The sequence below is a fragment of the Natator depressus genome, chromosome 7 (genome assembly GCF_965152275.1).
Source record: "Natator depressus isolate rNatDep1 chromosome 7, rNatDep2.hap1, whole genome shotgun sequence".
NCBI lineage: Eukaryota > Metazoa > Chordata > Testudines > Cheloniidae > Natator > Natator depressus.
Window position 1 is genome coordinate 19,208,930 of NC_134240.1, and position 144,179 is coordinate 19,353,108.

General features: G+C 41.1%; 4 protein-coding genes across 8 annotated transcripts in view; 2 read left to right on the forward strand and 2 right to left on the reverse strand.

Moving 5' to 3' along the window:
• The first annotated feature begins 12,529 nt into the window (after positions 1-12,529).
• Positions 12,530-16,678, forward strand: TRH (thyrotropin releasing hormone). 2 transcript variants are annotated; one of them, XM_074957593.1, is made up of 3 exons: positions 12,530-13,044; positions 14,130-14,335; positions 15,598-16,678. In XM_074957593.1, exons 2-3 carry the CDS (start codon positions 14,146-14,148, stop codon positions 16,185-16,187), a joined length of 780 nt encoding a protein of 259 aa, XP_074813694.1. In that variant the 5' UTR covers positions 12,530-13,044; positions 14,130-14,145; the 3' UTR covers positions 16,188-16,678. The 2 variants fall into 2 exon arrangements, with proteins under 2 accessions (XP_074813694.1, XP_074813693.1); XM_074957592.1 differs by having other exon boundaries at positions 12,541-13,044; positions 14,124-14,335.
• Positions 16,679-42,703: 26,025 nt separating this feature from the next.
• RBSN (rabenosyn, RAB effector) lies at positions 42,704-67,419 on the forward strand. The gene is made up of 12 exons (XM_074957590.1): positions 42,704-42,850; positions 45,047-45,362; positions 51,282-51,425; positions 52,836-52,936; positions 53,699-53,744; positions 53,858-54,019; positions 55,218-55,459; positions 56,460-56,530; positions 59,245-59,331; positions 61,574-61,676; positions 62,317-62,421; positions 63,945-67,419. The coding sequence occupies exons 2-12, from the start codon at positions 45,200-45,202 to the stop codon at positions 65,091-65,093; spliced, it is 2,373 nt and encodes a 790-aa protein (XP_074813691.1). The 5' UTR covers positions 42,704-42,850; positions 45,047-45,199; the 3' UTR covers positions 65,094-67,419.
• Positions 67,420-68,770: 1,351 nt separating this feature from the next.
• On the reverse strand, positions 68,771-71,582 carry MRPS25 (mitochondrial ribosomal protein S25). The gene is made up of 4 exons (XM_074959684.1): positions 71,339-71,582; positions 70,966-71,072; positions 69,785-69,872; positions 68,771-69,139 (listed from the first exon to the last, which is right to left on the reverse strand). The coding sequence occupies exons 1-4, from the start codon at positions 71,470-71,472 to the stop codon at positions 68,947-68,949; spliced, it is 522 nt and encodes a 173-aa protein (XP_074815785.1). The 5' UTR covers positions 71,473-71,582; the 3' UTR covers positions 68,771-68,946.
• Positions 71,583-81,673: 10,091 nt separating this feature from the next.
• The window catches only part of NR2C2 (nuclear receptor subfamily 2 group C member 2), a 66,964-nt gene continuing 4,458 nt past the window's right edge, over positions 81,674-144,179 (reverse strand). The window contains exons 1-15 of one of the 4 annotated variants that reach the window (XM_074957596.1): positions 138,719-138,802; positions 137,278-137,377; positions 124,800-124,910; positions 120,682-120,882; positions 117,679-117,781; positions 116,021-116,200; positions 112,267-112,414; positions 107,573-107,666; positions 106,705-106,838; positions 100,729-100,906; positions 98,691-98,812; positions 98,026-98,165; positions 92,717-92,854; positions 90,294-90,399; positions 81,675-88,680 (exon numbers count right to left, since the gene is read on the reverse strand). In XM_074957596.1, coding sequence (XP_074813697.1) covers positions 88,506-88,680; positions 90,294-90,399; positions 92,717-92,854; positions 98,026-98,165; positions 98,691-98,812; positions 100,729-100,906; positions 106,705-106,838; positions 107,573-107,666; positions 112,267-112,414; positions 116,021-116,200; positions 117,679-117,781; positions 120,682-120,882; positions 124,800-124,871 — 1,791 coding nt within the window. In that variant the 5' untranslated portion in view covers positions 124,872-124,910; positions 137,278-137,377; positions 138,719-138,802 and the 3' untranslated portion in view covers positions 81,675-88,505. Of the gene's footprint in view, positions 88,681-90,293; positions 90,400-92,716; positions 92,855-98,025; positions 98,166-98,690; positions 98,813-100,728; positions 100,907-106,704; positions 106,839-107,572; positions 107,667-112,266; positions 112,415-116,020; positions 116,201-117,678; positions 117,782-120,681; positions 120,883-124,799; positions 124,911-137,277; positions 137,378-138,718; positions 138,803-144,179 lie in introns of those variants that run through there. The other 3 variants (XM_074957594.1, XM_074957597.1, XM_074957595.1) reach the window with 3 other exon arrangements.

Genomic DNA, 144,179 nt, shown 5'->3' on the forward strand with positions numbered 1-144,179 from the left:
GATGTCCTTTCTGAAGATGACTGTTCTCTCTCTTTGTGGTGCATTCACAGCCCCATTTTACTGGAATCCTATAAAAATGACCTTGCATAAACATGGCAGAGTTAATTACAAAATAAAGAAACATTACAGTGAGATCCGCTGAGATCTTTAATTCTGAACCACTGCTACCCCAGAAGGAACAAACTGTGAGTTAAACTGACTCTTAAGTATACAATTAATCCTGTCAAGTGCTGACTTCATAATATGCTGTTTAGTATTGAAAAGTCTGTCAGCGAACTGATATGTGGGATTAATGTCATAATGCCTTGGTTTTGCTTTCTCATTAAACTGTAAATCAGTTTAGCTGATATAAGTGACATGTTGCTGAAAGGGAATATAAATAAATGCAGTTCTGAACTGTATGGAAGTTTTTTCCTCGCTTCCAAGCACAATAGCCTTCTCTGCTCTTTATGGATGTAAATTGTTAAGGGGATTTGTTTGCACTCCATGTGGAATTTGCTCAGTAATTCTATTAAGAACTTCCCTGCTCATAAATTAATGCCCTCATCTCATTCAGTACCAGTCCTATTCATTAGCCAAGCCAGAATATCTACTCTCTGCCTATATTAAGTTTCCTCAAAGGGATTCCTATTAGTTTCAAGGAATTCAAGATATTAAGCTTGTAGCTTTGCAAACATGAAAGTGTCCAAAACTCTCAGGCTGGCAGCTATCAAATTAGGTTGTATCATTCCGATCGTCTCTGAAGAGTGAGGCAGCAACTGAAAGATTTCACAGTTAGGACCTCTGCTGGGCTTTTGTTCTTCTGTGACATTTACAGTACCGTAGGATTCAGTATTAGCCATCAGAGCTTATAGGGATTGTTCAGTAGCATGAATCAGTAATAATGTTCCCAAAGGCTTTTGCTTTTCCTGATGCCTGATGATGTGTTGGCCTGCTCCTCACACTGGTTGTGAGCAAGAAGTGCCCAGAAACTCTCCTCCTAAGGGATCAAGAAACTCTGCAAGGTTCACTCTGCAAAAGATTCCAGTGAATCCACCCCCTCCAGTCTTTAGGGGTACAGCTGGACAAACAGTGGAAATGAGATTTCCACTACATGATCCGCTGGAGAGGATGCCATGGTGTTCTTTTGGCCCTTGGCTCCAAACACATCTGCCCCAACCCCTGCCCTCCAAATTCCACTGAGGGAGTTATATGGGGTGAGGGAACAGTGTTTTAGACCTGAGGTTCTCCTCTAGAAGGATAATATGCTGAATCTCACTCCTGAGATGATCTAGTCCTGTGATTGTCTTGGTTTTCAAAGGAACGAAAGATTTTTCCACTTTCTCGATGGTAGCTCAGTTGCATAGGATGGTCTGGCTTGTGGCCTTGGCATTAAAATGCCAAACTGAGATCATTTTGTCCTTGTAAGGTAGAGATATCACTTGTATGTTCATGCGGGATTTAGCGAACTCACGGTTTTATGGGTCTGGAAGCGGTAATCCTTCAGTTCTAAATGGTGGGGAAAGGGTACAGAAAACATTTCTTAGAAGAGGATTCTTCCATATTTATTCAGAAAAAATGACTATTTTGTGTAGAATTTGCCTGCTCAGAGGTGTTAGCCTGTGTTTCAGGCACACTAAAACACTGGCCTTCCATAAGCTAACTGTTAAATCATGGAACCAAAAACTTTCTTTTGGCATCTGAATAAACTATTCAAGAGGGTCCAGAACCAGCTTCCATGTCTGACACCTGAGAGCTTGTGGGTTAACTGGCAACTAGAGATGGGCCATATTCAGCAGTGATTAAGGCAGGATCCACAAATCCAGACCCTGAACTAGGCAGGGCTCATGAATCCAGAAAATCTGGCATCAGATAGGGGTGGTGAGCCTCCTCACCGCCATCAGGGAGGATAAGGAAGCAGAAGGGGTGGCAAGGAATGCCATAATCATGTAATAAGTTGGAGGCCCTTTGATTAGTTTTCTGCATGGGAAGGTAGGGCAAGAATTTGAAGGGCCCCACAGAAACCAAAGCTCTCCTGTTGTATTCGATCAGGGCCCCATTTAGTCTTAAACCACACTGTGTATACATGGTCATGTTAATTCCCAAATAGTCATCTGCAGTTCAGTCACATGACCTAATTCAACAGCTACCCCAGAGAAGTGTGGGTCAGGCATCACGCCCCGAGTCAGAAACAAAACCAAAAATCTCCTGCCAGGGTTTGAATGAAGTAGCTGCATGAGCATTCAGCACCACGGACAGAGCCTGAGGCTAGAACAAGAATAGAGCCAACGGAAAACGAGCTCTCTCCCCGGTCTCATAGATTTGCCCTTCCCAGCTAAATATTCTTATTTATTATTCCCCAGTTTTCTGATGTACCTGAAATGAAGTCAGATGGGATATGGCACATTCTGCTGAGGTCTCTGCAGTGGTGCTCATATAGCTGGGCATACCTGTTACACAGGGGCCCAGTTATGCAGCTTCTGCTTATGACTTCATTGGGGCAGGCTTGCACAAAGTGACTTCATACGTAACTAGGCCCATAGGTGTTTTAGTCTGCATTGGCTAGACACATTTTAATAGCATGGATGTGTTTCCAGAGCAGGGCAGATCACGTGACCGCCTGGTCTGGAATCTTGCCTCTTGCAATGACCAGTATCTGATGTTTCAGCAATGTATGGCTAGCACACCTGTGATGATACACAAATAAAGAAGTAGAAGAGATAGAGGAGGAAGAAGGTGGAGCCACCCTTCCATGACAACAAAAATGCACCTGGATAATTGTGCAATGTAATATTCTGAGCAAGGAAGATCCTCTCACCCCTGCCTACAGGATGACCAGTTTACATTCTGACACCTGAGAATTTATGTTTTGGATGCCATCACCCCATGTGTCAGAGATAGAGGCAGCTGTTCATGAACTGTGCATGACAGTAGTCTTCCTCATTGTCTCCTTGATTAGTCCCAGTCAAGGAGCAAATCAGAAGGGGAGATTCAACTTAAAAACAATTTCAGATTCTCCTGGGAGAGAGAGAGGGTCTGAGTTGCCTCTCATTCATGCTCATGAAACCCCACTTACTGCAATGGATTTATTTCTGATTTACACCAGTGGAAGGAAAAAAAAAAGGAGACTCCAGAGAGAACAACCCAGTTTTGCTGCCATTTTGAAATGTTGAAACATCATCTGGGTAACCGAGACAATGCAATAATTTCAAGAGACAGGAGCTAGAATTCTTGATCACAGTGATAATTTGTACCTTCTACAAGGAATGACATGCTATAAATATCTAAGATGGATATTTCTCTCCAGCTTACAGATGGAAGCAATGGCATGTAGATACTATTTTTAAGTAGAAAAGCACAGGTCTTTGTGATTCATTATGAAATATTTGTCATGGTGAATGGGGGAATTCTGCCAAACTGTACGTGATTAGAGTGGAGAATGGGCTCCTGGATTCTGTTCCCAACTCCTCTACTGAAAGGATGTGTGAAGTTGGGCAAATCACTTAAACTCTCCAGTCCATTTTACTGAGAGTCACACACACTCCAGCAGGCTGCACATTAATTTCACATGACAATTTTTTTAATTCAACAGTTCAATAAAAGAAGAGCTGTTTCCATAGCAACTGTTACATTACAGGAACTGCTATCTCAAATCAGACCAACAGTCTATCTAGTTCAGTAGCCCATCTCCAGCAGTGGCCAATAACCCACAATGGACAATTCTTCAATAATCTACCCAGGGAGAAGTTTCTTCCTAACTCCAGGCAGTCAGCAGTTGATGGTTGATGCTTCATGGTATATGTCCCTTGCATTTTAATTCATAATCATTGAATCATATCACAGCATGATAGTGCTGGCATGATAGCAGATATGCCCCTGTGGAACCTCAAGGCTTCAGAGGGCAAAACCCAGCACCAAATGTGGCCCTGTAATTTCAGAAAAACAGCTCCCTAAAATCGTCGGTTCAAAATGATCATGAGTAATTGTGCAGAGAGTGGGATGAAAGGGCACCTCATTTTATCACTAATAAATTCAACCTCCAGACATCTTTTACATAGAAAGATCAGTTTCAGAAGAAAATTTAATACAGCAAAGGCTGGGTGATACAATAAATTAGTAGATGAAAAAAGACTATTTGCCACAGGTAAGAAAGCAAAAGTATTGCTAATAAAACAAAAGTCCTTTGGAAATGTTTAAATATAAACATCCCACTTTAAAGGAGTTCATTAAAAGCTATGCTATGCTTTTTAACACAATAATACATGGCATTAATCACCTAGAAAGTCACTGGAGTCTGATTCTCAGCTGGTATAAATTGGCAGAGCTCCATTGAAATCAAATGATCCATTGAAATCGATGGAGCGACACGTTTTACACCACTAGAGGATCTCTGCTCAGGGGTGCATTGGGAAGGCAGGATCTTGTGCCTTCTAACTGGCTTCCTCTAAGGGGATCCCTTTATTTAAACTCTACCCGGACACTTATTTTATTAATGATAAATGAAACAGACCTCCTTCCTCACCCCGCACTGCACAATTAGTCACATTCTCTTTGAAATGATGCATTTAGGGACTGTCTTTTTTTGAAAGGATGGCTGGAATAAGGAAATGTGGGGGCCCCAGGCTGTTGAATTCATCCCACACAACCCCACTGAAGTTATGTGCCTGACTCTTGGGCCTAAAACAGTCAGACGGACAGTTTAACCCACCCCCTGAAGAGTCTCTCTGGCTAAAGGGAATTTCTGGCAGTGCAGTGCCAGTGTAGCAGCACTATGCCATGCCCCTCCTATCATACATAAAGTGCACTCCCAGGCGCAAATGGGCACGGCTGGGGAGTCCTTGCCTCCTGCAATCCCTGGCTACTGGGACAATCGCTCCTCTAAATTGCCTGAGGTGTCAAGGAATTTCTTTGTCCGATGCCATTCTCTCAGTGTGAATCCCAGATTAGCTTGTACCTGCCTAGCCAGGGGCACGAGGGAGGGGTTCCTGCTGTCTTCTCCTCAGCATTCCATTTGTCACGCTGCACACTCTAACCGTATGTGGTACATGGGTGCTACACTGTGGTCTGAACACATTAAATCACAGCCCCTCCTTGCTGGGTGTTGTGATGGGAGCTCTGAGAGTGAGCCTGGAACGGCAGCTCACCCGGGGTGGGGGACATCTGACCTGTCAAGGAATCCATGCGCTTGGCCGGAGAGGAGGGGAGCAGTGTTGCCTATGCAGCTATATAGCACCTTCTGCTGGTGACTTTGTAGATTACAGTTAACTTCTGACAGACGGACACAGATCCCATTGCCCGAGCCAGGAGGAAGGGCGACATGATAGATACCATTAGGAAGGTAGGATCACATTAAAACATCAGGGAAATGAAGTCTAGGAATGAAGGGCTGGGCTGTGGCCTAATGCCACAAGTGCTGAAAAAATACAATCAATAAATTGTTCAGCAATGTTTATGGTACAAATAAATGTTTACACAGAACTGAAGGCTCCTAGGCCAGGTTCTCAGATGGGGTAAATCATTGTAGCTCCACTGACTTCAACTTGGTGCTTTGTGATTCAGCAGCTAACTACTACTTTGAAATGTTACAATCCAGTTGCTTTTGAAGGCCTTAAAGGACTTGATAACTAGGCTAATATGATTGAGAAAAGGTGATGAACTGAAGGGGGAAAAAAGCTATACCTAAGTGAGATTAGGAATCCATTCAGAATTACTGAAGCCTTCAGACACATGACAAAAACATCCTCATCTTTTTAATTTGGAAGGCATGCTTGGCTTCAATGGCTTATCAGGACAGCCTTGCTGGAAGCCAGCAGCTCAGCTGAATTTTTAATAATACGGTTGTTGTGTTTTACTTTTATAAAGGCCTGTATGAAACAAATGCAATTCTTCCTCCCTCTTCCCCTCCAGTCCCCTGTTTAATTTACTAATTAGTAAAATTACTTCTTTAATTCCATGGTGGTATCACAGGACATCTTGTTGCTTTGGCCAGCAAACAAATGGGAGATAGGGTATAAAAACATTAGGGCCCGATTCGCCATTGACCTGCACCTTATGTAGTCATTTACCCCTGTACAAAGTGAGTGTAAGGCATGGCCGTTTGCATTTGGTGGTGTTTTACACCCACTGTGCATTCATTTTGTGCTAATGCAAATGACTGCACAAGGAGCATAACAATGGAGAGAATCTGGCCTGTTAATCTTTCCAGGGGCCATCCACTTTTGATTAAAGTTGATGTAGTCTAATACACAGATGAAGGAACCAGAAGCATAGGGGACAGCACTGGATGGAGAGTGGGTGAACAGATCCTCCAGAGATTCCAGACTGTATCAATGCTTTTAGAGCCCTGACAAGGGCTTTCTCCGAGGCCAGAGCTCCTGCTGCAACTAAGCCACAGTTACCTTGCTCATGAATGCAGAGAACACCACATTTCAGACTTGAAAGAGAAGACTGATCTGTCCCAAGAACGGAGGTCTTTTTCCAGCTGACACTTGTAATGTTTCAACACCACATGGAGCTGTCTGTAGAAGACACATAGCATAATCCCAGCTGCCTGGCCATTACACCATAACATCAAAATTAAAGCCTTATGTCTTAGCCATCACATCATTTCCAGAGAGCCAAGGGACACACTATGTTGACCTGCCACATGTTAAGTGAACAAATGAGATTCTATTCAGCCCAGAATGAAATACATTCATGTGGAGAACAGATTTTTAATACCAAGTTATTAGTTTTTCCATGAGCTGATTTGGTGTGCATGTGTTCATGGAAGCTGTCTGAACTTCTTGGTTTCAGTAGAATATTGGAGTATCCTTGGCTTGATGAATCTGAAAATATTTCAAATATCCCCTCAAGGGGGAACCCCCTGTGATGCACTCTCTCTCTATATAGAGTGTGAATATAATGTAACTAAAATATGCTTCATGCAAAAGGTCTCTTGTAAGGTATCATTACAAAGCTTATAATCTACTGAGTGTGGTCATCCTATTTGTATAAATGTATCGCTCTTGTATCTGAAACTAGAAATATGAAATATAACTCTGAGGGCCTACTGTAGTTATGCAAAGTGTGGGCCATTAATGGTGGTTTGGAATCTTGATGGTTCCCATCAACCAGGACAATTGACTGTGGATGGCTCTGTTTGCTTTCAGGCCTTCTTGTGAGTCAGGCTGGGAGGAATGAAGGCTTGGGGGTCTCACAGGACATGTGATCATGTCACCTGAACTGGAATCCATCTTTAACCTGGTGCTTTTCCACTGAGAAGGAGGGGTGGGAACCCAGAGGGACAAAGGATTCCTGCTTTATGCAAAAGATATATAAGTGGGTGGAACAGAACAAGGGGAGCAGCCATCATGAGGAAACCCCTAGCTACCACCTGAGCTGGAACAAGGGCTGTACCAGGGGAAAGGATTGTGCCCAGACTAGGAAGGTGTCCAGCTCCAGTCTGTGACAGAAACTTATTGAAACATCTCTAAGGGTGAGATTTTATCTGTATTCAGTTTTTATTACTGTACTAGACTTAGACTGGTGTGTTTTATTTTGTTTTGCTTGGGAATTCACTTTGTTCTGTATGTTACTACTTGGAACCACTTAAATCCTACTTTCTGTATTTAATAAAATCACTTTTTACTTATTAATTAACCCAGAGTATGTATTAATACTGGGGGAGGGGGGCAAACAGCTGTGCATATCTCTCTATCAGCATTATAGAGGGCAAACAATTTATGAGTTTACCCTGTATAAGCTTTATACAGGGTAAAACAGATTTATTTAGGGTTTGGACCCCATTGGGAGTTGGGCATCTGAGTGTTAAAGACAGGCACACTTCTGTAAGCTGACTTCAGTTAAGCCTACAGCTGTTAGGGGATGGTTTGCAGCAGGCTAGCGGGTCTGGCTCAAACCAGGCAGGGTGCTAGAGTCCTAAGCTGGCAGGGCAGGAAAGCAGGAGCAGAAGTAGTCTTAGCGCATCAGGTGGCAGCTCCCAGGGGGATTCTGTGATCCAACCCGTCACGCCCCCACAAAGAAAAGTGAGCTACTGTAGACCCAGGCTGTAGCTTTAAGCCACTGTTCACATTGCAAGAGGGGCTACACACTGGCAGCTGTTCCCAGAAGCATTGTGCGTGAGGCAGTTCCAATGCCAGTGGGAGCACTGGGCAAGCATGGACCGGAGCTGTCCTTGCTGCTCCCCTCACCCTTTGCCAGCTCAGCTCTGTCCAGTCCTTTCTCACCCACCTTGCCCTTAGGCAGTCTGGCTGCACTTGGGGTGTGGGGCGGGGCTAGGCACAATCTAAGCCATGGTGCATGGTTGTTAAATGAGGTCGCAGTAGTGGGGATTTGGAGGAAGTAGATGACAGGATGACCAAAGATGGTTATGAAATTTACCACACTGGGCATGGAAATGCTGCACCTCATGCTGAACATGACTGAACTATAAAATCTACACTTGATTCCACAGAGGCTGTTCTATTGATGGCTCCTGTGTTGCTGGGGGCTCACTGTCATCTGCATTGTTATTGGTCATTTGGGTTTCTGACCTTCTCTTTTCTAGAACATTCTTTCTTAATATTATTTTCATGCTTTCTTCCCCACCCTTTCCAACTAGTGAATGCAGATTCCCTGCTCCCATCCCCAGCTCATGGGACAGAAGCCCCCCCCAGGTCTCTGCTCCACTGCTTTCCTTCCTTGGGTGGTAAAGCCTAGAGTTTGCTCCCTAGCTCTCTTCCCTGGCTGATTGCAGCAGCAGAGAGAAAAAATAGCGTAGGGCCATTGTAACTGTAGGTAGTGTTTTTTGTCTTAAAAAACAACCACAAACTTTCCAGGGCTAAATGTTCTGTCCCAGGTCAGGGCTGCAGATGATGATCTTGAATACAGACGAATCAGTGCTGTTCTGAAACACGTTGAGGAGCTGGATGCAGAAAAGTTATGATAGGGGCCTTCCTAACCCTGGGAACATGACCGTCTATGGTATCTATAGTGCATCCACCACAGTACTAGCTCAGAGCTGTGCTCACCAGCAGGAACCTCCACCATGGACCTACACACTGGGAGGTTTGGAGTCTGGCCAGTGGATGAATAGCTAAATGGTTCTGTTATCCTAGGCCCATGTGTAGGAGATGCATCATGGTCCACATATGCTATTGCAGCCCCTAGAAAAGGAAAGTCAGGTGCTTTGTGACCAACCTCTGAACTGAGGGAGTGGAAGGAGGAGATTTGAGGGCCAGATCTTCAGCTGGTGCAAACTGGCACAAATGTCATTGACTTCAAGGGAGCTACAACACTTTACATCTCCAACTTGTGTGGTTCCCCTCTGCACAGCTCCTGTGCTCAGGAATGGCCATATCAGATGAGATGGTCCATTTAGTCCAGTATCCTGCCTTCCAACGGTGGTCAATAATGATGCTTCAGAGAATGGTGCAATTATGGGCAATAAACTGCTCATCAGAACAGAGAGTTCTTGGGGCACCCAGGACTGAGAGTTACCTTCTTACCCCCTGCCTCCAGCATGAGGGAGACTTAGTCGTGCTTGGCTGGGTGTTAGCTCCCTACCACCAGCAGCCTTTCCACCACTGACTCAAGCCTCTCCTCGGGGCTATGCCAGCCCAACTTGGCTCTGCAGGTTAATAGGTGCATCCCAGTCCCTGTGTCCTTTTGAATCATTCCTCCGCAATATCTGGCCTCTCACAGAAATCCCAGATCCTCTGTCCCCACAGGTGCAGTATACCCCAGTTTACCAGTTTTACCTTAAACTACCACTCCTGTAAACCACACAGCACTTGTGGGCACTTAAATAATCCTCCTTCTGTTTTATGATAAGTCCCAATTTAACTACAAATGGTTACAATACTCGAATGGACCATCACTGAGCCATTAACCCCCTGTGACTAATTTTTATTCCATTATCATCCGTGTGTACATCTCACAATGATTATGAATCTTGACAAGTCACGAGCTTTCTGTAGATCTTTTACTGTTTTTCTTTATGGAGAAATGTCCAGAGAGAATTATTTGGTGTATGTGAGTTTGTCAGGTCTGAAGTGAGAGCTGTTTGCAAGGAACAAGAGACCCTTTGCCAAGGGAACTCTGTGTCACAGAGATTGCTTCCTAACTTCACTAGAGTGGATGGTTTATACTCTGAAGCATGAGGATTTACATCCCTTATACAATTTTCACCTGTCTAGCTACCTCAAGGACCAGGATTTGGCCCTCAGTAAAAGTGGCAGAATTTTAAAAGAATCAGATCATTCAAATACATAGAAGGAAACACAACAATGGGAATACAAAGGGCTAGATTTACACCAGCTGAGGATCTATAGTCTAAAGATACGTTTGGAAGTCAGGATACTGGCCACAGACTCCCATTGACTTCTATGGGCTTTGGATCAGGCCGGTGGTTGCGTAAACTTACACCTAAGCTATACATTAACAACAAGCACCTCTCTGAAATAACTGGAGGCTCTTAAAACCCTAAATCGGCATTCTGCAGATTTCTGAAAAGCTCTAACGCTTTCTGAAAATCACTTGCCCTATGAATTTAGTCTGCGCTAGAGTCTCTGCTGTTTTTGATGGGGTTTCTTTATTATTTATGATAAGAAGTATAACTGCTCAGTTACAGTAAAGTAGCCTGATGATACTTGAATCTAATTTCTTTGCAATATTGACCCTGTAGATCTTGGGTCATGTTGTTTGTTATACTGCAAACAATGTTGACAGATTCTTAGATTAGAGATGACAGCAGCTTTATAAAGCTGTGAATCTGTTTTGCTTATAAGGCATCTTTTTATCGCTGCTCAGACTTCTTAAAGGAAAAGGATTTTCATCCCAATAAAAAGAAAAAATGCTAATTTTAAGAGAAGTTGTTTACAAAAAACTGTTTAAATAGCTTAAATCCAGAGAAACTCCATGGAATGAAGTTACTCCAGATTTATACTTGTGTCTGTGAAATGGGATTTGACTCAGATTTTCACTGCTGTAACTAAGATCAGACATGGCTGCATATGTTGTATCTCATTCATTCCTGAAGATAACTTTAGATAGTGAGCCGAAATTCAACCGGTGACCGCAATCCCTCATGGAAGAGTCCTTGGATGAAATTCTGGCTCCATTTGAAATTCCTAGAGAATTTAACAGACAGTTATAACCTCTCTGTAGGTTTTTTGATCTATCATTTAGAGTTGAATAGAAAATTCTGCAAAAAAGCTACAGAAAAGTTAACTTTTTTTATTAAATTCAATGGGCATTATGGTAATTTCTATAGAAAGCTATTGGCTTCATCCATATTCAGTTCTATAGGATTTTTCCATTAGTGATTCACATGCTAAATGCTGCCTTTTCTCTCCCAGATGCAAGGCTCAAAAGACAGTTAAACTGGTACAATTGTGCTACAAAGTCAAGGGCCAGCCCACATACCAGGGATTCCTGATCCCCAATATACACCTCAGATGATGCTCCACGTGGGCTCCATTCACAAATTAGTTGGAGTAGCAACAAATACAATTTTGTAAGGCCAGATCAGGACCAGGAGACCTGTGCACATGTCTGATATGGACTTAAGTCCAGTGTATTGTAAGAATGTCCAAAATACCTTCTGATCCTAGTTTCAGTATAGCACCCTAGAGAACAGTTAAATGCTAGCGGCACATGCAGGAAAGGGGCAACAGCATCCATGCAGATCTGGTGGCTGGTTTCTGTCAGCAACTGCTACAGAGGAAAAACAACTTTATCGTTAAACTCTTTGATAACAGTAAAGAAAAGAATATACAAGGCCCAGTCTGTGTTTGTGACAATGTGTTAATAAATGGGAATTCAGAAGAATGTTAATTTCACTTGGTTCCATCCCTTCATTTGAAAAACTCAAATTAATAACTTGGAGTCAAAGCCTGAAAACCAGTACGCCTATGAGTAATCCTTACTCATATGAATAACCCCACTGAGGTCAACAGGACCACTACACTCAGGAAAGATTACTCACATGAATAACAATTTTGGAAGAGCTAGCCCTTTATTTGCACCCTACTGGGACTTAATTAGCTGTGTGTGTTTTAGAGTCAACTGTTAATCTTCCTGTGTCTATTTGCTGGTGGTAGGGGTCAGACGAAAAACCTTAGAAAAAGATATATTCTCTCCCCCACCCCCAAATACCTTTCTGTCTTACCTCTTTACAAAGAAGAAGTCAGGTTCTACTACTGATGCTTTAATTTATATTTTTCTCTGAGACTTCTTTATATTCTTGTACTTAATTTTTAATACAGTCCATTTTTAACTTTCCAAGTTTGGCTATCTGGTATATATGTTGACTACGTATGTGGAAATAGTTTAAAATAGATTATTTAGAGGGGAATTATTGCGAGTTATAAATAAATAAGTTCTTTATGTAGCATTTTGATAGCCATTGCTACGCCTTATAAATTCTAGCATATTGTTTATGAACAGCGTCTCTAAGAAAAGATGGAATTAGAAGTTAAATAGAGTTTTTGTAGCCACTCAGGATATTGTGGCAGATTCTCAGCTGGTATAAATCTAGCCCTGTGTGTTCCTTCCCCATCCCCATGGTTTTGTTTCCTTAGCATGGTAAATTACCTGTCCCTTTGCCTTTATTCTGCACTGCTTGCTTAATATAAGGCATAGGAGCTTCTCAGGTTAAGGAAGAGGAAAAAAAATAAAAGCAGCTCCTTTCTGTGCTGCATAAGATCCAGGATAATCCCCTTAGGGGATGAAATATAGCAGCATTTGGAGTCCAGGGCTAATACGAGGGGGTTGGCAAACAACTGTCAGTTTTAAAGTGCGTCCAAAACTCAGATCTCTGACATCAATGAAAAAAAAAAAAAAAGCTACCTCAACTAAATTAGCTCAAAGCTATTTGCATAATGTGTCCAGAGGCGGCACAATATAAGTAGGAAGGCGCTAGCCATGCAAAGAGAACTTCACACCCATTCGATTGGATACTGCAAGTGTCTGTAGTAAAGAAGGAAAACTCTGAAGCTCAGATGTGCAAATACTTCTAAAGAAGGAATGAACTGAAGAGCCTCTTGGGAGAAAGATCAACCAAAACCACAAAACACAATCCAGGTAATTTATAAATTTTTAAGCTGCCTACTTTAACTTTTCTTCTTGAGATTGTACTGGACAGCATAGCATTCCTCAGCATGCTACTGTTAGAGCTAATTTTGTCAGAGGGTAATAGAAGCCTGCCATTAAGAGAGGTAACACTTGTTTTCTGTTTTGAGACGAATGTATTGTCTTGTAAAACTTTTAGTAGAGTGTGTATTCCTTTCACTGAACAAGTCTGCTAGGGATGTTATTTAGCTAAAAGGAACGTGTAGTGACATAGGTTTCACAAATCAACTTCCCTGCTTGGTAAATAAAGGCTCAGAACGTAGATAAAATGTGCTAGGTGCTTCAGGAATTCCAGAGACCGATCAGAACAAATGTAGATACTATTTTTATGCACGTGGGTTGTAAAATGTGATATTATTCTTTATTACTTGACTTGACCAAAAAGTGGTAGGTGCTATCCACATGCAGACGACAATCCCTGACCTAATAGTGCCCAAATATATTGTATGTATCGCTCTCTCACACACTCACCCTATTTTGAGTGCGTACCCACGAGAAGCAAACAACTCAGTTGCTTATTTAAAGTTGATTTCTAACTAAAGGCGGAACAGAAACAGTGCTGCAAACCCTGGGATTATTTTAAAGCAGTCCTTTAGTTTCAGAGAGGGAGTTATTTAATGAAAGCAGTCCCTGGGGCAGGTATACATGCATGTGTAAAATACAAAACAATAGGCTAACAGTTTCAAAAGGGAAGACTATTCTAGTCTGATAAAAAAAATATTAAAATGCTAAATTTATATGACATTTAAAACCCAAATAGCTGTTCTGTACAGAACGTAAACTTGCCCTCAACATTACCTACAAAGAATTTACAAATTCTTTGGAGCACTTCAAAACAAAGTGAGAGAGCGGTCAGAAAATGTAAAAAGGGACAGGAAATCATTTCCTTGAGAAACTCCAGTCTCTGCAGCAGCACAGAGCGCTTGAGTGCTTTCTACTTTCCCAGGCTGCTTCCTGAGTTACCGGGAACGTTGTAATTGTTGTTGGTTTTGTTCCATTGCCCTCCCTTGTCCTTTACTTTCCGATGAAAGTTGCAGGAACTTCTCTCCTACAATGACATCCGTCCGGCTGCTGCTGCTCTCCCTGACTTTCTCCAGTGTCTGTGTCAGTCTGGGGCAGCCCATTCCGGAGGCAAACGAGAATGGAGATAGAAGCCATTTGGATGACATCCTGCAAAGGGCAGAAAGCATCATCCTTCGGTCTATCCTCAAGACAGCAGAAGAGGGGGAAGAGACTAATAAAGGTAGACGTGACATTGGTGCTTTTAGCACGTTACTTAGATGGAGATCTTTAATTTCATTGTGCTTAATTTCTGGGATCTGTTTTTCTTTCCTGTAAATAATAAATAAAAGGGGGAAAGAGTTAGGCCAGGTATGACAAAAAGAGAAATCAGGAAATGATGTTTTCTTCCCTAGGGAGCTTTACTAGCTTTTACCTGGGAACTGCTGCACCAGATCAGACCAATGCTCCACCTAGTCTGGCATCCTGTAGAAGATGCTTCAGAGGAGGATGGTAGAATCACTATGATGAAATAACCTGCTTGTAGGGAAGGTTCCTGCAGGGGCAGCTCTAAAGTTAAACCAGGGCAAGCGTACTCTCAGCTACTCCCTGTTAGCCTCCTTGCCATCTGGCCGTCAGCTACTCCTTACCACTCACACTCCCCGTGTCTGACAGCAAGGGGTCAAATTTCCATGCAGTGCCCAGGCTGCCTCTGGCAACATCTCAAAAATCCTCTGCTCCCAGCAGCCACAGCAGCCGAAGCTGGCCCTGATGGGGAGTTTGTGCAAGAAAAGGTGCAGGTAGCTGGAGATCTTGCTGCCAGAAGCAAAGGGAGAAGGGAGCTGGCCCTAGAAAGCCCACCCCCACCCTTCCTAGAAACTTACTGGGGTTTTTTTTTAATGAAAGATTCTCAGGTAGTCACATGAATCCAGGAGCTGGGGCTTTAAGAAAAGGTACAAATATTGCAAGACATGCAATAAAATCATAAGAACTGGCTGTACTGAGTCCCCGGACTTTCAAGATGTCCTTTACTCCCCTGCCTCTACCTACCACTCAGCCCTATCACTTTCCCTGGCATGCAGCTCCTGCCCTGTACCCACCTCCGCTGGCACTGCAACTCAGCTCCTCCCCCTGTGCATGTATCCTGCAGCCCCTGGCCTGACTCTACAGCTTCCCCTTTCCCCAAATATCTATGGAGCAATGCACTAGAATAGCATATTGGGTCCTATCACTGGATTCCCTCTTTTCCAGACTGGACTTTTTTCCTTTAAACCATCCTTGCTGAAATAATCATACACCAGTCTGCACTTGGCTACCCCATTAGGAGTAACCGCATTCCAGTCTACAGAGTTGCTCTAGGTTTACAGTTGTGTGACAGGGAGTGGAATATAACCCTATGCTCCCTCCAGAGCCATAATAAATATACCCCAGGGAGCTCATAGTTCAGCTTCCAGATGATAACAATAATCACGGAAGTTCATTAACGCTGGTCATTTCCTTGGACAGAAACAAGCGCTCCTCAGCCAGACTGGTTTTCCAAAAGACAACACCCTGGGAAGAGATTCCCCAGTGACCTAGAGAAGAGGCAGCACCCTGGGAAAAGGGAAGATGAGGAAGAAGTGTCTTATGGAGAAACTCAAAAGAGACAACATCCAGGGAAAAGGGAGGAAGACGACGACCTTGACAGTGACATGGAGCTGCAGAAGAGGCAGCATCCTGGCAGGAGGTCACTGTGGGACCAGTATGTTGATATCCCTCACACCCAACTGGCCTATCTGAATGAACTATCCAAAAGGCAACACCCGGGCAAGAGGTCTCTGATTTACAACAAGCGTCAGCACCCTGGCAAGAGGAGCTGGGATGACGGGCTGGATCTGGGCAACCAAGACCTGGAGAAACGCCAGCACCCTGGAAGAAGATACATGGATTCTGAAAGCCCAGATTATGATGCCCCCTGTGACCGCCTGGATTCCTTCAACTGTAGCAGCTTCTTGCTCGAGTTACTAGATAATGTCAACAAGGGCAGAGTAGAAGAGAAGCGGCAGCATCCTGGGAGGAGGTTTGCTTGGGAAGGTGAGACGGGGGCAGAGGAGTGAGAAAGGGCGATTACATTGGCCATCATTTACATTTGATTCAGAGTGATCTGCCAGACTACTTAAAGTTCTGTTCATCCCCCCCACCCCCAGACTCTCTGCTGCTGACCTGCCATACGAGTAACTCCTTAGAAATAAAGCTAAAGTCCTCGAGGATTAAAGCCCTGATTCAGCCAGGTACTTAGGCATGTACATGGTCCCACTGAAGTCAATGGCACTACTCACACATTTAAAGTTAAGGATGTGCTTAAATACCTTGCTGACTCAGGGGCAACGGGCCTAATCCTGCCAAGTGCTGAGTGCCTTCAACTCCCACCATCATGGAAATTGAGGGTGCTCAGTATCTTACAGGATCAGGCTCTAAGATGACCCCTTTATGTGCACCCACCAATTGTATCCCCTGAGGACTAGAACGGCCCCATTATATGCATTCAGGATACTAGATGATGAAGCAGAATAATTATATGGCTCTTATGTAAGTGAAAACAAGTTAATTTACAGAGAGGGAGAGAAAAAACATATGAAGTGATTTCAAAATGAAATTTAACAGGGTGTTACTTTTAAATGATACATTAGTGAAACATGTACGCTTATGCACTTCAGCCTATTCTGATAATAAATATTAATTCCTGGGCAGAGAGAGACACTATGCGCGAATGTAACAGATTGGCTGTTTAGCTTTACACCTTGCGTTCAACCAATTGACTCAAAACCAAACAATATTCCATTTAGGAAACTACAGAACAAGGACATTTAATGTGTCATAACAATTCAACAAGTTGAGAAGATCCCTGTGTGTGACTACATAGTAGGGTCCCCTAATCAATACAGCTACATTTCAGTCATTTGATTTGAAACCGATGTGTTCTCTTTATTAGATAGCAACATTTTGAATTGCAACAAGCAGGCATTTTCTCCATAGGAGAATTTTTGTTGTTCTTCTAATTTTTTCCCCCTCCCCCTAAAAAATGTTTTCAGTGGTCTACAGATTCTGCAAGGTGTTTATTTGGCATGAACAATTCAATAAATATCAATAGTCAATCCCATCGTAACTTCGGATGTCCTTTATGGTTGTGCAAATGCAATTCAATAACGTGAAAAATATCAAGTCCTCTTGAGTTTAATATGAAAAGTTATTTTTATAGGAAACATCATCTTGCGTCCTGGTGGTTACTACATGTTTGTATATAGAACTATTTTGCTATTGAAGTGGAAGGCTGATTTGCACAAAAGATAGTCGAGTCCCTTTTGAAACCTTCTACTTGTGTATTATAATAAAGTTATGCATCTGGAATAAACCCACAAGCATCCTTGTTACACAGCTGCACAATGAACTCTGGTTATTTAAGTCTGAGCCTTGTACACAAAAGGATGCTCTAGTCTGAGTCAGACTGGTCCTTCACAACGTACAAAAGAAATAAAATTTCTTCTGTACATGTACAAGTTGAACCTTGAAACTTGGGTCAACCTGTGCAGCCTGGGTAGGTATCTATATGTAGATACCCATTCATGCCAGTGACAAGAGACGGAGTAATTCACTAGTTCTTTAATGCTTGGACAACACTTAATGCTCTGTGCTTAGTAACCAGTTACACAGGTGTAAGTGAGATTGGAATCTGACCTGGTTACTGCAACTGCATGAACAGATTGTGTATTTGTACACACATGCACACAAGTCTCACATTAGATATCTAAGCAGTCATTTGCACATGTAACTACAAATAGTTGTATGTGTGTTTGTGGTGACCGGCAAATTGGCCTGCAGTGCACACCATCCTAGGTTTCTATTATTAAAAAAAAAGTCAGACACTGTGCAACTCACCCTACTTCACACAGTGTATCAGCAGCAGAGCCAAGAACAGGAACTAGGAGTGCTGACTCCATATTTCCTGGTTTTACCTCTAGGTACACTGATTTTGTTGATCAATCGACATTTATCAAGTGATGTTGATGTCACATCTTCTATGTTAAAAGTAGTAGCACGATTGTCAATATAGCCCATGGTTTAAAAAAAAAAATCTGGTTTTTCAAAGCAGCTTTATCCTAGTGGATTAATCTGATCAAAACATTTTAAACAAAACTTCCATCCTATAACATAGTGTTTCTTTTCATAGGATTCCTAATATATAGCTTTTTTTCCCCTGGAGAACTTCTCTGCTTAGACATGTTGGTGGTGCCATATGGGTTTATTACCCTGGAGAGAAATAATTAATAATCTTAGCAAGTTTCACTGAAGTTAGAGGTTCCCAAGGCGACCCACATGCAATGTGGTCAGTCAAGCAATTTGCTTCTTTGGAGATAATTTGTCCTGTTATATGCCTGTAATGACTGGCAGGCATCAATTACTGGCAATGGCTTTCTAATTAACAACTGGCGAGTAAATCCTCAAAGCAGATAGATGGGTACATCTTGTACATTTCAACATCCATTGGCACACTTTCTGCATAAGATGCCTTTTAAAGCAGGTATTTCTCATTTTGTAACGGAAGAAACGAACTAGTTTAAAGACATTTCCTTGTACATTATTCCATGCATCATTTCCTATTTATCAGGCTTTTTAAAACAGGGAGAACCCTAACGATATGGCATGTGACCACCACCATGTGTCTTAACAGGTGCAAAATAAAGAAATGGGGGTAGAATGGTTTTCATAATTTCAGGAATGGACAAACATTCCATAACAACAAACACAACACAACAGAGTCCCACCAGATGGGGACCCCTGTGAATCTACTCCAAAAACGCAGAAGGAAGAACATGCAAGAAGCCAACGTTTGAAAAAAAAATAAAAATAGACTGATGTACTTCTGCAGCTGTGTGGGGCCTTAGGGAAACTCTCCATCTGCTGGTCAAAGTTATTCATACGCAGCTACAAGCTAAGGTGCTAAACGCGAATGAAGATACGAGGGCACAGTCAGAAAGTCAGACATCATGAAAAATACATGACCTCTATTACTAACAGCATTGCAGATAATTAAAAAAGGTAAAGAGTTTAAAAATCCAATTTAATCTTCATTCTGGATACCTTTTGGTTTTGCACTTTTCTCTCAGAGGAGAGAATGAAAATCAGCAATTCAGTTTCACTTTTTTCTACGATTGGTTTTTATTTCAGGATTTCAGCACTGTCGGGGATGTTTATTTGTTTAAAGAAAACCATCACCTCTGTTAGATTTCCTTTTTAAGGAATTATTTCTGTCAGCATTAGATTTTATAAAAGCTTTTTTTTTGGGGGGGTCGGGGGGAGAAATATACATTTTAGGCCAAATCTGAGCTGCCAATGTTTACATAAACTCACGTTTAGCACGTTTTTTTTGTGACTGCAATTTTTTATAATTGGCATGAACTTGGTAATGAAGTGCGGCTAGCATTGAACTAAGCCAGGCAGAGTGTAAGCAGAATGAGATGTTAGGAAATCTTCCCTCACATAGTTCTGCCAGCACACCTCAAGCGTTAGCCACAACTAGGCCTGGCTGGAAAATCATTCCATTTTGCAAACAGATTTTGAGGTTTCAAAATTTTGTTCTGTTCCATGGTGGCACAAAAATAAAACCCTTAGAATTTTTTCATGAAAACCTGAGAGACCGAGACACCCCAGAATAGCAGATAGCCTGTTAGTACACTTACTTACAGATGTGGAAGACCCCATCCAAGTCCCTGCTCTGCCATGAAATAGCATTTTTCAATAGGAAAAGTTTCAGGGTTTTTTGACCAGCTCTTTCCACAACACTCCAGCTGTTCCAGTGCTGGGCCCCTGAAAAGCTCTGGAACAGCTCCTGAAAAAAAGGACTCTCAAGCAGAGACCAAACCCAGCTGAACCTGCTGGTAAACGGAGGGTGTTTTAACCTGGTAGTCCAGTCAAAATGGGGTGAGTCATGGGATTCCACTCAGAAAAGTGCAGGTGTTGGGCCCATCACTGGCAAGACGGTTGGGGTGTGTCTACACCAGTGGTTCTCAAACTGTGGGTCGGGACCCCATAGTGAGTCATGACCCAATTTTAATGGTAGCTTTAATGAGGTAGCTTTAATTTTAATTGCCAGGGCTGGCTTAGACTTGCTGGGGCTCATGGCCAAAGCCCAAGCCCAAGTGCTTCAGCCCTGGGGAGTGGGGCTAAGGTTACAGGCCCCTTGCTAGGGCTGAAGCCCTTGGGCTTCGGCTTTGACTCCCCTGGCCTGGGGCAGTGGGGCTTTGGCTTTGCCCCCCCACTACCCACCAGGGTGGTGCAGCTTGGGTGGGCTCATGCTTCGGTCCCCCTTCCTGGGGTCCTGTAGTAATTTTTGTTGTCAGAAGGGGGTTGCGGTGCAACGAAGTTTGAGAACCCCGGTCTACACTTTGAGCTGGAGGTGTGCATTCCAGCTCAGGGAGACATACCCATGTTAGAGCAAGCTAAACAGAGTGTAGCTGTGGCAGTGTGAGGGGCTAGCCTCCCTAGTGTGGTAATGGGTACATATAGGGAAGGCTAGACCTCTGGCTGCTCCACCTTCACTCCATTTTTAGTGCACTAGCTTGATCAGAGCTAGTGTGAGTGTCTCTCCTCTCCTTAGGTTGGAATTCACACCTCCAACTTGAAGGAGAGAGATCACAGCTGTAGTTCACCCTGAACTGGAACGGTAGTACAGTCCCATTTGAAATACTCCTTCCCAATCTCTGATAGCAGCTGTGAAGTGTGCAGGTTGGATGATGAAACACGAGATAATATTAGGGAGGATCAGAGCCCCGGATCTGAAAATCCACAAACTTTGTTGGGAAGGGGGAGGTTTGGAGCCCGATCCAAACTTTGCACTTCAGTATAATTGCTAAAGAGCATTTTTCAGTTATGTAACAACCTTCATCCCATACATATACAAGCATCATTGAACCTATTACTGAACTGCAGCTACCTCTGAGGTGCAGGGTGGCAGCTGCTCTGACTCTCAGCTCTTAGTGGGGGAGGAATTTGGCCAGGGCACTGGGGCAGAACCCTATTCTTATGAGATATCTAATCACCACGCACAGCAGATGGACCTAAGTTTATCATGTCCCACCAGAAAAGACACGGAATGCAGCTTCTCAGCCTTGAAAGGCTGTAAAGCTGACTGCACCCCGGTAGTCCCATCGAGTCTCTGTATTTCAAATATGATACTGCAGGCACTAGGTTAGCCCTCCAGGCGACAGTGTTTAATAACATGAACAACGGAGCGCGTAGGACAGGGATGGAAGAGTCAGAGAGTACCAAAGATTGTGGCAAGCCTGAGAAGAGAGCCCAGCAGGCAGAGTTGGGTCACTATTAATCTCTTCCATATTCGTTTATATAATTGCAGGGTAGTGGTGAGTCAGTGAGATCGTTAACTGTCAAGCCATTGCACACGCATGATTATTTCTAAAGATGATAGCCCTGGCTCAGTGAACCTCGTTCCCTTTCTAAAGGCTCAGAAATCCAGTCAGAACTATGGCTTTGGAAAAATAAACCCTGATCTCTAGCATCAGCTTCTCAAGAAGGCAAGAATATATCCTGATATCCACACCAGCTCTTAGTTAGGACCCAAATTTAGTGGTCATATTGGGTACTGAGCACGTCTCAAAATCTGGCCCTTGTTTAGGTGCCTAATTAAGAGCTGAGCTCTTTTGAAAATATAGCCCCAGCCAGTGCAGGGTGCTGAGCCCTTGACAATCTGACCCGGAGACATTCCTCTGCCAGTATTAACCCAATGTGCCACACGAGTACAAAGAGACTCATGTTCTCATGGTGTGAGTGTCAGGAAATGTTCTCACCTTCTTGAGTATTTGAGGCTAGAGATCAGGGTTTATTTTGTCAAAGCCATAGTTGATTGGATTTCTGAGTCTTTTCAAAGGAAAAGAGGTTCACTATGCCAGGGCCGACATCATTAGAAATAATCATACATGTGAAGTAGCTGGACAGTTAGAGCTCACTGACTCACCACTACCCTGCAATCTGGCCCTCAGCTCTTTGGAAAAATCTTACCCTTACTGAGCTCATGCACAGGGCAGCTGGGGGAGAAAAGCAAAAGGTGACTAAGTCACCCTCATACCTTCCTTAACCCTTGTCTGGCTGGGGGAGAAGGGGTGCAAAGCAGCCCCTAGTACAAGTTAGGGATGCTCTAAGCTGCACCAGTTAGAGTAATCCCTTAAGGACTGTTCTGCCAGCCAGGAATTAGTGGAGCGTACCACACTCTGGTCCTGCTCCCTTCTCATCCTTTGCTTATCTCCTACTCTGGGGTGAGGGAGACAGGAGGGGCTGACATAAAGCCTGCAATGCTGACTTTATTCCCGTCCAGGTTTCTCCCATGCCTGTGAAGCCCCCTTTGGGCTGGTTTCAGGTCCCTTTGCACTGCACAAATTTGACCCATACTATTTCTTCTGCTTTCTGCATCACTCAGTTTATGCTACTACCTCTCTTCTCTGCATGCCCTCACGCTCTAGGTTAATAGCCACGATGCTGCTTATAACATAGCTATTGCCTATGTTGTCTCACTGTATATCTTATAGAGGCTAGACCATCACCTGTCACTGTGTTTGATAATGAACTTGCTTCAGTCACTCACACAGATCTGCTCTCTAGTCTCCAGGAAGCTTGTCTTCTTAATGCCCCTACTCATAAGTTTGGCACTGTTGGCTCAAGAGCCTTTGACTTAAGTGGTATTATTAAACTCTGTAAAGCTGTTCAGAGGATGCAATTTGCATGAAGGGCACTAGGCAAAATAAAGCTATATTTGATTGTTCTGCTTAAATTAAAGCAAGAGGATAATGAAGAGAAATGCACTCAGGATGGTCTTTATCTGGACTATAAAAAGGAACTTAGCAAGGGGTGCAAAGCCACTGGGAAGAGCACAAAGCTAATCAGCTGATGTAAGCAACCACCATGGAAGGTGGCACCATGGGCAGCAAGGGGATTGAACCTGGTTAGTTATTTGGGGTCATGCTCTATATGCACTTCATGCACTAGGACAGGTGTGGGCAAACTTTTTGGCCCGAGGGCCACATCTGGGTGTGGAAATTTTATGGCGGGCCATGAATGCTCACAAAATTGGGGGCTGGGGTGTGGGGGGGGTGAAGGCTTCGACTGGGGGTGCAGGTTCTGGGGCTCGGGATGAGAGGTTGGGGGTGCAGGAGGGTGCTCCAGATTGGGACCAAGGGTTTTAGAGTGTGGGAGGGGGATCGGGGCTGGGGCAGGGGGTTGGGGCGCAGGAGGGGGTCAGGGGGCAGGCTCTGGGTGGCGCTTACCTCAAGCAGCTCCCAGAAGCAGCGGCATGTCCCCACTCCGACTCCTATGCGGAGGTGCGGCCAGGCAGCTCTGTGTGCTGCCCCATCCGCATGCGCCGCCCCTGCAGCTCCCATTGCCCACGGTTGCTGGCCAATGGGTGCTGCGGGGCAGTGTGTGGAGCCCCCTGGCTACCCCTATGCGTAGGAGGCGGAGGGGGAACATGCCGCTGTTTCCTGGAGCCATGGCACATGCAGAGCAGGGCAAGCCCCTGACCCCACTCCCCAGCTGGAGCTCAAGGATTGGATTAAAACATCTGAAGCGCCGGATGCGGCCCCTGGGCCATAGTTTGCCAACCCCTGCACTAGGATCTGCAGACTCCAGCACTGGGCCAGACTCTAACCCTCCTCTCTCTCAGGGGTTCAGAGCCCAGGCTACAGCCCAAGCTCTAATGTTTACACTGTTACTTTTAGCCCCATAGCCCCACAAGCCAGAGTCAAGTGAGCCAGGCTTTGAGACACAGAGTCATGGGTTTTTCTTTGCGGCATAGACATACCCCATGAAACTACAGGTGTTGGGGTACTAATTTGGGTAAGTGTTTGCAAGATCAGGGCTTTCAGTAGTAAGCACCTGTGATAAATAAAGTAGGGGGGGGCAGCTCCCTTTGATGGACACCCAGCCAACCAGCTAGCTGTAAAATCCCTCTTGGTAGCTGTTCTCTACTTGCTTTACCTGTAAAGGGTTAAAAAGTCCCCCAGGTAAAGCAGAAAAAGTGGGCACCTGACCAAAGAGCCAATGGGAAGGCTAGAACTTTTTAAAATTGGGAAAGAAACTTTCCCTTTGTCTGTTGTTCTCTCTGGGCTGCAGGGACATGGAGCAGCAATGCTATAAGCAGGAATGCTGTGTAAGGTTGAACCAGGTATGAAAAATGATCTTCCATACTTAGAAGGAATCATTTGGATAGGAAATGTTTAGATAAATGTGATTAGGCTTATTTCTTTATTTTGGCTTGTGGACCTCCTCTGTGCTAACCCCAGATGTTTTTGTTTGCTTTTAACCTTTAAGCTGAACCCCCAAGAAAGCTATTTTGGGTTCTTAATTTTTGGAATTGCTCTTTTAAAATCTAGCAAAAGCCTAAGTTCCAGATGTATTTTTTCTCCTTTTTGTTTTTAATAAAAATTACCTTTTTAAGAACAGGATTGGATTTTTGGTGTCCGAAGAGGTTTGTGCATATGCTGTTTGATTAGCTGGTTTCGTTTTCTTTCTCAGCTCTTCCCCAAAGTGGTGGTGGTGGGGGCAGGGGGGTTAAAAAGGCTTGAGGGTACCCCACAGGGAGGAATTCCCTAGTGCTCCTTTCTGGGTCCAAGGAGGTTTTTTTGCATTTGGGTGGTGGCAGCATTTACCAAGCCAAGGTCAGAGAAAAGCTGTAACCTTGGGAGTTTAATACAAGCCTGGAGTGGCAAGTATTAATTTTTAGAATTCTTGCGGGCCCCCACCTTCTGCACTCAAAGTGCCAGAGTGGGGATTCAGCCTTAACAGCACCTTAAATCAGTGTCTAGGTTTTTTATTTGCATACAAACCAGTGGCACTTTAGGAATAATAGTTATTCTAATGCCCACTCCAATGCTCAAAGTCAGTGGGAATTTTTCCATTGCCTTCACCAGGCATTGGATTAGGTCCATGATCAGAATATGTGCACTGACTCTTGGCTGGACCCACAATAATGCAAAGTCATATGTCCAGCTGTAACAGGAATGTTTACAATTCAGAGTTGCAGACCTAAGCAACTCCACTAAAGTTTCACATTCCAGAATCATCACGAACTACTGAAGCATAAAGGAGTTTGATTCCCTAGCAGCATACCTTACAAACTTCTCCAACATGAGTTCGGGTTTTGGCTGGGGGGAGATGGGGACAAGCTGCGTAATTAATACCTCTCAACACATTTTAAACCGCTCTCATCACTAAAGTCATGCCCCTCCACCCCCCTGAACACGATGCTGTGACAAATGCTCAACCTCCATTTAAAATCATTATAATTAGCATGGGCTGAGCATTTCATAGGAACATGCGGTCCCAACAAAACCCTTTATTATTACTTTTTAAATGGCGCTCAAACTCCTTGAGCTGATGAAACAACACCAAGGAAGCTAGAAGTCATTGCTCACCCAGTGACTCACTCAGCTAACATTACATTGCCAACTGCACTTTTGAAGTAATACTTACCCCAGTGGTCTCCAACATTTTAAAGCACAAGATCACTTTTTGAATTTAAGTGCAACCCAGGATCTACCTCAAAGAAAACGTAGAAATAACAGTAATCACACAAACCCAAATGCCCCCTGCCTTGCCCCTTCTGAAGCTCCACCCTTCTCCCTCCATCACTCGCTCTCCCCCACCCTCGCTCGCTTTCACTGGGCTGGGACAGGAGGTTGGGGTGTGGGCTCTGTGCTGGGGAGTGTGGGAGGGGCTCTGGGCTGAGCCTGGGGCAGAGAGTTGGGGGGTGGGGGTGTTCAGGGTGCGGGCTCTGGGAGGGAGTTTGGGTGCAGGAGGGGGCTCAGGGCTGGGGTCAGGAGTTGGGGTGCAGGGTGCAGGCTCTGGGAGGGAGTTGGGTGCAGGGGGCCTCAGGGCTGGGGGTTAGGATGCAGGAGGGGGTTCAGGGCTGGGGCAGGGGGTTGGGGTGTGGGAGAGGTGTGGGGTATGGGCTCTGGCCGGGTGCTACTTACTCAGGTGGCTCCCAGGCAGCGGCACAGCGGGGCTAAGGCAGGCTCCTTGCCTGCCCTGGCCCCACGCCACTCCCGGAAGTGGCTGGCATGTCTGGCAGTGGCTCCTGGGGTGGGAGGGGCAGGTGGCTCCGTGCACTGCCCCTGTCCACAGGCACCACCCCCACAGCTCCCATTGGCCATGGTTCCCGTTCCTGGCCAATGGGAGCTGCAGGGGTGGTGCCTGCAGGTAAGGGCAGTGAGCAGAGACCCCCCCCCCCAGGAGCTGCTGCCATACATGCCAGCCGCTTCTGGGAGTAGCATGGGGCCACAGCAGGCAGGGAGCCATTGCGCCGCTGGACTGTTAGTGAACGATCTCCCAGTTTGGCTGCAGGAGGGTTGGCAACTGTAGACTGAGACTGACTGTCAGAGGCGCCACGATTGACAAGGTCAATCACAATCTACCGGTTGGTGACCACTGAGTTAGACCATCCTAGTGAACAACTCACTGCTCCAGAGAAGTCAAATGGAGGCACCACACACCAGAAGTGCTGAAGCTGAATCAAGTTCTACTATAACCAGTGACAGTGCACAGAGAGGATGCAAAGAGAAAATCAGCTTGTTTTTAAGAAATAGAAATGTGGCTGGCTAGAGGTGGATGGAGTTTACTCTGCATGGGTCAGCAGTGAGTTATGAGGGAGAATGGGAGACTGAAGGCTCCATCAAGCTCTCAAATGGAATACAAGGAACCCCTATTAAAAGAGTTAGAAGGGGAAAGGTCACTGAGAAGGTTGGAGTACTGTACTGTACTAAGGGCTGCACTGTAATTCAGACTGGGGGAGGGTATTTCTGGATTGCATAAAGCCATTCAGGTCTGTTTCTCTTGATAAAACCATTGCTGTCTAAAGATCTAAAGAAAGAAGAAACTTGCTGATGCAATGCCCGTTCGTGGCTGAGCCGGTGGCCCACTCTGGCAGCTCACGTGGAACATAAAAGGTCAGAAGAGGTAGAGATGGAAATGTCTTAGAGGACAGATTCTGTCTGCCTGCATAGACTAGACACAGCCCCCTGACATGTCAGATATTAAATGGTTTGATTGCTCCCCATCCTGGTCCTGGGACAGCACAGCTACACTGTATGTGTTATGCCTTACTTGAGCTAGACTGCAAGGTGCCAGTCCAGGCCTCAGTGACTGAAATATGCTCTTGGCCTTCTGATTAAGATCAAACTATGACTTAGTAGAGTTGCTCCTGATTTATGCTGGTGTGAGATCAGAATTAGGCCCTACATGCCAAAGCAAGATTCAGGGGAAATGAAGGAGTCTTTCCTGGTTTTGCATCAGAAGTATGGGAAACTCCTCGCTCAAGGCTTTGATGCCAAACACTATACTAGCCCCATGTTCACTCAGAACTGGGCCCAGGCTTGTGACCCATAGCAGATCTCTTGACAAAACTAAGTTTGTAATAAAACCCCAAACCAACCAAACCCCATGTCTTTGGGGTTTTGCTGGACCTCTGACAAAAAACAAGGGCCTGACCCCCCCCACTTTCCCCTCCGCTGACATAAATCAGTGAATTGAGTCAAATGGAGCTATGCTGATTAACACCAGCTGAGGTTCTGGCCCCAAGTTAACAACAACTAAACAAACAGCTCTGTATAACTGTGTTGTTTCTTTCTTCTTCAGGTGTTTTTTTTTTGAGGGGGGAAATTCACATTTGTGAGCAACATCAACATTGAAGGAGGCAGCAAACACACAGAAGGGAAATCATGTTCCTGCTGGCCAACAAGAGACAAGACTCCCACTTCTCTCACTTGAGCTAAATAGGACCTCCCTATTCAGCAGTCCTATTACCTATTGCTGAACAGGGGCCTTAACTGCTCATTAGATTGTCCAACCTCTTTGTAGGCCCAGCCACTAGAGGGCGACATCCTTCTCCCACACACATACACAAAGCCAAAGTGTCAGAGGGTCAAAACCAAACTGCAAAGTTTCCTGTGTGCATTGAAGCAATGAAGACTCTCAGGAAAGAGTGGAGATTTGGTCCTAATAGGGGTATGAGATGTCCCTATTTTATAGGGACGGTCCTAATATTCAGCGCTTTGTCTTATAACAAGCACCTATTACCCTCCACCTCCTTTCCCAATTTTTCACACTTGCTATCTGGTCACCCCTAGGTCCTAATAAATGAAGAGTCCTACATTCAGTGCGAGCACTGCTACAAAATGGAGTGGACATAAGCCAGCATCCACACCCATCACATCAAAAGGAGTTAAGTTTATTCTCCTCTGTCTAATGCTGTCCTAACTGTGTGTGTTCAGTTAGCCCAACACTTGGGGGCTACAGGGACAATGTGGGATTAGGACTGGAACTGAGATGGAAGCAACTTGATTTTAAGACATTGTCCACAACATAAAAAACAAAACAAAACATAGGACACACCAAGTAACCACTTGACTAACTTATGAAGCTGATGTTGATTTGTGAGATTATTGCCAAAGCTACTGTAAGAAGGGAAGATGACGAAAGAGAAAGATCAAAGAGAAATGAAAGTTATAATCATACTTTTATGAAAGCTCTCAAAGTAGACACAGTCAAGGCAAAATGTAAGCACATCACTTGAACAAGCTCTTTGAATGAGGGGATTGTGCTGAAAGTGACAGCAATAATGGTCTGTGAGAAATATAAATTGATCACTGTCAAGCAGGTAGCTCCTTTTGTCTAGCAGTAAGTTGATAACCAAGGTGCAATCTGCATATTGTTTTTAGATATGTTGCTTTCAAGATTTGAGTTGGTCGCTGCGCTAATCGGTATGGAAAAGATGACAAGTAGGGCTAATGGAGACAGAGCTGAACCAAAAACCCAGGTTCCAAGACTCTCAAATGTAGGTTTGTTTGACATTTGAACAGGGGTCCGGTGCTGGAACTGAATTTTGTTCCTTTGTCTCCCCTCTAATTATTACTTTATATTTATCATTATATTTTATCTAGTCAAATGATAACATTTGTGGATTCTGAATCTTCCTCTGCTCCCCTTCTTCACATACATCTCAGCCTCTTTTAAAGTACCAACATTCCACTGCAACATTGGTACATCAGTGAGGGCAGGGAGAGCCAGGGTACATCTACACTGCAATAAAACACCTGTGGCAGGCCTGGGTCAGCTGACTTGGGCTCACAGGGTTCGGAATGTAGGGCTATAAAAATTGCAGGGTCGATATTTGGGCTCAGGCTAAAGCATAAGCTCTGGGACCCTGTAAGTAGGGAGGGTCCCAGAGTCCAGGCTCTAGCCCGAGCCCAAACATCTACATTGCAATTTTATAGCCCTGAAGCCCACTCCCTGTGAGCCAGTCAGCAGACACAGGCCAGTGGCGGGTGTTTTACTGCAGCGTAGACATACTCCCCTCTCCCCCCAGTTCTTCTAGCAGCACTGGAAGGGTCAGCTAGCACAAAGATGCAGGCCAGGTAAGTTATGTTAGACAGGAATGTTAGATAACACTGAAGCAGTTAATGGGCAAATGATTCGAACGATGTTTGACAAGTTTTTAGTTGCAGCTCCTACAAACCATCATGCTGTCACTTTTGAGAGATGACTCTTCAAACAACAGAAGAATTATGGAGTCCTTCCCATGCCGAGCGATCAAACAATTTTGCTTTTTATAAAAGTGTTTAGAACAAACAGCTCCAGTTTATTGAGCATGTGTTAAAAGGAACTTGCAAGCTAGACAGATGATCATCAAGGAGCATCTTCACTTTGTATCTTAACTCTTTTTTAATGGGATTAGATTCTGTGTAATTTGACATCCTAAATGCCTTAGAGAATATTAAAACAAGGCAAATAACATGACTCAACGTAGGTGGGATATATTTCTAGCATGTTTGTGTCACAATTACCAGACTAACTGCACCTCTGACCCCTCAGTCTCAATCCTCTCTAGCAGTCCCCTGTCTCTTGGTGGAATCACATGGTTCTCTGTCTCCCCTGGTATATCAACTAGGATTACGGATTTATGTGCAGACACTGCTATTCTGTTCCCTCTGAAAGTAATGACAATGATAATTACTGACCAAACAGCCTCCTGGAAGCCCAGTATTAGCTATTTAGAACAAAAGTATTCCAGAGAAAACAGATGATAAACAATAAAACAGCCTATTAGCACACCCGATTGCCAGGTATCTACCCATCTTCCACACGGGGACAGTGCAATGACTAATTCCCTTTCAGAAAGTTTCTTGTTATGTCAGAGCTGACTGACACCACCTTCGACAGCTCCTGGGAACTCACTCCCATCACAAGAATTTAGACAGCTTATAGCCCCCTGATTGCCAGCTTCTCAGCCTGGCAAAACAAGCTTGCATCAGCCTTGGAGACAGGATGCAAGATCCTGGAGGCTGATACTTGAAAGACAATGGGTAAAAATGTGGGTGTGGGTGTTCTTATCTGGAAAGCCAATGTTTCACCTTCCTGCACGCACCCCATTGAACTTGACCATTATAAGTATAAAATGAATATTGCACTACTCCCAGTATAAATTAGACTATTCAGTCAGACAGGAAATTCTAACAGCCCAGTACACAGTAACTTTCCTTCACTGATCCGATCACATACAGTGTTCATAATTTGTATCCTGATGTCTTTAACTGAGTCTTTTCCTAAAAACTGTGTACTTTTCACCCACTATCTGCAATTAAGATTTTCAAAGACTACCTTTATAGCCAAGGGGAGCATTGCCTAGTGTTTAGAATGTTGGATTGGGAGTTAGAACTCCTGGGTTCTATTCACTGCTGTGCCAACTGCTAGCATGTTTTTGGCAAAAGTTACTTAACTTCATTCCCGTGTTAATGTCTCCATTTGACGTATGAGTTAATACTTTACCAGCCCCCCCCTCCCTGGAGCATTGGGGTAGTATGCTGATTTATGTTTGCAAAGTGCTTTGAGATCCTTGGGTGAAAGAGGTTAAGGTGGGAAATATTTGATACTATCTCTTCATGTGGCAGAGTAGATGGAGCTAGATCGGGATCTAGAAGAGCAGCGAAGGTGACTGTGGAATACCTGCACTCCAGTGGGAGAAGTAGGACACACCATAACACAGGGTTTTCCACATCTGTAAGCTTTTTAAAAATGTTTTGCTGTTGACCACAGAATATGACATTTCCAGGTGCTGTGTGTAATTTCACACACTTTTCTTTTAATAATGTATAAATTTAGTGCTCTTGGGAAGAAAAAAAAAGGGGCTTGCAGTCATGGTTGATTATGCTTAAAACAGGAAGAAGTTGGGCAAGATTTCAGCACTCTTATCACACAACACTTCAGTTTTGACAAGCTGCAGCACCTTCTGCCATGGGCAGCAGATATCATAGGCTTGGGGAAGCTGTACCTCCAAAAACAGCCAGGTGTGGCCCCACCTATGCTCTGCCCCCATTTGCCCCCACCTTCCGACTTGTCACAGCTCACTGTCTCCCTGTGGGGTCATCCCAGCTTGGGCCATGCCACCCGCCCTCCCATCACTCCGGGGATGGGAGTGGTGGGGGGAGAGGGCTGTGGCCACACCGCCCGCCCATCGCTCCAGGGATGTGGGGGGCTGCGGAAACCACGACCAATGGGAGCTGTGGGCGCAGCACTTGCGGGCGTGGAGCCTCCCTGGCCACCAGTGTGCCTGGGGCTGCAGGGACTTGGCAGCCATTTCCTGGGAGCTGCAGCAAGTGCCTCCGAGATCCCGAACCCCCTGCCACACCCCAAACCCCTCATCCCTGGCCCCACCCCAGAGCCTGCACCCCCAGCTGGAGCTCTCACCCCCCCCGCACACCCGCCCCAACCCCTGCCTGGTAAAAGTGATTGAGAGTGGGGGAGAGTGAGGAACAGAGGGAGCGGGGATGGAGCAAGTGGGGGCAGGGCCTCGGAGAAGGGGTGGGGCAGGGACAGGGCCTTCCAGAAGGGGCAGGGGTGTTCAGTTTTGTGCCATTAGAAAGTTGGCATCCCGCCCTCATGTCACTCCGGGGCTGGGGGAGTTGGGGGCACTCCAGGGCTGTGGGCAGTAGCCGGGGCGGGTGCTGGTGGCTGTGATGGGAGGGGAGGGACTCTGGGCTCCGACAAGGCGGGGCCTCAGGTGGAAGGGGTAACGGGAGAGTGGGTGGCGTGGCCCCAGGGCCCCCCAGCCCTGGAAGGGCAGATGACACAGCCCCTCTGTTATTACAGTTCTGGGCCCTCAGTCTTGCTATTGAAGTTTTGCTCCCACCCAGTACTTGCTGTTAAAGTCCTGGGCTCACACAGTCCTGACAATGTAGGTTAGTCCTGACCAGCAGGATTCACTGCAATTCCAGAACTCAATTCTAATTCACAGTATTTCCCCGTGCTTTGATCCTGATCTGCAGCACTCCCTACCATTCCAGTTGTGATCATTTTAAAAGGATCCAGTCTGAAGGACTTGAAATCTGGGAAGCTTTCATATTAATGTCACTTGTGACCACTACTCAGATACATGCATTACTCTTACTGAAATACCTGCGGGTCATTTAGCTGCTGAGCTTCTTTGAGAACTAAAGTATAGTACTAGCTGCTGAAAACTGGATTTTTGTTCATTTGTTGTTTTTGGTCTTCAGCCCAATGTATAGTATTATTGATTTACATTCAGCCTTGAAATAGCTCCATTGATTTCAGTGGCATTATACCAGGGGTGAATTTGGTCCAAAATGTCTTCAAGGACAACATTTCCCATCAGTACCTGCTTGTACTGCAATGTGTGTAAGGTGGTATAACTTAGACTGGTTCAGATATTTGGGGGGGGGGCAGGGGCAAATTTTTCAGATTGTGATTTAAATATATAATAAAAAGAACTTAACCAGGCTTTGACCCCACCCTACCCGCAGCACACATCCTCCCACCCTCTGGGAGATGGGAGGACATGGGGAGACTTCCAGAGACCCCCACCATAGCAGGGAGGCAAGGACTGGTGCAGACACCCTCACCATGAGGTATCTTGGGTGGCTTTGGGAGAATGGGAAGAGTGAACCCACAGGAAGGGGGAATGCCTCATGCACCTGCCAAGCTCGGTGTGTGTGTGTGTTTTGAGGTTCCTGCCAACCCCCCGCTGTCACTGCCTGGGACTGTTGGCACAAATCTATTAGCATGGGGACAAGGCTCCTTACACTACCATCTGCCTGAGGGTCAGGCACCTCTAAGGTTACCACCTGGCTGGTATTTGACAAGCCTGGCCAGTTTTTTTTTTTTTTTAAATGGATTTGCCAGTTGCTAGAAAAATAATGTAATCTGCCTTTTTTATTCCCATGTGGGTCTTAAGATTTGCAAGATTACCACAATACGCTGGGATATCCAACGTTAACAGTTTGTGTCCAGCTAAAGATGCTGCAGCGTTCCCACCTCCACGGTTTGAGTGATAATAGAGCAAAACTTGAAAATAGAGCAGCTGTCTGCCCATCAGTCGACGTGAGTGTGAGAGAGGATTTGAGTCACACAAAGTGAGGAGACCTGTGAGTTCTCTCTAGATACTGCAGTTAACTATTTGGGGTGAGGGGGGTGGGTTGCAGAGTTGCCTTGTGTTTGGGGTTGCAGTGGGCTTGCCTTGGAGGGGTGGTGGGGGGGTTTGAGTGCCAGTTTTTTTGCATTTCAAAGGTGGCAACCCTAGGCACTGTTGTCAGAGGTGGGACCACAGAGTGCTTTCTGCCACTGCCTTGGTGGGGAGGGGGAGAAAACACCGCAGTGGGGCAGAGTTGCTGGGTCACACAACCTGGACAAGCCACAGAGCTGCTCCCATTCAAGGGCATCACACAGGCTCAGATTTGGGTGGGTGTTGGTGCTAATAGGGTGGGCTGTGGCCTACCCTGGCCCGAGTATAGCGAAGCCCCGGCTTTGAGCATGTGCAAAAAACTTGAGTAGAATTGCCCTCCCCCTTCAGCCCCATTTAATTGGTGCCCCCGACTTAGACTCCCTTGTACGAACTCAGGACTTTTCTAAACTACAGAGCCTTTGCTGGTACAGCTGTATCTGCAAAGCCCTCTAGTGGAGATGCAGCACACAAACAACTATTACACTGGGGGTTTTGCCGACATAGCTATGTAGGCAAGGTGTACGTAATACACACACACCCCCTATGTAGGTGAGGTGTATTTAATACACACACATACACACACCCTATCTGACATACCTATGCCCAGTGATGAGCTGCCAGAAGCTGAAGAACCGGTTCCTTCAGTCGCTCCAGGTCTTTGGCGGCACTGAAGAGCCCGCAGCCAAAGTGCCGCTGAAGATCTGGAGTGAGTGAATGACGTGCCGGCGAACTGGCTCCAGCTCCAGCTCACCCCTGCCTATGCCTGCAAAACTTAGTCATAGGCATGGTCTGCCCTACACTCTTGGGTCTACCAAAACCCCTGAGCGTTAGGGAGTCTGAACAAGTGCAAGGCAGCTAAATTCTATTCTCATTTACACCAGTCTAAGACCAAACTATCTCCAATGACTGTAATAGTTTTACGCAAGTGTAAATAGAGCCAGAATTTACACGGGGGGGCGGGGGGGGGCGGTCTAACACTTTACAGATCACAACTGAATTTGGCCTACCAATTTTATACTAGCTATTACATATACAATTCTCAGTATAACCTATCTTTGTAGTTACAGGACCAGTATTAACAGACAGCCATGTAAAGCACTGGCTTTCAACCTTTCCAGACTAATGTACCCCTTTCAGAAGTTTGATTTGTCTTGCGTAATCCCAAGTTTCATCTCACTTAAAATCTACTTGCTTACAAAATCAGACATAAAAATACAAGTTTCACAGCACACTATTACTGAAAAATTGCTTACTTACTCATTTTTACCATATAATTATAAAATAAATAATTGGAATATAAATTATACTTTCATTTCAGTATATAGAACATAGAACAGTATGAACAAGTCATTGTCTGCATGAAATTTTAGTTTCTACTGACTTCACTAGTGCTTTTTATGTAACCTGTTGTAAAACTAGGCAAATATGTAGATGGGTTGATGTACCCCCTGGAAGATTCCTGTGTATCCCCAGAAGTACATGTACCCCTGATTGAGAACCACTGATGTAAAGGAGTCTGGGTACTTGATGAAAGACTCCAAAATCAAGACAGAAGTTCAACAACATACACACTAACAGACTTCCATTTTAAAACTACGAGGAAAAGAAAAATTTCTGTCTAGAATGACTGACACATTGTGGCTTTTTATCTCTAATTCAAACAGATTCATTTATTAAGAGGTTCTCTCATAATCTCAGTTATACTGGTGGAAAACTGAAAAACCTGGAGCTTTGCACAGTGATCCCTACATAGTAGAGACCAGTTCTTTGAAAATCTTTGATTTCAGACTGGGAGACATGACATGCTCCTTCCCAGAGGACGGGTTTGGTTTGAATGTTTGCAGTGAATTGGATGCCTGCAGAAGCGGGGAACCGATTACACAGGCTTAAACTGGGGATAATGCAGACAGCGGTCATGCACAGCTACCTCTGGGTATGTACTGCAGTTCTGGTCAGCAACAGTCCAGATATTCCACTTCTGGGCTCCGTACACTGCTTTGTCAATGCATTCAGTTCCTGACCTGTACCATGCCCACCATAAGCCTGTGTAATTTATCCCCGCCCCATTTATAGCAGATTTTAGACAATCCCATGAATAATCAATTACCTTTTTAATCTCTAACCATCCTGGCTACTTTTTACAACAAGCCTTTTAAAGTATTTAACAGTGCCAGCATTTGATTTACCTGTTGGTAAAGTACCGGAGAAGGACAGAGTTAAAGCAAACTATTTGCTGCTCTCTAACTGACTTTCACATCCTCTGGAAAATCTAATCGTAAAAGGACTAGACTGCAAGGATGATTTTGAGCCTGGTGCTCTAACTAGACAAGCCAAGTTATCTCATGTGCTCCATAAATGTGAGAAATAATGAAAGCTAACATTAACAGTTAAGTAGAACAACATGCAGTGAAATGATCTCCATGTAGTTGTACACTAGGCATTAGGCTATTTTAGATGTGCCTATTCCGCCATCTGGTGGCATTTACAAATCATATCATCATAGGCAGCCTCTGCATTTTCATCACCTATTTCCATGCATACACCCACGTTAATTTAAAATTCTACTCCTGATAGGTTTCAGAGTAACAGCCATGTTTGTCTGTATTCGTTAGTCTGTATACTACAAAAGGTTTTCTCTCCCCCCACCCCACTCTCCTGCTGGTAATAGCTTATCTAAAGTGATCACTCTCCTTACAATGTGTATGATAATCAAGGTGGGCCATTTGTAGTGATAAACACCCATTTTTTCATGGTCTGTGTATATAAAAACATCTTCTGTATTTTCCACAGTATGCATCCGATGAAGTGAGCTGTAGCTCACGAAAGCTTATGCCCAAATAAATTGGTTAGTCTCTAAGGTGCCACAAGTACTCCTTTTCTTTTTACTCCTGATAGGTTACTTTGACTTTTAATTCCATAGAAAACATCCCCAGTTCTGCCCTCCAACATTTTCTCTCTTCTCTCCCACATTCCCAAGTTCTTTCACTCTTCTCTACTTTTCTCTTCACATCCAAACTTCACTCAAAGGTTGTTCAGATCACAGCTCTTGAGCCATCCTAGAGCTCTTTAAGCCCGTCCAGAAATTCTAGCCTCCCTTGGTCTATTTTGAGCCACCTCTTTGTATGAAAGATGAGTTTTTCACTGGCTCAGCCAGACTTATAACACAGGCCTGGCCGAGCAAAACAGTGGGGTAACAACAGGGTTATATATGAGAATCAGCAGTTTGATTCCACCTGAGAGTTCCCAGTGCACCCCTCCACCAGCACAAAGCTGCCTGTCCTAAAGCTAGCTAACCCAGACGAAGGAGGATCCCCCATAGTCAGAACAGGGGGACACTTGGATGGCATAGAGCCACCATTCCCTCCCTGCATCCTGGTGATCCCAAGCTGCCACTACTACTTAGATCAGCCCCCGCATTGCTTTAATTTGTACCTGGGGCCTAGTCCAGGGTAGAGCAGCCCAGAATCAGAACATAAAGATAACTTTTTTAAAAAAATCAACTTTTCACCCCCTCTTTGCCTCCAACTTGTATCAAGCACCTCTGAGTCAAGCTTCAGGATACAGTTCCTAGCATTCTGGAATGTCTATGTTCATACCATAGAATAAATACAGCAAACAAATTAATTCATGGACACCTAGGACTTCAGGATTGCTGTCATGTTCTGCTCCATCGCTTCTGTGTTATACAGACAGAATTCAGATCCCCCTGTGCCAGAAATATAGGCCCCATACCATTTATACTAAAGCTATTACTATATACCATTAGATTAGCTGTTAGCAATATAGGGCCTATAACATACAGCTGAGCAGTTCTGCTGCCATCCAGTAGAGGGTGGCCACACACATACACTACACAGTATTCCAATATGTTTAACACAGCAAATTGACCCTCAATATATTCATAAAAGACATAAGCCATTAAGGAATTTTTTTTTCATACACTGTGAAAAGAGAAAACAGCTCCACAATTAATATGAAATACCCTGGGGATGGGAGATGAAAAGTCTAAATGATGCCACTGGCATCTGTGAGAATTCAAATTCACTTTAGCATAACTGAGCATCATCCCAGACACAGCTAGCCAGAGTGGAGCCAAAATGGACAGTGAGGGTCAGATTCCCAGCTGGTATAAATCAATGCAGACCACAGTGGACTTATGCTGATTTGTGCCAACTGAGAATCTGGCCCATGATCTCCTGCAATTTAGTGCTCTGCAAGCAATATTCCCCCATGAAAGGCTACCAGCAAAGTACAGGAGAAGAGACAACTTTGAAGTCATTGTGAGTACCATCCAGTGATGGTATATTAGCCCCTTGACATTTGTATTAAGGATGTCCCTGCCCACAAAGAACTTGACAATGGCAAATCCAGTCTGAGCATTCAGTTATGAGAACCAATGCGCCAGATCCAAACCCCACCAAACAGCTAATTCCAAAATTGGATCCAAATCCTTGCATCTTGAGTCCATCTCTTGTTCACATTCTTGTTAGTGTATCATGATGACTTTAATGAGAGTGATGCCAACTTAAGTGAGGTCTGTGCCCTGTAGCCATGTTCTGTGGGAACAAACAATTTCTAGTGTAACAATGAAAAAAAAAGGACTACATTTACCCAGACTGTCATTTTCCTCACCCAGTGACTCATACTGTCTGCATAAATGCCTTGTGTTGCCTAGTATAAATTTAGATAATACCAAGATCTCTCCCTGGGAGTGTGATAATCAAATCCACTTCATCTACATCACTGGAATATTTAATATGTAATTAGGAAGCTAGGATTTACCTGACTGAGATGCCACTTGTGAGGTTAAATTATCTCTGGCTCAGAGGCACAACACCATTGGCTTATTCCAATGTGGCACTTGTCTGTGGGAAGGCCATCATTTGACCTCTTATTGGGTTTTCTATTACTATTTGAGTACCCCAAAGTGGGTAAGATGCCTGTCACTGGGTATTCACTCACCACCAGTGGCACCTCTTCCTGGCTGTTCTGGGAATTCTCTCTCTTTCAGGTCTGACGCATCCACTTGCAGTCTATTCCCTGTTATCTTCTCTCTCACTCTGAAGTCCCTCTCTCACTCCAGGAGCTGTGGCCAGGTCACTATGTGATTTCCCCTTCTGGAGTATAGAGTCTCACTATACCTGCTGTCCAGACAATACCACTCCACCAGTGGCTAGTAGGAGAACCCAGGCCTGCCCACAGCTCCAGATTCCAGCTCAGGGACCCTAAGACACAGTCAAAATCTGCTCAGTCCCCAGCCTTGCTGCTCTCCCTCTGGGCTGCTTCCTACTTGCTTCCCCTAGGCTTTCTTCTCCACTCTTCTGTCTGTGGGTATGCCTTTCCCTCAGGGCCAGGCTCCCAGGGTCTTACTCTTTCCCTGGATTCCCTCTAATGCACAAAAGGCTGCTACAGACTTTCTTAATGCAATCACCTTTCTGCTCTCAATTTACTGACTTTATACCAGTCCCTCTCCAACTGTACTCCATCTTCAATCAGTCCTTCAGTCCCTGGCTCTTCCCCAGGGACAGCCTATCAGGTTAGTTACCCTAATTTACAAGCTCTGCCCTGTTTGTGGTAGACACCCTCATCACAGTGCTTTACAGAAACAAGTAAAGGCATGCTCCCTGCCCCAGAGAGGTTACAATCTAATGTCTGGACCTTGTAAATTGATCAGTACAGGCTGACCCCTACCAGGTAGATCAAGTCACGGGACTAACGCCTTAGAGCTCAAATCTGCAAATGCTCAGGCTGATGATTAACATGCCTCATTGTCTGCAGAGAAAGATGCTAACTACAGATGTGAGACAACAAATGAGGTCAGTAAACAACTACCAGGGAAAGGGAGAGGTGTGGAAAAAGGTCAGTAATAAAATCAGATATTTACTCATCTAGGCCTGATCTTGAAACTCGATCAGCAGAGGTAGACTCCCATAGACTTCAATGAGATCGCACAGGTGTAGGGATCCACCAGCACAAAAGCAATTGCAGAACTGGGGATGTAAGGCATGCACACATCTTGATGGCTCTATTAAATTTGTAATTAAAATGTATACATTTATTTACCACTAAGACTCAAAGAAGCTAGAGAGTATTTTGTATAATACAATAGTAGCATGACAAATAAGCTAGTTAAAGAGTTCTCCAGATTGATCCCATTTTCATTCTTGTTCTTTTAATTTTTTCCTTACATATGGCCCCTAGACACCTGGGTAAAGAGCAGCCTAACACTGCTTAGATAGATAAATAGATAAGCAGCTATACAGGATGAAAAACAGATAAGCAGTGAAGTTGGATGTCCTCCAAATTTGTTATGTTATACTTAATTCAATTGTCATGTCTTGCTTTAGTGCAGCAATTTACTGTCCTATTTCCCTCCTTCCGGTCCATATGGGCTGAGGCTTTTTCTTAAGTTTTAAAATAAAACCAGTAAAATAGTTTTGTTTTTTTTTAAAACTGTTCAGGTTCTTAAGAATTTTTGATCAGTGTGGCCTCGTAGTATAAAAAAACCACACTTTTAAAAATCAGCTAACAGTTTATTATATATAATAAAATTTTCTAACATGGGGGAGCAGTATCTGACTGGGGGAATTCTTTCTTTTACAGCACCATAAAAATCTCCCCTCTGCTTTTCAGAGCAAATAGGTTTTGAGCCTGCACTTTCCATGCTGAACAGGAAAGTGATCATAACTGGGATTCTGCATTTATTTTCATAGCTGTTTGATTTGCTGTACATAATTGAACCAAGATTGTATTGTTTTGAAGAGTGTAGGAGTTGTAGGAGTGTAAGAGGGGAGTAATGGATACAAGAAAGTGGATGTTTAAAAATTCAATTAGTATGGTTATTCATAAACAAGCAGTTATTCCTACAGCTAAATCAGATCAGTTCTGTGCCTTTAATTTCCATTTAGGAATTTGTAAGATAGTTGTCCAACAGCAAAATGGGCTAAGTTCAGTGACATGGAAGATGCTGCTCTACCATTTGCACTGATTTTGGGGTCCCATGTGGACAACTGAAAATGCCCCTGCACACCACACCTCTTTCCTTTTCAAGTTCCTGTGAAACATTCATTAGGGAAGGAGCCAGAGAGTGAGATAGTATTTGCCAGAAGGGCAACACATTCAGCCCCTAAACCTATAAATGGCTTGAAATTTGGTGTCACAAGGCATCTGTCACTACCACATGTATCCTACTGCCTGGCCAGTTCCCAGAGTCTCATGGTCAAAAATACACATCAAATTATCCTTTCACTAAGATACATATTTATTCTTTTCTTACAAATTATTTCATTATGATGCAGGCTTACAGCAAGGAGACCCAGCCATCCCATCTTCAGAACTTCACCATCTGAACCCACAGTTGCTTCCTGTTCCTCTGACTTATATCCTTTCATTACCCCACTGATTACCATCCAGGTGCTCACAATCCCCCAACAGAAAGTGTATAATAGACTCCAGTTGGGCCTGCAGCCTTTTTCAAGCTACAACACTGTCAGTGGTCTGGGTGCTGCTGATAGTGCTCTGGCACACTAGGACACTGACAGAGGCCAGGTCTCTCCTGATCATCCCCACAGCAGGGCCCTCTTTGGAACCATGCTGCTATGTAGTCCCTAAGGGCCACTACCACAATCCATCCTCAGTGAGGGATTCATGTGGTAGAGGGGGACACTATTCAGTGGCACAACTCCAGCGCTGTAGCTACATCACTGTACTATAGATGCTGACTACAGTAACAAAAGGAGCTTTTCCTTCGCTGTAGTAAATCTACCCTCGCAAGAGGCAGTAGTTAAGTTGATAGAATAATAATAATCATGTTTATTATTGTAGTGCCTAAAGACCAACCCAGAATGGGACCCTAGTAGACATGGTACTGTACAAACAGAATAGCAGCCAGTCCCTGCCCTATAGAGTTTACAACTTAAACATACAAGACAGACACAGGTTTACATGATCATGCACTATTTTTCCACACCTGTATTAGCAATTAGAACCCAGGAAACTTCAGATCCACAGCACAGACCTCTTCCACTTGAGATAAGGTGGTAACTGGTATCAGAAAAGGGACATGACACACACTTTGCTGGTGGTTTACACAACTACTTGTGAGGCAGCAGTGAAAATTTGATACTGGGACTCCTGGGTTTTACTACTGGCTCTGGGAGTAGAGTGTGGTCCAGTGGACAGCACAGTCGAGCATTTCGCTTTGACATACTTTCTTTGAATGACAGGGTGGATCAGAGAATGAGACTTGGATCTGTAATGTTAGCAACCTGGTTTGTTTCCGGTATGCTCAGTAATAAGACTGTGAATTGCAGAATTGACCACAGTCAGTGGAAGAGGTAAGCCTAGAATTTATGATCTCCTGCCAACTATACCTAGGCTATAGGATATTTCAGGTGGGAATCTCTGTCTCACGCTCCCATCCTCACCACCATGGCCACCAAAGCTACTCCAGAGGGGGAAGCGGGCTGAGCAAGACACAGTACTGCCAACACTTGCAATTTTATCTCCACTCTTGTAATATGTCCTATTTTGCGTAGTACCCCAGCTGCGGGAGCTATGTTGCCAACTCTCGCAATTTTATCGTAAGCCTTGCAGCATACAATGTTCTGCTCATGGCCCCAACTTGTGAAGACAACTGATTACAAGACAATCTCAGGTCTCATTTAAATGAGAACAGTAAGTCCCCAGCCCTCAGGGCTGCAGAGAAAAGCATGAAAACGTGACTGGAGTGTAGCCTAAAGGTTCAGAAACCAGCCACCCCTGACCTTCCGCACTGTTAAATCTCATGATTGTTCGGGCTGGCAAAGCTGGAGATGGGGTCTGACAATGCCACTTCCACAAGTATCTCAGCCCCTAGCCTGCCCATGCTCTAGCCCAGGGTACACCCTGCCCTAGGCCCCGGCCTCCCCGCCCGCTCCCTTCCAGCCCCGGCCCTGGTCTGCAGCAAGCCTCCCCGCTCTCCCAGCAGCCCCTCCTACTCGATCCATGACTCGACGCTCGGCAGCGGCGCCTCGGCCGGGCCCCGCCCCTCCCTGCTGTCCCGGATGAACCCGCCTCACTCCCTCATCGCTGGCTCGGCGCTCGTCCTGCCCGGATCCCGGGCCTGAGCCCCTAGCGCCGCCAGACGCGGCTGGGCCACGGCTTCTCACGCCCCGCGCGCCCGGGAGCCGCCTGCTGCCGCTGCCCCTGCCCCGCCTGAGAGCTGAGGTGAGACCCGCCCCGGAGTGGGCTCCGAGTCCTCCCCAGCTCCCGCCCGCCGGGCTGGGCTCCCGGTGAGGCGGGGCTGAGCCCCTGCCCGCACCCCGGCTGGGGCGCGCGCCTCTGCCTTGTGCCGCAGGGCGGGGGGATTCCCCGCTCGCTCACGGGAGTGGGCGGGGCCGAGTAACGGCTGCCAGGCCCCAGAGTATTGTACTCCCCCTCCCGCCTTCCCCTTCGCCCGTTGCAGTGGGGTGAGCTGGGGGGTGGGGTGCTGACGTTGCTGCCTGCGCTCGGCTGGGAGCGCCCCGGTGCCGGGGAGTCAGGGCTGAACCCAGGGCGGGGGTTCTCGTAGGCGGGTCACCTGTTCCTGGCAGAGATCCCCCAGCGCGTTTCACGACTGCCAGGCTGTCCCGGTTTGGGTCGCGGCCGGGTCACTTTACATGCTCATCACGCACCCAGTCGGGTGTGGCGTTCCTCGCTTCCTTTCACAAACTGGGGCAGTGTTGCTCTGCGGTGTTGGCCGCGCCACCCTAGAGGTGGCTGCATGTCAAGCCTGGTGTGGAGTTCGGATGTGTACATTGTTCTGGGAATGAAAAGTGTTACCTACAAGTGAGATGATAGTTTTTAAAGTAGCTTTCTCATGTATCGAGATGTGAATATCCGAGATAAGAGGTGATGAGAGCATTAGGAAGGAATTCCAACAGCTGGGAGCCAACTAATGGCATAACAATATCTGGGACAAAGCAATGTAATGTACAGGCAGGGACATAAACAGAAACTAAGTTACAGAGTAGGAAGGAGTTAGAATCAGATAAAGAATAATAGATTAAGCCCTTTCTTGAATACAGTGGAGCAGGTCAGGAAGTTATACTACAAACACATGTTGGACCAGATCTACCTCCTTCCTCGAAGCAGACCCTCAACCAGGCTCCCTCCCCTTTAGGTGTGCCTACCTTCCTGAGCTACTCTTCTCCGCAATAAAGATCCTTCACTGTCCTATTCAATTGTTTAATACATTGGCTTGGCGTCAGTTCAGGGCAACAGCACCCGTATTTCCCCTCAGTGATCCAGCAAATGCACCCCACACTCAGGCTTCAAACCCCTGGCTGACACCTCTTTTGGGTGGAGACGCATGTCTCTGTCCCTTCTCAGGGAGTATTTCCACGCTGAACAGCCTCCCAAGTACCTCCTAGGAAACCCACTTCACCTCCATTGTCCCAAACGGTTCTTTGACGTTCCTAATATTTCCCCAAGGTTTACATTAGTCAGTCTCCTAGAAAATTTACATACAATCATACAGTAACAACACACAAACAATTGCATTTTTATACAATGGATCCCAAAGATATTAAACTTAATTAAGATTTAACTTAATTTCATTACAGTGTATCCAGGAAATTGTCCTCTGTCACATTTGGTACTGCTAAAAATATTTACCAGAATGCTTCCAGCATTCCAAGCATTCTGGGTCGACACACAATTTTATTTCCTTTAGCATTCCTTGTCATTCTTCATAGACGTTTCCTTCTCAAGTGAAGGAGCTTATGAGAAACTTGTGTGTTACGCGAAAGTATTGCCTGAAGGAAGGGTCCACTTTTTCCACCCACAAAATATTTGAGGGTCCTGTGCACCATGTGATATGAAGAGGTGAAGTAGTGATTTAGTCCAGTGGTTCTCAACCAGAAGTATGTGTACCTCTGGGGGTACGCAGAGGTCTTCCAGGTGGTACACCAACTCATTTAGATATTTGCCTAGTTTTACAACAAGCTACATAAAAAGCATTAGTGAAGTCAGTACAAACTAAAATTTCATATAGACAATGACTTGTTCATACTGCTGTATATACTATACATTGAAATGTAAATACAATATTTATATTCCAATTGATTTATTTTATAATTATATGGTAAACATGAGAAAGTCAACAATTTTTCATTAATAGTGTGTTGTGACACTTGTATTTTTATGTCTGAGTTTGTAAGCAAGTAGTTTTTAAGCAAGGTGAAACTTGGGGTTATGCAGGAGAAATCAGAGTCCTGAAAGGGGTACAGTAGTCTGGAAAGGTTGAGAGCCCTTCAGTCCTCTGTGGAGCAGTGTTCTAGGCTATAACTGGGTTATTAAAAGTATCAGTATTAAAAGATCAGAGAGAGTTACTGAGTTAAAACTGTTCATCCTGTTTAAAACTGCTCTGTGGATCTCTTTCAGAGTGCTGTTTTGCACAAGCTACAAGGGACGATGGCACTTTCTTTTCATTAGCTCAGTTGCCTCATCAGACATAATGCTACTGAACAGCATATTGCTGTTCCACTGCTGCTAAGACTTGGGGGACAGCAGTATCCCACGAGTGAACAAAACACCATGGCATCAAGCTATCCTCCTCCATTTGATGACCCTGTGGAAGTGAGAGAGGGTTTTCTGTGTCCACTGTGCCTGAAGGATCTGCAGTCTTTCTATCAGCTTCAGTCTCACTATGAAGAAGAACACTCAAGTGAGGACAGAGATGTCAAAGGACAGCTCAGAAGTAAGAGTCATGACAGCAGCTTTAACTTCTGCTCTGTAAATTCCATACAGTGAAAAATGTTTAAGTTGTACGACAGATTCGTAAAAGCGTCTCACCTATAAATTTCACTTCACTAAAATATTGATTAAAATGAGTTAGGAGTGGGGTTGGTTTATGTGTAAATGGATTTATGCCAAAGAATAATTACTGTACAATTTCCAACAGAAAGCTTCAAAAATGTTTTCTACCTTGCTTGCCTAACGTTAGACACCTAAATAAGTGGCTTGATTTTCAGGTGCCTAATTTTATGCACCCAAGTTAGAAAATGCTGGCTTTTCACTTTTGTGAAAGTTGTCAGTACATGGATGATTTATAGTGTTAGAATTAATAGCAGTTTTCCTTGTAACTTCCCTGGGCATAATGTCAAAAATTGACTGGATTTGTCAGCTGACTACAATGTGGATGCCTTGAACTTGTCAATTACACCCCTTAATTGTTGGGTGCCTTGAGTATATTTATGCTGGATTTCTGTTCTGTTTAGATAATCATACTTTTCCATTTTTGTGATGATAAAAGATTGTTCTTAGCTTTTTGTTCATATATACTTTCATTTTATGTGTAGAGTAAAATGTGCAGAAACAGTCTTTTGAGTGTTTTTCTGGAAAGTTGCTTAATTGTTTTTCCTTAATTTTGAATTTTTATCATTTGTAACTATAATTGACACTGCCGCTTAAAAGGACACAGATTAAAAGCCATATATTCAAACAATCTTTTTTATTTAAAAACATTGCTTGTGTTACTTTTAGACCATGTTAGATTATTAAAATTCAGTTTTATAAATCTGATTTACTTTTCACCACTTCAGCGGCTTATTTGCTTTTAGCCATTCACTCAATTTGGACAATTAAAGTAGACTAGTCAGTTTCGCTCTTGGGGTTCTTGTGCACTAGCACAATGCTGTAGTATTGGAATTGCAAGCACCACTCTGTAATATTTAAACCAAAACAACAATATTCTTTTCATTGGTTTAAGAAAAAGAGAACTTGTGTTAGGTTTTGTTAGCTCTCCTAACTGTTTTTTTGCTTTTAAACAAAAAACACCTAAATTTTGGGTTCTGCTATCTCAGTAGTGTCCTTTTAATAGAAAATATAATAGTCACACTTTTTCAAATTTTTCTTTAATTTGCATTTTTAAGGATGTTGTTTTTATCTGTCTACTTTGTCATAGTTATTCATGTCAAGCCATATCCAGTAAAACTCACCCTAGCGTAGAAAACAACAAAATTGCTTTTATATTAAGTGGGGGAGTAGTATTCAAACTACACATCAGAAATATTTCTAAGTGATTTCTTGGTGAGTGTCTTAAATGTGGATGGATAAGACTATCATTTATATATGCTCTTTACATGGGCCTGTGTTAATGTACTATGTTTTTTTAAATTTAAACTTTTATTTGTTTTTATTGTGGGGGTGGATGTGAAAGTGGATGTGAAAGAACCTTTTGTCTCTGATAGTCATGAGGAACCCATACTTTTCTTGTTTTTGTCCAACCTTCAAAGTCCCCAGGGTACCCCGCAGCTCCCAGCCGACGTGGGAGGCAGGGGGACCCTGCAGCTCCCAGCTGTCGCAGGCTGAAGTCATGGAGGTCTCAGGAAGTCACAGGCTTCCGTGACCTCTGTGAGAAAAGTTTTGCCTTATCTATGAGATCAGGAATGAGATGGGAGATGGTTTGCACAGTAGGAAATGGATGGAGGAGATGGGTCTATGCCATTATGACTGAAAGGAGAAGTGGTCCACAAGAAAAAATGTCTAAACCGGATTATATCTTCACTCGCGTTGAGTAGTACCTAACTCCTCAGGTAGCCCTTTTGACTGTAAATTTTAACTGAGATGTGCTGGGTAACTGATAACAATGAGGAAAAGTACAGCAGGTTTCCAATTTGCATGTATCCCATGACACATTAATATACGTGTTAAACTTTTTATGACAAATGGTAGTACCATGCAATCACATAACTTTTCTATCTTTAGTAGATACTGTATGACAACTATTGAAGTGCATTATAATGTTACTATTCACTTTTCACTTATTATATATTATTTGTGTGACAGATCTGTATCCTACAGTATTGGTTAGAAACTGCCAGATATTAGCTTGATAGTAAATAGATATTTCTAAACATGGACTTTACTGGAAATTCACAGCTCAAGAGACTGGAAAGCCTTTAACAAAGGCTTTGTTAAACAAGTGGAACAAAGGCTATTTATGTAAGTTGGTGTAAATCAAGGCAGTTTGTGTAGGGTGGTGTAAATCAGTTATGCCAGTGGTGAAGCTACTAAACCTATAACCTGAAGGTTAAATCTGGCCAAAGAGAAACTAAGTTTCCCTCCCTTCACAGACAAAGAAATAAATAGTGGCCATTGAGGAGCTGCTGGTCATGCTAACTCAGGCCCCTGTCTACAATCATATTGAAACTATTTAATATATGTGCTAGCAAAAAGCATTCAGGAACCAACAGTGTTGAATTATCATATTCTAACCCTTTGACTCCAGTTCCTTGAACAAAATAATCTTCACAGATTTCCCTCCTCACTGTTTGCATATGCAGATTTGAGTTGTCTCTCTATGAAGATATCAGAGTAGCAAAGACTAAGATGCTAATGTGGTTGTACAGCACCTATCATGATATTGTCCAAGTCCATGACTAGGGTTTCTAAGGCTTTAGTAATATAAATAATTTAATATCCACTTTAGTGGTACTGACCTGATAAAGAGCTGTGATTCACTAAGGCAGGGGTTCTCAAACTTCATTGCACTGTGACCCCCTTATTACAACAAAAATTACTACATGACCCCAGGTGGGCCTGAGCCCACCCAAGCACCATTGCTTGGGGTGCAGGGAGGCGGAAAGCTTGAGCCCCACCACCCCGGGCAGGGGGGTCAAACCCAAGAGCTTCAGGCCCAGGCAAGGGGCCTGTAACCTGAGCCTTGCCACCCAGGGCTGAAGCCCTCAGGCTTCAGCTTCTGCCCTGTGTGGTGGGACTCAGGCTTCAGCCCCAGGCCCCAGCAAGTCTAAGCCAGCCCTAGTTACCCCATTAACTTGGGACTTCTTATAGAGCCTTTCACCTGAGGGTTTCAAAGGTCTTTATAAACAGAATTAATAAACATTAATATTAGCCACATGTTGGCTCTGGCTGATGCTTAAATTATTCTGGATGACTTCATCAAGGGAAATAATTTTTATTTTGTATACTTTTTAAATTTCAAAAGTGCCTGTCTCTGAGATGTGGTAGTGCAGATGTATGGTGTGTAGTTTGGAGTGGCTGTGCAATTAGAATGAGCTACTCCCTGTGTCCTGCAAACAAAACAAAAACCAAAACTGCTAAAAAACAAAACAAAAAAACCCTTGGGGCTAAAATTCAAAACTGTAATTTCTTAGTTTTCTCTTTAACTGTATAGTTATCAAGTATTCTATCCAGAAAATGTTCTAGAAAAGTTCGTTTTGTTTTTTGAACAGTAATTGTGGTAAACTGGAGACTGTCTCATCATTAAAATGTGAAACAGGGATTTTAGTCCTGATTTTAAGTGAAAGTATCAACGTAACCTTAATTATAGGATTGCTACTAATGCCCATCTGTAATATGCTAATAGTAATTGTTTTCTTATTTAATTGGTTGGACTAGTGACTGTAGCTCCTCCTACAGCATAGGCAGTGGCTGGAAAGTTAAGGTTGGCTCCTGTCTATCAAGAGTTGTCTTAAAAACAGTATAAACCCCTAGCAGCCCCCCTGATCTGTGGCACACCCTCTTAGTTATTGCCAAGAGCCAGGGGATAGATTTGGTGACACACTTCAGTAATATTAGAAATGAAGTATGTCTAGAGGAAAGTCTTGGGTGTCAGGACTTCTTGGCTGTATTCCTAACTCTGCAACTGACTCTGAACCTATGTGAAACTAATCCTCTGTGCCTCAATTTAACCATCTGTCAAATGGGGCTAATCATACCTGTGACCTCAACCCACAGCTGTTATGAGTCTTAATATTTGTATAAAGTGCTTTGAGATCCTTGGAAGCAAGGTGCTTTAGAAGGACAAAATGTAATTATTGCTAGCTGGTGGATAAATGTGACACTTGTTCTGTTTAAAAGACTATATGTGGGAGGGTCTGCAGGCAATTCACTGCAGTGAACAGTAACTTCCACATAATAGGCTGCTTACCTACACTATAATAGCTGCTAAATGAATCAGACTTGTGTGTTCTCATATCTAGTACTTTGTCCAGTGTTTTAATTTCACAGATTGCTTGAAAAATAAGTCTTTGTCAGGGTACACTGTATTCCTGTGAGCTGCTGGTAATTGGGAAGATGGTTTAACTGGCACATTAATATTCACACCAGGTTGAGCCAAATAAGAGAATTTGACCAATATTATCATAGTACTTACAGTGCTTTTCAACTTCAGAGCTCTTTGCGTTCAGCTGATTAATTCTCATAACATCCCCATGTGTCAGTAGCTAAGTATTCCCATATTTCTACAGAGACAGAATACTAAAATGCCTTGGCCAATATCTCAGGGGCAAGTGTGGCAATACAGATGAAGACTCAGGAATTTCAGACTCCCAGTCCTTTGCTTGGTCCACTGGACCAGGGGTGGGCAAACTTTTTGGCCTGAGGGCCACATTGGGGTTGCGCAACTGTATGGAGGGCTGGGTAGGAAAGGTTGTGCCTCCCCAGACAGCCTGGCCCTTGCTCCCTAACCACCCCCCTCAGAACCTCTGACCCATCCAACCCCCCCTGCTCCTTGACCCCTGACTGCCATGACCCCATCCACACCCCTGCCTCTAACCGCCCCCCCCCCGGGACCCCACCCCCTATCCAACTCCCCCTGCTCCCTGTCCCCTGACTGCCCTCCTGCAAACCTCCTCCCCATCCAACTGCTCCCTGTCCCCTGACTCCCATCATCCAACCTCCCTGCCCCCTTACCATGCTGGAGCCAGCTGCACTGCCTGACAGGAGCGGCAGGCCAGAGTGCTGGCGGCGCTGCGAGGTGAGGCTGCAGAGGAGGGGGGACAGCAGGGGCGGGGCTGGGGGCTCAGAGGCTGGGCAGGGTAGGACGATCCCTCAGGCTGGAGTTTGCCCACCTCTGCACTAGACCATGCCCCTCTCTCGGTAATATTCATCTCATGTGAAGTAGTCTGGTAGAATTCATTAATATTTAAAATATGTTCACTATTACAATATTGCTAAATGTCATCTTTTTACTTGTGGGTTTTTTGTGTGAATTTACAAAGAATGTAACTAAGTACTGCGAAGCAATGCCATTTATAAGCAGAATATTCGAAAACAAAGGTACTGCACTATAGATAGTTGTATGTTCAAGTAGCTGCCTTTATAATGTTTAATGAAGATAATAAGGCATTTGCTGATCGTTATTTTGTAGCCTTCCTTAGGGTTGGGTTAGTAAGTTGACTTTGGACAGGGTTCTCTCCCTTGAAGCTCAATCCTGTGAAGTGCTGAGTAACCTCATCTCCCAGAGAAATTACTGGGAATTGAGAGGTGCTCAACACTTGCAAGGTGTGCACCACTTGCAGGATTGGACCCCTGCAATGATGTTTTAGTCAACAGTTCACTATTTAGATTAATTTCTTTGCATAATTTTCTGTCATCAAACACTGATGCTAGTGCTGAGCACCTGTAACTCCAGTTTATCAACAGGAGCTGTGAATGCTAAGCATCTCCTTATGTCCAGCCTCACCGCTGTCTGACATAAGTATGGGGATGCTTTCTGGTTCTGTACACCAGCCCAGCTTATTTTTATGAAGGAGGAAAACTATTATTGTTTTAAAGGAAATTGAATTATGCTAAATGAGCAGATGAAGTTTATAGTGGCTTCAAATGACAAATGTTCAGGGACTGATTGCTTAGTGTTCGATCTGTTTTTCAGATCTAGTCCAAAAGGCCAAAAAAGCAAAGAAGAAGCTATTGAAACGAGATGGAGATGACCGAACTGATACTGGGGCGCAGGAGCGATACGAGTCTTTCAGTTATGGTGGAGTAGATCCATACATGTGGGAGCCCCAAGAACTGGGTAAGAAAACAGGAAAGCCATGTGTAGTACGACAGGTTTTCTGTTAATTTACACTCAGTACAATCCAATTGATTTCATTGGAGTTGCACAGATTGTAAGTCTACATAGAATTTGGTCCACTGTGTAGAGAGCTGATGCCTTGTGTATTGTTTTATTAAACTATACTCAGGCTCTTGAGTAACATTTTAGAAAATAGATGTGTTACTTTGTCCCTGAGCTACTAAGTATGGATTCAGATTCAGATTTTCTCAATATTTCTGTATTGCTTGGATTTGAGTTTGTGGGGGTGGTCCGGGGGCCCGGCACTGTTAGAGACAGGCCTGCTTGGTAAAGCTCAGGTCCATATCAAAGACTTATTTAAAGTTCAAGGGTATCTTGTTTGGACCTCGAACTACTTCTAATATCATTATTGGAGACTGCCTCTTATGCTGTATCCTGTTGTTATGGTTACAGTTTTATGGGGCATTTTTGCTGCTGGGTCGTGGGATGAAATCCCACAGGACTGATGGCAGACCTACACCTCTGGAACTCAGTCCCTTTGGTCTGCCAGAGCCTAAGTTTGGTGAGCTTCATGGTGTATTGTACTGTTCAGTTAGGCTTTGAATGTTTTACTCTTTCAGCAGCAAGGCATAAGGAATTTTTGTCTTCAGAGAGACCCATATTTTGTATGTGATTATTGGCTTGCACTAGTATGAGGAGGTGAAGTGACAGATGCTGTTTTATATTTATAAACAAATATTTGTAGTGTAACTTCAGCATTGATTTCTTGCTCCATCAATAGTGTTACAGGAAAAAAGTAATTACTTCATGATTTGTCCGTGTATCTGAGAATAAAATATGAACCAGAAGAAACATCTTGAGCAGTGTTGAATTGCACTTTTCTTGAAGTGATTATGCAGTTTTGATTTTTCTTATGTATTTGGCAGTCAGATTTTAAAATCCTTGAAGATTAAAAAAGGGAAGTTAGAAATCTGAAAGAGGAATTGCAGTTGCATACATTTTTAATATCTGTTTGACAGCTTTATTCCCAGTTCCAGTGGTAGTCAGCAAATGAAAAGGAAGTAACTCTTACATTTAGTAAGCTGTTGTTGACTGGTAATTGAGGGATCAAGAGAGTAATAGCAAGAGGTTTTTTTGTTGCTTTTGCTGTCTTTAAAGTAATGCTTGTAATTTTAGTGGTAGAAATAGAGTGCTCCGTTTATCACTAAAGCCAGTTTGCAGATAAGAGGTTTAATCTACAATTATATTCAAAGCAGTGCTGTTAAAATACAGGATTCCAATCTGTCTTTAAAATTCCATTTGAACCTGAGTAGCAAACAGTGAAAAGAGATTAAAGTTTCTTTTAAACTGACATTTACAAGGTTATGTGACTGAAGCTGGGGACTTTCTTAATCTGTCTTTTCTGACCAGGTGCCATGAGGAGTCATCTTTCTGATTTCAAGAAACACCGAGCAGCTAGAATTGATCATTATGTTGTTGAAGTCAATAAATTAATAATCAGGTTAGAGAAGGTAAATTTGTTACTTCTTGTTTATTCCTGTGAATGTATAGAAGACCTGATGTAAAACCTTGTTTGAATCTGTAATGTGCACAATTTGTGTAATGCCCAAATTGTTTCAGAAATGTTGAAGGTTTAATCATAAATATTTTGTCTCCCATACATTCTCCTTTTTGGCTCTCATTTTCTTGTGTGTCCTGTGCTTGGCCTGGTCCTGTACTAAGAGCTCCATTTTCAATTTGAGTTAATGCCCCTATTCCATGTTGTCCATTATACTTTTAAGAATTTCTTCTTCTCAGTGGGCCAAGCGCCATCCCTTTACTATTTTCTTCTAGTTTTGCAGTGCTGAGCTCCTCTCTCATACTGTCTGCTTTCATATTTTTGCACCAAATCTTTTATTATTCATATTCTGTTATGGACCCTGTCTCGTAGCTCTAGTTTACTTGTATCTTTTCATCGGCACAGTGATGATGGGTGCTGTAGGGAGAATATACAAGAGCAATCTGTTGTATTCATCAAAGTTAGTGTGAGTCCTCAGGTCAGGCACCTGGCTTACGTGTGTCATGTGCTGTTTACACCAATGTTGCTGTAGAAATAGTGGGGAAAGTACAGGGAGGTTGCTGTAAAGGACGGATTACCTTTTTAGTACATAAGAGAATGCTGTCAAGACTGAGCAGTCCAAGCTGTTAAAAATGCCATTCTTGAGGCGTGTAAATATTGTCTTATGAGAAGCATGCAGTTGACCTGATTAACTCCTCTGTGTGTCCTTTGCCAGCTTACGTCATTTGACAGAACAAATACAGAGTCAGCTAAAATAAGAGGTTGGTACACGCTTACATCAAACTAACTTTCCTGATGTTTCACACCAGCTGATAAATGGATTTCGTGGTGGTTCTAAGGTGGGGTGTTTTTGTGTCTGTTTCCCCATGAACAGCTATAGAGAAGTCTGTTGTGCCTTGGGTCAATGATCAGGATGTACCGTTCTGCCCAGACTGTGGCAATAAGTTCAGCATTCGGAACAGACGTCATCACTGCCGCCTTTGTGGGTCTATCATGTGCAAGAAGTGTATGGAGCTTGTCAGCCTTCCGTTGGCGAGTGAGTACAGTGGGCAGATGTGAGTTACTCCTGTCATCCTCTCTTTGAGAACACCAACTAAAGGGGTTCAGCTTTTTCCATCTGAGCTGCTTATGTCTGTTTTCATCAAAGGTTCCTATCTATGATTCTCCATTTGGTATTCCCAGTTCCCAAGATTTCCCAGTGTGGTGCAGTTGAATTTCTTTAATATTGTAATTTTTCATTTCTGTAGCATCTTTCCAAGGAGCTCAAAGTGCTTTATAAACATTAATGAATTAAGCCTTACTGCAGGCTAGATAAGTATTAGACCCAGGTAAACAGAACTAGAATCCAGATCTCTTGGTTCCTAGTGATGTGCTCTGACAGCTACACCATGTCTTCTCCTAGCAGCTGTAGCACCTGGTAGCTTTGACTAAACAAGACAAATTGTTGCTGCAGCCCTTATATGCTGGTCTGCTAGCACTAATGACTATTTAAGAGAGCAGTGGGAAGAAGACAGATGGATAGTGCTCTGCGGTGGTCAGCTATCAAGTCTGTAATGAACCCACTAACACTACTGTGACAAAAATACTATCCTCCCTTTTATGTGGATTAGTTCACAAAATCACTTGATTAACATTGGTCTTGATCATACAGTCATTTTAATTTATTCTCCTCTGTGTCTTCAGGCCCGTCCTATAGTTCCAGAGAGGAGCTGTGATAACTCTGGCTAATTATTAATATATAAATAATCTTGGTAATTATTATTGGATATGAGAGTCTTACAACATAAGGTCCTCATCTATCTGATTAGCGGCTTGCTAATCTGATAAACTGCTTATTTACAAAGGGATGTAGGATGTCCCAGTAGCTAGTTCCTCCTCCCTAACAAGGTGGTTTCCTCTCCAACATGTGTAGAACATGTGTATCAATTTGGTTCCAATGAGAAACTGGAAATATTCATTCCCTTCTGCAGTGGTTCTCAGACTTGTACTGGTGACCCCTTTCACACAGCAGGCCTCTGAGTGCGACCCCCCCCCCCATACATTAAAAACTTTTTTTTTTATATTTAATGCTGTTATAAATGCTGGAGGTGAAGCACGGTTTGGGGTGGAGGCTGACAGCTTGTGACCCCCCACGTAATAACCTCGTGACTCCCTGAGGGGTCATGACCCCCAGTTTGAGAACCCTTGGCCTTCTGGGTATTACAGAATCATTTGTTTGTGTGTGTGGTTTTCAGGCAAACTCACCAGTGCCAGCAAAGAGGCCCTGGCCTCTCATACTAGTCCAAACTCCTCACCTAACAGTATCCATAGCTCCCGCCGTGGCAGCATTAGCAGTGTAAGCAGTGTGAGCTCAGTTCTGGATGAGAAGGACGATGACCGAATCCGCTGCTGTAGGCACTGTAAAGACACCCTACTCAAAAGAGAGCAACAGATTGATGAGAGAGAATACACACCGGATATTGTGAAACTCTATGAGGTAAAATAAAACCTATTACCTCCTCAGGGTGGGTGTGGAAGATGGCATAGAACTATAGGTGGTCCCTGCCTTATTCTCCCTCATCTGACTTCCCTTATCCGTGGACCATTCATTGTTCACCATTCTAGGAGAATGGAATACAGGATGGTGTTATCTGTCCACTCGCTGGGATCTAAATGTACGTAGGGCTGTGTAATAATTGGTTCCTTCTCCCTAGCCTGATGAAGAAGCATCTCACTTTGTGACCTGTTTTATTTCTAATCATCTAGAGACAGTAGTTTTGAGGTGACCCCCAAATTCTGGTCTTCCTCAGCTGGGTTGCTCATAAAATGCATTTTAAAAGAAATGTGTATGTGCATATTTGTGTGTCTGCACTACATTAATGGATTGTACAGAATCTATGCCTTTTGCTTTTAATTGTTTCTTGTATGGGGGCTGGAGGGCAGGTGGACAGGATGGCTCAGGAAATCAGTAATAGGCTATGACAGGAGCCTTTCAATTCTAGGTTATGGGTTCAAATACAGTCCAAGCCATTAGTGACTGAAAGTCATAATCTGATGGCTCTTTGGTGATGGCTGTGAAATGGATTGACGGGTTTTAGTTCCGTTCCTAGTGGCTAGATGTCAATAGTTAGTGCTAATTGGTCCTCTTGTCAGCAATCTCAGCAGAGAGGCCAAGGACTGAAGAAGTCATGATGACAGATATACACCGTCAGCCCTAGAAATGGTCTCTGAACTTGGTTCAGTGGTGGGGCAGTGTAGGGAAGCTTGCTGTGCTACTGCACATACTGCGTTTATTGTGTGGATAAATAGAGGACCTCATTGTCCCAGGTAGTCAATTTGAGAGCATTCATCAGCACTAAACTCTCACATGCACATGCCCCAGATGAAAGGTTTATGCCATACAAATGTCTGGTTTTTTTATGTGAGGAGAGTATGTGTATAGCTAATATCGGAGAACTGCATTTTAATCTCTTGATTTTATTGATTGATTAAACAAGAAACTCCGGCTTTGCATGGAGAAGGTTGACCAGAAGGCTCCGGAATACATAAAGATGGCAGAATCATTAAAGTAAGCCTGTGTGATTTTCTTGCATGTGTTTTTCCCCCTAAAAAGCTGTTTTTAATACAAAGTCTACAGTAATTAAAACTGGCAACCTGTTCTCTATTGAGATTTGAGGACAGTCAGATATTAGACACTGAGATTTCATTATAGCCAAATATTAGACACAGCTCAGTGGCTGAAGCTAAGCTAGTAAATGTGAATGACCTAAATTATTAAAGCATATCTTAGAGTTGACAGGTTTCATCTTTAGCTTAATTCTGGTGAGATTTCAGATGACAGTCTGAAATGTCTAAAGCTAAATATAAATATCTCATCTAGGTGGCCTGGAGAGATACTTTGTACATCGATGTGATGTACCAGTGATGTTACATGTTTGTGAAAATGAGGGGAGGGTGTTAGGTAGAGGGTTTGAATCAGTGAATGTTTATTATGCAGTATGAGTGAAATTCTGGCCCTATTTAAGTCAGTGGTCAGAATTTCATCTGAGAAGTCTGCATAATACTTTACAGACAAATACAATAGATGCTATCCCAAAGGGCTCTGACTTTACGCTAGCTGTGGCAAAGGAAGAGGTTCTCTACTGTGTAAGAGGAGGTCTGCACAGTGTATGATCAGTATTAGGACATGAGTTATTTCATTGAGTAACAAAGGCTTCAGGGAATGACAGTGCATTTTTTATTTACAAAGCATTGGATCAGCACTGGAAATTGAGCTAAAAACAAACATTTTAAGTTGGGTTCTGAAGGAGGAGAAAGAAGCTGCATGGCAAATGGATTCAGGGAGACCATTCCAGTGAAGGGGCAAAGTGGGGTATTAAGTAGGGTTCCCCTTTCAATGATTTGAACTCACCTTATCTGGTGCAGTATGTTGTCTTGAGTTGCTCTGAAGACTTTAGAGGATCGTTAGTGCAGATAACTGGGTGAGCATGTCGGGGTTTTGCTCCCAGATACAGTGCTTCTAGATGGAAAGTCATCTTTTTGACTCTGTTGTCTTTATCTTTGTGAAGAGCATTGGTTATCCTCAGGAGGAAGGCTGTATAGAACTATAAAGTGTGATGATTATAATACCCTCTCCCTATTTACTACTATAAAATTTCAAAAGCCAAATGAATTAATTTATCATACTAATAGGCACTTCCAGGAGCTCCTCTTGGGACATATTCTCTCATTCAGATTGACTTATTTTGTGTGTCTGTTGTCATGCTTAGACTCCTCACAAGGCTATATTTGTATTCTCTGGTGGCACATATTAAATGTAAAGTATAGGGTAAGACCTCACTAACTTGTGCTAATGACTGGGAGACCCATTTCGGATCCTAGAATTTTTGCAAATTAGCGAATAAATTCACAAACTGTCTGACAAATCAAGGCTACCACATCCCTGTGTGTGCTCAGTTTGTTTATTTTGGCAAGTATAGTTATGCTTTATTATTAAATTATATGGCCATAGCACCCAAAATATTGTAGGCACTTTCTAAACAGAGTGATACAAATTTAATTATTTATACTAATAATACAAGCTAAACGTTTAAGTCTAATTTTAAAAAATGAGTTTCAGTAATGAGATCTCACTACCACACTTTGCTATTACATCTGTACAGAAAATTGGTGCGAGACTAAATTTTTTAGGGTTGTGGATTAGTGAAGTGAGATATGATACCACAATATAGTCTGTAGTACTATGTCCATCACTAAATGAAGTGTCAAATGTGTTGCAATGCCAGTTATTTTGAGATTCAATTATTTAAAAAGGCATGTTAGCATTTGCATGCATCTTTCCAAAAAGCTATTTGCTTTTTTAATACAAGGTCTACAGGGAAGAAAATGGGTAGTATGTTGTTTGAGACTTCATTACACCAAAATGTTAAGTACGCAGCTCAATCGCTGAAGCTAAATGTAAATGTCCTGAATTACTAAAGTATATCTCAGAATTGACAGGACTCATGCTTTCCTTGATTCTGGTGGGTTTTCAGATGCTTGTTTGAAATGTCTGAGATTTGTGTTATGTTGGATCATTTGATATAAAATTAATTCAGACTAGTATAGTCACTTTCTTTTTTTCTTTTCTTTTTTTTTTTTTTTTGCATAATGTGTAAGATATGAAAATGGGTGGGGGGACCCTTCCTTCTTAGAAATCCTTACTGGTTATATTTTGTTCAATAAATATAAAAAGCAAAATGCTAGGAAACTACTGTCTGTTGATGTTTATCATTTCTTCATGCTGATTGATAATTGTCCTGATTTCTGACCAACTCAAGGAGAGGATAGCTTTGGTATCACTGTTTTACTTCAGTTTAACAAAATAAACAAATATGCCATTAACTGTACATATGTATGTACACACACACACACACACACACACACACACTCTCAATTCACAGGACATTACACATAAAGATACAGCAGTTTTTCTTCTGCCTGTATTAAAATATAGGTACTATACATGAGTTCATAAAATCATACAGTAAACTCTTCTGTGAAACATTAGCATTCACAAATTAACCATTGTCTTCATTTTTGCAAATGAGAAATTTTTCACTTATGAGTTTAACATAGAACATTCACCCTGAAATCTTATTAGCTGCAGTAGTCCTTTTATCTGACAGAAGAGATAAGTAATATTAAAAGGCCTCCTGTTAATTCTTACTATTGCATAGATTGCTGGCAGGACATAACTTAGTGTAAATGAGGATGTGTTTTCTTTCTTTCTTTCTTTCCTAGTGCTGGGGAGATGACCTACAATCTTGAACATGCTAATGACCTGAGGATGGAGGTGCAGAAAGTGTATGAGTTAATAGATGCTTTAAGGTAAGGAACAAACTGTTGAGAGAGATTTCTATAACTGTTTAGTGGATGGGTTAAACTAGAGACACAATGTTTGAAATTGAAATGTACTGTACTTAATTTAATCAAACATAGAAAAAGAAAAATCACCTCTTCTAATAGAGTTTGTGAGAATATGAAAAAACAAACCAAAAAACCAGTCATGCTAGGTCATGAATCTGCTATACGCATAGCACCTCTGTCTACTTAACGGACACATTCAGCTTCATTTTCAGTTTTAAAAACAAGTTTAAATAGTATTCTTGTCCTCCCTATCCATATTTTGTAGTTTTACAGGCTCACTTGCTAATTTGTAAGAATATTTGTTTCCCCTCTTACTGTGTGAGCTCCACTCACGTGGGAGATTAACTATAGTGAAAGTGACTATACATAAAGTGCTGCCAAAGGCACGAATTAACCAATTGAACAATATTTTTCTGTAAACTTTTTCAGTAATCTTAGGTATTAGTTGAAGTAATTAGGGCTGTCGATTAATCGCAGTTAACTCACGCGACTAACTAAACTTTTTTTTAATCATGATTCATTTTTTATTGCAATTTTAATCACCCTGTTAAACATTAGAATACCAATTGAAATTTATTAAATATTTTTTTGTTTTTCTACATTTTCAAATATATTGATTTCAATTACAACACAGAATACAAAGTGTACAGTGCTCACTTAATATTATTTTTATTACAAATATTTGCACTGTAAAAATGATAAACAAAAGAAATAGTACTTTTCAGTTCAGATCATACAATACCGTAATGCAATCTCTTTACCGTGAAAGTGCAACTTACAAACGTAGATATTTTTTTTTGTTACGTGACTGCACTCAAAAACAAAACAATGTAAAACTTTAGAGCCTACAAGTTTCACTCAGGCCTACTTCTTGTTCAGCCAATCACTAAGACGCACAAGTTTGTTTACATTTATGGGAGATAATGCTGCTGGCTTTGTATATACAACGTCACCTGAAAGTGAGAACAGGCGATCGTATGGCACTTTTGTAGCCAGCATTGCAAGGTATTTACGTGCCAGATATGCTAAACATTCGTATGCCCCTTCATGCTTTGGCCACCATTCCAGAGGACATGCTTCCATGCTGATGACACATGTTAAAAAAATAATTCGTTAATTAAATTTGTGACTGAACTCCTGGTGGGAGAATAGTATGTCTCCTGCTGTTTTACCTCCATTCTGCTGTATATTTCATGTTATAGCAGTCTCAGATGACCCAGCACATGTTGTTCGCTTTAAGAACACTTTCACTGCAGATTTGACAAAATGCAAAGAAGGTACCAATGTGAGATTTCTAAAGATAGCCACAGCACTCGACCCAAGGTTTACGAATCTGAAGTGCCTTCAAAAATCTGAGAGGGATGAGGTGTGGAGCATGCTTTCAGAAGTCTTAAAAGAGAAATACTTTGATGGGGAAACTACAGAACCCAAACCACCAAAAAAGAAAATCAACCTTCCGCTGGTGGCATCTGACTCAGATGATGAAAGTGAACGTGTGTCGGTCTGCACTGCTTTGGATCGTTATCAAGCAGAACCCCTCATTAGCATGGATGCATGTCCTCTAGAATGGTGGTTGAAGCATGAAGGGACATATGAATCTTTAGCACATCTGGCCTGTAAATATCTTGCGACGCCAGCTACAACAATGCCTGTTCTCACTTTCAGGTGACATTGTAAACAAGAAGCATGTAGCATTATCTCCTACAAATGTAGGCAAACTTGTTTGTCTGAGTGACTGAACAAGAAGTAGGACTGAGTGGACTTCTAGGCTCTAAAGTTTTACATTGTTTTCTTTTTCAATGCAGTTTTTTTTGTACATAATTCTACGTTTGTAAGTTCAACTTTCATGATAAAGAGATTGTACTACAGTTCTTGTATGAGGTGAATTTAAAAATACAATTTTTTTGTTTTTTATGGCACAAATATTTGTAATAAAAAATAAATATGAAGTGAGTACTGTGAAATTTGAAAATGTGGAAAACATCCTAAAATATTTAAATAAGTGCTATTCTATTATTGTTTAACAGTGCAATTAATTTTTTTAACTGCTTGACAGCCCTAGTAGTAATATATTAAGAAAAATCATGCTTCTGTCTGAATGTAGGTTGACAGTGTGTCTCTAACACCTGGATCTTATTTTGAATTTTTCTTACTCTTGGCCCTTATTTTTGTACTAATTCACTGTATGCGTATTCTGATTCAGTAAGAAGATTTTGAGTCTAGGCTTGAATGAAGAGCCTCAACCTCATCCCAAAACTCTACAACTTCAGAGAATGATTAGATACTCAGCTACCCTTTTTGTACAGGTAAACAAAGCATGAGTTGCACATATGTGACTCTTCTGCTGCGTTCTCTTCATAAGCAAAAATTGGAACCATGATTAGACTCAAATTACGTATTGGAGAAGAATAACTTTTCAGACTATTTAAATGGTGAATATCCTGCAGTCTGACCTGATGAGCCTTTTAAGGCTTTCCCTTGGCATGAAGATAACTTGTGTTGGAAACCTAATACTGTACGCTTGTGCAACATGTTTAAACGCTCTTCTTGAAGTGACAGCATACTTTACACATCTAGTTTCACCAATTTTTGCTTATTAATATTTTAAGTACCAATATTATAGAAAACTAATTTATTTTTTTTATTTTGTAAGCTAAACTTTTCAGACTTTCATTAATTCTGAGGCGATATTAGACTAAAATGTGTGCTCCATAGACCGATTATTTCAGAATAGTGTATATTCGTACCAAGATGTGCTTTCATTATTTTCCTGAGCATTAAGTTGCTGCAGGGAAACTTTTTTCTGTTGAGCATTGGTTTGTGGTATAGAAAAGTTGAGAAACACTGCACTAGATCACCTTACTCTTTAAATAGAGTTTCTGTTTTTGAGTAGGCTAAAAACCTGCAGTTTATCAGTAGTATTTTACTATTTATACTCTTCTCTAGGAAAAATTGTTGGGTCTGATGTCCCTGCCAACCAAAGACAAGTATGAAGAACTGAAAGAGAAAAGAAAACAGGAGATTGATAGAAAACTGCACATGGAAAAACAGGTGACGATGTGGATCTAGCTTTAGCTGCGTTAGGACCTATTCCTGCAGTCACACACCTCTATTAGTTACTCATTTAGTACTCCATTGTGCCTCAGTGTACGTCAGTAACTGTTCGCAGCACTGGACTTTGTGTCTCATTTAGCCTTTCAGGAACTGGCCCATTTCTCTATGGATCCCTGTGGAATGAGGTTTTGGTATTCCCTGGAGGGAGAAAGGGCATGTCTTGTGAGGAGAAAGGAGTCAATAGCAAAGAGCGGGCTGGGTATGTCTTGGGGTAGGAGTAGAGAGAGGAATGAGAATCCTTTTCTTCAATTCAATGCATTTCCCTGAGGGAGAACACATTTGCCCTCTGGTCTAAGATTTAATGTATATGATTTCTGTAGGTTTCATTATATTTATGACTCCTTTAAATTAATACTGTGTGATAGTCCATTACAAGAGCATCTGTTAGAGACAGGCTTGGTCAGTTTAATACCCAAATCAAATTAGGATTGCTCTTTGCAGTCTCATCAGGCACGTTTTTCAGTAAGTGCACACAACCTTCAGTGAAGAGGATGACAGTTATATACTTTATATATAAACACTACTGCTAGTGTAGAGCAGGAGAGGGTTTATGTAGGCAGCTCTGGTGGGATTTGAGTTGATTTGTGAAACTCCTAATCAACTCAAGGAAAAAACCATCTAGTTTATTGTTAGGAACTCCGGCATCTTCTGAAGTGTGATGATTGCTTCTCTCTGGGATGTGCTCATGTTGTGAGTTTGGATGGGCACATCATTGTATGATCCAGAAGTATCTCCATGTAATTGGCCTTCTGAACTCATTGCAAATACTGGGAAAAGGTATTTTAACCCCCACTACTAACAGGCTGTTACTGTTTGAGGAACAGTATATTCTGCATAATACAAATACTGCCCCAGGCATAACTGCAGGTCAGAAGGTCTGTAGGAACCTGATCTTAGTTTTTGGGTGGAAATTACTGAGTGTAGATTTTAAATTGTGGCTCTGAGTTTTGTCTTGTTTGATCAACACAGAACCCAAGAGTGACACCAAGACAAGCCTCTTAACATTAATATCTTATTTGAGCCCTGTATATTCCTCCAATTGTAGTAGAAATGGGTAAAAATCTGTTACGTTGCTCCTATAATCTAAATAATGAGTCACAGAACAAAGTAGTGCAGTAATCCTCCCTTTTTGAGATACTTGTGCATATTGCCCAGTTCTGAAATGGACACTGTCAACTTTTTAAAATTACTTTAAAAAATATTTCATGGAACAACCTTCAAATAGTGCACACTGAATTTTTTAAAATAGGGTTTTCTTGGTCCTTTGATGTTTGAGTTTTTTCAGCAAAGGGGAAACTGACTTGATACAAATGCTGTCAACTGCACAAAATAACCTAAAAAGTGACTAACACTTTTCAGTTACAATAATCTCAGGTGTTGGAACCATATAGGCACAGAAATTTCAGGCAAAAATGGGAGTTTAAGTTCATGGGTCTCCTTTTAAATCTTGTCTCTGCTAGGCAACACTTGAAACACAGAGAAGACTGGAGGAAAAGCAGAAAGATTTGGCTTCCAGATCCACAGCTGCACCCAATGGTGAGGTACCTTATCCAAAAAGAGGCACAGTAAAGAAATCTGAAGGTTGGTTACCTACGTCTAGCTTACCTCGCCAAAGGGAAATAGCTGACCCACTTCTTCAGCAGATTGACAATATTACATCCTTTATTAAGCAAGCAAAGGCAGCTAATCGGTTAGATGAGGTCCGTATGTTGCAAGAGAACCTGCGACAGCTTCAAGATGAATATGATCAGCAGCAAACTCTGAAAGCTATTGAGCTTTCTAAAAGGCAGGCAGAGGAGGAAGAGATGCAGAGGGAGCAGCTTCAGGTCCTTCGTGAGAAGGAGTGGGAAAGGGAACAACACAAAGCAATGTCTCAACACTCAAGGACACGTTCTCTAGACTTCAGAGAAGTGAAGCAGCACCAGCATGAATCTGGAAAAGAAAACCTGAACCAGATAGCACATGCTTTGGACTTAGATACCACTCAGATCAAAAGCAGCCCAAGTTCTAAAACTCCGTCTCCAGATGCTGTCCAGGAACAGATAACTGAAGAGAACTCAGTCTTCCCAACCAAACCCAGAGATGCCCCACAATACATCAGAGAGACCGAGCAAAATCAGACAGTGTTCCTAAACCCTTTTGAAGATGAGGCAGATACTAGTCCAGTAGAAGAAGACCCTGCTAACACATTGGCTGGTGACAGTTCTCAGGTGGTTTCTTTGCCCACCAAAGCCCTGCACAGTGATAAAAAAGAATATAATCCATTTGAAGATGATGAGGAAGATCAGCAAACAAATGGGGCAACTGTTTGTGCTCCAAATCCCTTTGAAGATAATGGAAATCCATTTCAAAAGTCTGTGAATGCTCAGAGTTCTGGTAATCCATTTGAAGGGTTGTCTTCTACCAATCCCTTTGAAGTTGATGATAATGAAATCTCAGGAGAGGACATTATAGAAGAAGAACTCCTTCTCCAACAGATTGATAATATCAAGGCTTATATTTTTGATGCCAAACACAGCGGACGGATGGATGAGGTGGAGGTACTGACAGAGAACTTAAAGGAACTGAAGCGCACATTAGCAAAGCAGAAAGAGAAATCCAATTGCTGAAGCAATAATATGTTCACATAAAAATAACTTTATAGTCCACTGTTAATGCTGGAGGATGGAGCAGACTGAATTTAAAAATAAGGAGCACAGGTTACAAGAGGGAAGGATGAGAAGAATCTTGAATTTTGTGCTATGCACTTTCATTTAGGTCTTTCCACTACTATTTGGATTGGGAGAATAAAGCTGAATATTCTATTATATTATTCTCAAACATGTTTAATAATACAAACTTTGAACTTTGTCACAACAACATTTTTTTAAATTGTTGATTATCATCACATGCTTATTTCTGGGCAAAATGGGAAAGTGCTAATAGGGAAATAGATGATTCAAAAATATCTGACAATGCAGACATCAGTCTGCCATCTTTCCTTCTTCCTTTGGTTTTGTTGCAATATTATAGGTCAGCCTTTAAAACTGGACTTCCATTAATAAGTGACCAACGTTATTTTCTAAAATTTTTGTGCATCAGATGTTACCTGTGAAAATGACACCGGGCAAGTTGTTACAGGCTAGTTCAACTGCCTTATTGTGCTACAAGAAAGTGCTGTTAAAAAGCAGGCTGCTATGATTTTTTGAGCTGCAGAATATAAAAGCTACAGATCAATTTGTGCAATGCAAATATGTAAAGGGATTTTTAGGGATTTAAAAACAAATTTGATAACTGATCTCATAAGTGGTGTGTTTGAGATTTTTTTTTTAAACATAAAAGCCTTGTATACTGCCATTTCATTTTCCCATATGTTTTTTTTTTAAGCTGCTGCCATTGCACTGGCCATAAATTGCAGAATAAAAGTAGAGGGGTCTGAGCTGTGTTCAGAGGTGAATAGTTTTTATAAAAATAAACATCTAACTCCCTCTTTCCAGGAAGAAAGCGGCAATACCACTGCAAAATAATACATTAGGGAAAACCATCCAATTTCGAATTCCTTTTTTGGAACCTGCGCATTCCTTTGTAAACTCTGGGTGACAGAATGATCATGTGCATGTTTTGTGAGACTGGAACCCTGTTTACATAGCACTTAGGGAACAGAAATCTTGTTTGCAATGGAAAAGCCGCTAAACTGGAATTTTGTGAAAAAGTTGAAGGACAAAGTTTGTGGCTGTATAATGCCCTTCAGTACTTCAGTTTACTACTTGATTCACTTCCTTTAAAAGAGTGTGAATCTACATCAGTGAATCAAACTTGATTGCCTTACGTAAAATAAGGTTGGATGTGTTTTAAGCGCCAGGTATGAGCCTTTGTTAGGATCCACATGAATGAAGGTCATCACTTTTGAAGTGTGAGTGCCCAAAGTTGGTCACCTAAATCTTGATTTGGGTACCAGAATTTGCTTCAATGGAAGATGCATGTGCCTGCATCTCTGAAAAATTAAGCCACTCTTGTTTTCTAAATCTAGGTTTAGGTGCTTAGCTTTAGGAACCTGTGTTTGAAAGTTTTGGCCTAACTGTGTGTGTATAATTTTAGATGAAATAGAGCAAATGGTTAAAACAGACGATGCTAGCACTAGCATGCAAATTTTATTGATCACTGAATATGAAAATGCAAACTCTTATGTGACAGAACAATGTTTGTAGTTTTGCCTGAATAAGTTATGTATGCCTTTTTAAAATCTCAACAGGCATAAGTAACGTTACTGCCTGAAAGTCAAAAGTACGCTCTTTAAGCTTCGTTTCATTCTGAGTAAAAGCACAGGGAGTAATGCATACCTTCCTGTAAATATATAAAATTTCCTTTAGTGACTTTAAATAGTAACTGATTGTGGGGAGGTGTTTCATGGCATGTCTTGGAAAATGCACAAGTGGTGCTAGCACCAGATTGATTAAAGCAGGTTAGATGCATGTCCCTGTAGCTTTGAGATTAGTCAAGGCATGGAATTGTTTACATTTTAAAAGCATAACAATTTAGCAGTTATTCATTTAAGGCAAAACTGTTTCCTGTACCAAACCAGAACTGGCTCCTCGGCTGCAATCCAAAATTTATTTTGCTCTCAATTTAAGAATAAAAAATGGTTCCGTGGCTTCAGTTTTTTACATTGGGAGGTGAGGGGAGAAAGCGTGTTCCTTTGTTGCAAATATCCTGCATTGTTTGTGTTTTACAGTCTAATACACTAAAGTATATGTATTGTACATGTAACAATGTATTTTTACAAGCAGGTAAGATGCTAGTGTACCTCACGAGCTCAATCAATGTTAAATGTGATAGACTAGAACTCTTAACAGTAAAGGTGATCTCCAAAGTGAAAACCTTATCTGTATGTGGACTGCTGTGGAGATCACACTATAAAGCAGAATGAAGACTTCCTATTGTCAAATAACTAGCATTTGTTAATAAACTTGCATGCACTACTCTATACTGAAAATTTGTAAAGAAATAAAATAACATGTTTATTTTGGTGTGTGTGTGCAGTAGGTGGAAAATGCTTTTAAATGTGGGTCTAGATCCCAATAGGATCTGATGGGGGCCAACGTTAAGTGTGCAATAGCAGGGGAACTTCAATATAGTGCCATTACAGTAATTTTCTTTTGGCAGCATATCAAACTGCTTTAAATTAAGATGTGCAGCTACACAGTTATCCCCCCCTTTCCTCGCATGTCCTGAGTAGTCAAAACTTTAATTTTATGTGGAGTGATTCTTCCACTTCACAGCACATTCAAACCAAAATACATTACTGCTTGTGGCGTATGCTGTCATCTAGCAATGTTCAGCAGGACCTGGGTGTTGATACAAGTTTGGTGAAAACGGATTGGTTGAGTCTACATATAGCTCAATCTTTTAGTTTGAAGTAGGAGACTGTTTAGGGAATAGGTTTAATCTTTTAAAAGTGTTCTGCATTTCATTTCTTGTAACACTGTTGCTGACAATACCAGAGCCTGGCTTTGACCCATTTTAAAAAAAAATCAGACTTGTTTGTTAACATATAGGGTACTACCAAGAGCTAGTGAGTACCCCTTTCTTAAAGATGCCAGATCTTAGCTGTCAGTTGACATGGGAATTGTATCTGGTGGGATTGGGGTGAACAAGGTTAAGATACACCTCCCTCACCCACCCTGCTTGACTAAAGTTTGAAAATCCATCCTAAGGCTACTTACTTTAGTAAGTAAATATCATTAGTTTCACCCTGGGAGTAGGGAAAAGTAGATTGGGCAGTTAGTCATGATAATTTTGCAAGGTTCCCTGTATTTCGTCACCTGCAGTGTAACTTGGTTTCTTTCAGGAGTCTCAAATTTGTTTCTGCTACTCCTTGCCTTTCACATACCGGACCTCCTCTCTCACCAGCATCCTGTTGCTCCTTCTCTCACTACATTGAAGCTCTTCTCATGTCTTCAATTCACTCCTCCTCCCCCCTGAAAAGCAAATTACAGAAGCTGGCTTCTTTTGGTTCCCCTGTGTAGAACTCTCCCCTTACAAACATCTACTTGTCTCTGGTAATAGTCTCATTTTACAGGTGAGGAAATTGAGGGAGAATATTGGGTCATGTCTCCCTTAAGTTACAGTGTCTACTCACAGTATAGTTCTTTGATTAAAGGTAGATGAACTTGAGACCGAGCACTCCCTCTTACATATAAGCAACTCAGGGTACAAGGCTGAGAGGAAGCTTTGCTGGACAGGAGAACGTACAGAAATATAGAAGCAGCTAAAGTTTTAAAAAGATTTATTTAAAAATATTTTCTTCCACTTGTCTGAGTAACCAACATGAATGGGTCCAACCATATCTATGAAGAGACCTCTCGTGAATCAAGGACTAATAACATGGACCGGTTTTTTGGCTGTGAAGTCTGCCTCAGTTACCGAAGCACCTTGTATCCTATCTGCACCTTGAATGGCAGCAGAACTGCCCCCTCTGTTAAATCAGGATGTGGCGTTTTCTTTCATGGCAGCTTTATATTTGCCCGTCATCTCTTTAGGCAGCGGTACTAGACCAGGGCAAGGAATCTGGCCTTCGATTTCACACATACATTCCCGCAGGTGATATTTTGTAGGTCCAAAGGTTGCAGGATGAGACAGCTTCTTTTTCTCTTGCTCCTCTTTCTGTAGCGTTTCCCTGGAAGAGGAAAAACAATTTGCTATGAAGGCGGCTGTATTTCTTCTCCACCCTCTCCCCTGCTGCCTAAAAAGAATGGTGGTGGTGGTGGTGGTGCATTTTTTTCCATACACCAAAATTTCATAAGGCAGCATCTCCCACGGTAATGGCTGCTAGCAGCAAAACCACCTTTCCAGGACTGCCTTGTAGAAAAAATTCCCCTTCACTTAGCTTGGAGCAGCTTTACTTTGTCAATAGCACAGGCTACAAGGAAAGCACTAGCGAAGTCAGTACAAACAAATGTAATAGACACTGATTTGTTTGTGCTGCTGTAAGTACAATATTAACATTCCAATTGATTTATTTTATAACTATATGGTTAAAAGTTCGGAAGTCAGCAATGTTTCAGTAATTGTGTGCTGTGACACTTCTGTATTTTTACATGTGATTTTGTAAGTTTAAGTGAGGGGAAACTTGGGGGTACACAAGACAAACCAGACTCTTGAAAGGGGCACAGTAGTTGGGAAAGGTGGAGAACCACTGTTCTAAACCTCCAGGTTTAAGAGGCCTTGTCCACTTTCAACCCCTCAGTCAGTGCTGTGACATCTTACAGTTCTGTCAGAGAGGAGACAGTGACTCTTCAGGTTGTGAAGGATGTTTACTTACTCGCTTTTACCCAAGATTTTTTTAACATGCTCCACTATCTCTTTGTTGCTTTTATCTTCCACATCAACCAAGACTTGCTCACCACTATCTGTAGAGGAAAGTGGTACAGAATAAGTATCGAGAGGTGACTACCCAGACGTGTCTACCATTTCGCATTAGATCGAGTAAATATTTTAAGGTGTGAAGCACCAGCAAGACAGTCACAAACAGTACAAGGTGCTGCCTGTTCCTTGGTCAGTAACCTCACTTTTGTATGCAGTTCTCAAGGATGCAAGCTAAACTTTTAAAGGGGTCTTGGGGTGGGTGTTAGCAGGTAAAACTCAGCTCCCTGTAAACATTATTCCTTTTTACAGATGGGGCAGAGCTAGGAACAGAACCCAGGTCTTCCCAGTCCCCCTCCAATGCACTGTCCACTAGGCCACACTGCCTCCTTATAAATGGATCTCAGGACCAGAAAGCCATATGGGAAGCCACTGCCTTAATCCATCAACCCCACATCTTCCTATGGGCTAGTAAGAGAGAGCCACGAGAAGGCTTTACAGATATACCTGCAGGCATAATGTGAGGTCCTTATTAAGATTACCCTTGTAGTAGACTGTAACTGTTCTGCGGGACTGGAACAAACCCCTACAGCTTCAAATAGTGACACAGAAGTGCTGTGAGCAGGCAACACTGTAGAGCTTCTTTTACAGATCAGCAACTGATCCAGCAAGTCTGTTAGGCCCCTTATACAACTGTTGGGTGCTCGGAAGTCTTTGCTCTCTAGGCCCTTTTAAAAGGGGAGGTTGCAGTTACCCTATCCTAAGAAGTCCTTGGCAGTGCCTAGATCAGGGGTGTGGAAACTCCAGCGCGTGGGACTGCCGCTCCCGGAAGCGGCCGGCACCACATCCCTGCGGCCCCTGGGGGAGGCGGGGCAGAGGGCGCCGCACCCGCTGCCTTCGCCTGCGGGTACCTCCCCCGAAACTCCCACTGGCCACGGGGAACCTGCTGTTCACGGCCCTGCATGCAATTTCCCCACCCAGATGCGGCCCTCAGGCCAAAAAGTTGGCCCACCCCGACATCCCCCAGGGAATCACAGACAGCATGAGGCAGCTGGGACAGCCAGCAGCTTGTGGGAGAGGAGAATCCGCTGTTACTCTGTGGGGCCGGGGTGCCCAGCACCCCAAGGATAAAGCACTTACCTAAATAGAACCTTAGAAACGGCGAAGGGGTCATGTTCTTAAACATCATGATCTGGACCCAGGGGTTTTTGTACTGAATCTGAGGGATGTTGAAAAACACAAATTTCCTAGGGGGAAAAGAAAGCCAGAGTCTCTTGCTGCGAGCAAGTCAGTGTAAACGCACACAGCCCTTCAGCAGCCGGCAGCAACATCTGCCCCCCGGGACAGCCAGGGCGCAGTGCCCCAGGGACTGGGGGCTGAGCTCTGAAGCCCCCCCGCCCCCAGAGGCTGCACTCACCAGGTCCCCTCCCCCGGGCTGGCGGCGGGCTACCCAGCACCTCCTCTCCCCGGAGTGTCCTAGAGCCGTGAGCGGGGTGGCCACCGCTGCACTCACCTGGCCCCCTCGCTCAGCTTCCCCCGGGCGTTGTAGTTCACGGTCATCACCTTCACCGCGCCCTTGAAGACGATCTCCCCCTGGGTCAGGTACTGCAGGGTCCTGCGGATGGGGAACCGGCCCTTCATCGGCATGGCTGCAGCCGGCTCCCTCGGGCAGGCGGCCCAGCCCGCAGCCCCCCGCGCACGGGGGAAATGAGGCGGCGCGGCCTGGCAGGCAGGGAGAGGAAACACGTGCTCTCCGCCCCGGCCGCGGAGGGCTACGGGAGGCGTAGTTTCGCTGCCCCGGGGTCGGGAAGCGGAGCTCGGGGATTTGCAGCTGCAACGGTGGGAAGAGGAAGAGGGTGTGAGAAGGGAAATAGTGCGTGGACCGGGCCCCCCCTGGGATCCAGGAAGAAGAAAAGAATTGGGGGGTGGGTAGAGAGGGGGCAGTATGAGTCGCCTCCCTGGCTCGCCTTCGCATCTGTTTGCTTTTTGTAGCGACCGGACAGTGCTTCTCAGCTGATCGTTGTGGGCTTGGGTCCGCTGCCCGCTCGCCTCAACATCACCTCTCATCAGGATTGCTCAGGTCACCAGGTGGGGCTCCATTGAAGTAACCCCAGGAGGAAATTGAGTTGGTGGCCTTACAAATACTGAAAAAGAAAGCATTATCCAGCCTGGCACGGGGGCATTAGAGTTCTCCAGCTGCTGGAGAGAAGAGATTTTATGAGACTTCAGCTTTGTTTCTTTCTTTTGTCTTTCTCTCTTTTTTTAAAGTACGCTTTTAGCCCTTTTGGGTGTGAATAAAAGCTTGAAAATGAAGTTTGTGCAGCTAAAAGAACAGGAGGACTTGTGGCACCTTAGAGACTAACCAATTTATTTGAGCATGAGCTTTCGTGAGCTACAGCTCACTTCATCGGATGCATATGCATCCGATGAAGTGAGCTGTAGCTCACGAAAACTCATGCTCAAATAAATTGGTTAGTCTCTAAGGTGCCACAAGTCCTCCTTTTCTTTTTGCGAATACAGACGAACACGGCTGTTACTCTGAAATTTGTGCAGCTAAGTGCTCAGAAATCAGAAGGCAAATAAAGAGCCTAAAATTTACTATTTAAAAAAAATCTTGTTACTTTTGAGCTACTGGCAGGACTATTTTGTGTGTGCGCGCACGTGCTTGACTCATGGTTTTGGAAAAGCTGGACTTGGCAATACTGATTTACTAGTATAATTGGTAGGGTTCAGTAATTACTACTAGCAGTGGGTTGAAGAAAGGTGACTACAATCTGACAACCACTGAAACATGGAGACCCTATTTTAGAAGCCAACAGCATAAATCAATGACAGGTTATGCATGTATGTAGTTAATGCTGAAATCAGGTTATGCATTTATGTAGTTAACACACTTGTTTATGGGGAGATAATCTGTGATTAGAGCAGGATAGTGGTAGTCAGAACTCCTGGGTTTAATTCCTCTCTTTGCTACTTATTAACTAGGTGTATGAACTGTTGAAACCGCCCATTTCTCCACTTGCTTAGCTTGTGTGGTTGTGATCTACTTGTTCATAACACACTTTGCAGTTATGTAGCACTTTTTGTCCAACAATTTTGAAGTATTACTAACACCTAGTAGTTTAACAGTCAAAATTGGTGTGGAAAGAGGTTTTATTCAATGTTATTTACACAATATGAACTTGAGGCTTGATAGCCTGATTCAGGAATATCCAATAGCTCCTACCTTTGCCTACAGTGATTGCGTGACCAATATGATTACAAGCATTTACATGATATTACAGTATGTGTTCCCTTTGCATGGTTCAGAGTAACAGTAATTTTCTCAACTGAGGAGCATGTACTCCCTACGTCTACCCAGCATTGAGCAGTTAACCTTAGAAAAATGAGCTGGGAAAACCCTGTCATCAGGCAAAGTGCCAAGAGATTCCAGAGCCTGCAATTAGGGGAAAGCTGAAATGAACAAGTTTATTATGTGTTAAATGCGGCCAACAGTCTATTTCTATTCAACTCCAACTGAATGGGCATGATAGTGAAAACACCCTAACCTCTGCTCCCATGAACTTTATACTTGGGCCAGATAACTGAAAAATTCCAGTTCAACATGGGAAATTATGAAAACGTAGACCCTCAACGGCTTTGGATAAAGAGATCAGCACCCTGAGTGTCCGCTGTGTGGATTGCTAGGCAGTGAAGAGTTGAGCACAGAAGTTGTGAGTAGGACAAACTAGCAGGACCGTACATGAAGTGAGCAGCAGCAGTATTTTTCACAAGCTGAAGCGTCTGAGTTGCCCTCAGTCCAGCTTTGAATAACAAAGATACAGATGACTGTGGCTAGATCTGCCTTGGAAGAAAGGAAGCAATATCTTTGCCAGCATAAGACAGATGATGGGGTTTCTAGCTTTTGATGCTATTTGGGTTTGTACAAGCAGAGAAAAGTCTGCAAGAATCACCTGAGATTGAGAACTATTTTATAAATGACTGGGCAGATGCCTTCAACTAAGGAAGTGGTTATTGACTTCCCCAGGTCAATATAAGCAATTCACAAATTGAGCCTGAACTAAAAACCTGCCTTTTCTCCATGTCCCTATCTTTGCCAGATATTGAAAAAGAGCAAGGAAACAGCTCCATTGCCATATGAAGAAACAGACACATGGAGCTGAGGGTCCTCTGCATGTCGATTAACCCACAGACCATAAGCACCTCATAACCTGCCCATGTCTGTCCTGTTATTTTTTAAAGTGTTTTGAGATGTTATCATGAAAGATGCTATATAAAGTCAAATCCCTTTCTATATGTCAATAGTGGTTATGAGCAACTGAATTTGCCATTAAGCTAATCCATTATGGACAAGTTGGTTTAGGCTTAGAGGAAGAAAGCAGAGAACACTGATACATACACAATATTTTCCAAAGATTAGACTAATTCTCTGCTTAAAATGTAAATAAGGCAGATACAAGACTTGGGATCACAGCACAGGAGAGGGAGGATGTGGAATTATTTATGAGGAGATATAGCTTTAAGAGAGTTGGAAGAGAAATTTGAAGGATAGAAAAGCCAGTTTGGAGATGAAGTCAAGTACAGTGTTCCAGGCATACCATGACAGAAGGCATGCAGTTGAATGGGAAAGGATGAGATGATAAAGACAGGAGGAAGGGAAAACTAGAGAGAATTAAAGATAAATGAAAGCTGAGAAACGTAGAATCAAGATTATGTAGGGCCTTGTAAATGAGGCTGAAGAGCTTGAATTTTATGGGAAGCCAAAGGAAAGATTAATGGAGGAGTTAACTTGGTTGGAGCAAGGGAATAGGGAAATTATTCTGGAAGCAGTGAGACCACTCAGTAAAAAGTAATAATCAAGGCAAGAGATGGATCAGGTTTCAGACAAGGATTTAAGCAATGGTTATAGTACAAAAGGGGAGAAATTTGAATATATTAAAGAATATGTTGACTCAGAATTTTTAAGATGGACATAGATACCATAGTATTAAAGCCAACATAGAAGTGACAGGAGTTAACAAGAGATGGGAATTTGGGATCGGAGAGAACAGAGTCGAAGAGGGCACAGGGTGTATGGATGAAGAGGAAAGTGAGGTTGCTGTTAAGTCTGAAACAAATGACAGTTCTTGCTGTTTTCTATCATTCGGTTGTGTGTCCCCTTCATAATAATGTCCTATTGATGCAAATTGGATTTTGAATACATGCAAGAGTCCAAATTTTGCATTTCATTTCTCCTTTGCATTCATATGGCCACAAAAGACTCAAAAGCAGCTTGTTGAATTTCTGTTCTTTTTTGAGATATCTGACATGAATACGTATTTTTGTTAGTGGCAAGACATACACCTCTGTCAAATATGAAGAATGAATTTTGTGCTCATAAAAGTGAGGGACCAGTTATACTTGCAAGCCCAAGAAAAAGCTTGGAGTCTTTGTAGATAGTTCTCTGAAAACATCTGCTCAATGTGCAGCAGCAGTCAAAAAGCTAACGCAATATTAGGAACCATTAAAAAGGATAGGTAATAAGACAGAAAATATCATAATGCCACTATCTGAATCCATGGTACATCAACACCGTGAATACTGCAGGCATTTCTGGTCATCCCATCTCAAAAAAGATACATTAGAATTGGAAAAAGTACAGAGAAGGGCAACAAAAACGATTAGGGGTATAGACCAGCTTCCATACAAGGAGAGATTAAAAAGACTGGAACTATTCATCTTAGAAAAAGAGACAACTAACAGGGGGATATGGTAGATGTCTATAAAATCATGAATGGTAGGGAGAAGGTGTCATTTACCCCTCCACATAACACAAGAACCAGCGCTCACCCAATGAAATTAATAGGCAGCAGGTTTAAAACAAACAAAAGGAAGTAATTCTTCATACAACTCATTATCAGGGGATGTTGTGACAGCCAAAAGTATAACAGGGTTCAAAAAAGAATTAGATAAGTGCATGGAAGATAGGTCCATCAATGGCTATTGGCCAAGATGGTAAGGGATGCAAGCCCATGCTCTGAGTGTCTCTAAACCTTCAACTGCCAGAAGCTAGGAGTGTAGGACAGGGATCACTTGATAACTGCCCTGTTCCGTTCATTCCCTTTGCAGCATCTGGCATTGGCCACTGTGTGAAGACATGATACTGGGCTAGGTGGATCATTGGTCTGACCCGGAATGCCGATTCTTATGTTCTTAAGGGTAAATATAACTCTCAATAAATAATCTCATATGCTTTCAGATGGAAAATCTGAGAAGCCACAGAAAGATGAATATCTTTCGTGGCAAATCTTGCTCAACTTGTTCATAGGCACAAGTAAGGTGAAGAGGATTTGGGCCTTTTTATTAGAATAGTTTAAATGACCACTCCAAAAGGATACTTTTACCAAATGCGGAGAAACTATCAAATTGTTTCTTTCTGAAGACAGGCGCCAGCCGGGTCAAGGCCATAGGTGTTAGCTAAGAGCAGACAAACTCATAGCTAGAAACCAGACTAGCTCACCCATACATTAGTTTTGTTCAAAATAGATATTAGTCTTATAAGAATATATTTAGTGTTTAGACTCTATGAAATGTTTTTAAGTTGTCGCATCCATTAATCTTACTTGTAATGTCTGTATTGCATGCTACAAATAAAATATAAAAGTTTGTTTTATAATTGTAAAAATGCCTGCTCTGAATTTATGAATTCAGATGAGAAGAGTGTCTTCCCCCACCCATCCAGGAGGACTATCAAAAAATAAGTGGGCCATTGTAGGACAAAAACTTTGTTGATTGCCCCATCCACCCATGGAGAAGTATGTGTAGAAGGCATCATCATCTCATCTGTGTGAATTCTGGAAGAGGAAAAGGAAAATAGCTAACATGGAGATTTTTCATCACTTTGCTATTTGGACTCTGACAAAGGCTGGAGCTAAGAAACAAAAAGGAGAGATTCCCAGGGTTGACCCGGATTAAGTCCTAAAAAGACATTCCATGCTGACAGATTACTACATCTCTGTTGGCTTTCAAATCACCAAGAAATTCATTTGTATATATATGCTGGCTTGCTTTAACCTGTAAATAATTCTCTGATTTCTTTCTACTAGTTAATAAACCTTTAGTTAGTTTATTGCAGGGTGTAGTTACAGGCATTGTCTTTGGTGGGAGATGTAAGGCACAAATTGAACTGGGATAAGTGACTGATCTCTTGGGACTGGAAGCAACTGGAATATTTTGTGATTTTTGGTGTAAGTGACCACTGAGTATTAAGATAGACTGGAGAGCCCAAGGGGACTGTTTGTGACTCTATGATAAGACTGTTACAGTGATCTAGGAGCTCACATTTGTTACTGGGTTGGTGAAATCTAATTATAAAACATACCACCAGTTTGGAGTGTCTGCCCTGCTTTTAACAGTCTGCCCTAAGGTTAGCACTCATGGTTGTGAGCCACTCCTGACAGTGTGACAAAAGGGAAGCAGGTAAAACTGAAATTTTGGCATGGATGTGAAATGATCACTTGTGATTCAAGAAAAAAATAAAGCATTTATAAATATCAAAGATACATTTAGGTTTGTAATTCACTTTAATAGTATAAACCTCATTTAGGTAGTAGTATTAAGCTACAACAATGTAATGCCACATTTAAACTGCATTTAATAAAATGCATAAGCTAATTCATGCACTGCAATACTCTATATACAAACACAACAATGCAAATTTCTCTTCATGACTGAAGACACTGATTAGATATAAAATTCAGATTAAAAAACTCATGCTATTATTTTTAAATGCCATCACATATACAAAGCTGATTTCACAAAGAAGCTGTGAGAAAGCAACAGCTTTAACAGGTTTTAAACCTGTAATTAATGTAATAGCATAAACAACAGTTTTCTAAACAATGAAGAAGAGAGGGTTACAAAAAATATCCCAAGGAACTATAGCAGACAATTCCCTTTGTAACAAGTGGGGTATTTTTGTAAGAGCTCAGAGCTCATAGGTATGCCAAATACATACAATTATACAATGAAAAATGTGCAGTTTTTCAGTTATAAAAGTGTTTGAACACTGGCTTACAATATATTTTAAAGAACAGATGGATTATAGGAAAATATTCCAGAACTTGAACTTAATACCACAGATGATAAAAAAACAAATATGCTCTATAAATAACATACTTTTCTAAAGGATATCCCCATGTCTAACTTGAAATCTATTAATTCCCCTTTTTAAAATCTAAATGGTAAAACAAAACTCTTCAAATGGCTTTGTACTTGCTTTGCAGTAATAGATGTTTCTAGGAACAGATTTTTATGTGCAATGAGCCAATTACTGAGAGGTGCAGAGCACCTACAATGGGAACGGAAGCTGCTCAGCACTTCTCAGAATTTGGCGGTCTGTGATCACTACAGGAAGCTGATTTCACATCATGTAGTTCCTGCAAGATAGTACATAACACATTTCATCCACATTTATATTTAACACATTTTGTCTTTCAAAAGAGAAAAAATTCAAACTTGTGAGTTCCATAACCCTTCAGTCTTAGAATATGGGTATTATTTTTAAATTCTCAGTTTAATTATTATTCTTTGAAATGGCTGCAATTCTGATCAACACCCCAATCCATTTCTTAACCTTATAAAATGTTCTTGAAATAAAAAAGCATTTAAAGACATTAAGGTTGCCATTCTATTTTCAACAGAAAAGCAAGAATATTCAAATGGTGTGATTGTCATGACACCAAAGGAAGGGCCATCTTGTGCAAGAAATGCTCCCATTGATTTAAATGAGCATTTTACATGCAGAAGGCCTCAGAAATTGGGCTTGAAATGTTAAAAAGATGGATGTTTCACAAAATCGATATTTGAAACAGTCTACATATGTTTATTAAACAGTATGGCAAAAAGGAACACATTCTTAGTATTCTTCACAGCAAAGACTTTACAACCAAGGCCCATATCCTGCAAAAGCTTACGCATGTGAGGTGTTCCCCTTGACATCAGATGGCAATGGGAGTTGAGCACATGGAGTGTTCAAAGATTTGGGTCCAAGATATGTACAAAATTATTCTAAGGGAGAATATTTTAAAAACTTAAATTACTGAAGGGTCTGTAGATCTTGTTAATTTTCCTTTCTGCTAACTTGGATTTACATAAAAAGCCTTGTGCAAAAATAATTACATTAACCTCAGAAAAAAATGAATTTAAGAAATTCTTTGTGATAGAGGAGTTCTCAGTGCCTCTCATGTCTTTATCAGTAATAATGTAATTGTTCAGTTTTCTGAGCATTTAATATCCATAATCAGATGTTACTTGCACAGCTAACTGAAGTTTTTATTTTTTAAACTATTGAAGAAAACAACATTAAAAACTGAATTAAAAACTCATATGGACAATTCTGTACCCTTACATACTTCTGACTGATCATTTCCTTCAGTGTAGTTGCCACCGATCTCTATTTTTATAGAAACAGAGCATGTGAGGGGACTGTTTCAGCACACTCCTCTCAGCCCTTCTGCGATAGAAACAAGGAATATAGTATAGAGGAATGTAGTCTAAACCTGGAGCTTACTCTAATTTCAATTTCCATATAAACAGATAGTTTAGCATACTGATTATGAAAAAAACATGACATTTTACACCACAAAGGTGGGAGGCACTGTCAATGCAGGGGAGGATCGGAATATTGTACAGGAAGATCCGGATGACCTGGAAGACTGGAGTGAGAGAAATGGGATGAAATTCAATAGTACAAAATGCAATGTTATGCACTCATGGACTAATGATAAGAACTTCTGCAACAAGCTAAGAGCTCATCAGTTGTAAGCGACAGAGGAAGTGAGAGACATGAGTGTATGGGCAGATCACAGGATGACTATGAGCCACCAATGTGATATGGCTGTGCAAAAGGCAAATGCAATCCTAGGACGTATCAGGCGAGGCATTTCCATTAGAAATAGAGAAGTATTAATGCTATTGTACAAGGCACTGGTAAGACCTCCTTTGGAATATTGTGTACTATTCCGGTCACCCAGGCTCAAAAATGATTAATTCAAATTTCAAACTGGAACAGGTGCAGAGAAGAGCTACTAGGATGATCAGAGGAATGGAGGGTCTATCTTACAAGAGAAGACTGGAAAAGCTTGGCTTGCTTAATCTAGCAAAAATAAGGTTGAGAGGGGATATGATTACTTCCCATAAATACATTAGGGCAGTTAATACTGGGAAGGGAGCGGGCAGTGAAGACCTATTTAAGCTCATAAACAATGTTGGCACAAGAAAAAAATAAACTGGCCTTGAACAAATTAGGGCTGGAAATTAGAAGAAAGTTTCTAATCATCAGTGGGGTGAGGCTCTAGAACATCCTTCCAATATGAGTTGTGGGGGCACACAACTTAATTATTTTTAAGAGAGAGTTGGACAAATTGTTGAGTGTAGCTTCAGGGTTGCTTCTGATGGTAGGGGGCAGGACTCAGTAGCCCTGGGGCTCATTTCCGGTTTATTTCTCATGTTCCTAAAATCTCATGCTTCAGGATTTCAGCTAGCCACCTGCAGAGGTCAGGAGGGGATTCCCTCCCCCAGGATATTCTGGGTGTTTTTTTTAATGTCTATTCTCTGAAGCATCAGGGATGGCCATGGCTGGAGATGGGACATTGGGCAGGGTGGGGCAGGGCTCTGAGGTGGCACTGAACATTCTCTGTCTCACGTGTTCAGCTGGCTGGTTGTTGATCACATGCTCGGAGTCTAATTGATTGCCATATGTGGGATCAGGAAGGAATTTCCCCCCAGGACAGACTGGCAGCAACCTTTGGGTTTCTTTGCCTCCCTCCGTGGCATGAGGATGCACACCACTTGCCAGGATTATCTGGGTATATCTCACTAAATCATTTCCCTGCCACTGCAGGGGCCTCAGGCACTTGTACACCGTAGTCCCTTTTATTCTTTGCCTATGATACACGATAGTTTAGTTTCCTGTGGGCTGTAATACTTTGGTCTAATTTCAGTTGTTGAATTTAGTGTGCAGGTGCTGGGTGATGTTGGCCTGTAATATACAGGAGGTCAGACTAGATGCTCTGGTGGTCCCTTCTGGCTTTAAACTTTATGACATGACTGTTATGATCTTGTTGCTGAAGATTTTAGAAATGACATTTATTGCACCATGCATTGCATTCTGCCTTTTGCTTTATTCTGTGGGGTATAGTTCAAAGATACATGGCGACCTTTCTTCTAAGTAGCCACTAATGGAGACTTAAAGAAATCACTTAAAAAATTTACAAATAGACCTCTCTCAGAAGGCTAGAAAAAGCCCCTCTGTGTCTATCAAGAATATAGGGGAATATTTACCTTCTATTTTTATTTCATGTTTTCCCTTGGGAATTGTAGATTCTACAAACTCTCAGTTGGATGGCTCCTACCAGTCATGAGAAAAGGCTGAGAAAATAACTTGAAAATCTCAAATGACTTGGATTTTTTTAAAAAGCACTGAGGACAAAGTGCCAAATTCAGCCTTGGTTTAGAAACAGGTAGAACTCTACTGAAGTTAATGGAGATGATCCTGCTTAAGGCAGGGCTGAGCCTGAGCCAAGAAATGAAGATTAGGAAGGCCCAGATTAGCAACTCAATCATAAACTTTCTTTAACATATAAAGATGTATGAATACATGGCTACATATATGTACATATACATACACACTTTATATACACTGTACATAATATATTACACGGAGATAGATATAAACACATTCATACACACAACTATGTACATATGCATTAGCTACACGAGTGAGCTCTATTACTAAACATGCAGAAATGTAAAATGATAGAAGGCACAAAGAAATATATAAAAAATCTATATTAAAAAAAAAAAAGATGGGGGAGGAAAAGCATGAATTTAAAGATCTAGTAATCCATTTTCAAAGCCCTCACATAACCCAAATAATAAATTAGACATTGGGAAATATGGAACACTGTGATATACTGACATGGATATTTCCCATGATAAATACAGTACAGATTTCACAACAAACAGAGAGCCCTACAATAAGGAAATTATAGGCGATAGCGCTTTTCAATTCCAATATATTTGACTTAACTTTTAAAAAATTTTGTATGTGTATTTAATTTTAACTTCCATCTTCATAAGACTAACATTTTAAATGTTTGCAAAATAATTTCACATTTAATACTGATAACCATTAAGGTAGGTTTATATCACACAGGCTAAAAAGAGGGATTAGGGCATCCTTAGTAAAACAATAAGCGTAGCCTTATTTCTAAGGGGGTTGACAGTCCTATAAAATACACTTTTCAATTGACACAGCAACTTCAGAATTAAATAGGGAATGTCAAACACATTTTTAAAATAGTTTTTGATTTTTCACTCCTCGCTCTTTATAAGGCCTCTTGCAAATTTGAAAGTAACATTTCTATTATTACTCAGTTTATCTTTCTGTATATGGTAACTCTGACCTCCCCCATCCTCTGTTTTGTATAAAGTAGAAGCAAACATAGCTTCTTTTGCTGGCTCTACCTGTGTACAAAGATGTATTGTGACAGCAGATGTTCTCTGCTACTATCACAGTAAGTCTATCCTTACACAGGGGGCCAACCATGCTAGCTGCAGTGTGGCTGCTATCAGGTGGGTCTGTTGCACTCCTGGAACTAAATTCTGAGATGTACCTGAGGCTACTTGTTGCTTTTCTTCCCATCTCTCTGCTTTTTCAGGGGTAAGAGAGGAGGAAGGAAAAACACACCCACATAACCTTTTTTTATTTTCCAGATAAGGACTGAAAGAGAAAAGAGAAATGTCAAATCAAACTAAGGAAAAACAAAACAAAATTAAAAAGAAAATCCTTTGCCTACAGGGAGACTTGAACCTGCAAGTACTTGCTGATAACTCTGCATTTTAAGCCTTGGAGCCGTATTGTTATGGCTTGTATTTAGCTGTCTCCCTGTGTATGTACAGACATCCCACAATACCAGCAGTGAGCATCTGATGTCATGAGTGGAATTATGATATCTGTTAATTTCTTGTTTATGTCAGTGGTGCCTTAAATGTAATTGAGAATGGCAGTGATGTCAGCACAGTTCTGATAGTCTAGTGTGTTAAAAAGTTTGCTTGAAGTGTGTGTGTGTATACATACCAATGCTAACTCCTGCATTGTCTGATATGGACTGGGTGCCCCATCCCTGTTGCTGTTGCAGAAGGGCTTTCCTGATCTCCACTTGCTATAGGTGAATCTTTAGCCGGTCTGAAATCCATTCACAACGGCATTGTCAGTCAGTTCTTTAAACTAGGTAGTGCTTTTAAAATTCTTCGCTGATTAAAAATGTCAGTCAGTCAGGGAAAGATCCTAATCACCACTCCTACCCATATGGAGGTTGAGGTGGGAGAATATTCTGAAAAAGTTCAGTGTTTCCCAGAAACATTTCAACAACCCCATTCCATACACATGGCAACAAAAAGGGTGCAGTTTTCAGCATTACACAACCTCTACCAAAGAAAAAAACATCTCATAATAAGGACATGCTAGAGATTGGTTAGTCCCTTGTGCAGCATAGGACCCTTATGGGTTTTGCAACATTGGGAAATCATCAGGGCAAAGGAGTGTGCTGGCCATGCCTCCTCCTACCCCAATATACTGCAGAACACACCCTGTGTTAAAGGCTTCTATGGGGGGCAGGGCAAACCCAGCTCGATTCCTGGCATAGAAGCCCCCTTGAGCCAATGCTATTCATTAGTGGACTTTATTCCTGCCCTACAGCCCATTTGTGTCAGGAATTACAGTGCAAGGGGGCTGTAGGTCAATGATAAATCTTGCCATCTGTGATTACACAGCGAGCCAAAACTTCCATTGGCCAGCAGTCAGTTTTCTGCTGCATGGGGCCTTTATAATCTAAACATTGTCTACATTCTATCAATTTTAAGATGAGTCAAAATCTGGGTCTGTGTGACCCACCTAAAAATTTGGGATCTGATTCTCCTTTCCCTTCCACCAGTTTTACATAAGAGTAACACTATTGGCTTCCAAGGGTGATTTCTAATTTACAAATAGTGGAAGTGAAAGGAAAATAATTTAATCCTAATCCTGCTTGCTGTTTGACAAGTCAATGTGACTAAGGAGAATTACTTTTATTTAGATTTTTTAAATATGGCTGTTTGTTTTAGGTGCATATACAGTAAAAACAATTACGAATCTTATAAAAAGAGCCCAAATATTGCTTACCCAAATTAACCCTTCATAACTATCAATAAGCATTCCTTTATACCCACATACAAATTCCAAACTCACATCTTTCTCGAAAGAATGGGAAAACAGACAGGCCTCACAGCATACCCTGATGGTCAACAGACTTGGGAATTATTATCACTCACTGCATTCCAAACAATTTCAGCCAACACAGAATTCCAGTTTTTGTATGAACTAAATCTTACTGCTATATACGGATGGTCAAGCTCGATTCACCATGACACTTCTACTGAGTTAAAAACTCTTCACTTTTAAAAGTAGGACAATGAGACTTTATCAGGTTTTGAAGAAGCGTTAATTCTGAGGCAGTAGCAGGAACTTTACTTGGATGCAAGGTTTTCTAGAATCACTATCAGGCTATGGTACTTTGGCTCCTACTTTTGTCAGGTCAAATCTGGCCACACAATTAGGTTTGTAAAGGTAAGTTTTTACCAAATTTAAGACCAACACAAATATTTCCAATAATTCTGTTGTTGATATTTCAAAAGAAAAACAAACACAAATATTCCCAATCTATATTTACAATACAAAAGTGCAGTCTTGTGCTTAGAGAGGAGAAATTTAAAGTGAAACTGACTAGAAACCAAAGGGAACCAGACTAGTCTATTCTCATTGCCCAATCCTTAAGAAATGGAAAGAGTACATAAACAAGCCAATAAATGGCAGAAAATAATTTACACTTGCAATACTCTTTCAGTTTTAATAATCAAATGCATTATTAGTAACACAGGCAAGGAAATTACTATTTGAACATATGGGATCAGGTCCCATGTGGCACCAAATTGTGAAGAGTGTTGGTCAATGGTGTGCAAAGATGACTGAAAGCGCACCTTTGCACTCCTATGATTTTGGTAGCTGCTGTGTGCAGGCCATTCCCCCCATGCTATGTTAAAACAGCATGTGAGTTTCAATGGCCACAAGGAACTGAAAATATGGCCAATGATTAGCATAATGCAGGAGCAACTTGGTCACCTCCCATTTTCCCCACCCATGCCTTTTTCCCTTGCTATCCCAGCCACAGGTGGCTGGAACGGCACAAGAACCCCTAAATCAGCTCCACCCCTCTGGTAGATCAGCCTTATATTAGGATAGTCCTTCTGGATCCAGTTAAGATGGCTCCACAGCTAGATTACCTCAGTGGTTTGGTGCAAAAAAAGCCACACCACAATGGAGTTTGGCCCATCATTTTTAATAGGACAATAATATTTTAAGTGCCTCTTTTACAGCATCTCTCTCCCTGCAGCATACCAATTCCTTGGCTCAGTGTTAATGGTAGCTCTTGAGCAGCATGTGAAAAAGAAGCATGAAGCTTATTATCCACACCTATTCTATTATCTGTAACTTGTATTCAAATAGCTGATACCCTAAATATCTCCTAAGCTGTGGGATCCACCACCTGCTGTACAAATTTCTACCATCTAAACTGTTTGTGTTAGAATCAAAACAACATATGATCACAGAAAACATTCCTTTTTATTAATGACATGGGGACTATGTTAGCTCAGCTCCGACAAACCATGCCAATGATGCTACACAAACAGAGTCTTCATAGTTTAAAGGTAGTAATTTGAGGGTTTTAAAATAAAAGTGTAATTATGGAACTGCTTCACTCTTAAGTACATTTACACTTTTTAAAAATAAATCCTAAGTATGGGCTCGATTGCAATACCCATACTCACACTGAGTAGCATTTTACTCTACATAAAGTCTTCCTGAAGTCCACGAGACTACTTGCAGAATGAGGTACAAACAGTATAGTCTTATGTTTGTAGGATGCATTCTGTACATGTTAACAGTGCTGTGCAAAATTCATCTTTTTTTATTTATGAAATTTAATGCATAAATTTTAGCAGTTTCATGTGATTTTGCTCCACAGCTTAGTTTTTTGTGGGTTACCTTTTTCAAAATGCCTATTTTCACAATGAAAAAAAATAAACTTTTTTTGCACGTTTTCAACAGAGAAGCCATTTTTACTCAAACATGGGCTCATCTTTATCAGCAAATGAGACCCTTTACTAGAGAAATGTACATGTCCAACATTTTTCATGGAAAATGGTCTCAAGTTTACAATAAAATTTGGAAAAACGTTGATTTCCAGTGGTTTAGTATACTTTTTGTTTATGAATATTTCACACTCCTCTAAAAATGCTTACTTGAATGTTTAAATGATTTTTACTACACATTACAAGTGATTAAATTATATCACCTGCTAATCTTTTGCCATAGCCCCCCACAAAAAACAGTTCAATGTGCACGCTATATTTTTAAACAATCAAAACAGTAAACCTCTAACATTCACTTTTGCACAAAAATGGCCACAACTTTTCTTTGAAATTCTGTTTCCAAGGCAAGTAACTTGTCTGTTAAAATTCAGGCTACTACTAATTTTTAAGGCCAAGAAGTAAACCCTTAAAACAGGGGTTTTATATCGGAAGTGCTGACACAACCCTACAAGTAGTGATACTATAATATAACGGCTAAGGCTTAGGTCTGCATTCCAGTTGGCCTAAGGATGTTCAAAATATAGTCCTTTTGTCACTTTTAAAGAAATGACAAACTTCATTTACTATAATAAAAGCCTAGAAAGAAGATGGTGCAATATCTCAGATGTCTGCCTTTATATTGCACTCTGTCTATACCACTGTTCTTGAGAACCAAGATTTCTGAACTTTATAAAGATGGAGATTGTAATTGAGTTTAATGTACTTAGGAGCTAAAATTACATAGCCTTATTTGTCAGAATGAGTGTTACAAATGAGAGCCTTACTATAAGGATGAATTGTACCAAGACAGGACTTACTAATACAGTAGCAAGGAGTTGCTCAAAATCCTTTGGCTACAGCTCAGACCCTTAAGAGACAAAAACCAACCCTGTTGGAATGTTTCTAAATCAATGTCAATACCAGAAACAAAAAAGTGCTGAACTCATTATTTATATTTTTGTCACAAGTATGCAAGTAGAAAATGACACTGCCATGTAAATTCATTAAAGTAATTAATGAATGTACGTAATAAGCAAGAATCAGCTTAATGCAGCTATAACTCTTCTGACAAAATGCTTTTTTATGAATTTTGATTGTTTAAAATATTCAGTGTTAATATTAATAAATTATACTAAAATAAATGCAATATTAGCAGGAACAGGTGAATCCTAGAAAACGACTTGATAGGTTACTACCCAAGATAAAAACAAAGATAGTTAGTATTCTAACTCCAAACAATCGGTCATTAACTGTAACTGCACATGAATGAATATAAAAAACCCAGCTGACGCTACAATTTAGAACTGGATCAGAACAGGGTAGGGAGCACTGCAAAGACAGGATGCTCAGTCCCTGGGGAAGGAAGAGAACCTCATGTTCTGCACTTATCCTTTATCTGACAGCAACGTTGTGGGCTCTAACGTAGTCACAATCATCCCCTTCGGCTCCTAGGATGGTGAGGGTCATTTACGGCTGCAGACAGAAGGAATGAATTTGGAAGTATAAAAAGTATACACAGAGACTAGGAGTGCATTACTCTAGTTGGAAGGATTGCTTCCCTGCCAGTTAATGACTGATTTCTGCCACAACCAAAAGTCGTCCTGTTGGAATAACGTCTATCATGACTGTGTAAACATCTATGCCAGGCTGGAATTGAAACTTTAAGGAATCTGAAAGTTTCATTATTATTATGGCAAAAAATTGGTATTCTGCCTTCCAATTTGGGCAATTTCTGTAGCATTTATTAATGTTGCTAATTATACTATAGTCATTATGCTTATGTCAAATAAAGCTCACTTTCACTAATTTAGCAGAGTTTAGTGCTAACAGTGTAGAAATTTGCTTTAAATTTCCACTTTACCATTAAATACATAACATTATTCATAGCAATATTTTGTAGTATAAATGATTGTCTCCTACAGCCTTCACAGAAATCACTAGCAATTTGACCAAAAACATATGCAATTTTCCATTTGTTCTGCTCATAAGTAAAATGTTGATGACATTATCGCTTTGACAAGAAGTGCTTAGAAAGTGCTATCATCATTATATCCTGGTAATTATTAGATATTAATTCCAAGGAAAAATTTAAATATGTACATACTGTTCTTCTTTTAGCAATTTTTTATACTAATCTCTGACATTATAAAACTCTATTTTTGCCCATTGATAATTTCTAAATACAAAGCATGTTAAAAGTATGTTCAGTAATCTACAGCCTTTTGAATGAAAGGCATCAAAACACTCCTTATGGCAGAAAAGGGTCCTAGTCGGAGGTGTTTTAATAGCTTTTTATACTTTGTCACTGGAAATAAATAGACAAGGAGCAGTCTGGTACGAAACTGGTAACATGTTGGAAATATCTGTACATACCAAAATGTCTTTTTTTTTTTTTTAAATTTAACTCTCTTAATTGTGTAGTTACTTGTTTTACTAAAATTACTTTGATCCACCAAGGTGCATTGTTCCCACTATGCAGATGTGCCAGTTATTTGACCATTATATTCTGCTGTTTCCATTTTGAGGATGTATGGGATTATGCTGTCAATCGGAACATTTCCGATGAGACCAGTAAAAAAAAGTTCCTCTGTAATACTAGAGCTCATCAGTCTAAGTGCTGGCAGGCGAACTAGAATCCGGGCTAACCTAGAAAAGAAGTTCAGGAGATTATGAAAAGGTATAATGCAAATAAATCTAAACTACTGTGCTGCTAAAGAGCTGGGCCTGCTTTTATTATTAAAGTAACTCATGAGTGAGAAGAAAGGCAATTTATGTTAATTTAGCTACTCTGAAAAGAATGTCTATGCTTATTCTTCCACTTTGCAAATTAAATGAAAAATGCAGTTCTGTCTTTGAAATTCCCAGCTTTGCAAGTGTTTTATGGCTAAGGACAATGTCTCATACTGAGTAATGAGGACATTTTCACATTTTTAAGAGCAAAATGCTTAATTAGTTTAAATAATCTATATGGCATCACTCTCAGTTGCCTAGCAACTTGTTAATGAAAAACCAGATAGCAAGAGGGGCATGAGTATGTGTAAAAAAGGAAGAAGAATTATCTGAAAAGAAAGGGGAATTCTGAAGGGTCTGTTGCTCCCTCTTATGCTAGTCCCAAACCCCATGTTTTGTTAATGTGTACAGACAGTAACTAAAATATACAAATATACAGAAGCTAACCTTATACCACTGCTGACATTTAAAAGGAGTTTTACTTTACAGTAATTCTGTGGCATATCTACCATGTTTAAATAGCAGGATCACATGACAAAAAAAAAATCAAAATAAGTGAGTTTCTTGAAGAAATTATTTTAAGCACATAACAGCAAAGCCCTCTAGCAATAAACGAGATACCTGTTGATGGTTCATGGCTAGCTGTGGAAAACATTATGTGTAGAACCAATTCTGCTAACACACCATCTCTTGTAAATGTGAGGGTAAAGGGATTGAAGTCTGGAATCTCTTTTTGTATGAGATTTGTATAAATTTGAATACTTTATCTATCTGATTTATGCCTGCAGTCAATTATTTAGAAGTGCAAGTATTCTGAATTCACCCACAATTGAACAAGAGGGTGCCAACTGCACTCACAAAAATGGAAGCCAATCTTTGGGAAATTTGGCCATTTATGAATTTCCGTTCCCTCATTCTTTATTCAGAAGTATAACTGCATGGGAGAAGATTTTTATTTTTCAGTTTTATTTTTCACTTCTGAGGGATAAAGCCAGAGTAATTAGGAAACAAAGGAAATTCTGTGCAACCAACATTTCAGACAAATGTCCTTGGAAATTAAAAAATGGAGGCAAAAATTAAAAACACAGGTAGGTAGAATTTCTTCTAATTATAAGCTTAAGGGGCTTAGTTACTATTTGCCATCTAAAACTTGGTTTTCAAAGGTTTATATGTTGGTAGTCTGAAGATGGATGAAACTTACCATACATAATCTGTTAAACTTTAAAAGGACAGGAATTGGTTCAGCCCTTTTATGGTCTCAGACTATTTCGCTCTTCTAACTTAAAAATAATAAGAGCCTCCTGCAACACTCCCTCCCACATACCTACACCAGTCTCTATAAAATTAAAAAAATTGCAGGCCGTCAATCCTGCTTCTTGCCCTGTTTAAACTAAACATGTCTGCTTTTATAAATGTGCAAATGAGGGCCCCAATCTTTTATCTGAGTCCCCACAAAACTAAATTTAACAACAGTCTTATGTCTTTATGCTGCAACCATTGCTCACAGAATTTATCAAAAAAAAAAATACCTATAAGTATCTTCCGGATAGGTTTTTTGGACATAGTCTTGCAACTCCATCTGTGCCTTCTCTTGGAATTTTTCTATTTGGCTTGAACTCGTCAGACCAGGGTGATCTAAAGAAAGAAAACATTTCCAAATGTGTATGGTTTAATCATAAAATAAGTCATGAGTACTTACAAAGAATCTTCCACTTAATTTCATTCAACTCTTCCTCTTGGGTACCATGGTTGATATGATAGCTGCAGTAAGGAGTACCTCATTAAATCTCAATAAATCATTCTGAGATGATGTACATTATTTTAAAAGACATTCATATATATGTTATTAAATGAATTATTTGCCAACTAATGTATTGGACACAATACATAACGTTATCATTTATATACACATGCTTAATATAATTTTGTTATGAGTTGTAATATGAACAGATATTGCTCATTAATATATAGGCTGATGCTGTAATTGTACTTTCTGCTCACTGTTGGTTCTGTAATACGTGTATTTGGCTAAAATTTCATTCCTGGCTTTAGAATTAGTGCACTCACTTTTCCTTCTGCAGCTGGCTGTGCCCACAGAACTGGGAGCACAACAATTCTGAGTGCACACCTGCTATCAATGGGTCCAATCAGGCTACAGGGTGGAAAGCTTTTGAGGGCATAATCATCTGTTTCTGCTCCTCCTCATTTCAAATGGGTTTCCCTCTGTTGTTTGAACTCACTAGGTAGAGTAACCAATTTCTAGCTTTCAAGATTTTTTTTGACTTCCAAACTTCCACCAGTTTGTGTTGTCACAATTCCAGATGCTTTCAGCTCCTCACTGAGCAGTCAAATGATCAGAAGGGCAGAAAATGGCATATGTGTGGCTATGCCAAAACTTCTTCAGCGACAGGCTCATAGGGCCACAAGTGTCGTGTTCCTTCTTGTTCTCCCTCGAAAAGGACTAGAGCAGGCCTATGCTTGGAGTCTTTCTCCTCCCACATCAACTAGAAGCATCTCTTACAGTGTGGTCTAGTCTCTAGTGGAGAGAGACTGAACTAGGACTCAGGAGATCTGGGTTCTATTTCCGCTCTGCCAACAGCCTGATGGGTGACCTTGGGCAAGTCACTTCACTTGCCTGTGGCGCAATTTCTCCATCTGTAAAATGGGGATAATGAAACTTACCTCCTTGTAAAGAACTTTGAGATCTGCTCATAAAAAGCTCATAGATAAGAGCTATGGATTATTATTACTATTACTAGAGAAAAACCCAAGGCACAGTCTGTGAGAAATTCCCCAAAGCAACAGTCCAAGACCCTAAATTAATCTAATTAAAACAAGATTTATTAAGAGTAGATAGAGAAAATATTAAAGCAAAAGAAAAGGCTTGCCCGACATCCCTAGTCTGAATACTTTGCAAAACTCAGTGAGGTAGATACGTTAGAATTAGTTACAGTGGAAATAAAAGTAAATACCCTACATTTCTAAGAGAAAGCTTCCCTCTCACTCAGCCTGTCAGCACTTTTTATCTACCCTTTCAATGTCCCGCGAACATGTTTAACTCCCCTTCCCCTGCCTGATTATCACTTTGTACTTTGATATGCCTATGGATAACTCTGACTAAGGTGTCCTCTCTGAGGAAATCCTCAGATCTCATACACAATGTCCATTGTATATTTTTTAGTTATCAGCTCTTATGCTCATTGTCCTTGTTAACAAATTGGTGGAGGGAGGGATATTGTGTTTATTGGAGGATGTATCTAAACCATAGTAGACTTTCAACTCACATTTGCATCTTCTACCCCCTCTTGGACATTCTTAATAAAAGAATGTAAACACTGAATCAAATTCCTTACAGTCACTTATAGCCAGAGGATATATTTCCCCACACCATTCTTACCATTAATTATATTCCATATTAAACGAAAACTGACAAATTCTGTCATCTGTCACACATGCCTACTCCCAATCCTGACATGACCCATGCACAGAGGAGGGGTTGGAAATGGATAGCACAGCTTTATGCCACTCAGGGATCCCCTTACACCAAGATAATCCCCAGCTGCACTATTAGAGCAGCTTTCAGGCTTCTTTGTGCTGTCAGAGTATCACAAAGCAGCTTGGGAAAGGGCTAGGGGACTGAGAATCTGGCCTTTAAATATATGTAAGTATGTATACAACATGTGGAATTTGTGGAATTTCTGAAGCCTTAAATCAATTATCCCAAAAGTACCCCAAAAGTTATTTTTTAAAAGGCGTTATTGATGATAAAGTCTTATGATGCTGTGAGATATTTTATGAACGACTCAGTAGAACAGTCTCTTCTTCATCACTGGATATTTGGTTCTCTTTAAAATCTCCTGGTGCCAAAAGATTAATAGTTTGTAAGTTCGGCATCTGAACTGCAGTTAGAAACACAGGGGAAGGTCATTATAATGGTTGCCAAATGCCTTACCAGGGCTAAAGAGGACTATAGCTTTAAGGTATGCATATTCATATCCATCAATATCAAGCTTGGCCATGCTGTTACAGAACTCCTGAAGTTTCCAGATGTGTTCCATGACTTGCTTTATTCTGTCTCCGGAAAGCTTATCTACAAATAGACATTACACACTCTCTTAAGAGAGTTCAAATACATTTGAAAAATTAATGAAACCAACACCCATCCCCTTTATAGGAATAGATCAAATGAAATTTTAAACCTTCTGAATTGTACTATAAACTTTTTTTGACCATATAAAAATATATCGTGCATGAATTAATACTCATGGCAGTGAGGACTGAGGATCTAATAAACTGAGTCAGGCACAGTACTGGCAAACATAATGCAATGTTTTTCCACAAAGGTCTGCCAATATATCTAAATCCTAACCAGCAACACCCATGTTATTCTGGTAATGAGCCTCTCCTAAGCAGAATGTGCTGAATGGTGCTATAAATTAAACTGGGGTTCTGGGGAGGTGGACAAAAGTGAGAGATTAGGTGAAGACTACCATATTACCTTATTGTAACTTGTGACCCAATTGGGAGTCAGTCTGGCTGTCCAGAAGTGAAAGGCTAATGCAATATGACTGTGCCACCTTTTTCCATATCTGTTCCTTTTGAAATAAACTGTTTGTTCACTATAGTATGTACCCTTTTCCCCTCTTGTGGAGTAGAATTAACTCGGTTACACACAGGTTGATCCCTCAGCCTTTCATATTACCATGTCCTTTGTGTTGGCTTCATCTCCTTTCTGTTTAAAAATGTTTATTTGAAAAGTGCTACACCAATTATGAATTTTCTAAAATTCCACAGTTTTAGTTGAGCCTTAAGAGGAGATGAGTGAGGGGCACTGTGTTTCAGGAAGCATTAGCTAAAAAGGGAAGAAAAGACTCCTACTTTGGTAAGAAAATGAGAAACAGTTTTCCTTTTCCCCTTCCCCCAACTGTATATTTATAGACCAGTCAAAGAAATATGACAGATAGAAACATGAGATTATATTAAGACAGATATCTGGACACATGATTTCCATTCACTAACTTCATCAAGATAAGTCAGATCAAGAAACCTACCATGTATGAAACTTTTCAGCTGAAAAAATACAAATTAAAAGAACTTTACTCCATGCATGACCTCTAATACTTATATTTCATATAATTATAACTTAAGTATTTTTGCCTTCATCTGTACTGCTAATGGCTGCATAGATTTGTTTAGCCCTGTGTCTCTTAAATTGGATTTTTGATGCAATTTAGGATAACTGTATATTTTTTCTGCAACCACAATAAAAAATTGAAAAGAAAAAAAAACTAGACATTTTTACATAATGTCTTGAAAACAAGAATGAAAATATAATAAAATTTCTACGACAGATAAACGTTGATTCTGGTATTGTGATTATTCAGGGTGATACAGGTGCTACCACATTTTTATTTTTTTAATGTATGGGAAACAATAGTGCAAAAGTACACAGGGAAAACAGCTGGAATTCTAGTTTCCCAGAATGGTTACAACACTCAGAAATTTCTAGTGTTTTGTCTTCACCATTTTAAAATAATAATACAAAACTTAACTTGATACCCTTACTTTAGTACCTTGGAGTGACATAACATGACCTTATATAGAACCAAATCCTTTTCTCAGTGCAAATGCCAAGTAACAAGGCTAGGTACGACTGAGGAGGTCTGGAAGGGTCAGGGCTGAAGATGGAATTCTTTTCACTCAGGCTATGGAGTTAGTAATGCCACCTTATGGCTCCTGCAACTGCTGTAACCTCCAACCCCTTACAGGGCATTAACCTAATCCTTCATCTTCAAGGCCCCCTCTACTCTCAGATGCAGAGAAACCTGAAGGGCATACTCTTCAGGGAATGCAGGGTATTCAAGCCCCCCCTCCATCGCCTCTTCACATCATGCCCCTCTCCCTGTGCAGTAGAGCAGGGGTTCTCAACCTTTTTCTTTCTGAGGCCCCCCACAACATGATATAAACACTCCATGGCCCACCTGTGCCACAACAACTGATTTTCTGCATATAAAAGCCAGGGCCAGCGGTAGCGGGGTAGCAAGCCGGGCAATTGCTTGGGGCTCCATGCCACAGGGCCCCTGCAGAGCTAAGTTGCTCAGGCTTTGGCTTCAGCCCCAGGTGGCAGGGCTCAGGGCCCTGGGCTTCAGCCCCATGCAGTAGGGCTTAGGCTTTCTGCCCTGAGCCCCAGTGAGTCTAACGCTGGCCCTACTTGGAGGATCCCCAGAAACCTGCTTGCGGCCCCCCAGGGGGCCCCGGACCTCTGGTTGAGAACCATTGCAGTAGAACACCACCAGTTATGTTGTGTTTTGAGGGGCTGGTTTGGGGGCTGGATTTGCCTACGATTATTAGGTTTGAACGGATTACATTTTAAATCAGTAAGTGCTGTAATTGCTGATTTTCCCCTTCCAGACATACCTTCCCCCCCTCTCCAAACCAAGCAAAAAAACTCATGAAAAAAATGCACATTGTTGATAACTGAAATGTATTGTGGTGGAAATTAAAAATATATAACATATTGCACCTGTAGACCAGGGTGGGCAAACCTTTTGGCCTTAGGGCACATCTGGGTGGGGAAATTGTATGCAGGGCCATGAATGTAGGGCTGGGGCAAGGGGTTGGGGTGCAGGAGGGGTGTGGAGTGCAGGGGAGGGCTCAGGGCAGGGGGTTGGGGTGTGGCAGGGGTTCGGGGTGTGGACTCCGGCCCGGCGCCACTTACCTCAAGCAGCACCGGGGTGGCAGTGGTGCGCAGTGGGGCTAAGGCAGGCTCCTTGCCTGTCCTGGCCCTGCACTGCTCCCGGAAGTGGCCAGCATGTCCGGCAGTGGCTCCTGGGGGTGGGGTGGGGCAGACGGCTCCACCGTGCACTACCCTTGCCTGTGGGTACCACCCCCATAGCTCCCATTGGCTGCGGTTCCCCGTTCCTGGCCAATGGGAGCTGCGGGGAGCAGTGCCTGCAGGTGAGGGCAGCGCATGGAGCTCTCTGCCCTCCCCCCACAGGGGCCGCAGGGACATGGTGCCGGCTGCTTCCGGGAGTGGCGTGGGGCCAGGGCAGGCAGGGAGCCTGCCTTAGCCCCGCTGCGCCCGGGGCTGGCAATCCCGCGGGCTGGATTGAAAGAACTGATGGGCCGGGTCTGGCCCACGGGCCGTAGTTTGCCCTCCCCTGCTAAGACAGTTTGTACGCTATGGCTGTCATTTTATTATTAAGAAATTTTAGTGACAGAATTTAAAAATCATGTGACAGATTCTGTGCTCAGCTTTCAAGAAGCACCCATAGAAGGCACAGCCCAGGGAGAGGAGTGGCAAAGGTGGCTTTAATACAGTTTTTTACTGCCTAGATTCTGAACTGGCTGGTGGCAAGAGTGGCTCCTGGAATATATTAGAACAGCCTCAGGAGCTGCTCTAATTTACAGCAGCTACTTCAGAGCTGCAACTGCAGTTGAGCTCTGCAGCTCCTGTATCCTCCTCATTGATGTGATGGAGGGAAGGGGAAAAAGAATGTTCAGTGAACATAGTCACAGATCCCTTGGTTTTGCTTCTCCATCATCCCCTCAAAACCCCATGGTGTGCTGGGATCTAATATAGAGCACACAGAATCCTGACCCCTTTGTGTGCTGCCCTCACATAAACAGTGGAATTACATCAGTTCCATTGTATCTAAAGGCTCTCCACACCATGGAAGAATCCTTCCAAGAAAAATTATGATTATTAATGAGGGTAAATCATTTGAGGTTTGCCTGTCTTGAACTGTGACTATTTTCTGCAGTCACCTTGAAACTTAAACTATGTTTTCATGGTTTATGTAGATTTTAAAAACGTATTTATCTTTGTACCTTCATCCTGGTACTAATCCTTGCTAGTTTCATGACATATGTAGTATTCTGTAATTTTCTGGCTACATATACATCTGGTTTCTTCTACTTCTGTAAGTAAAGATAAATTGTATTTGCACACTTTAGGCTGTCACTACTGATTTTTTTTTTCTGCAGACAAAATAATTTCCCCCATTTATAAAAAAAAGAAAAGTTACCCATATCAATCATATTAATTTGCATAACCCTCCCTGTAAAAAAGCCAGCTGTACCAGATCATCCTCCATTCTAGAGATAAAAATTAGCAGGTTAACACAGAATCAAAAAAGATACCTATCTTCTTAAGGACGCCAGAGGCAGTTTGTTTTGAGCTTTTTGATATAACTTTGTGACACAGCCATTAATTAATTATTAAACATTTATATTTTGGTAGTGTGATATACTTGCAGTAATAATTGTGCAGTGACGGTCAGCAACTATTTCAAAAGTGTAACTGTAACCAACTTGTGGTGGGCGTCTATGTTTCATCACCTCCAGCAAAGAAAAATACCCACATGAAATTCTAGGATGGGAGGAAAACTCTATGGTGTGTACTCTACAGTGCTTCCTTTGAATTCTTCTGTGGATGTGCAGGATTTCAGCCCATATCTTGAGAAATCTGCTGGACATGAAAGGGCATCTATGCTAAAACCCTGTATCAGCACACTACAGTGCCCTTCTAAGCTTCTTGAGCTTCTGCCTCTGTGCTGCCAAAAGACCCCCGCGTTGGGGCCTCCTTTGGAACTCTCCACAAACGCAGTTCACAGAAAAGTTAATGTAGCTTTGAGATGCAGCTTTTTTTGTAGACTCGCAGCTGGATAAAAGGGAGGAAGGAGAGATACTGTGTGTGTCCCCTCTAGCCTGGGCCCCACCCCATGCTTTGATCTCTAGAGTTATGTCTACACTACCATGGTAAATTGATTGACAGTACGCAATTCCAGCTACGTGAATAAAGTAGCTGGAATCGACATACCTTACGTCGAGTTACCGCAGGGTCTACACTACAGGGGGTCGATGGGAGAAACTCTCCCGTTGACTTACCTTATTCTTCTTGGGTAGAGTACAGGGGTCAAGTGGAGAGCGATCTGCTGTCCATTTGGCGGGTCTTCACTAGACCCACTAAATCGACCGCCGGTGGATTGATCTCAGAGCCTCGATCCCGCTGTAGTGTAGATGTAGCCTAGAACTATGGAGAGCTCTTTGTGAAGTTGGTGAGATTGATTCTCACATCCCGTGCAGGAACAGTGGAGGGTTCCTTCTGTGTTTGGATCTCAGGGGGAACGATACCTGTTCCCCCTTGGAAAATACTTTGTGAAAAAAAATGTACAGACACAGGTTTTTAACTCTTTACTGCTGAAAGTAGCACATGCCTGCGTAACATGTACCTAGTACCTAGCGTGACCTAACACATACCTTCCTGTATGCTGTTCTGCAGGTGGTTGACGATAGCTGCTAGGATAGTAGACAGACTCATCACCTGTGCACACTGTGCTAGGCCTAAGGTAAACAGCTCATTCCAGCAGGCACGAACTAGGCTTGTGTTACAGTCCTGTCTATAAAGACACAAATCAAACAAACAATTCTAGCAAGTATTAAACTCATGTTGGTATTATCCTGTAGATCTGACGTGTAAAATTATGGTTATAAATTATAATGATAGTATTCTGGGCACCTTAGTAATAGGCAGATATTGACAAATTACAGAAATTAAAAAAAACAGCAACAAAAGTGCTTGGGGCTGGATGCATTGGCTATGAGAAATGATTATAGATTATCTGCAAAATGGAGATACTGCTACTTAGAGTTGCCAAGTTATATGTCCAAAAATTAGTTGCTTGCTTTTGACTCAATTTCACAGTACAGGCTCATTACCCACTATAATGCCAAGTATCATCATCATCATCATCAGTCATCTTGTTTTTCATATTCTTCAAAATGTAGAAAAATGCTGTATAATCTCTATACATTTTAAACAATTTATTATAAATTAATTAACTTTATCTTTTAAAAATCCATGCAGTTGCAAAATGTTCAGCTTAATACTTAAATAATCACTCAACAGAAAAATATTCACTCACCCAAGTGCTTGAAAAGCAGGGATAGATCTAGCCCAGTGCATTGAGAGGAAAAGCAGTCGTGATGCTGACTCACAGATGTAATGTACATTAAGGTACTCTGGCATTGGACTAGGCATTGTTAGCTGCACGGAAATAAGAGTACAGTATAGTCTGTACAAGTCAGACATAAATCAATGTTTATTATGAATGAAATAAATTTGAATAAAAACATGCAATCTGCATTCAGAGTCTTTTGCTGAAAACTGTCATTTATCATGAAGTTAGATTAGTAAAACTTCAGCACATAACTTAGTAGTAGTGGTAAGTAGAACAGGCTGGGAATGGGGAGGTATGAAAGGAATAATATGGGAAACCAAATGGGATGGTTACTTTAAAAGTATTTTAGTATTAATTCAATAACACTTATCCCTGAATTTTCATTGCAGCATGCAGCATTATTAGCTTCAGAATTACTATAAAACTGATGAGAATCAGGTCTTAAACTAAGTGCAATTCTTTAAAATTACAACTTATTTAAAATCTATACTGTTCTGGCAAAGTCATGCCATATGAATCTACACTTGCAAAAAACACAATTTTACTTGAAGTACACAGACTAGCTTTCCTATACATTGCTTATTTCACTATCTTGATGATTTTTATCTGCTTAAAGGAAATGCACTTTGGCAGAAAGAAGGAAAATCCTTACTGGTTTCTCCCATACAATATATCTAAAAGATGTTCTTGCTCAAATTCACTTGAAGATACAGCTGCTTCAAAGTGCAATCCCACAACTACAGTTCGTCAAATCACGACCATGAAGAACATAGCTGTAATCCTTAAAAAATGGCCCAAATTTTAACATACTTGATGTGAGGATGCCTCAAACAACCAAAGTCAAGAGTTCAAAATAATTTTTAGTAACAATGTATATGAATTACACATCTGATATTATTTGTTATATTTAACACTAAAAGTGATTCACAGTAGTACTATATATAAGATCTAAATCTAAAACAAACATCATCCCACTGTCAACTGAAAGGTCCCAATGAGAGTGCATATGCAGTGCTCAAGGATACAGAGTGCAAGGGAAATGTGGAAATCTTTTATTATGTCCTTAACAACAATAGCTAGTGTCAAGGTTCCTTTCCCACTCTGAACTCTGGGGTACAGATGTGGGGACCCGCATGAAAGACCCCCTAAACTTATTTCTACCAGCTTAGGTTAAAAACTTCCCCAAGGCACAAAATCTTTGCCTTTGGACTAGGGTATGCTGCCACCACCAAGCGCTTTAACAAAGAACCAGGGAACAAGACCACTTGGAGTTTCTCTTCCTCCACAATCCCCCCAAGCCCTTATATCCCCTTTCCTGGGGAGGCCTGAGAATAAACAAGTTGAACACAGACCAGCTTGGGTTTCTTAGGACCCTAAGAACCCAATCAGATTCTTAAAAAACAGAACTTTATTAGAAGAACAAAACAAAGATAAAAGAAACACTCTGTAAGATTAGAATGGAAGATATTCTCACAGGCAGTCAGATTCAAAACAGAGAGAATCCCTCTAGGTAAAACCTTAAGTTACAAAAAGACACAAAACCAGGAATACACATTTCCTCCAGCACAGCAAATTTACAAGCCAAAACAAAGAAAACCTAATGCATTTTCTAGCTAGATTACTTACTAACTTTACAGGAGTTGGAGGGTTTGCATCCTTGATCTGTTCCCGGCAAAGGTACACACACACAGACAGACAAAAGCCTTTTTCTCCCACTCCAGATTTGAAAGTATCTTGTCCCCTCATTGGTCATTTTGGGTCAGGTGCCAGCAAGGTTACCTTAGCTTCTCAACCCTTTACAGGTGAAAGGATTTTGCCTCTGGCCAGGAGGGATTTTATAGCACTGTATACAGAAAGGTGGTTACCCTTCCCTTTATATTTATGACAACTAGTGTACTAGACAATACTGACTACAGCAAAATACAACAATAGAAGAAAAACACGATACTAAAATAATTCCAGATTATGTCTTTGCCAAAAGGATATTTCAGGAAGCACTCACCTTAAATGTGACATGTGTATCTGTAAGTAGGGGTCCTTCCACTTCAATGATTGGTGTTGACTGATCTCTGCTGATTACATGAATATTCCCTCCCCCTGTAGGATCCATCCCATCTGCCAAGTTCTGAGCTACTGTGCCATCTGTGGTATTAAGTGCTTTAGCCAAAGTATCAAATGCCCTGCAAATAAATGAAGAAACAATGCAAGTTTATTTCCTTATAACCATTAACACATTTGGAGTAGAGGGCAAATCAAACACTACATGTTTTTCCATCTAGAAGATAAGCCAGAAACTTTTTTGGTACAGATTCTGGGCCATATTCTCCAATACATTCTGGTCTTTTGCTCTGCTCAGGCAGTGTGAAGGGGCCAGGCAGGTTCTGGCCATATATGTCTGATGGAAAATTCCCTTGCAGAGGGGAATTCTCCCCTGGCATAAGCCCTGCACCAGCTGTTCTTTCCTACTCTAGTAACGGTGGCTCCTGCACTGCTCACCCACCTTCCTCTTTCTCACCTTGAGGCTTCATTACAAGGATCCTCCACTGGCATAAGATCTCTTAGGGATGTTATGAGAATGGCATATATTTCAGCAGCCCCAAGGCTTCTTTGTAACTAAAATTGCAGCTAGGCCAGTGCAAAATCAGGAAAATGCAAACAGCTCCTTGAGGTTACCCCACAACTCTTCTCCCATAATGACTGGAGCTCAGACTTTGAGGAGAATTGAGCCCATTTCATACTCATATTCACGTTATGGTATTTCATAATGCTGTTATGCAACTATTTTCCAAGCAATCTGTTTATAAGTTAACTATTTATTCCTTGGGACCAAGATTTAAAAGTATATAGTTGGTACCAGCCTGATTGGCTGGTAGCCTGCAGGGGGCGGGCATTGGGGCTGTCTTTTGTTTGTTTCAGGGAAGCCTGGCTGTTTAAAAATAGCCAGAGCTTCGCGAACCAGCTGAGCGCGCGAACAGCAGAGCAGCATACAGCAGGAGTTTGCCTGGGAGTTCGCCTGGAGTGAGCCCAGTGAGGCTTACATCTTGCCAACTTCTCTGAGGAAGCTCATAGTAGGAAGGTGATATTGGGGGGGGGGGGGGTTCAGCTGTTGTGACCTGCACTGGATGTGCCATGTTTGTCTTTCTTCCACAGGACAGAAGCGACTTTGTCGGTACAAAGTGCAAGCTGGTCTCCATATTGGAAGAGAAGATTGAAGGTCTGGAGCAACAGATAACGACCCTGCGTTGCATACGAGAAACTGAGGATTTTCTGGACAAAAGTCAGGATATGCTTCTACGGGCACAAAGCTCTAAAGATTTAGAGCAGGTTGCACAGCGGAGCCAAGAGGCCAGTGAAGAAGCTTGGCAACATGTGACCTCCAGAAGAAGAAGGGGGAATGTCCGGTTCCAGCAACGCGGACACAGGTAACTAACCGCTTTCATGTTCTCTCCACAGGTACCTTTGCGGAGAGTGGACCAGATGATATGTCTGGGGGGAGAAAGCAGAAGGAGACTCCGCTGGTTGGAAGGCATGAGATGCACTGTCCTGAGATGGGGGGGGTCCCACGATCACCACTCCCAAGAGAAGGAGACGGGTGGTGGTGGTCGGGGACTCTCTCCTCCGGGGGACTGAGTCATCTATTTGCCGCCCTGACTGGGAAAACCGAGAAGTCTGCTGCTTGCCAGGGGCTAAGATTCGCGATGTGACGGAGAGACTGCCGAGACTCATCAAGCCCTCGGATCGCTACCCCTTCCTGCTTCTCCACGTGGGCACCAATGATACTGCCAAGAATGACCTTGAGCGGATCACTGCGGACTACGTGGCTCTGGGAAGAAGGATAAAGGAGTTTGAGGCACAAGTGGTGTTCTCGTCCTTCCTCCCCGTGGAAGGAAAAGGCCGGGGCAGGGACCGTCGAATCGTGGAAGTCAACGAATGGCTACGCAGGTGGTGTCGGAGAGAAGGCTTTGGATTCTTTGACCATGGGATGGTGTTCCATGAAGGAGGAGTGCTGGGCAGAGACGGGCTCCATCTTACGAAGAGAGGGAAGAGCATCTTTGCGAGCAGGCTGGCTAACCTAGTGAGGAGGGCTTTAAACTAGGTTCACCAGGGGAAGGAGACCAAAGCCCTGAGGTAAGTGGGAAAGCGGGATACCGGGAGGAAGCACAGGCAGGAACGTCTGTGAGGGGAGGGCTCCTGCCTCATACTGAGAATGAGGGGCGATCAGCAGGTTATCTCAAGTGCTTATATAAGAATGGCTATCTCAAGTGCTTATATAAGAATGCACAAAGCCTTGGAAACAAGCAGGGAGAACTGGAGGTCCTGGTGATGTCAAGGAATTATGACGTGATTGGAATAACAGAGACTTGGTGGGATAACTCACATGACTGGAGTACTGTCATGGATGGTTATAAACTGTTCAGGAAGGACAGGCAGGGAAGAAAAGGTGGGGGAGTAGCACTGTATGTAAGGGACTGTATGACTGCTCAGAGCTCCGGTACGAAACTGCAGAAAAACCTGAGTGTCTCTGGATTAAGTTTAGACGTGTAAGCAACAAGAGTGATGTAGTGGTGGGAGTCTGCTATAGACCACTGGACCAGGGGGATGAGGCTTTCTTCCGGCAACTCGCAGAAGCTACTAGATCGCACGCCCTGGTTCTCATGGGTGACTTTAATTTTCCTGATATCTGCTGGGAGAGCAATACAGAGGTGCATAGACAATCCAGGAAGTTTTTGGAAAGCCTAGGGGACAATTTCCTGGTGCAAGTGCTAGACGAGCCAACTAGGGGGGGAGCTTTTCTTGACCTGCTGCTCACAAACAGGGAAGAATTAGTGGGGGAAGTAAAAGTGGACGGGAATCTGGGAGGCAGTGACCATGAGTTGCTTGAGTTCAGGATCCTGACACAGGGAAGAAAGGTAAGCAGCAGGATACGGACCCTGGACTTCAGGAAAGCAGACTTCGACTCCCTCAGGGAACGGATGGGTAGGCTCCCCTGGGGTACTAACATGAAGGGGAAAGGAGTCCAGGAGAGCTGGCTGTATTTCAAGGAATCCCTGTTGAGGTTACAGGGACAAACCATCCCGATGAGTCGAAAGAATAGTAAATATGGCAGGCGACCAGCTTGGCTTAAATGTGAAATCCTAGCGGATCTTAAACATAAAAAAGAAGCTTACAAGAAGTGGAAGATTGGACATATGACCAGGGAAGAGTATAAAAATATTGCTCGGGCATGTAGGAATGAAATCAGGAGGGCCAAATCGCACCTGGAGCTGCAGCTAGCAAGAGATGTCAAGAGTAACAAGAAGGGTTTCTTCAGGTATGTTGGCAACAAGAAGAAAGCCAAGGAAAGTGTGGGCCCCTTACTGAATGAGGGAGGCAACCTAGTGACAGAGGATGTGGAAAAAGCTAATGTGCTCAATGCTTTTTTTGCCTCTGTCTTCACTAACAAGGACAGCTCCCAGACTGCTGCGCTGGGCATCACAACATGGGGAGTAGATGGCAAGCCCTCTGTGGAGAAAGAGGTGGTTAGGGACTATTTAGAAAAGCTGGACGTGCACAAGTCCATGGGGCCGGACGAGTTGCATCCGAGAGTGCTAAAGGAATTGGCGGCTGTGATTGCAGAGCCATTGGCCATTATCTTTGAAAACTCGTGGCGAACGGGGGAAATCCCAGATGACTGGAAAAAGGCTAATGTAGTGCCAATCTTTAAAAAAGGGAAGAAGGAGGATCCTGGGAACTACAGGCCAGTCAGCCTCACCTCAGTCCCCGGAAAAATCATGGAGCAGGTCCTCAAAGAATCAATCCTGAAGCACTTACATGAGAGGAAAGTGATCAGGAACAGTCAGCATGGATTCACCAAGGGTAGGTCATGCCTGACTAATCTAATCGCCTTCTATGATGAGATTACTGGTTCTGTGGATGAAGGAAAAGCAGTGGATGTATTGTTTCTTGACTTTAGCAAAGCTTTTGACACGGTCTCCCACAGTATTCTTGTCAGCAAGTTAAAGAAGTATGGGCTGGATGAATGCTCTATAAGGTGGGTAGAAAGTTAGCTAGATTGTCGGGCTCAACGGGTAGTGATCAATGGCTCCATGTCTAGTTGGCAGCCGGTGTCAAGTGGAGTGCCCCAGGGGTCGGTCCTGGGGCCGGTTTTGTTCAATATCTTCATAAATGATCTGGAGGATGGTGTGGATTGCACTCTCAGCAAATTTGCGGATGATACTAAACTGGGAGGAGTGGTAGATACACTGAAGGGCAGGGATAAGATACAGAGGGAACTAGACAAATTGGAGGATTGGGCCAAAAGAAATCTGATGAGGTTCAATAAGGATAAGTGCAGGGTCCTGCACTAAGGATGGAAGAACCCAATGCACAACTACAGACTAAGGACCGAATGGCTAGGCAGCAGTTCTGCGGAAAAGGACCTGGGGTGACAATGGACGAGAAGCTGGATATGAGTCAGCAGTGTGCCCTTGTTGCCAAGAAGGCCAATGGCATTTTGGGATGTATAAGTAGGGGCATAGCGAGCAGATCGAGGGACGTGATCGTTCCCCTCTATTCGACATTGGTGAGGCCTCATCTGGAGTACTGTGTCCAGTTTTGGGCCCCACACTACAAGAAGGATGTGGATAAATTGGAGAGAGTCCAGCGAAGGGCAACAAAAATGATTAGGGGTCTGGAACACATGACTTATGAGGAGAGGCTGAGGGAACTGGGATTGTTTAGTCTGCAGAAGAGAAGAATGAGGGGGGATTTGATAGCTGCTTTCAACTACCTGAGAGGTGGTTCCAGAGAGGATGGTTCTAGACTATTCTCAGGTAGAAGAGGACAGGACAAGGAGTAATGGTCTCAAGTTGCAGTGGCGGAGGTTTAGGTTGGATATTAGGAAAAACTTTTTCACTAGGAGGGTGGTGAAACACTGGAATGCGTTACCTAGGGAGGTGGTAGAATCTCCTTCCTTAGAAGTTTTTAAGGTCAGGCTTGACAAAGCCCTGGCTGGGATGATTTAATTGGGGATTGGTCCTGCTTTGAGGAGGGGGTTGGACTAGATGACCTCCTGAGGTCCCTTCCAACCCTGATATTCTATGATGATTCTATGTATCAGCAGAAGCAGCCGGGTGCTCTGCACTTTTAAAAATCAGTTAGCTTATTTAGGAGTCTAAATATAGCTTCTACTTTTAAAAATCTTATCCTAGGAACCTGAATGGAAAAGATGGGATAAAATCCAAATTTTTCCTGTTTTCATACATTAGCATTACATATTATCGTTTTTGAGGGAAAAAAAAACAACTAAAAAAACGGAGCTGCAAGATTTTACTTCCCTATTTCCTGATTTTGAAATAAACAAAAGAGATTGAGATCACTTTGGAGAGCTGGGGTTCAAATTCTGCCTTGCATTGCCATAAAAGACAAGGTTTGTTGATCTCAACCTAATCCCAATTTTTTCCACATTACAAACCACATTGTCAGCCTTGTCCTAGGGAAAATTTAAGAGTAAATCTGGAGACATTAAAGGCCAGGACTGAAGTTCATGACAATTGTCTGGGAGAAGCTTGCACACCATCTGCCTGTACTATACTTGACACAGCACTGTAGTTATTATTTCCTTACTTTCACAAACACTACACACACACATGCACACTCAAAGTAAAAAACTGAAATAACACAAAACTGTTACTGATTTTCAGCATTTTTGAAGGAAATATATTTTTGTGTCACAAAACAGTTATCTTTTCCTGTAACTTATTAAATATGAAATACAACCCTGCTTTATTATACTGCATTTGTTACTAAATAGGGGAGAGCATCTATAACAGTAACATGAATGAAAGGAGGTCTTCAGAGTCGCAGAAGTTCAGGTCGATGGCAGCAGCCAAACCATTAATGAAATTATACAGTGAGTTAAAAAGGTCATTACTAGTGTGGCATGAACCTATAATGTATAGGTTCACCTTCCAAATAAGCTGCTAATATAAATTCATACCGAGTGATCTCACTGGCAGATTGATCCTCTTGCTGGATTTCAGAAGTATCTCCATTATTAAGTGACTCACTAAGGCTGGCAAGGGACGTTACAACATTTGCCAGTGTTCCTAAAGCACCCTGACTTGTCTCAGCCTACAAAGAAAGAAACCATATTAATGGATCAAAATTATATATAGTTAGGTGAAATGCTGTATGTAATCTCTTGATAATTATTAAATCCTGTGTATCTCCTTCCTCTGTTCCCACATAGGTTTCACTTCCTCCTGAATATCCACAGTGAAGGACAGTGGCTGACATTTGGGTAAGGGTGATCATTAAATTAGCCAAAACTTTTCCTCCTGACTTCTGGTGTGTATTTTTGTGATGGATCAACTACAGGGTTATCAACCTAAATTCATGCATAATTATATCCGGGGGAAAAAAGTACATCCCACTGAATCAGATAAGCTGAAGATGGAAAAGATCTTCTAGATCATCCGTTCTCTCTCTCCTTAAATATAGGATTTGTTTCAGCGCACTGTGGTATTATCACCTCAGACTACATGTTACAGAAAGGCAACAACAACTTCAGGGCTGCCTGCAGCAGCCTCCCCCCACTCCATCTTCTTCCTCAGGGGACAATAATCAGTGAGTGAATCCCCACAGACAGAGCCAGTAGACCTGCCCTCCTTTCCACTTGTTGCACTGTGGTGGTCTCTCCAATTCCTAATGCCCTCTATCTCTTTGCAGTGGAACAGCAACTGTTCGGCTGAGGTAAGGACCTTTTGTGACTGTAAAGGGGTCAGAAGGATTTCTTTTTAAAAATATACCCAAAATAATTTAGTAAATAAAATGTAAGATTTGTAAAAAAATGAAAGGAATATTACCTTGGAGTCTGTAGCTAGCAGGACTGTACCATCATCCCGTATCAAAGGCTGCTGAATATTCACAAGCATTCCTGGATCAAGCAGACCTGTTGACCTGTTCAGAAATGTAAAGAATCTAAGAGGGAACCTATTTCAGTGCAGTATAATGAGGATTACTTTTATTGGGCTTTCCATTTTTGATGTTGAGAATTCATCCATCAGAATTTAGTCCTGCTGAAAACTATTTCCAAAAAATAGTTTGTATCCTGGAAGAAACTGCACTTTAACTAGAGGGCTGGTGATTTTGCCACAGCAAATGAATGCCTTTCTTTCTGTTGCTGAAGTGCTGGTGATTTCTCAACCTGATTTTCCTCTCATTAGCTTTTTGATTTGATTTCTTCTGTCATGCTGGCAGGTGTCATCTTCTTCATTACAACCAGTAAGCCATTATTAGCTATGTAAATTGCATGGCACTTCACAGAGGATCATGCCTCAAGTAAACGGCATTCCAAGTGAGACAGGGCAAAGAGAAGGATCACATCAGATGAAGAAGTGTGGTAGGAAAGAACAATGTTTACATAAAACCACATATCCCAATTTTACTTAAATCTTTGTCCTTCTCTTACCATGCCCCTTGTCTAATGTTCTTTCTCCACACCTAACTTAGGGCCTCATCTATGAAGTGCTTTGTAGTCAAATAGTATAATTATGATGTATTTGTTATTTATATAGCATGATAGGTTTGCATAGCACAATATAGACGAATAATGCATGACAGATTCAGGCCTCAGGGAGTTTATCATCTCAGGGCCTGGCACTGAGATGGTAAACTCTCTGAGGCAGGAACCTGTCATGCATTTTTCAACTGTGTTATGTCATACAAACGAATGGTTCTATATAAATAACAAATACATGATATTAATAATAATACTTACTGATTGCAATGTGGTTATTAGGGCTGTGAAGGAGAACACATCTTGCCTGTGCAACAGAAAAAAATATAAAAGAACAAAATGTCTTTGACTGCAGTATTTATCAGACACTTAGGGTATGTCTACACTATGAAATTAGGTTGAATTTATAGAAGTTGATTTTTTAGAAAGCGATTTTATAGTCGATTGTGTGTGTTCCCACACTAATGCACTAAGCGCATTAAGTCAGCGGAGTGCACCCACAGTACCGAGACTAGCGTCAACTTTCGGAGCGTTGCACTGTGGGTAGCTATCCCACAGTTCCCGCAGTCTCCGCTGCCCACTGGAATACTGGGCTAAGCTCCCAATGCTTGATGGGGCAAAAACATTGTCGTGGGTGGTTTTGGGCACATGTCGTCAGTCGGCCCTCCCTCCGTGAAAGCAACGGCAGACAATTGTTTCGAGCCTTTTTTCCATGCGGGTGCCATACTGTTTTCAGCAGATGGTGCAGTAGGACTGCTAACTGTCGTCGTCATCCACCGCTTCCGCTGCCACTCTGCTCTCCTGATGCTATGAATCCACCTCGCAGGTCCTCTATATGACTGTCATCATCCACCGCTTCCACTGGCACTCTGCTCTCCTGGTGGTCTCGCAGGGTCGCTTCTGCTGCAACTCTGCTCGGCTGCTCTTGTCTTGCCATACCACGGCAAGTGTGCAGCCCACTCAGCTGTTGTGTCCTGGCAGCAGACGGTGCAGTAAGTCTGCAAAACTGGTCATCCAACCACCGCTTCCCCTGCAACTCTGCTCTCTTGCAGACACCATACCACAGCAAGCATGGAGCCCGCTCAGATTATGGCAGCAGTTATGAGCATTGTAAACACCTTGCGCATTATCATGCAGTATATGCAGAACCAGAACCTGCAAAAGCAGGCGAGGAGGCGATGGCAGCGTGGTGACGAGAGTGATGAGGACATGAACACAGATGTCTTTCTCTCAAAGCACGGGTCCTGGCAATTTGGCCATCCTGGTGGCAATGGGGTAGGCTCATGCCATGGAATGCCGATTCTGGGCCCAGGAAACAAGCACAGACTGGTGGGACCGCATAGTGTTGCAGGTCTGGAATGATTTCCAGTGGCTGTGAGGCAAGGACAAGGCCACACTGCACTTCAAAACTTATTGAATGCCAGCCTTCTGTTGCTTGGGCAGTCCTCTGGAATGGAGTGGTTGGGTGCCCGGAGGACCCCCACCCAGTGTTCTTGGGCATCTGGGTGAGGAGGCTATGGAACTTGGGGAGGAGGGCGGCTGCTTACACAGGGGCTGCAGTGGCAGTCTGTGCCTTTCTTGCACCTCAACCATAAGCCGGAGCATATCAGTTTGAGCCTCCAGCAGCCTCAGCATTGCATACGGCCTCCTCTCATCATGCTGCTGCCACCTTTCCTCTTGATCCCGCCACCTGTCCTCTTGCGCGTCCCTCCTGTCCTTGCATTCATTTTGTGCTTTCCTGGACTTTGCCATCGTCTGCCTCCACGCACTCTGCTAGGCTCTTTCAGTTTGGGTGGACTGCATGAGCTCAGAGAACATTTCATCGCAAATGTGTTTTTTTCGCCTTCTTATCTGCACTAGCCTCTGGGACAGAGATGCTAGTGGCAGCTTGAAACATTTGTAGCTGCGGGAGGGAAAAAAGGGAGAGTAAAACTGAAAAAGACATATCGGCCATTTAAAAGGAGAGGCTGATGTTTTCGGGTTAACGTGCAGCACAAACACAACTAACACCACACCCCCCCGGACACCCAATTCTCTCTGGGATGATTGCTTCACCCCTCCCCCAACTGCATGGCGAACAGCGGGGATGATTTCTTTTCAGCCACAGGCAAACAGCCCAGCAGGAACAGCCACCTCTGAATGTCACCTTAATAAAATTCCCCTATTTCAACCAGGTGACCATGAATGATATCACTCTCCTGAGGATAACACAGAGAGATAAAGAATGGATGGCGCTTGAATGCCAGCTAACACTGGGACCACACGCTGCCATGCTTTCTTATGCAATGATTCCAGACTATGTGCTACTGGCCTGGGGTGGTAAAGTGTCCTACTATGGAGGATGCAACAAGGCTGCCCTCCCCAGAAACCTTCTGCAAAGGCTTTGGGAGTACCTCCAGGAGAGCTTCATTGAGATGTCCCTGGAGGATTTCCGCTCCATCCCCAGACACGTTAACAGACTTTTCCAGTAGCTGTACTGGCTGTGAATGCATCCTAAGTCTTCAGGGCAAATTAATAATTAAACACGCTTGCTTTTAAATTGTGTATTATATTTACAAATGTACACTCACCCGAGGTGTCTTCTCCACCTTCAAGATCCAGGAGCCCGCCTTGGGAGGGTTGGGAACGTATTGGTTCCAGGGTGATAAACAGTTCCTGGCTGTCGGGAAAAAGGTTTCTCCGCTTGCCTGGCGTGCACTATCTTCAACCTCCCCCTCCTCCTCATCTTCCTCGTCCCCAAAATCCTCATCCCTGTTGCGTGAGACTCCCTTGCAGGAGTCCACGTACAGATGTGGGGTGGTTGTAGGGGCACCCCCTAGAATTGCATGCAGCTCATCATAGAAGTGGCATGTGTGGGGCTCTGACCCTGAGTGGGCGTTTGCCTCTTGGGTTTTTTGGTAGGCTTGCCTGAGCTCCTTAAGTTTCAAATGGCACTGCTGTGGGTCCCTGTGATAGCCTCTGTCCTTCATGCCATTGGAGATTTTTTCAAATATTTTGGCATTTTGTCTTTTGGAACGGAGTTCTGTTAGCACGGATTCATCTCCTCATACAGCGATCAGATCCAGTACCTCCCGTTCAGTCCATGCCGGAGCTCTTTTGCAATTCTGGGACTCCATGGTCACCTCTGCTGATGAGATCTGCACGGTCACCTGTGCTGATCAGCTTCCCACGCTGGCCAAACAGGAAATGAAATTCAAAAGTTCGCGGGGCTTTTCCTGTCTACCTGGCCAGTGCATCCGAGTTGAGAGTGCTGTCCAGAGCGGTCACAATGGAGCACTCTGGGATAGCTCCCGGAGGCCAATACCGTCGAATTGCGTCCACAGTAACCCAAATTTGACCCGGCGATGTCGATTTCAGCGCTAATCCCCTCGTCGGGGAGGAGTACAGAAATCGATTTTAAGAGCCCATTAAGTCGACAAAAATGGCTTTGTTATGTGGACGGGTGAAGGGTTAAATCAATCTAACGCTGCTAAATTCAACCTAAACTCATAGTGTAGACCAGGGCTTAGTTTCACACATAACACAAATGCAAATATTTAGCAGCAAATTTTCGAAGGAGCCTCCAGTCCAGCCTTGCAAACTGCTATGGCATTTTTATTTGAAGTCATTGCATATGTGAATCAGATAGTCAGATTCCTAAATGACTAAATTCTTATTGCAAATACTATCTGCTCATATTCACTGTGCTCTTGAACACAAAACTTGTACCAGAAAAAATTGTGCATACAATTGTGTCTACTTTTGAAAATGTGGCCTTTAAGCTAGACTGCTATTTTCTATCTATGCTAGGATATTATACAGTATTCATTACTGTTGTATCCAAATGTATTTCCATGCCCATTTGTTTGGAAACATCTGAACCCTCAAAGAATAACCACCATCATGTAAGAAGGAAACTTTCATTCTAGAATTGAAAAAGAGGCCATACTTTTGGGGCCTGATCCTACATCCCCCTGGAGTCCATTGTTTATAAAACTGACTCCACAAGAGCTCTAGCCTGAAGGCATTTTAAACAGACCCATTTTACACCTAAAAACTTACCGGGCCCCATCTTTATCTGCTACAAATGTTGGAGTTGCTATGAGAGGGCTTCGTAGGTCTTTCCTGATATAGATTTTTTCAGTTGAAGCTGCACAGTTGGTTGGTTTCTCCCGTTGCACATCAAAAGGCTTTCTTTCACTCTGAACGGCTGCATCAGAATAGAAAAATACAGATTTGAAAGGAAATAATTCATCCAAAAACTAAAATAAAGGAAAATCTTAAAGCAGGATTTCAGTTTGCATGAAATGTGTTGGCTCATTTCAGTTCAATGCAATATTGGAAATTCAGTATGATAACTGAAGAGACATAGGCCCCAGTGTTGCAATGCACTTAATCACATGTTTATTAAATAAGAAATCAATGGGACTAATCATATTCTTGAGTGTTTTGCGGGACTGGGGTTAGAGCTTGTTACTGCATTGCATTTAACCAAGTTAAGCATTCGGGACGACACATTTTCACACTATGATTTTGAGGAAAGGAATATGTAGCTGTTAGGACCAATGATATTTCTTGAACATTTTATTTAAAAAATCAATGCTAAAATTCATACCAGGGCAGGCAGGCTGAGAGAAAATGTTTGCACTGCTATATGGCAGAAGAGCATTTAATGCCTAGGCACAGTGGATCCGTAAATGATTTAAAGGTAATGCACACATTCTGGCCAGTTAAGAAGGTCTAGTGGGCTCCTAAAAAAATCTCTCCAGGATTAAAAATACCTCCAGTTTTAAAGTGTAGGAAAAAACACTTATTGTTCAAGGTTCTAAAAGGGATATGGATGAATCTCAAGCAAAAGAATCAGAAAACAATGTTGTGATTTTAAAGAAAATTAAATGTATCCCCTGTAACATTGGGTCATCATAGTTGAGTGGACTAAGCATGGGACTGGCAGCCAGGAGCTCCTGCCACTAATTTGCAGCGTGGCTTTGGGCAAGTCATTTAACTACATAGTGCTCCCTTGAAAAATTTTCTCAAAAATTGGGATATTAAAACTGATATTCTTCACAAGGGTGTTGTGAGAATTAGTTAATGTTTGTACAACACTATATATACATATAGTGCACTACATAAAATATAAAGCACTATATAAATACAGAGCATTACTCTACAATTATTGTACCATTCATACAGCAATCAACTATAAAGTAGTTCTTCTTCATGGCCTCATGAAACTAACTTTCTTCCAATCAAAATATAAAACCCATTGCTTTGACCTAGCCTTCCCACCTTAACAAAAATAAAATTTAGAAATAAAAAAAAAATTCCCCACTGACTGGGGATGGAGAGAAAATTATCCTAATGTTTGTTAGAAATCATAAGGCCCAGAAACTAGGTTATGAACATGATATAAATACCTTGGATAGAAAGGATTTGCTGTATTGTTTATTAACATTGGATTAAGTAAAATGATTGCCAGTGCAAATAATTTACACTTATTAACCAGAAGTCTGATCCAGTGTCCACTGAAATCATTGGGCGTCTTTTCCACTGGTTGCAGTGGACCCTGGATCAACCTCTAGAAATGCAGCAGCTTCTGCAGTTTGCCACTAAAAGTGGCATTAGGACATTTTAAACTGCCAGCTCAAAAGAGCCCTACAGCTGGCATAGCTGGCCATGTGAGGCCCATCCCAAAGTAGAAGGATCCTGTTATGGTGTATAGCTAGCCTAATAGCTTCTCTGCCACCTGTGTCTGGCACAGAGGCCATTGCCAGTGATAAGGCAGTGGCTGGTGCTTCCCTGTGCCCCAGAGATCCCAGAAGGTGTAACAGCCCCTTAGGATCATGGGCAGGCAGAGAAATTCAGAGCAGTTTTCAGACTGTTCTAATTTACACGAAGGGGGGACTGGCACACAGCTAGCCCAGGACCAAGAGAACACAAAGATGTCTTAAAGATATCTTTGCACTTCCCTCTTAAGCTGCATTGACTCCAGGTACTTTAGACTTAAATAATATTCACAATAAAATAATCCCAGACTTGTAAGGAAGGTATTGGAATAATATTTGCAATGAATATAAAACTTAGCTTTATGTCTCTTCTTTTAATAAAACAAATTTGGGGTAAGTACATTGTTATGCAATAGTATGCCACAAAGGTAGAGAACATTGCACCTCATCTCACAGAACATAACATGCCTTATTTAATGGGAAATCTGTGTTGGATCATATTAAAGAAGTTCTGTATTAAAATCACAAATGAGTTTGATTCCCCATAGTTTAAATTCCAGGGTATTACTAACTAAGAGGTCTCTTGGTTTTTGGTACTGTTTCTCTCCCTCTGTGTGTGAAACTTGCAAGCTGCTAATTGTGTTAGTACATTCTAAGACAGAGTCTGTTCTCAAAGCAATTCACAGAGAGAGAGACTCAAAGCAATACTCTAACAACAGAAAGAGCACCCAGAGACTCCCCACCCTTTGTTGTATTAACGATTGTGATTAAAATAAAGATAGAGGATGTATGTGGATGGATGCTTGGTGTGGATAATAACTGAATGATCAGTGAGGTGCCAGCCTAAGAATCCAGTGTCCATCGGCTGAAGAAGGCGTCAAGTGGAAAAAACCAGAGGACCCCCGGAGGGCAGACTGGAATCCACCCAACAGCCTCAAGAATGGGAGAACCAAAGAACAAGATAACATCTAGCAGCAGGGAGCCGTCAGGAATGTGCTATCTGCTGATTGATTCAGCAACAGCATGATGAAGCAATTCCCATAGACTGGCATAGGAAGAAATTCCTATAAAAATAGACTCTAAAAAGTGAGAACTTTGGGGTCTGATTCTGCAAACCAACTTCCAGGAGCATCAGATGAGCATCTGACAAGGCCCTGCTCCCTCCTCATGTCCAGGCCACCTGGCCAGTGGCTTGGCATGAGTAACTCTAAGGCTGGTAACTATGATAACAACCTTGCAGAACCTGTGTGTGTGTGTTTGTATGAATGAATGTGTGAATAAATATGAGATTGAATGGAATGTTATAGCTATAACTAACTGCTTACTATGATTCTTTCTGTATTCACAATAAATGTGGTATTTTGCCTTTTCCCCTTTAATAAGATCCTGCTGGTTTTTATTTTATTGGTATAACATTTGTACCAAGTGGGATTTATGGTACATTATTCTATAACAGGAGAAATAAATCCCAAATCTGACAGCAAAAAAAAAAAAAAAAAAAAATCTACCCATACACAAGAAGTTATTCCAAAATGAGGCCACAGAGTTTCAGAAGGGACTACTAGATCATCTAGTCTGACCTTCTGTGTATCACACGCCACCAACACCACCCAACATCCACTCACTAAACCCAACAACCAAAACTAGACCAAAGCATTACAACCCACAGGAAACCACACAAACACATGCCACAGGCAGAAAAGAGGAGTGACATTCTCCATTACAAACAATGTACTTGTAAAATGCACTAAAAGTGAGGCGCTATCTACCCCTTCTTAGGGGATGTGATATAATATCACACATAAGAGATTGATTTCAAAGTTATTCATCACTGTAGCTTGAACTTCCTCTACAAAAGTGAACTAAATAAAAGGTTTAGAGAAGAAAATGTGAGGCAGATATTTGGGATGACAAAAATTCTGTAACAAAGATACTTCTTGATTTGTATTCAGGAAAGTATTGTGGATGTCTTAGAACTTGGTGTTTCACATGGACAGAGACAGAAAACTGAAAATATATTTAACAGTACCGGTCGTCTACATATTTATTACTTGGTAGACAGAGTATCTGTTTGGGTAATGAACACTCACATTCCATTTTCATGCCCATCTCTAAGCATTTCTTAAGCCTACAGAACTGGCAACGATTCCGATGGTGTTTATTGATGATACAGTCCTGGTTGCTACGACAACTGTAGGTCAAATTCTTCCTTACACTCCTCTTAAAAAAACCTTTGCATCCCTCGCAACTGACAGCACCATAGTGACGACCTAAAGGAAAAGGAAATGCATGTGCAGCTCGGTTACCACAAGGAAATTATTTATATTTTTAATACCAACATTTTATTTATAGCAGGCAGAGCCTATTGACAAATCACACCTTAGATTTGTTTTATATTCTTGGTTATTCCTCATATCTGCAGGCACTGATGGTGAAAGCACTATTCTAGTCTGATGTCACAGTTTTGTTTTGCATTTCTTTCAGGAGATCCTCCAGGATCAGCCCATTTCCCACCATCCTCGAAGAGTATGCATAATGGCAACACCCACTTCTGCCCAGGACTAATGGTTCCTCTTGGAATCCATCAGTGTAGCTACATAACTGCTAATGAAGTCACATGCATGGATACAAAATATATAAAGGATATTACATGCAAAAACGACATTAAAAGAACATTAAAGTTGCAAGTCAATCACTCAAAGCATAGGAAATTCCAGAATAAAGGTTATCCAGGGGACATTAATTCAGATCCCTTTGGGTATGCATTGTGATACTGCCTTTAATTACATGATCACATACTACTTTTTTCACAGGACTCCACCTCATTTAGTGCGTTAAATGGATGGAAAGTGTTCACTGACCAGTTGAGCAAACTCCTTGCACTATACTCTCAGCCCAAGGTAGCCCAGGAAATGAAAGAGCATTGGACCCCAAACTTACTCTCAGGGACAGGAGTGGGATGTGTGTGGTCAGGCCTAATGGTTGGAGCCATGGAGGTAGCCAGGCCTGGAGTTAAGGATCAGGACTACAGGATACACTGGGAGCACAGTTAAGAGCAGAGCTGATGGTTAGTGACAGGGATCAAAAGCTGAATGCTAGAGCCAATGGGTGAACTAGAGATGTGGTCAGGAAGCCAGGGGTGCCAACGATGGAGAAGGGCAGGGGCTGAAGCAGTCACAAGAGCAGGCTGGATAGGAAGCAGGAACATGCGCAGCTGTGTACATGGAACACGTCGAGGACCCAGTGAGCTCTGTTGCTGTGCTAAATAATAGGTAGGTCCTCCCCTCCACCAATCAAGAAGTGCAATCAATCATGCAGCTTCCCCCCCCTCCCCGGCCCCACTAGGATCAACTGTGTCCAGTATGTTGCTAGGATACTGACCATGCTGCAGCTGGCTCCCTGGCACTTACACCCCTCACACTGTGTTGTTGCTAGCTGGTCAAAACTGAAAGATTTCTTGCCAATATTGGAGTTCAGACTAGTACTGGTTCAAGGAGGGTTTAACTAGTGTGATACCAAGCACAGCTTGCCATAATTATGATCAAGTATCATGTCCTTTAACTTATTTGTTCACAATTGTATTCAAACCACAAGTATACCAGCCATAGGTGGTGATAGCTAACACATTTCTGTACTGTAAATTCATCCTCTTTTGACCAAGTCTCAATTGCTATTCTCATTATACATAAACACATCGTCACTCCATCTTTACTAGTAACACGTCTGTTACAAGAGTATATTTGCTTACCTGATGCTTTATCTCCACAAACAACACAATATTCTACTACTTGTGGCCGCTGGACATCAGCTTTACCCAACAAACGTTCCACTGAAGCTGAGTCTGTCACAATCTAAAACAAAATGCCAGAACAGTTAAGGTGTTGCTTTGATATATCACATCAAATCAAGCTCTAAAGAGATTTCATATTCAGATCAACTGATTGGCTTAGCGTTGCTAACTCTTGCAGGTTAGTACTTGCAATAGAAGTTGGCACCTAACCTGCTTAGGCACTTTTGTAAATCCCATTAGGCACCTAAATACCTTTATAAATCTGCCCCTAAATTTAGTCTGGAAGCCTGGTTTAGGCAGAGGCCTGTTGCAGTTTGGAAAGACAGAGTCCAGTCTGGGAGTTTAGCTTAGGCAGAGGCCTGATCCAGAACTGAAAGATTTATTCCTGATTGGGGCTCATCTTAAGCAGAGACCTGCATTAGCCTTCAAAGATTCGGGGCTTGTCTACATAGAGAAGTTATTGCAGAATAAAGAAATTTAAGTGTAATAGCTATACTGGAATAACTTCCCCATATAGGTAATTTTATTTTGGAATAAGAGAACCTTTTTCCAGTGTAGCTTAATCAACTTCCAAAGTGGATTAATATTATAAAATAATATCTGAGTTTTTTTCTGCTCCTCCCCTTTCACTGCATTTGAGCCTCTGACACCATTCACATAGGTAGATCACTGTGTGACAGTGCACTTCACCACAGGAGCAAATATTATCATTTGGATAGCTAACTGGTCACTTGGAGTTGTAAATCAGATAGCTAAACATCTAACTGCTAATACTCATACCTGCAATAAAGTGTAAGTACAAAAAAAAGAAGGTACAAATGTTGTGGACACAAATTTTGCTCACAAAAGGGAATATGGCCTTCTGAAAATATAGGCCTGTCCAGTTTTGTTTTAAAGTTATTACTCCTCTTTTTAGACACCATAAACAAAGTATATCCACTAGTTTTGTAGTTCCTATGAAAATAGAGGGCCAGATCCTCAGTTGGCATAAATCAGCATTGCTTTATTGACTTCAACGGAGCTATGCTGGTTTACAGCAGCTGAAGACTTAGCCCACAATGTTTTGTGCACCTCACATTAGCTCTATTTCATTCCCACTCCTTTTACAGCAGTGGTGGGCAACCTGCGGCCTGCATGCAGCCCGTCAGGGTAATCCGCTGGCAGGAGGTAAGACAGTTTGTTTACATTGACTGTCTGCACCTATTGGAAAACCTGGGAGGTGGGCAGGTGCAAGCCCACCACTGTTTTAGAACTTTGGGGATATCATTCAATGATGCGAACATACAAACAAGAATGCTTGGCAAGACAAAGTGCTATATTAAAGGAAGTTAAATAATGCAATAATATAAAATTCTGTTCAGTTCAAAATACAGGATGAAAATAGAAAAGGAGTACTTGTGGCACCTTAGAGACTAACCAATTTATTTGAGCATAAGCTTGGTTAGTCTCTAAGGTGCCACAAGTACTCCTTTTCTTTTTGCGAATACAGACTAACACGGCTGTTACTCTGAAACCTGTCAGGATGAAAACAGTCCATCCTTAACCCTTTGCAAACCAATAAATCAGAGGCAGGATTAAATCCTAAAAGAGAAGAAAAGGGAAGAGAGGGGAAAGGAAGAGAGAGTGGACGGAGGGAAGTGGGGGAGTATAATCCAATAAACTCATACTTTTTTCATGGTATCAGCAAGGAAGTTAATCCTGACAAAATTAATCTCACTGACAAAGTTTTTAAAAAACTTTTAAAAAACAGCTTTAAATTAATTATGTTTATTAACTTAAAAAATTAAACTTCCAACCATATACAGTATTAAGCTTATACTAGCACTGTGCTCGGTTTTATTGGCTTTTATTAACTGGGGCATAGAATCAGTGTATTATAATATGTTACAGACCATTGTAGTACTGGAAAGAAACAAGGTCTCATCTTTAAATATTCACTTACAGTTCATGTTAACTCCTAGGAGTTGTTGTTTATTTTGGTACATTTCCACTGTCTTTGTGCTGAATATAACTTGATTATTTTTGTTTCTTTTATGGGTCTGTCTGTATTTTAATGCCCGAATCATCCCATTAAACACAGACATTAAATAAAAATATGATTCAAAACAGAAGGTTTTCTGCTTTGAGGCATTTAAATAAGAAATGTAATTTACAATAAACTGTTATTTTAAAAATCTCTTAAAAACAATTGTTGTTATTTAGATGTTTATGCACAGATGGAAATTTTCTCTCCTACAAATCATTCTTTTAATTTTACTGTCAAATAAAATGATAGTTCTATCATATTGACAGCAACAGGGAGTAGATATCTATTTTAAAGAGGTGGATGTGGATGTGGGGAAAACAGCTTCTACTTTAGTAGAAAAAGTTTGATCTATGTTTATTAATGTGTATTATTTGTATTATGATAGATCCCAGACATCTGAATCATGACCAGGACCCCATTCAAACATATTGTAAAGACAGCCCCTGCCCCAAAGAGCTTACATTCCAAGGCCTTGAGCCCTGCAAAGATTAAAATAACTTTGCCCATTGCCTTCAGCGGAACTACTCACAGGCATCAAATTATGCATCTGCTTAAATCTTTGCTGAATTAGGACCTTAATAAGGAGAACATGCAACAATGGGTGTTGGAACACAGTAGAAAGAGTGAGGGGAGAAGAGGGAGACAGATAATAGTAAAAGGACACAAGGTTGCATAGATGAAGTGTTATAATTTGCAGTTTTATGAACCTATAACAGCCCTCTCTTGCAGTTTACTGTGGCATTTTAGGAAGTAAATTGGAAAGTTAGCCATGGAACTGAACAAAATGATTATATAACATTTTCAAAAACCTGTACACAGGAAGTTTAGCTTTTAGAAAACTATCAAAACTTCTAGGGGTTTAGGGCTATTATACAATTAAATCTATTTAAATCAATAATTGAAGCAGTATAGCCTGTTTTAATTATTGTATTTACCTGAATTCTGCCTGGTACAATGTTGTCAGTGGTAGTAAAGATAAGTTGCTTGGCATTAGAGGTTTCAGGTGCTGCCAATATCACCTTTCCTGTTCCAGTTCCATCTGGACTGGCCAAGATAAACTGTTGCTTCGGAGACACTGATGAGTCCACTGCTGTCACTATCTGGATTTTCTGTCCTGTTTGCTGATCTGTCACAATCTGCAAGAAATGTTGAAGGATTTTATAAGGCATAATATAAGATTTAACATTCTAAAATCTTTGGTTCTATCTCAGAATTATATCTTATTACCTGATAATGGCTCTTCACTGCCTTGCAACTTACATAGTCATTTATACTTGTGCAAAATAGGTGTAAATGATGACACAAAGTGCAAGGCAGTGGAATCAGACCTTTATGTATATATAGTGCTTCTGCAGAGAAGGGTGCTTGTGGAATGGGAAGCATTGGTGATATGAAAGGTGAGGAAGTAGCTGGACTATAGTAAATCACACTAAACAGGTCAAGAAAGAATCTCTCTAATGTGTAAACAGTGAGGTGGCAAAATTTGCAGATGATACAAAATTACTAAAGATAGTTAAGACCCAGGCAGACTGCGAAGAGCTACAAAATGATTTCTCAAAAGTGGGTGACTGGGCAACCAAATGGCAGATGAAATTTAATGTTGATAAATGCAAAGTAATGCACACTGGAAAACATAATCCCAACTATACATATAAAATGATGGGGTCTAAATGAGCTGTTACCACTCAAGAAAGAGATCTTGGAGTCATTGTGGATAGTTCTCTGAAAACATCCACTCAATGTGCAGCAGCAGTCAAAAAAGGAAAAGGAATGCTGGGAATAATTAAGAAAGGGATAGATAATAGGACAGAAAATATCACGTTGTCTCTATATAAATCCATGGTACGCCACATCTTGAATACTGTGTGCAGATGTGGTTACCCCATTTCAAAAAAAGATATATTGGAATTGGAAAAGTTTCAGAAAAAGGCAACAAAAACGATTAGGGGTATGGAACGGCTTCCATCTGAGGAGAGATTAATAAGACTGGGACTTTTCAGCTTGGAAAAGAGATGGCTAAGGGGAGATACGAGTGAGGTCTATAAAATCATGACTGTTGTAGAGAAAGTAGATAAGGAAGTGTTGTTTACTCCTTTTAATAATACAAGAACTAGGGTTCACCAAATGAAATTAATAGGCAGCAGGTTTAAAACAAATAAAAGGAAGTATTTCTTCACACAACGCACAGTCAACCTGTGGAACTTCTTGCCAGAGGATGTTGTTCAGGCCAAGACCATAACAGGGTTCAAAAAAGAACTAGATAAATTCATGGAGGATAGGTCCATCGATGGCTTTTAGCCAGGATGGGCAGGAATGGTGTCCCTAGCCTCTGTTTGCCAGAAGCTGGGAATGAGCAACAGGGGATGGATCACTTGATGATTACCTGTTCTGTTCATTCTCTCTGGGGCACCTGGCAGTGGCCACTGTTGGGAGACAGGATACTGGGCTAGATGGACCTTTGGTCTGACCCAGTAGGGCCACTCTTATGTTCTTATGTGATCCAAATAGTATAAAATGAATACCAATGAAGTATAATGACCAAGGTTCTTATGTTCACCTAAGTGAAAAATATGTAACATATTGTACATGGCTATGTATGACCAAGCACATATCCAGTACACATACACAGAAAATCTAATCTGATACAATCACAAAGTTTCCTCACTTAAAGAATTAAAAGTGAAAGTAAAAATACTTTGGAAAACTCTATGAGGTCAAACTCATTCATTCTGAAAAAGAGAAACATATTAGTAAACTGTGAAACTAGCCTCTTCTGGTCAATACTAGAGGCAGAGATGCAAGGTGGGTCAGGTAATATCTTTTTATTGAACCAACTTTTGCTGGTGAGACAGACAAGTTTCTGAGCAAACACAACTCTTCTTTGGGTCTGGGAAAGTACTCTTGAGTGTCACAGCTAAATGCAAGGTGGAACAGATTGTTTAGCATAAGTAGTTAGCACATTTTCTAAGGGACCATTAGAGGTTGAGTGGCCCATTAACGCCTCTGAGTCATAGGACAAAAAGAGGAGGTTAGTGAGCTACAGATTGTTGTAATAAGCCATAAATCCAGTGTCTCTGTTCAGTCCATCATTTTTAGTGTCTAGCAGAATTATCAACTTAAGCTCCCAGGCTTGTCTTTTGGTGTTGTGCACACAATACTAGAGACAGAAAATTAAAAGCATTCCACCTCATGACTATAGTTGAGATTTCTTCTGTTTTGGTTAAAAATAAATACACAATTTCAAAACATTTTTTGTGTGTGTAGTTAATTTACAGTTAAGGTTTATATGCTAATCTGATCACTTGTGTGAATAAAGTTTCGTAGCATAGAACACATAATCCTTAACAAATAAACATATTATCATCACTATTTAAAAAAAATCTAAGCATATGGAACAGCCAATTATGATAATTAAGGAGCTTACTAGGCAAAAGATCTCTGGGCTATCTTGCTGCTCCACAGAGCTCTTACTGGCCATCACAGTGTTTTATATTGAAAATCTTAGCTGGTAGCATGAAGTCACAGTGAAATCTTGTCTGTGGGATCAAGACTGATACCTCTATGATGCTGCCTGTAAATTTTTTACAGAGATGGGAATTGTTCTTTTCCCTTTCCAGTATTCTCCCTCAGCATGGACTGTTAGTTCCTTTACAAGCAGTAGAGATATGAGGAACAAGATTAATTGTTCTGCCCAAGTGGGCCAAAACTAAAGTTATGCTGGGAAGATCTGCTCTATGAACTTCAGAATGTCCTAGTATTCTTCAGTCATACAAGTTGAGGAAATATAAATCCTTTGATGGGGTGGTGAGATATTTGCTGATATTGTAGATCCAGTAGATAAAAAAGTCTTTTTGCTATTGTTACTTAACCAGAAATATGTCTGCAAAGGAGAATCCTCCCATAGTGATAGACTCTAGAGAGTAAGACAGTGAAGAGGCATAAATTGTCTGATTTTTCTTTTCCTAGATTTAGAGGGAATATATAGGCAAAAACTGCAGGTAATATATATACACTAGAGGACAACTCTCAATGCCTATCTACAACTGACAATCATAGAATCACAGATTCATAGAAATGTAGGCTGGAAGGGACTTTAAGAAGCCATCAAGTACTACTCTCTGCACTGGGGCAGGACCAAAAGTAAACCTAGACCATCCCTGACCTAGGCTAGGTGTTTGTTCAACCTGTTCTGAAAAACTCCCAAAGATGGGGATTCCACAACGTCTCTTGGAAGCCTATTTCAAACCTTAACTACCCTTATATTTGGAAAGTTTTTCCTAATATCTAACCTACATATCCTTTGCTGCTGATAAAACCCATTATTTCTTGTCTTCCATCAGTGGACATGGAGAGCAATTGAGCACAGTGCTCTTTATAACAGCCTTTAACATATTTGAAGTCTGTTATCAGGTGCCCCCTTAGTCTTCTTTTCTCAAGACTAAATAATTGCCAGTTTTTTTAATGTTTCCGAACCGGTCAGGTTTTGTAAACTTTTTATCAGTTTTGTCGCTCTACCTAGACTGTCCCCAGTTTCTCCACATCTTTCCTAAAATGTGGTACCTAGAATTGGACATGTTACTCCAGCTAAGGCCTCACCAGTGCTGAGTAGAACAGGACAATTACCTCCCATGTCTTACACGCAACATTCCTGTTAATACTTCCCAGAACATTAGCCCTTTTCTCAAGTGCATCACATTGTTTACTTATATTTAATTTGTGATCCACTATAACCTCCAGATCCTTTTCAGCAGTATTATCACATACCTAGTTGTTCCCCATTTTGTATTTGTGCATTTGACTTTTCCTTCCTCAGTGAAGTAATCTGCACTTGATCTTTATTGAATTTCATCTTGTTGAATGCATACCAATTCTCCAATTTGTACAGGTCATTTTGAATTCTAAACACTGAAAGGACCTCCGTGATATCTGGTACATTAAAAACAAGAGCTAACTATATTTTTCAAACAAAGAAATAAAATTGGACAATAACTGGATGATATTTGCTTTCATAATAAGGGCCCATTGACTGAGTTATTTAAATTAAAGATTTTACCTGAATGCGCTGTGGTGAAGCTACAGAAGAGTCTGTAGAAATAATTTGGATGCGTTGAGAGGGGCTGGTCATCACTGGAGATTCAGATAATGAAGTCTGAACAGTCTGTACCTGTAAATAACAAGATAGAAATTTCACTTCATGTACTATTATAACATAGTGGATATTTTTTATCTTAAACATTATACAACTCCATTGTGGATTCTAGACTTATCAGAAAAAGTTTCAGTAGCTAAAACACACTAGTATCTGCTTTCACTGAATTGTCAGAGTATGTTTTTGTTGACAAGAATGAATCTATTATGCTCCAGAATAATCACTACATAATTAGACTTGGCAGAATTCAATTTTTATTTTTTATTTTGATGGATAATATCAATGTTTATTTTTAAGTATTATTCTATTTTTATCTACTTTAATTTTCACAGTTGTGCAAAATTATGGATATTAAGCATTTTTTCAATTTTTATCTATTAAAATTTTCACAGTTGCAGGAAATTATGGGCAGGTCAGACAATTATTTAAATGACAATAGATGTTGAGAGTCAAAAAGTTAAAGCTGCATAACCACTAAAACACAAATTGTCAACTTCATATGTCAACATATACAATGTAAAATACACTTAAATCAAACTATTAAGTTGTCAAGCAGCATTTTTCTTACTTTGTCTATCAGTAAGTTTCTATTAATATCAATTGAAATATTTTTTCATCGGTTTGTATGTGTATGGTGTGAAATCAATGTTTACCGACAGTTACCAGTAAAAATCTAATCTTTCCAAGTCTAGGTATAATATTACTTGATCACGCTTCTCAGAAGAGGCATACAATCTAAACAGTGTGGTCACTATTACTGAAATGAAAAAAACATACCTTTTTTCAACTTCCAGTTATTTACTTGATAAATCTTTTTTTGCTTCTTTTTAAAATAAAGCTGTTCGACATATTAGTAATAATATTTTGTACTAATATATCACCTTTCATCTGAGGATCTTAAAATGTTTTATGAACAATGAAGTCCAAAATTTTCAGACCTGTTTGCCAAAAATTAGACACCTTAATCAATACTCAGGACCCTAACTAAAAGTGGCCTACTTTCCAGAGACCAGAGTGCCTGACTCTCCCATTAATTTCAAAGGGAATGGGTGAGTGCTCAGCATCTAATAAATTTACGGCTTTTGGTTAGGTGCCTGAATATGGATTTAGATGCTTAATTTTAAGCAACCAAGTCGGAAAGTATTGGCTATGATCCTACAACAATCCTTTGGAAACAGACAAGTAACATTACCTTTATTTTACAGATGGCGAAAGTTGGGCATACAGAGGTTAGTGACCTGCAGAGTGCAGAGTTTTGAGACCACAGCTCTATCCCCTAGACCATGCTTTTAAAGCCACCCTCTCCAATGTTGGAGATGGAAGAGAAAGACTTTTCTGTCTCAGATTCCATTCCTCCATCCTACCTTTTGTTATATAGCTCCAAAATATCCTTGGGAGCCAGGAGATGTCTTGACTCTTAGCCTGGACCTAAATAAAAAGGTATTTGGGGATAGAGGAGGAGGAGAACGTTCTGGGCAGTCCACATGCCTCCAATCTGCCCAAATTGGCATTTACCCCTTTTATTTCCCTGATTTTATGTAGTCAATCCGAAGTCTCTCATAATATCTAGTTAAACTATGTAGCCTGCCTGGAATAAGTGGCAGCCTAATTTTCGAAGCTGTTGTGAGAGCAATTTTCAACTGCAGTGAGTGTTATTTAGACATTTATTTAGAGTACAGTAGTGTTTGGATAAGCAACTCTATAAAAATGGCTTGGCAAAATTTGAATTTTATTGTTTGCTCAGTATGCAAGTGTAAAAAAGTTGGTTTTATACTAGCTATCAGTGCTGCAGACTTGGATCTACCTTCCCACATACCATCACCAGAAATTAATATTAGGAAACCAATTTCTCTCCTTAGTTACATGTTTAATTACTATTATCCTTAGTGAGGGTTTCACAGATGTAACTGAGGGTAAAAATTGATCCTCCAATTGGAATTCAGTTAACAATTCTGTTGGTGTGCGAAAACAAACAGATATCATCTCCCTCTACAACACCTGTCTGCATTGGCCCTGCTGCAGGACTAACAGGTGTAAAATGCAGCATAAATCTATTTTTGTCATGTTAGTAAGCATATCTGACTCTGGATACATGCAGGAAGCAGATAAATTTCATAACAAGTGCTATTTTTACAGTTAATTTTCAGAGCAGAAATTGATTTTAAATACAGTTGTTTGAGGTTGAAGGATGCCCCATGGATGCTTAGGAAATGCAGCTATCTCAAACCCTGGAAGATCCTGGATAAACTGGAATCAGACTCTAGGAATTTTGTGACCCTAGAAGGATATGTACGATTTGGATGTTGGTGGCAGAATGCCCCATAGAAGATTTTTTGAGGGTGAGGGCTTTAACTGAAGTAAGAGTGAATGAAAGATGTTGGCTTGACAATCTTGAAGACTTCTATTAATCCGCAGAACTGATACAGCACAAGCAATGCAAATCTGCACATGTACAACTCGGTCAATTGTGATTAAACCCCAACCCGGAGGAACCATCACAACCGGAAAGTTCAGTCTCCATGTCCTATTCAGTCTTCACCCTTGTTGATGCAAGTGGCAACAAGAGGAAACAATTAGTACTGATTTTGATTGTTGGTTATTTGAGGTAGACACCTTCCCACGAGGAAACAGACTAAGACCTCCAAATGGATTTCACAAAGGCCAGTTAAGAGACTATCTGATGGTAATAACTTTCAGTCACAATCAACTTACAAAAAAAAGGTGCCTATATGCCATTACTAATCCCCAGAGCCCTCCAACACTCTGTTTTTGTTAAGATTTCCTTCAGTTCTAGGCCCCACTAGGGCCTTTTAAAATCCAGCTTACTTAATCTTACTTGGCTCATTCATATCTAAATATGAACTGGGCCTAGTATACAATTCCTCACTATTTGGAAGATGCTGTAGAAACATTTTCAAGCCTATTTGTGTTTAAGCCCAAATAAAATTCACAGCCATTGTGTATATATTATATATATAATTCAGGACCTGGCCCTACAAACCTTCCACACAAAAGATGCCATCTGAAATCAATGGGAATTCTACACTTGGATGGCTTGCAAGATTGAATCCCCTGGCTTACAGTTAGTGTAAAATATTTCAGGTTAAAATACTTTAAGTAAAAAATTTCAAAAATCCCTTCAGCTAGTTCCAAATTATAGAAAATTTTTGTACAAACATTACATATACTTATTTGTGCTGAATTCACGAAAAATGGCTCTATTTTACTTTTAAATTTTGCAGGTCAATAATCCATGATGTGGACAAATGCATTTGCCTATTCTCAGAAAATTTAAAACAATGGTGATAATTTGATTAGAAAATCACATATCATGAATGTGCAACAATATTTTCCACAAAAAAATCTTAAAATATCTTTAACATATAGATTTTATATAGATGTGAGGCCACTGCTTTCATATGAAAGATTGTAACAGCTTCTCAGAAGAAGTTAATATAATTTTAATTAGTTAATAAATATTTACACAACAGACTTTAGAAGCTCCAGAGGTGTCATTACAATCTGTCAAATCAATAGTCTACAACATGTTTACTTTTTTCAGTCACATGCTTTATTGAGAGTAATTAATATTGTTATTGATTCATTTTTTTTATCTTGTTGTAGAAAAACTGACAATAGATTTTATACACATGGCATAATTTGAATAACTAATACTGTAGATTATTATTACAGGTGATACAAAATGACAATTATTTTAAAATATCCCTTTTAATCTACAAATTAAACAGTCAGTTAGGGAACTCAGGGAACTCAGATAGTAAGGTGATATGGACCATAGAAATAGACAAGATAGACAACCATAGTGCCTCATACTTAACTTAAATAATAAGGGTTACAGAAGATTCCAGTTTCTGCCATATCTATTTATTTGAAACCAATGAGGCACAAATTGGCCACAATTCTGCCCTTCTGATAGCTGTTCTTTCATTTTAATTAATTAAACGCTTGGGATTCTTAGTTAAGTCTATCCCGATATTAAATGACACCTGTCACAAACATTATCACATAGATTTTGAATTGTTGATTAACTCAGAATCATATGTAAGCCAGTCCCCTCTTCTAATAAAATTATATAAATTATGGGGTTTCTTAAACAGTCTTTAAACACACATTTATATTGTCCTGATGTAAGAGTCTGTAATCCTGTATTTACAGTGCATGACTGACCCTAACAGCTTCATATTAGCATTGCTGAGTGGAAATGTCTTTTCTGGAAATCCTCAAGAGAATAATTAAACACTATTTTTGTAGTTTTGGGACTTGTTCTTGGATTCACTATCTTCCTGAATGGTCTTACTTGGAGATAAAACCATTGATTTTCCAAACTGAAGTATATGAATCTATTCAATTTAAGTGATGACGACAATCCCAGAAGTACCTGTTGATCAACGTTTGCATTGCTGGAGAACAGTTAACGCTGCACCTAGTCATAAACTAAGTTTGTATAGGAAGTCCTAATCTTCTGTGACCTTTTGTGGTTAACATAAAGAATTAGCTTAGCTACTCTATGATTTAAACAAAAGAAAAGAACTTAAGGCACAAGTCAGACATTACTGTATAATATCTCAGAGACAAACCTGTTAAAATAAACACTACATTAATTGAATCAGGCAGTTTCACTCTTTCATGCTTTTAAGTCCTAGGTAATACTGTGTAGTGTGGAAGTCAAATCCAATAAACTAAATCATGAAAGAGCAAGACAATACCTCATATAATTATCTTTCATACATACATAGATTTCAATGGCACAAAATTGTAGGGAGGGGAATACAATTAGTAGGATCTCTAAATCACTGGCAGATATAGTATATCCTATAGCTGAAAACAAGATGTCTGACCAACAAAAATTTAACTGATAGTATCAGAAGGCTACTGGAAGATGTAATTTAACAGTAATTTCCTTATCCTGTGTGCCAAGTCATTAACTGAGATCCACACATTTTAAAAGATGTACATTTTAGCTGTTAGGATCTTTTAGATGTTTCATCCTCACCTGTGGAAGGCTAATCCTTTTTGAAGTATTTTCATTACCTTTTTAGACTACAAAAGCACCTGGAGTCTACTCTTGCCCTAATGTATGGGGATTTGCACAGGCATGCATGAAATAATGTCACTATGTAAACAGGAACTAGCGTATAACTCCTCTGTAAACTCTTTGGGGCAGGGGCAGCCTTTGTGTTCTGTATTGTATAGTGCCTAACAAACCATCTCACCTATTCACCATCATCACATAATTTCCCTGTGGGATTGTTTATATGAAAAAGCAACATTAGTAAGTATTTATGGGAATTATTTTTAACTATTTTAAAGAAAATTCAACAGATGGCAACAAGGAGAAAGCTAGTACAATATGATCAGCCAGGTGTCCACCAATAAGGGCTTTGTAGACCACTGGTGGACCACATTTTGAGAACCATTGCGTAAGTGATGTATTGATGTGTCATTTTCATTTTTCTTCAGAAACTGAAAAATATTTATTCACCTAAATTTATTAACCTGAAAAACAAAACACTTTCTTCCCAAAAACTTATGTTGAAAAAACATATGCTGTATCAATAAAGGATATATTGCATATTTTGTTTATTTAATTGCTGTCTGAATGCATATCTTATATTTTAGGATTCTCTTTATGTCCTTATTAATGTACAGCTTCTTTAGACTCATCTACATGATGCCATATGAAATAACAATCATTTTATATGCCTCACAACTGCTGAACATTTCAGGTGCATCTACAGAACACACTTGCTGTGCTACGGAATATACCAGATACCTCTTACTATTCCACTGATTTCAATGAAATGTTAATTGTTGACAGCAGAACAGCATGTGTATTAGAGAATCAGAAGCACAAAAGGTTAGTTTTTCTGAAATAATCAAATTATAGGATTGAGAAAAGATCCAGCAGCTTCCTGTATTAAAGCTTAGTTTCTCCCCTAACCATTGCCACACACATACAAAGGATTACAGTCTATAACACTAAAATGCTATATTACCACCCTAACCAATTAGCTACAACTACACAAGTTTTAAATATTTAATTGAAAAATAATACAACTCTAAAAATATATAACTTTTTTGAATGGATTTAAGTAATGTTACTATCCGATACTGTCCGGCTTCTCTTCATATGGCTATTACACAAGAATGTTTTTTCTACCATATTTGGCTGTAAGTAGAATTCAGCTTATATGAGAAAAATATTCTCAACAAAAAGGGTCTGTGAATATTTATTTGAGACAAATAACAGTTTTGCTTCACATTAAGTTTATTTTTAAGATTTGAGATCATAACTAGCATTCACTATTCAAATTTATAGTGCAAAAGACATCACACACTGTGGAACTTGTACCACATGTTTAAAGCAGCCACAATGGAAGCTGTATAAACTGTAAGCAAACATCTAATCCACCAATTTTAAGTAAGGTAGGTATAATCTATTATGCAAAGAATGAAAATGAGTTAAAAAAATCAATGACGTCTATTTTTTGTCATTTTTAAAGAAAAATTATCAACTAATTAGAAGTCTATCAGTAGATGATAAAATAAATAAAACAGGCCTTAAGTTGTAAGAAACTTCAACATACTAAATTTTAAACATGTTTAATCAATAAGTATTTAAAAATAATCACTAAATATTTTAATTAACATTTGCTCTGAAATTAATCCATTTGCTACATAAAAGGCCTTTAAAAATAGATTTCTTTAAGCAAAATTATTGAATATACATAGTTTAAAAGAAGATAGAAAAACTGCTTCAATAACCTTTGTACTGTTTGCTTCCTGGTGCTGCCTACCTATATTTTGTACAGACTCTAGTACTTACAGTGTCAAATCCTTTCTGCAGCTTTATTTACATTTTTCCTCAGCAAACCTCTCAGGCCAAAACAATCCAACAAGAATACAGAGGTCAGTTACAATCTATTCACAGACATTTGCATCCAGGTTCCATTAGTGAAGATTCCAATCACTGAAACCAGACAGAATTGTTTAAAAATGCCCTCTCTGTGACCCTGCTCCTCTGAAGGTCAAGTGTACTATCACTCCCTGTAACCAAGGAAGCAGAATCGACGTGTTCCTGCTGTTTTGCCAGCTGCTGAAGCAGTTTGTCTAATAATACGATTAATTTCATCTGGAGAAGATGTACCCAGGTTACAAAGCTTTCTCCCCTGTTTCTATTCCTCAGTCCCCAAACCTGCTACCTCTCCATAAGGCAGAAAAAGAGAATTCTATGAGAAAAGAGTTTGCCCAGCTCTTGAATTATTTGCAAATCAGTAAGTGGAAAAGGAAAACCACCATGTTCCCTGTGGAGCATCTTTATCTTTACAGTTCATTAAGCTAATGTATTTAAAGGAACATGGGCCTTTCTAAATTCCTATGTGCCCCTCACATATGTAGTAATGTAATCAGTCTTATTACATATAAGACTTAACATATTAAATACATGATGCATGTGAGAAAGTTATGATTCATTATTTTAATTCCCTGACAAAACATTTGGATCAGACTACAGTGAAATCTGGCAAATTAAGGCAACACCACACTATTAATAATAGAACATTTTGAAATATCTGCAAGGAGGAATTTTTTTTGCCCTCATAATATCGACTACACTTTGAGGGGGAAAGGGAGAGCTGAACTCTTTGAAAAGTTTTATGACAATGAATTTCATTACAGTGAATTTCCATTACACAAGCTTATGTAACAACTACATGACTTAGCTGATTTTAAGTAACACAAATATTTTATTTCAACTTCAAGGACTCCTAACCTGAGTATTGAAATGAGCTCACTGTTAAAATTAGGCCCTTTTCACAACAGTGAGGAAATACTGAAGATACAATTTATGTACTGTGTAACATTACTAATTTGGAAAGGTTAAAAATTATAGGCAACATCTATAGAATAATTTCTCCTAACTCATTATAGGTGCATATTTGCAGCACAGACCCAACAGCAATATTTAGCCAACAAACCTATGTCCAGATTCAGAAAGGTATTTAAATACATGCCTAAATTTATGCATGCAAGTAGTCCTATTGAAGTCAATTGTACTACTCATGTGCTTAAAGTTTGATGCATACTTAAATACCATGTTGAACTGGGCCTTAACGTGTCTACCCTGCTAAGGAAAGTGTTGTTTAGATAGGTTTATGATGTCTGACTGGCAGATGCCTTTCAACTGTAGGTCACCAGCTGGAATCCAACCCAGCTCCACAGGGAAAAAAAATACTTATCTCACTGAGGAATAGCTTTAGATTACTGTCTTTAAAATACCATTCTGGATCTTTGTAAAAAAAGTCAGAAATGTCAAATGCATGGGTACCACTCTTCAGCACCAGGGACAAAGTGCCCTCATAGCAGGATGCCAGCTGTGCAACCAAGTCTAACTGTGTTCAGATCACAATTGTAGTCCCATCTTTAGGATAAACCTGCCTTCCCCTCTCAACAACTTCCTTCATAAACTTAACACAGAAAAAACTTGAAACTTCTTGGAAACTGTGAATTCTTTACATAACTATGTTTGTCTTTTGCATTCCTAGCTGACAAGTGCCTAAAAAATACAATAGAAAGGTTATAGTAACAAAAGTATGTAATTTACTACATTAAAGGCTTATTGAGCACAACTTAGAAATATTTTTCTAAGCAGAATTAATCAGTATATTGGTTTTCTTTTTGATATACAGCTACAATAGCAAGCCATGTGTGATTTTTATATGACATGATAATATGTCAGCTCTAGCCTCTGTAGAGAGAACTTAGATAAACAGCAGACTCAGCCTCAAACTAACAAACATGCCTGGATATGGCAATTATTCTTCCTTTCCTGACAAATGAAAGGAGGATGAGATTTAAAGTGTCATGGTTTGGGAATATGAGAAATACTCCTACAATCTATTGTCCACAACAAACATATATATATTATACAGGACTTATTTGAATACAGACAAGCAGTAAATGTGTTCAAAACATAAATAATGTTTCGAATACCTCAAACATTTACCTTAATTTTTCATACGTAATACCCAAGATTACTGTTTCACATTCAGTATTATTTAAATTTACCAAGTCACCTTTGTCATTTAAATCTAGGCTGCACAATGCACTATTAAAACCTACAAATAAGGAATAATCCTACACTGGTATGATGATGGACTAAATTATGTAACCTCCCCTCCCCCATTTCAACATTTGAGTCCATCAACTGAATTCATTGGGTACATAAGAATGGCCATTCTGGGTCAGACTAATGGTCCATCTAGCCCAGTATATTGTCTTCCGACAGTGGCCGATGCCAGGTGCTTCAGAGGAAATGAATAGAACCGGCAACCATCGAATGACCTATCCTCCTGTCCTCCACTCCCAGCTTCTGGCAAACAGAGTCTAGGGACACTCAGAGCATGGTGTTCCATTCCTGACCATTCTAGCTAATAGCCATTGATAAACCTATCCTCCATTAACTTATCTAGTTCTTTATTAAACCCTGTTATTGTTTTGGCCTTCACAACATGCCTTGGCAACAATTTCCACAGGTAGACTGTGTGTTGTGTGAAGAAGTATTTTCTTTTGTTTGTTTTAAACCTGCTGCCTATTAATTTCATTGGGTGACCCCTAATTCTTGTGTTATGTGAATAAGTAAATAATATTTCCTTATTCACTTTCTCCACAGCAGTCAAGATTTTATAGATCTCTATCGTATCCCCTCTTAGTCATCTCTTTTCCAAGCTGAAAAGTCCCAGTCTTTGTAATCTCTCTTCATATGGATGCTGTTCCATACCCCTAATCATTTTTGTTGCCCTTCTCTGTAACTTTTCCATTCTAATGTATCCTTTTGGAGATGGGGCGAACAAATCTGCATGCAGTATACACACTGTAAAATACTAAAGAAAGGATTTTTATCTTTCTCCCCGTGTCCCCTCCCCACTTTACATACTAGGAACGTCCATATAAGGTAATCATAACTAGAATGTGGAACTAAAACTGACTGCTTTAAATATCTGAAAACTGCTAGAAAAACCAGTCAGCCACAAAAGGACTAGTTACTTGTATTCAAATTGGCATAAACAGAAACCTAGATTGTCCAAACTCATTTCATGACTGTTACATCCTTTGAAACTAACAAGATTTCTTCATAGCTGCAGTTGCATACCTAGTTCATATGCTAATTCACCAATGTGACTTTCCCATGATTTTATGTACATGTACCTATATAGAGATATATTTAGATATATATTTATCTCAGTTTGCAATTGTGAATGAAGGTTCATTTTCCAAAGTTATAACTCTACACATTTATACACTGAACCTTCAATCCTTTTTTTCAATAGTTTATTACCAGTCAGGTCATTGCAAAGGCAAACAACTACATTGATTATGAGAACATTATTTGAGAAATATGTTGACAGAATAAATCAATAGTCAATACAATTAATTGATTTTTGAGTTCATACTTTTTCATAGAAATCTCTACAAATATTTTTATTGATGCCACTTAGCGTTTCTGATTTAAGGAGAAGAGCATTTGCTTTATAAGCATCACTAAAGATCAAAAGTATTTGTATTTCTTAAATACAGTGATCAATCTCTCTTAATTTGTCATAATCTGGGTATAAGCAATGTTAGTGCAAAAGAGATTCTTATAAAAGTTAAAGTAGGAAATAATTACAGCAAACCCAGACAATATTGTACCCAACTGTTCCACAGGAATTTAAAATATTTTACAAACTTACTCTCACAAAATTTACAGCTTACAGTAAATATTTAATTTGAACAGTTATAAAGTTCTGTATTCAAAAACATTACTTCTTAAATTAGATCTTAGATTTTACAGTTTGGCAGGTAAGCAGGCAACGGAGGAGCTAATGCTATCCTGAACTCCCTCTACTGTGATGCAGAAGGACAGCTAGTGAGCAGTTGGAACAGGATAAGGGACAATATCAGCAACTGTTCATAGTGCTCCTTTCTCACATCAGAGCTGGTCCTGAGGCTTCAGGGAAAGAGGTGGGAGGCAGTGCCCTCTGCCTCCGGTCCAGAGTGACAGGCCTGATTCAAACACTTCAGTTTAAAAATTGCAGGACACAGTTCAGAAAACACACTTCCACACAAATTTTCTTCCTAACAGACTTGCTCTCAAGAGCTGAAGTTGAAGCCTGAAGTGGCCCCTCAGCTACAAATTGGACACTACTAGTGTATAGCATACTCAGAGTACAAAATAAAACCTTGAGAAAAGTAGTGTTAGTAGTTTATACACGAAGGATAAAATATGAATGACATTTTGCAAAAGCTGCTCAAAATGTGAAACAACTGCTGACATTTCCTTTCTTGGGCATAGCTGTTCTCTGTACTCCAAGCTGATGAATTCTGAGTAAAACCAACTGAATAACAGCTCAAGGTGTAAGTAATGACATAAAGTGTCATCCCATCTCATCCAGCTGGAAGTAGAAAGTTGGAGAAATGGAACAAGCAATAATAAGCTCTAAAGAAAGAAAAGAAAAAAGATAAGCAGTGAACTCTGAACTACTCAGTAGATGAAACCATCATAGGAGCTGCTTTAGAAAATCATTCTTAAAACAAGAACTGATTCCATGTTTTTCACTTATTCTGAGTATACAAAATACAAGAGGTATTGGGGTGTTGTGTCATTAATGGCCATGTTGGAGCAATAATTCAGAGAGACAATAAAACCTGAAAAATTACTGCACAGGATTGGAAAACACAGCACTGCTGACTCTCTACTTACAGGACAATCTAATGTTTGCTGCTTGACATCTTGGTCCCCAGTAAACTCACGTGCAACATAGGCAGCAATCAGTTTGAAGAATTACTGTATATATAACTAAACATGCCAGTATTTGCATTAAATTATCTTGTTCATAACTGACCACTTAAAATTCATGTTTTAGGATTCAGTATATGATTAATGGCTATATTTCCCTTCCCCCAATTCAATTTTCCTTGATGAAATATCTGGCTTATGAAGAAACCTCTCATTTTTTAAGGCCAATGCCAAATTTTTACACTACCCCAAACCAATTAATCATTTCCCTTCTTGCCAAGAAACTACTATGAATACAAATACACAGATCTAATATATTTCAAAAAGATTAGTCATTTATTAAACTGGACTAAAAATGTATCTGACTGAGAAGGACACATAGCAGTAAGCCAATCATTTATAACAAAGATGGCTCAAGATTTAAAAGCAACATTGTCTATTTAAGAATTAACAGATGTTGTGACCATGCTGTTTTTTTATAAATATTTTTCCATGAACAAAAATATCATGGTGTTATGCATTAGACAAGCATATAATTTAAGGAGGGATTGAATAGTGTAAAGAGAGGAAGCCCTAGTTACCCACCGGCCAGGAAGAAATCACAGAGCTTCACATGCTCTTGGGAAGGACCGAGCTCTCCAGTGGCAAGATACAACCATCACATTATGTTACCACGGTGCATTTCCTGCACGAGGAATTATAAATGTCACATATTTTATGTGCCTTAGATGTGATTATAGCATCACCGTTCATACCAAAATAGTTAAGTGTTTGCCTGTCTTTCCATTACAAATTCTTTTTTGGGGGCTCTTCTAGGACTAGTTTGTAAAAATTAATTCTGGGCTGAAACTTGCTATACAAACACCTGAAAGAGCAAAATAAAACAAAAAAAAATTCTATTTGTCAGTTTCTAAGGTGAAATTTTAGTTTGTTCTTTAAACAGTCCTTAAAAGTGATTCGACTGTACTTTGTAGCCCTTAGTCCAGATTTTGACTTAATCACTGTTGCCATAAAATATATTTTTAAAAGAACAAATTAATATTTCTTTGTAGAACAAAGTTATTGGATATAAAAATGCATTTGCAAATCCTTTTCTGAAAGTATTTTTGCCAGTGGATTTACCTCAGATATGCAGCTCTCACATTAGCCCACCAAACTGAGTATCTTCAAGGTGTAATTACAGTTCACTGGGTCAGAGATCTATGAACTAAAATCTCTAACATGGCCTTGACTATGGAGATGTCACGGACTACTGAGTACAGATAATCTACAAAATCCCTTAATTATGTAATTATATGATAGGCTGTAGTAACTCTCAAGAATATTAAGCCAAGCAAAAAACCCACAAACCCTATACAGTTAAGGACCTGATTAAAATTAGCAAACTAAAATAAATATATAGGTTATCTTCTATTTTCATGATAAAGTGCATTTTCAGTGCTGAGAAGCTGATTTAGACATTTTAGCCTTCAGCTGTCCAAGTTATGGCAAACATAAGTAAGGCCATTAATTAATGTTATCTTAAAACTGTTTTTGTGCTTTTATACATGTATACTTGGGACAAAAATCCAAACTATGATTCACAAGATTCTCTCTACTGCATGTTCACCATATTCACTATAGTAGTATACATGGTACTTGAAACATTGTTCAAGATTTAAATGGCATATCAACGAAAGAGTAGAAACCCTTATTTATTAAACTATGTCACTTAAACACATTGGTTTTCTCATATCTTTTATTTCAAATTATGAGAATTATAAAATAGGCAAAAGAACCACATTTCCATGTAGGTCACGGGTGAATTTTCTTGTTTTACACATCTAATATGGAATCCACTAGAATGAAGTAAGGTGACTGAAACAAATATTGGCTACATTTCTTACATGTTCTCATGTAAAATAATTGCTGTTCTATAATTACCTTCTGCTTCATTTCTGATCAGTTGTAAACAACGGAAAACACTGATATATTTTTCCTTTCAAAATCAAGTATGCCAGCTACTGTAGTATCATCTGCCACTCACCTCAGCCACCTGCTGTGTCTCCACTATCTGCTGAGCCAGCACCTCCATATTGGTTGCCATGGTGAAGCAAGATCATTAGAGAACCTGTTTGGAAAGATGCCAGCAACTTCCATCAGGCAAAGAAAATGAGACTTTTTGTCACTGTTATTAATTAAAATTAAATCTGTGGTGCAGCTTTATATGAATTTACACCACTGCCAAATACATCTGACAAATAAGAAAGCAGTGCACATATTCACTGCAAATATGGGAATACTGTTTTCAAGACACAGATATTCTAAAATTATAAGCAAAAAATATAATTTTACTTTTATAATTTTAATTTTATAAAATATTTGTACTCCACCATTTAAAAACTGGCAATTAAGAGATCTCTATTTTGAAAATGAGATAGGGCAAATTTGAACTTCAACTATTGGTCCAATTTGTGGAATTCACAGTTCTTAAAAAAGCTTTAATTAATTCCTAGTTTGTGAGGTGAAGAAAAAAATACACTTAAATGAAAAGCCTCTATGTCTTGCTGTGCTGGGCAAGGAGGTGGCTACCAGAGGAAGGTATTTGAGCACATTCTTATTGAACTCTTTTGCCAGACTACCATTATCACCTGTGTTTTTGTCATAATCCTGCATTGGCAGGGAAATGGCCTAGAATATCTAATGTATCTTTTCAATCTTTAACTTCTATGTTATATTTTACAATGATACTATGATACCATTATAACTGTGAGAAGGAAACTCTGGTGAATGTAACTGCAAGTTAATTCTCTGACAAACTCACAAATAAAAACAAGATGTAAAACAAAAAGAAGGGATTAATCACCAGAAGACAAGCACGTCCAGAAAAATTTAAAACTATGGTCCTTAATATGGTTTTGTTTCTCCATTCCTATTTTAAATTAAGAAGTCTTTTGTGCCCTCTCTGAAGACTTAACAGTTGAAATAATCTATTTTAAAATGATTATACTAAAAACTTTGCATGATCAGCCCTAGAAAGTTAAGTATCAGCAAAAGCCAATGATGGCCATTGGCCAATGTTCTGGCAAAATGTAGTGCTTGATAATGCTAAGATAATCAACTCCTCTCTTTCTTGCAATAGCCATATTAAACAGACTCTCTACTTGTCTGTAATCATTTTTAGTCCCAATTTGCTACTAAAATGGTTGCGAACCCTAACCTAAATAACCATTCAAAAGGTCAAAATATTCACCTTGAGCTTTAAAGCTTTGCACATCGATTCTGAAGAAATTGGAGGAATGGCAAATGAATATTTAAGGAGGAAGAAAAATGTTCCAGTTTTCCAGTAATATTTTGTACCATGTCTTCACAGACAATCACTGCACATCTTAGTCAAGCATGAAATTGACTAGGAGTAGTAAAAATCCCTGGTAGAGCATGGAAGCTAGGAATGTGAAAATAAACATTTCTGATTTTTCATCTTAAGTCATTTTTAGAGAAAGTCATGACCTTAATTTCAGTGGACTCTTCCTGGTTATTATATCAGTTTAATTGCTCAAACTAGATGCCAGACTCTATGTGGAAAAGTGGTGACAAGTCAATTACTATCCCAACAGAAGATACCACTAGAACTTATTGTAACTGCATGTCTGTATTTACATTATGAATTATAAATTGTTGCTGCATCATTTTATTGTAGCATTATTATGAGTTAGGTTGTTAAATAAAATGCTGAATTATATACCAGTGGAGCTTGCTAATATGATAGGCATACAATGTTATGATGTAAATAGATGGCGGGATTGGGGCAGGGATTTAAATAACTTTCTGATGAAAAGAGAAACAGACCTCTTAAACATACCAAATTATAACTGGTTATTTTAATACTGTATTTACAGTGTATGAAAAAGTCTAGTAGCCAAAGGAAAATGTATTGATTGCATGAGGGCACTGGGACCTGCTGATACTATGAAATAGATGACAGTTGTTTGCAACAGTAGCAGCTGAATATTGTGCAGCAGTAAGCTTAGAAAAGAACAAATTATGTTCAGCACCGTTTTGGCTAGCCATTGTTAAACGCTGGTGAGCAGTGTCTACCAATGATTAGCTGAAACAGCTGAATAAAGTTTGTCCTTTTCAACACATTCCAAGTGAAACTGTGGACTCATTAAAGTCTATGGGAGCTTTGCAACTGACTTCAGTGGGGCCATGATTTCATAGTTCATCTTTAAATGGTCTCCTCCTCTTTACCAGTGATTTGTAGGAGTATAGTCATTTCAGTGTTCAGAGCTTTATCTGTGCATCTCCTGTTAAGCATTAAATGAAACTGCACAGCTGAAGTCCTGCTCATCAAGAATTAACTCTTTACATTTTAGGATTTGGGGTCCACCTTCTCCTGTTCCTGTGAATTTTTGAATTCACCCCCACAGTGTTGTATATTATTTATATTGCAGTAGTGCTAAAAAGCCTAACACAGGTTGGGCCCCATTATGCTATGCACTGTACAATAAATATCATAAAGCCACTATATAAATCCATGGTACACCCATAACATGAATACTGCATGCAGTTCTGGTCATCCCAGCTCAAAAAAAATAAATTAGAATTCACTTATTCCTTACTCACATTCTCCACACTATTTGTGATTTAATAGACCTCTATTATATCCCGCTTTAGTCATCTCTTTTCTAAGCTGAACAGTTCCAGTCTTTTTAATCTCTCCTCACATGGAACCTGTTCCATACTCCCTAATCATTTTTGTTGCCCTTCTCTGTACTCTTTCCAATTTTAATATACTTTTTTTGAGAGGGGGTGACCAGAACTGCATGCAGTATTCAAGATATAACCATATCCATAACCATGGATTTATATAATGGCATTATGATATTTTCTTTCTTATTATCTATCCCAGAGGTTCTCAAACTGTGGTCTGTGGACCACCAGTGTTCTGTAAGCTCCATTCAGGTGATCTGCAGATAGTTCCCTCTAAGATGCGTGCAGACATGGCTCCACAAATTAGGTGCCTGTACCTTGGAGAAGACACACTTGTAAGGTGGGGTAGTGGCCTTGGGAAGAATAGTGGGTAGGTGGGAGGGGGAAGTGGGGTGAGACGAGGGGGTGGGGGGAATTTGAGATGTGCAGGGCTGCGGAGGCCAGAGAAAGTGGTGACTTTCCTCAGCTCCAGGGCTGCGGCTGCTGGGGAGAGACAGCCCTCCTTCCCAGCCTCAGCTCTGTGGTTGCTGTGGTGGGGGAGAGACCCCCTGCCTTCCCAGCCCCAGCTCGGGGGCTCCTGAGGTGGGGAAGAGAGGGAGAGACCCCCCTCCTTCCCAGCCCCAGTTTGGGGGCTGCCACAGCAGGGGAGAGAGGACATATCCATTGCATTAGAAAGATAAGACTACTGATACTAAAATATGAGTTGTGTGCTTTTATTTGTAGAACAAAAACGTTTATTATTAAGTTTTTTTTATGTAGTGCTTTTATCCAAAGCGCTTTACAATAGTTAGCTAACGGTACAAACAACATTTGGAAAGTTCATTAAGTGGTCCGCCGAGACCCTCAGCAATTTTCAAGTGGTCTGCGAAAAAAGAAGTTTTTTCTGGATATCCCTTTCTAATACTGTTTCTGCTTTTTTTTGCCTGTTGCTTCACATTGAGCAGATGTTTTCAGAGAACTATGACGACTCCAAGACCTCTTTCTTCAGTGATAACAGCTAATTTAGGCCCCCTCATTTTGTATGTATAGTTGGGATTATGTTTTCCAGTGTGCATTACTTTGCATTTAACATTGAATTTCATCTGCAATTTTCTTGTCCAGTCATGCAGTTTTGTGAGATCCCTTTGTAACTCTTCACACTCAAGTTGGACTCAACTATCTTGAGTAATTTTGTATCATGTGCAAATTTCATCACCTCACTGTTCACCCATTTTTCCAGATCATCTATCAATATGTTGAACAACACTGATCCCAGTACAGCTCCTTGGGGAACCCTGCTATTTACCTCTCTCCACTGTGAAATCTAACCCTTTATTCCTACCTTTTGTTTCCCATCCTTTAACCAATTATGGATCCATGAGAAGACCTTCCCTCTTACCCCATGACTGCCTACTTTGAGCAAGAGTCTTTGATGAGGGACCTTGTCAAAAGAGCTTTCTGAAAGTCCAAATATACTATATCCATGGGATAATCCTTGTCCACATGTTTGTTGACCCCTTCAAATAATTCTAATAGATTGGTGATGCATGATATCCTTTTACAAAAGCTGTGTTGACTCTTCCCCAATAAATTATGTTCATCTATGTATCTGATAACTCTGTTCTTTGTTACAATTTCAACCAATTTGCCTAGCACTGAAATTGGGCTTACTGGCCTGTAATTACTGGAGCCCTTTTAAAAAACTGGGCCCTGTTCCCAGTTTCAGCCCAAGCAGGGGAATTTTGGTGGAGGGAGGAAGGGATGTAATTTCCAAGGCCGATGGCAGTAGTAGGCCTTGCAGCAAGGAATATCAGAAAGGAGTGTTATGAGGTATAAGCAATCCTTTCCTCAGAACAGGGAGCAAATAGGGAAAGAATGTGAATCTCCCTTCTGAGAGAGGGAGATAGAGACTAGAGTCTCCAGTTGAAGGACCTGGGAAAGCGTGGGATGGATTTTTGAAAAAGGAGGTGAGACTGAAGGAGGGCTCAGACTCAGAGAAAGATTGGGTGAGGTGTTGTTATGCTTTGACAGGGGAGAAGACTGATAGATTCATGGAAAATTGTGATCCAAGGAAGAGTCTAGATGAAGGTTTTGGACTTTTATTATCCTGAAGGGGTGAAGTATTTTTGGCTTAGCCAGGGGGCTAAACTATTTTTCTAACAAGGGAGAGAAAATGGGGCCGCAACTGAAGCAATGAGATGGTAAGCAAACTATTACACTAGGGAAGATGAATATTGATAAGAGAAAGTGCTTACTCCAAGAAATATAAGTGGCTAGCTAGTCAAATTAGATTCCTCTGATTAAAACCATTGCTGATTGACAGACATAATGTTAGCACACATTCTCCAAAAAGAAGGAAAATCTGTCTTGATGGCAACCACAGCTTTTGAATGCAAATAATCTTATAAAAAAAAAAAAAAAAAAAGCAAACATATTTTCTCCTTCGTACCATCCTTCTTCACTTCCTTGGCATACATACTTTCTCAGGTGTTTATATTGTTATTGTTTCATTAGCAATGCCTGCATGCATTGGCAGGCATGCATGCAGAGTTACAGAAAAGAGAACTTTATTCAGCATGTCAGCATGATGAGTGGCCAGTATTATGTAATGAAGCTCTGGAGTTCTATGTGCAATCAGCCTGGGCCTGACTTGGATCCATGAACACCTGGTGTCATGCCAGACTAAGGCCTCCTGAAGTCTGACCCTCTTTTTCCTGTTCCACTTATCATACCGTCATCAGTAGAAAGATGGGACAGGCATCAAAATATTATCTCATTACAATAGATACAGAACATCTTAAAACATGTTTGGAATC

Bases quoted from the DNA above. Each gene is read 5' to 3' on its own strand.
- TRH (XM_074957593.1), top strand. From the start codon at position 14,146: ATGACATCCGTCCGGCTGCTGCTGCTCTCCCTGACTTTCTCCAGTGTC. The intron at 14,336-15,597 runs GTAGACGTGACA...TTCCTTGGACAG, and splicing joins GGGGGAAGAGACTAATAAAG to AAACAAGCGCTCCTCAGCCA.
- RBSN (XM_074957590.1), top strand. From the start codon at position 45,200: ATGGCATCAAGCTATCCTCCTCCATTTGATGACCCTGTGGAAGTGAGA. The intron at 45,363-51,281 runs GTAAGAGTCATG...TCTGTTTTTCAG, and splicing joins TGTCAAAGGACAGCTCAGAA to ATCTAGTCCAAAAGGCCAAA. The intron at 55,460-56,459 runs GTAAAATAAAAC...TGATTAAACAAG, and splicing joins ATATTGTGAAACTCTATGAG to AAACTCCGGCTTTGCATGGA.
- MRPS25 (XM_074959684.1), bottom strand. From the start codon at position 71,472: ATGCCGATGAAGGGCCGGTTCCCCATCCGCAGGACCCTGCAGTACCTG. The intron at 71,073-71,338 runs GTGAGTGCAGCG...TTTTCCCCCTAG, and splicing joins AAGCTGAGCGAGGGGGCCAG to GAAATTTGTGTTTTTCAACA. The intron at 69,873-70,965 runs GTAAGTGCTTTA...TTTCCTCTACAG, and splicing joins GTTTCTAAGGTTCTATTTAG to ATAGTGGTGAGCAAGTCTTG.